The sequence below is a fragment of the Lathamus discolor genome, chromosome 5 (assembly GCF_037157495.1).
Source record: "Lathamus discolor isolate bLatDis1 chromosome 5, bLatDis1.hap1, whole genome shotgun sequence".
Taxonomy (NCBI): domain Eukaryota; kingdom Metazoa; phylum Chordata; class Aves; order Psittaciformes; family Psittacidae; genus Lathamus; species Lathamus discolor.
The window spans coordinates 95,477,210-95,599,105 of NC_088888.1; the positions used below are offsets into that span (position 1 = coordinate 95,477,210).

The 121,896-nt window shown below is 39.7% G+C and overlaps 2 protein-coding genes and 1 long non-coding RNA gene across 5 annotated transcripts; 1 reads left to right on the forward strand and 2 right to left on the reverse strand.

The window, feature by feature from the left end:
- Positions 1 to 19,415: 19,415 nt before the first annotated feature.
- Positions 19,416 to 21,596, forward strand: ID2 (inhibitor of DNA binding 2). Its single transcript, XM_065679189.1, has 3 exons — positions 19,416 to 19,953; positions 20,207 to 20,271; positions 20,951 to 21,596. The coding sequence occupies exons 1-2, from the start codon at positions 19,606 to 19,608 to the stop codon at positions 20,261 to 20,263; spliced, it is 405 nt and encodes a 134-aa protein (XP_065535261.1). The 5' UTR covers positions 19,416 to 19,605; the 3' UTR covers positions 20,264 to 20,271; positions 20,951 to 21,596.
- A 4,579-nt stretch (positions 21,597 to 26,175) lies between these two features.
- LOC136014426 (uncharacterized) lies at positions 26,176 to 28,762 on the reverse strand. The gene is made up of 3 exons (XR_010612692.1): positions 28,708 to 28,762; positions 27,030 to 27,145; positions 26,176 to 26,298 (listed from the first exon to the last, which is right to left on the reverse strand). It is a non-coding gene; the product is annotated as an uncharacterized LOC136014426 (long non-coding RNA).
- A 12,879-nt stretch (positions 28,763 to 41,641) lies between these two features.
- On the reverse strand, positions 41,642 to 119,369 carry KIDINS220 (kinase D interacting substrate 220). Of its 3 annotated transcripts, XM_065681581.1 has the most exons (29): positions 119,238 to 119,369; positions 111,220 to 111,367; positions 103,799 to 103,897; positions 102,234 to 102,332; positions 100,654 to 100,752; positions 99,602 to 99,703; positions 99,037 to 99,135; positions 97,906 to 98,103; positions 95,749 to 95,847; positions 93,212 to 93,310; positions 92,507 to 92,605; positions 91,436 to 91,613; positions 90,730 to 90,894; positions 89,179 to 89,358; positions 88,653 to 88,818; positions 87,613 to 87,764; positions 86,348 to 86,637; positions 84,955 to 85,095; positions 84,091 to 84,334; positions 83,846 to 83,934; positions 82,707 to 82,851; positions 79,845 to 80,007; positions 63,646 to 63,824; positions 62,095 to 62,321; positions 57,401 to 57,511; positions 49,494 to 49,634; positions 47,711 to 47,809; positions 46,363 to 46,611; positions 41,642 to 44,035 (listed from the first exon to the last, which is right to left on the reverse strand). In XM_065681581.1, the coding sequence occupies exons 2-29, from the start codon at positions 111,325 to 111,327 to the stop codon at positions 42,764 to 42,766; spliced, it is 5,292 nt and encodes a 1,763-aa protein (XP_065537653.1). In that variant the 5' UTR covers positions 111,328 to 111,367; positions 119,238 to 119,369; the 3' UTR covers positions 41,642 to 42,763. The 3 variants fall into 3 exon arrangements, with proteins under 3 accessions (XP_065537653.1, XP_065537655.1, XP_065537654.1); XM_065681583.1 differs by lacking the exon at positions 57,401 to 57,511; XM_065681582.1 differs by lacking the exons at positions 111,220 to 111,367; positions 119,238 to 119,369 and adding an exon at positions 106,685 to 106,745.
- Between the last annotated feature and the right edge of the window lie 2,527 nt (positions 119,370 to 121,896).

The following is a 121,896-nucleotide window of genomic DNA, read 5'->3' on the forward strand; positions in this document are numbered from 1 at the left end:
ACATCCTTAAAATACTTAGGGCAATTTGGGGAAAAGAATTAATCTGTTTGTATAGAAATAGAAAGAAATGCAAGAAGAAATAACATCTGCAAAGAAACACTGCAAAGAAAAAACATGGAACTTCTATGGTAGATTATGCAAAAGAATACCCTTTCCCACAACGACTATGTTATACCTATCCATGAAAAACAGCTGCTGTCAGAGCCTACTCCATTTGTCCATGCTTTAGCTTTCATGTTAAAGTTTCTACCACCGAACATGATGTTAACTGTTCAAGCAGGACAGACAGAGCAAACACAAATACAATAACAAGCTACCTACAGGCTTCTCTGTTCCATCTGAATTGAGACAGGACCCATCCTGTGAAGTGATACTGGGCCTTGACAAAACAACTGCTGCAACAGAAATGTGGAACTGAGAGCGAAGTCCAGTCCAGTTTCACGTCCTGGTTAGTAAATCCTACCGCAACAGGCTGCTGTGGCAGCCTTGTGCACCAACCAAATGGATGGTTTCTACCAAAGTTTTCCACATGCCCTTTCACACCAGGCAGTTATAAAGCGGAAATGTTATCAGCATCCTCAAAAAATCACACGTGCCATCTCCACAGTGCAGTATGTCTCCTCCTCTCCAGGCAGCAGAGTTCCCAAGTTGTCAAAACCACGCTCTCCTGCACAGCAAAAAGCTGAGATGTTGACAGACACCAGCAGCAGCAGAGGGCAGGGGGCAGTGGAGATAAATCCTCAGTGCTAGTGAGGAAGATGCACTTGCTCCAAGTCTCTGAGGACAGATGATAAAGAAGTTGGGCATTCTCTACGTCTGGGACATCTACTGACAACTGGTCTCAGCCTTTCTTGGAAAGAGCTTTGTAACTAGTCACTGCACTTTAGACCTCTTTATTCCCGACTCAGGCAGAATAGCTGTTTAAATGCAGCCTGGGGCGTGGATGTATGGCATTGTGTTGCAACTGCCTCCCCAATATTTGCAAAGGGATTGCTTATCTATTAGCTAGGTATTATGCATCGCCCCTGCTTGCTTCTTCCTACAGGCTACTACTGAAGCACAATGCAATTGTGCTTGAAAGTCTTTTAACCCAATATACAAACATTCGCCTCCACGAACAGCTCACACAATCTATTTACAACATCACTACACCTAATATTCTGAGATTGCAATGTAGTATCTCCCTGTCAGCCACCAGGCTATAAACCCTTGGAGATGTATGCCAAAGGTAACCGATAGAGGGAAAGACAACTGGTTTGAAGTGGGATGCTGGCTCAAGTGGGATGCTCCTCAACATGGTGTTTATTCCATGGCCAGAGCTGCTCAGCCGTGCTCGTATGTAGCACTGCTCTAATCGTAAGAGGCTGAGGAAGAGCTGAAGAGGCAAATCTGCCTTCTCAGTCAACCAGACCTGTATTTGCAAGTGGAAACCTGTATTCCAGCTCCTTCTTGCACTCCTGTAAGTATGGGCTGCTTGATTTAGTGGCGCTACATGAGACAGGAAAAAAATTCCCTTGCCCTTCTCCCAGGAGTTAGAGCCATTTTGCTCCTCTATTACACTTATTAGAGTTGTAATGAATGAGAATAAATGAAAACATCATTTTGATTGGAATCAGACTCACAGGAGTTTGTAAAGGAAGGCAGAAGCCTTGCTCAGAGCATCCCACCCTGTGTCTACCTGTCATCTACTCAGGGATTTGGTATGGCAAGTTGAACAGTTAATTCCAGTTTTACTAATGAGCTGGAAAAAATATCCAACATGAGGACCAGCTTTGCCAGCCCCTCAGAAGAGGACACAAGCTAACAGGAACACAGGCTGGAACATTTTCCCAGCTAGAATTTGAGGTACAAAAGCACAAAGTCTGAAGGAGACTCTGCTGCTGTTACCAGTGAAGGAATAAGGAAAGACATTGCAGGGTCTTCAGACCTGCAATTCTTCCCAAGTACAAACACTCAATTTACAGAATGTAAAACATTATATGAATCACATGTGCAATATCGGGACCATAAAAAGATAAAAACATTGATTTTTTTCCCTCCATGGCTCACAGAGTTTAACTCTGCTCTTATGAAACCAGCAGAAATCTTTGCCTTTGTCTTTCAAAGGACAAACATGTCCTTTTACTCTCCCCTCACGGAGTCCTCCAACTTTTTACCTCCCTTGCTTTTAGTCCAGCTTTCAACAACAGTCACTTAGTGATTCCTGTAAATTAGCAGTAAGCATAGAGCATTTCTGTTTTTTCTCTCACTTCTTTTCATCCTTTCTGCCTACTGCTGGTGAGGTTTGGTTTGTTTGGTTTTTCATTTCTAGCCATGTCTTTCCAGCTTCTCCTCATCTGTTCCACTCTTGAGTTGCTGTCCTTGACACTTTTTCGCATTCCTGCTTTCTACTTGACATTTGGGTTTAGGTACACCTCATGGCATCACTGTTTCCAATCCAACTACTACTAGCAGCTTTTGTTTGCGTTGACTAACAGCTCCCTAATATTTGATGCCTCTACATTTAATCCATCACAAGCCATAGGAGACCTATTTTTCCCATGCTTGTCTAGCTCTTGAAATCAACATTGCAGACAATTTGTAGCATTACAATCAATAGATATATAACTTAATAAAGAAATGTAGCTCAGTTAATGACCACCCACACTTTCCAAACTAAAAAAAAAAAAAAAAAAAAATCAAAGTAGTAGAATACTGCACTGGTTACATTAGCAGTTATCTTCTAGGTACCTTTTTTGGCCCTCCATAAGAACATAAGTAGTTCAGACAAGCATAAGTGCACAGAAGAAGAACATAGCCGTACAATTAAGTACTCATTAACAGTAAATTTCAGCCTCCAGATTCCTTTCCAATATGCCAAGAAAACCAAGATGAAGGACTGGCAGGAATTTCGGGCCTGCTGTATATATTCTTTTGTAATTTCTTTAAAGATGAGGTGAAAGAAAATATGCTTAGTTGTTTGTAAAACTCTTTAGAAAGAAGCACAGTTTGCTTTGAAGTTCACAAACTTGCAAGTATTTTAGCTGTGGCTGTTACATTGAACTGCTCGTTAAGTGTAGCAGGAACAATCTGTTGCACTATTAAGAGATCTATATACCTGCACTACTAACGACGCTGTCTAAGAGAAGAGAGGCTGCTTCCTTCATAAGATCTGATCCTGCAGCGATCGTTACATCGGCAGGTTATCCATCAGTCTGGAACTCACAGATGGATCAGGCACCAAGCCCCTACTTTCTCTTCTTTACAGTTTGTTTACTTCTTTTGCAACTTGCTTAGTTTCATGTCACCTTAGAAACCTCAGTTGGACCCCAACTGATCACACAGCTTACAGTCAGAGGCATGTCAACAAGAAAATACTCGAGTTCACTCACATTTAGCTGATTTAGCCATGTTAACTACAGCCACAGCAGAGCCTGGGTACCTGTGCCAGGTAGCAGCAACACCAGAAGCAGACACTCCCTGCAGACTCCTCTGAATGCACTGAGTAGATGTTGATGTCTGCTGACTATTGTTTGTGTCACCTGAGGTGCAATTGGGTACCCAAGAAATCCGTGCAAGGATGGCACTCCAGGCGTATGACTCCTTTACCGATATGGAGCAGCAGATGGGAGAACTGAGCACTTCCAATAGTGCTGGACTCCTACAACTAGATCGAGCCTCTGAACACTGGTGGTTTTATCTGAGGTGAATCCCATGCTTACTTATTAAAAATGCTCCACAAAAATACATAAGATTTTAAGACACATCTCTCTTAAGATTCATGGAACACAGCAGACCTCTGAGAGACAGCAGAACAGTCACCACAGTTATAGTGGTTTGAGGGGGATGAATGCCCAATGCACACTCAACCTTATAATTGTTCTATATTTTCAAGGGTTACTTCAGTAGAAAAATGACTGGAAATCGTTTTAAAAGAGTCTGGAAAGCCTAAACATTTTCAGAAGCACACAAACACAGGGAGCCAACGCATCTGTATGAAGTGTCTCAACTAACTCCAAAACATTGCTTTTGAACAAGTAACTCTGGAAGACTCCACTACAGTCATCTGGACTTTGTGAGAGACTGAAATGTAACGTTAATTCCTGCCACTGACAAACAGTGACACTGTGTGACTGCACTGCAGTGGATGCTGCTGCAGAAGGCCTTCTGGATGCTTACAGAGAATAGAAAGGTGCACTCTGGAAAAACAGAAAAAACTTGTAAACCAGATTTTCTGGGCAGTAAAGCCTACAACCCTGCTGGAAATATTGAGGAGTCAAAGCAGCCTTTGAACTGTATGTTATATGCAGCAGGTTGTTGCTGATAAGCCTCAAATGGGAAAGCAGTGACAGATCAGGCAGCTTCTTGTCTAGCTAGAAAAGTACCTCAACTGCTTTTTGGCAAAAGAGATTCTCAGTTCTGTTTCTCATTGGAATTGATTCCTCACAATTAAGACTAATCCTTCATTTGATGTTTACTCAGTTTATTGCCTTTCTGCACTCTACACTGTCCACATCTGGCATTACGCTTTGCATTTATTCTAGCCAATATACATTTATTCATCAGCTGTGTTTGTTCTAGCTATGGTTGAGGTGGCAATTTCATTTTAAGTCTCTATATGCATTGATGGATACATTACCTTTCAGGCGAACCTTCTCATGCCTGTTCTCAGGACAGAACTTCCATTTTTTTTCTGCAAGTTGGTCCCTTTCAAACCTGTCACATTTAGATGTGAGAACGCATCATTTTAACAGAAATGCTTTTTGATATGAAGTGCTTTTTTATTTCTGTTTTTGAGGCTTTCCATTTTAAAGCAACTCTGAAATTCTAGGCAGAAGTACTTCTTCAAATGTTACCATAAACGTGAAAAAGGAAGGCACAAGACTGTATTTAGGAAAGGTAAGGTTTGTAAGGAGAAGGACCACCACCACTCCTGTATATGCATGAACTCCAATGGGAGGGTAAAAGTGTGTTACTGTGAGAATGCGTCACGTTTGCATACAAACAGTTACACAGCATTGAAATGAGTCATGAAAATTCACATCGTTTCTAAAATGAGTGGGTATGTTAATGCAATAGTGAGCTTTCAATTCAAGATATGCAAAAATATTTACTGTTTTGATTTCAAAAGACTTTAACTTCTGTCCATTATTCCTACCTACTACAACAGCCTATGTAACTTCACCAAATTCAGATTTTGCCACTATTTATCTATGCAAAGCTGGACTTACTTATACTTTTTTTAAGGAAGGGTGGATTTTTTTGGTGCAATCTAACATTATATTTCTGGTGAAATGCATCATATGTCTATGTTGTGGCCACAACATCATCTGCTTTGTTATTCCCCCTCCTAGAAACAATGCTTAAAAACAGCACTATGCAACATCTTGAAGGTTATCTGAAGTAGAGCACAGAGCAGTGCTAACACACTGACTACAGAAGGCACTGCAGAAGATAGGGCCCTTCTCATGAAGCTGTACTTACTGCCTGCAGGAACCACTAAGGTGATAAACCTGTTCATTGCAAGCACACAGGCAGCCTAAAACTAGCATTCAGAGTGGGCAACAGCATCAGCTGAAGGAGTAACCGGACAGGATTTCTGGAAGTAAAAAAAAAATCAGATGAGCAAAAAGAAAGCTGGGGCAGGCTGAGGCCTGGAATGGACAGAACATATACTTATGACAGGTATCTGGCAAAGGGATAATAGTGGTATCTTATCAGGAAGTCAAAAATAAACTTATATTCTGGTAAAAAAAGGCACTTGGGCTAAGATGCTCAAATGTGCTGTCCAGGAAAGCAAGGAAGGTGTCAGAGAGCTGGGCTTTGTGCAAAGAGAAAGATGAGAAAGGGCAACTGTTTTTTGGAAGAATGCTTCAGTCCTTACCTGCAGAGTTGTGTCAGGCAGTATGAGGATGACGGAAAACGAGTTAAGGTGAGTACAGTCTTCTGCTGCTATAATGACAAATATAAAAAAACTCAAACATATAAATTAAACACCTGAGTGCTGTTCATGCCCAAGACCCAGGAGACAAAGCAGCAGGCTCACCACGGCTTGAAGAGCTCACTCTCCACTAAAAAGGTTTATAAAAGCAAAGGTAATGTAACAAACAGCAGAAATAACAATGGATTTTTCTTTCTCCAGTACTAAGTGCAATAGCTAAACAACTCGGAAAGACAACTCGTGTTGTTAACTCTGTTCTTATACCAGCTAACCTAAGCACTTATCCATGCCATGGGTAACACTTCTATTGCTCTAGGAGAAGACATCACGTGAGGACTACAGGAACTAAGAACTGCCTGACTTCTGCATCTGTCATCCTCACAAGCTGCCTGATTTTAAAACATTAGCAAAAATGGCAAGGTAACAGCTTGTGTTTGTTCTGTCATCCCCCCACTTCAGGACCCCTGACGCACTGAGAGACAGACTGTGGGTCAGGTTCTGCTCTGCCCCGTTCTTTCTGTAGTTATTTACACCTGTACAAACTGAGTGGAAAACATGCAAAATGGTACCATTTTGTTTTGATAGTGTTTTACCCTCACTTCACAGGGGTGAGAATGAATAGACAGGGTGCAAGGCAGTGGAGAATCAGGGATTCTGTGTATTAAAAAACAGTGCAGACAGCCGCAGAAAGTGTCAAACCCCATACAAAAGGACTGTTCATGCGTTCATGCTCAGCATCTGTGATCTGGACAGTATAAACAGAAGTCAGTACCTTTGTGCTATGGGGGGCTTATAGGGTTTTGTTTATATAATTTAAAAATCAGCAGACCTGCAAGGCTGAATGTTGCAGGGTGCTTTGCAAACAGCAATCTCACCCGTTCACAGCATTTCAGAAGCCTCCGGAGCATACGCTGAGGAATTCCCTTATTGTTGGTAGATGGTGAAGCCTATTGTCAGATGCCTGATACTGGCTCTCTGCCACATGATGCTGGAGCCTACAGTTTTAATTAAAACCCCTAAAACAATGTGAAGTATTGCTTGTCTGAAGCTCTGATTAGCTAGGACACCTGCCCTTTCCGTAAGCAGTTAGGCAAGTAATAGCAACTACGAAGGAAGCCCTCCTGCGACCCTGAAGGGTTAAGATCTGCAGCTCCACATGCAAGAAAGCCACCCCCCAAAAATCAGACCTTTGATGCTTGAAGCCAAGATGCGTTAACATATTCTGAAAGGGTGGACACTGCATCAGTCCCCTAGTGAGGCAAGGGAGCTAAATTCACAGATGTGCAAGAGTCATGAAGAATGAAAGAAGCATGGTGGCTAAAAGCAATCTGGCAGAGCTGTGACTGAAGGAGAAGGAAGGTAACAACCAGCAGAGCTGAGAGCTTCTCTTATCTATGTCAGCTGCCAATGACAGCTGGCGATTACTAAACCGGCATTATGGCCTTGTCCTCCCCAGCAGGAAAGGGCTTGACAGCAAAACCACAGCAGAAATAACGTGAGCATGTTTTCATATAGGCAGCCTAGAAAACAATTTAACTTCCACTCTGCCTAGCTATAATCAGCAATGCCCCACAGGCATCAGGGTCAAAGTGCATCTTAAGGAATAATTTGACGGAGAACGGCTGGAGAGAATTTTCCAGACCTTTGTTCCAAGCATGGAGGATAGGATGCAGGAAAGCATGAAGATATCTGGGTGGGAAAAGGGCTAACGCATGTAAAGGCTGCCATTGCTAGCAGAGCAAAGGTCATGTTCAGCAATGTGCTAAGTTAATAGAACTGGAAATAATGGGTGAAGAGAGTCCAAAAAAAGAGCAAGGTTCTTTTTCGCTTGAAGCACAGAGGATGTAATGGGGGTTAGGTGCAGAGTTTTCCTCTTTAGCTATCTGGTTTGTAAATTTGTGGCATTTTTTGCAGTCTGGAAGAAAAACCCATGTATCCTGGGATTTTATTTTGGTCTCCCTCATACTGTAAGCATGCTTGAGAACTATTAAGTTGAACAACCACTAGTTAAGCAGTTCAAGCTGGTCTCTGACAGGTTTCCCAAGCTGCTTCTAAATGTATTTGGCAAATAAATTCCTCCTCATCTGCTAATTTCAGACTTTTAAAATAATTTAGCTCTCAAGTACATAGCATAAAGTGATTATCTTGTTCTTTACAGTCTGAGGGCAGAATCTATTTAGAACCTGAGCAGGCTGGCTACATGCAAGTGGAAGGCTTTAGATAAAATTCACTTGCCAACCCAGAGCAGTGAAACCAAACTCCCTCTCTGCTCTCACAGGCAACTGCTATATTACCCAGCTAACAGCTACATCCCCATATACATTCACAAGCACACCTGAAGCTGGATCCAAAAGCTGTGAACCGACAGAGAGAGTCTTCCTGGGTTTCACTGAATTTGCATCAGGCCCCATGTGCATAAAGCATTAAGACTACTGAGGCTCCATCAAAGGAGTTTCCACAGCCTGTTTTATGTCTAACCCACAGCCACCCCCATAACAGCTGATCCACGCAGACAGCCTGCTCTATTCTATACAGGAATGTACATTTGCAGCTTATACACATGCGCTCAACTCCACAAAACACTACCAAAATAGCAGAAAAGAGAGCAATTGGCACACTGCAGACTGCTCCCTAAAACAATTCTGCAAGGTGTGTTGCTGCTCTCAGTACAGAGCAGAGAGCATCATCTCCCCAGACAGCAATGCTTTTACCAGGTTTAAAAAAGGAACGTCTGCATTACAGCAAAAAAAAACAACCAGACAACAGAAAAATCACCTAGAACTTTCCAATGACACTTGTTTTTCCTTGATGGAAGCTACATAAACACTACTGAAATCAAAGTAGAAGTTCACATTAAAAAAAAGACAAAACCATTGAAGCAGAGCATGGCCACTCTGCGCTAAATAATTTGTGTCTGCAAACAGACCCAAATACCCCAAAATATTAATCAACACTTTAACATGAGACAGGTCTTTAAAGTGATGCTGGATACTACTGAAACATCCCGTACCCCAAATGATACTGAACAGATACAGGAAGAATGACTTTTCCCATCTTGTAAAACTTTTCACGATTTCAGCAGTCACGAGTATTCTCCTGAGTATTTTCTCAGGAAACCCTGAGAGAAGTGGTCTGATGTTTAAAAGGCCTCAAGACCTTATATTCCATTCTTCCCAGTTCAGACCATAACTCAGAATTTCCACTGTACCAGGTGAATGTCTCAAATGACCACTTCTGGAGTGCCTCTTATGTGAGGGTTATAAGGATCTCATTGGATCAGTCTTGAACCCGTATCTCCCATAAGCTACAAAATGTATCTAGCTGGGGCTAAAATCAGCACAGTTTACTTCACACGTTGTCCTAACAGGAGACAGAAATATGGGAAACTTCTTCAGAAGCATTCACTTTCTGGATGGTGTGGCTTATTTTAACTTGTCATTTCAAATGAAAGAAACATAAAGCAATGAACAGAGATCTGAAACTTTAATTCTCCCTTTCCCCTGTTCCCCTTTAATCCTTAGACTTCCTTGTTCCAGCTCCAAGTCCTCATACCGCTATGACTGGTGGTTTCCATGGTCCTCCAGCCCTAACATGCTCAAACCAACCCATCATCATCTGCCTTCTGTCCCTCTCCATCAGTGCCATCTGGTTCCTGACAGCCACCTTACTGGCTCTGCACTACCCTGTGAGTTCCCAGCTGGAGAGCAGGACCTGAAAGCAATCTATGGCCCCTGAAAAGCTTTCTGGAAAGGAGACCAGAAGTTCATTATTAGAATGAACTTCTGCCACCACAGAATCATTTCCCACATTTACTGATATGTCCCCCTGTCTGTCCTGCTCTCGAAAGAGATATTCCCTTTTCAAGGAAAAAAAATATTAAATCATAAGCTGTTAATTTTAAACCAGTGGTCATTTGTGAAACTGCTGACCAGAACATATACTGGTTAATAACTCTAGTTCTGGCTGCCAAGCTTGTGACAAATGGGACCCGTTCCTTCAGAGTGCTTGGCATTTCCATTACATGTTAGACATTTAACAACTCCCATTGACTTCCCATGTGGTAAACAGTCTTCTGACAAAAGTCTGCTTTAAATGACTTGTCCATCATCTCACAAAAAAAACTTTGTGGCAGAGGCATGGACTGAATTAAGTCCTTCAGCTGGTTTATGGGAGTGTCTTGCCTCTTTCACAACCCTTTGCGTACCTTCCACAGTAACTAAGCCAAGGCTTCCACGGAAAACAGCCTCCCTATGTAAATCTCACCTATGCCACAAACAAATAAGCAGCCCTGCAATCAAAGATTACCATAGCTAACAGGCTGAACTAAGTGGCAGAAAGGCACAGAGCTTACAGCTAAAACCATCTAGCCTAGAGATTACACTCTGTGGCCTGTAAATCCCCAGCACTTCACAAGACCACAGCCAGAACAACTTCTTGGTGAAACTGTATCAGTCACCACTCATTTCCCTGCTGCTGTCAAGTTTTTTAATTAAAATGTGTGAAGTCACACACACAAAAAAACAGAACTGGAGAATTGTTGGGAAAGTTTGAGACCACATCAAAACCAGGGTGTCTAGTTAAACCATATGCCAGCTGGGCTAAGGACAGCTGGACTCCAAAGTCAAGAGAGTGCTGGGGTAGATCTAGAGTCTTTTAGACTTCTGTATTAGGAAGAAGTAAGTCACTACAGAAGCAACGATTTTCCCGATTGCCTGTAAACTATGTCTTGAAAGACAGGCTTAGATTGCAGACATCAACCAGACACATGCCTGAAGTCAAGTGAGGTGAATCCCATCTCCAGCGCCAAGAGACCTGTAGAGCTGTGAAAGAGAGTAAGGAGCACAAAACTATTGCTATTGAAGTGAAAACAAAGCAGAGTGAGAAGGCAGGAATTCAAGAAACTGCAAGAAGTCCAAATTCTGACTGTTCAACAGAGAACAACTGAGATCCTCAGCTAGGTATAAACCAGATGTTTTGTTCTGGCCCAAAACATTCTAAGAAGTTTGCACATCCTTTTAATGTTTTCAGACCTCTTGTCTCTGCTGGAAACAATAGCTTGAGGCCTTAAGTAATTTAATTTTGAGTCCATTCCCAATTACTTTAATGTTGCCAAATTTAAACATCTTGGGTGCACATATAGTTTCAGTATTTTGACAAAAGAAGTAGAAGGGTTTCTCAAGCATGTGTTTTGTAATAGTTGAAGGCATTCAGCCTTATGGAGCAACTGACATGAACAATGTGGCAGAATTATCTCCAACTGTATTTGTAGCTAAAAACCCACCAGGAGAATATACAACTTTAATTCCACCGAACTGGACTCTAGCTGTCCACCACTGCCTCTACGAGCTATAATTTGCAAAATGACTGTACATAACCCTTTGATGACCTTTGACAAATATTAAATCATAAAAACACATAGTTTGTCTTTTCCTGCAATCATCTGTTTGCAAAGAATATATATGCACTGAACTTCAACTAGCACAAAACCCACTTGCGCTCCTGCAATCTCGTAAGAAGACTGGGCGACCTTTTGCTGATCTCTGTTGAAACAATGAGGTATGGATTTGGGATTTATCCTGTAGTGTACCTCAGCATTACTCCACATCATCAAAACTGAAAAACTATAGCTTTTTGAAACTGAAAATTACATGCTTATCTCTTCAGGGCTAGGAATAAAGGTAACACTTTTAAAGGCACCCAACCTCCAGGTTCAGAAGTTACAGACAGATTTTTCTGGGTATGCAAGTGCATAAAATGCAATATAAACGTAATAATATTTTCCATAGTACTTAACTTTCTTTGATTTAAATGAGCACCCTTTCAGCTTTCTGAAGTTTCCGGTTGTAGCCTCTTTGTATCTTCTGACATTTTTAATGCAGATTTTTATGCAACTGGCTCCTCTCTTAAAAATACTATGTAGTACCTCTAGTCACTTGGACCATCGGCAAAAGAAGTTTGCATGATGACATGTAATAGTTCCACACTGAACTTTCAGGCATCCAACACCAGGATTCATGAGTGTGAACTAGGGGCACACATGACCTTTAGGCTCTACAGGCCTCAGAGACACATCATCCCAAGGCATTTCACCCCACCTATCTTATCTCCAGCCTCACAATGGGAGGAATAACCATTGTACAGAGACAGAACTCAACTAACCAACTTTGATTACACACCAAATTTTTAAAGGCTAAAACTGCGGTATGATGAATAAGAAAAATTAGTCATCTACAGTGGAATTCACCTCACTTGGCATCTATAAGTCAGGCTTCTGGTCGAAGTCAGTTGTCTAGGTTCTGCTGAGAACACTGGCGGCCAGTGAGGAGATTCATTCCATCCGAAAAGAGGTGTTGAACAGGCACAGAATGAATCACTCTTTGCAGGTGTCTCTTTTTCTCTCTTCCCACTGACTGCAGAGAGACACCAAACCTCCAAATAGCTGAGATAAGGTGAGATGAACCTCACCCTCGAGAATGGGTGAGTCTGCCAGGCCAGGCCCAGCATTCAAGCTTCTTGCCATTCAGGAGATGCCTGTACCCCTGAGCTACAATGTCAGGCTCCCTCTTGTTTATAACCCCTCTGGCCCTTTGAAATTTGCATCTGTTTCTTTACCATGGCAAGCTTGAACAGGATGGGTGGGTGTCCTCCACCTTAGCCTTATCTCTACTCTGGTCATGAGGGGTGCTTTGCAAGCAGAAGGGAGTTTATATCACCTCTGATGAGAACATTGAATCTGAGCACTTCCAGGGCAAGTGCTCTCAGGAGAAAAATTGCTTATAAAAGAGCAGCAGTTCTTTTCTTTCTCTCCCCCCCGAACTTCCTGACAGCTACAGCTGCTGCGCTTTGTGCTAAGCTCCATGCTGTCAATGTGCATTTAAGCATGATCTGAGCACACCTCCTGGACCAAGCCTCTCAAGAGATTCACATACATACCTGTTTTGTGATTCCCAGGTTGGTTTGTGCAGGCGACAGTCACTAAGAAAGTCAGCTTAACCTAGATAACGCTCATTCTTGGCCTGTAACGAAGCGAAGTTTTAACAGCCTAGGAAACTTCACTGGAACTCACGTGATTCAGCAGGACTCGAGAGGGTGCAAACCTGTTTAAGATGTGGTGCATAGTTTGCTAAGCTGCACTTCCAGTATCCAAACCCCGAGTGCAATTATGCTCTCCCGACAACAGAAAATTTTGCCTCTATATATTAGTGGAAAAGGATTGAAAATGCTGTGGGTCCTGTCCTAACATAACCAATAACAACAGCTTTGGTAAAGCACTACATCAGCACTGCCTGCTACAAGGCTTTCCAACACGTAACAGAGAGAAATCTACCTGAAGTGAACAGGAAGCCAAGATTACAGATGCACCAACAATTAGAAGACGGTCTCACTACAGACTCCATTTCTTCTCTATGTTCCCGAAACATTACTACTGAGCTACAACACAGAGCACACTATACAAACACATCTATACTCAAAATTATGATAATTTTACAATTTGAAGGGCGGGAGGGTGTGTTTAAAACCATACCTGGAACAGATTTTCAAAACCTTCTCCCACCAATCCATTCCCCATTCCTCCTTTTTCCAGGGAAATTAAGCCAAGCATTTTGTGATCTCATTCCTACAGTCCTGCACCTAAAAATCAAAGACAGGCCAAAGTCGGAGGCTGAGGGGAGCTGGCCCAACCATCCGGATAACTAACAAAAACAAGAAGCAGCCTATTTTTTATTCCTTGGTTTATTCCTTACCGCATGAGAGGTACCACCAGTAACTTCCTGCCTGGTCTCTCTTCCTGTTCTATTCTAAATAGATTTTCCAGAAAAATTGCTGGGGAGTGCACAATTTCCAACATTTTAGACCTATACGAATTAAAAGGTATCCCTAGAAAAGCTACGGTAGATGAAAACCATCTGCTATGTAAGCTGTGCACTAAGAAGTGAACTTGTTTGATCCCATAACATAAAGTTAGAGAGCCACCTAACTGGTTCTCTTCTAGAAGACATGCTACATAATTAAAACACAGACCTTGCATTAATAAAATAGTTCAAGATCTTTAAAAATAAATGTTTCTGCTTTAGAGTAAAAATGTACGAGTTAATACATGGATTTAATACACCGCACACCAGGAACACTTACTATGCCAGAGAGATAGATGCTGCTTCCAGAAAGATTTAATGGCAGTTTTCTTCAAGTAGCATCAGGTACGAAACAGCCCTTTGCAGATGGCAGTTTATGTAGAAATGCCTTCAGGGCACTGGTCCTAATTACAGGAACAAGAAATCCTACAAAAGACAAGAAAATATTAGAACTGAAGTGTCTGAACTTGGACTTGACACAAATGTTCCAGCAAAGCCCCACAATTCAGGTAAAAACACCCCTCTTTGCAGGGTGGTGCTAGAAAACGCAGTCTGAGTAAAAGTCATTCCTGCAGAACAGTAGTTTGGGAGTGTAATCACAAAATGATACACATGTCAAAACTGAATCAGAACAAAGGCCTGCCTATCCTAAAGTCCAGCACTTCTGGCAAAAACCAGACGTGGAAAAAAAGAGTGAGAAAATACATGTTTCGCCACAATACTTCCCAAGCCTCCAACAACATGCAGCTTGGGAACGTAACAGCAGCAGATGAGGGATGTTTAAAAGTGGGGGTGAAGGGAATGATACCATTAAAAAAACAACATTATTCCAAAGCATAGTGGGGGGAGAGAAGTTCTTACAGTTGGCAGATCCGTGGCATTTGCAAACATGGCCCAGAAAAGGATGGAGTTTGGAAATGCGGGGTAGAAAACACATCCATGTGTTTGGTGAAGTACAGAGGGGTTCAGAGTGGGGTAGGTGCACTCGGCTGCATGCTCGCAGCCAAATGAGGTACCTGACGTGAGGAACTGTGACACCAGCCCTACTGTCGAGCGGTGCTGCCAGTGGGATGTGTAGAGCCCAGCCACCACCAGCCAGGGGTGTCAGGAAGCAGGACTCATGCTCCCAGCAGCACTGTCGTTCACAAGCAGCCCCTGCAGCAGGGAGATGTCACCTGTGTCTGCTCTGGGGCTGCTCACGCAGCTTCCCGGCCTGTGGTGCACAGCAGGGGTGTCCCACCCGTGGATCCACTCCACCCGGACCAGCACCAGTGCTCTGTGAGCCATCGGCAGCGCTCACACACGGCAGAATGCAAGGGCGTGTGGCAGAGGGCTTGTGGCCACAGCTGTATCCCAGCCAGCCAGCACTCCTGCACTGGGGGCATGGGGACAAGGTGGGCCTGCTGCATGGCATGGAGAGGAGCGCTGGAGCAGGGGAAAATGGAAATAAAATGTAAAACAAGATAAAAAATGCAGCTGCGGACCGCGATGAAACCCCCTTTTAGGCACAATCAGCCCTGAGCATCTGGGCAAGGATGAGGTGGGTGCAAAGTGCACGGAGAGGAAATGTGTCAGCTGCAGCATCTGAGAGCAGCGGAGCAAACTCAGACGGGAAATGAGCTTGCAAAGTGCACCCAACAAGATGATCGCGGGGATAAGTTGATTCTATGGAAACTGCAGCCCGATGAACCAAAAAGCAGCTCGATCGCAAAGTTTTAGCAGGAGCCGGCTCATGCCTGGTTTCAGCTCCGTTCCCCACCCCCTGAAGAAAAAAAAAGAAAAGAAGAAAAAAAAGAAGAGAAAAAGCTGCACAATGTGTTTCTTGTTATTGACCAAAAAAAAAAAAAAAAAAAGAAAAGAAAAAAAGAAACGGGGACACAGGTTTTTTCCTGTATGGGCTACATCATATTAAGCTGTAAGTTTAGTTCTGGACAAACAATCTCTTGTTGCATCTCTGGGATGGAGGTTAATGAATTCCCACAGATGATGTTGGCCAAACAGTGGTCGGCTTGTGACTTGATTTCCAGCATCATGATGTGAGGGGATCAGTATAGAAAAGCACTTTGAAGGGAAGAGGCTGCCTACAGCAGGATTGTTTCTACAAGCTAATTGTACTGAGTGCAGCTGCACAAAGCTGGATCAACAGTAATAGAAGGCGGCGCAGACTTCCTGACGCCAGCCCCGCAGAGCTCCCACCAACAGCCTGGCAATTCCAGATTGTTTTCCAGACCTTATCTCTCCCCCAAGTTTTTTTTTTTTTTTGTGTGTATTTTTTTTTCTTTCGCCTTTTTTTTTTAATTTTCTGACCGGAACAAAAGTAACAGGAAAATCCTTTGTGAAAGTAGAAAATGCTTTTACAGATCGGTGCCTTTCGCAGAAGTTGTAACTAAATATTTTGCATGCATTACTCTCCCGCTCCGAAGAAAGTGAAGTAAAAAAAAAACCCAAACTTTCTCAAACTTGCCTGAGTTAGAAACGCGCAGCAAACAAAAGGAACCGGCTGGTTCGTTAAAAGCAGCCGGGTTCAGGGAGATGTTTTAATGTTTTACCTGGTGTATTGAAAGCTCCTGTATCAAAACGTATTTGGACACCCCCTTCCCCCTATTCCCCCCCCGCCCCCCATGGAGCGGGGAAGCTGGATGGTGTCAATGGCTTGGGAATGGGCCAAGTTTAACAGATTTTTCAGTCCTGCTTCATGGCTTAAATACGCGGCAATTAAACCCATTTACATTATTGTTAGGGTTTAGATAAGTTTCGTTCGAGCAGGGGCTCGGAGTGCACGGGGGGAAGCAGGAGCCCCCCCGGAGCCCCTCCGCCCCGCCTCAGGGGCTGCTGTGGGACCCGAGGCTGCTCTGAGGCGGCATTAAGAAGCGAGGTCTCAAAACGCGTCATTTTTCCTCACCGAAAACACATTTTCTTTCTTTTTTTGGGGGGAGTGGGTTCCACAGCACCGACCAACCCCCCCGGCCCGCAGCCCGCCGCGCTCATGCCCGCACGGGTCGCGATCGGCGCCGGGATCTCCCCCTCGGCCCCGCCACCCCCTCCCCGCGATACTGCCCGTTTTGCTCGGCTCTCCCCCCGTTCTGCGGGAGCCCCCGCTCACATTCCCCCCCCCCCCCGGCATGGCGGGGCGGCCGGCGGCGGCCCCCGCTGCAGGTGCGCCCGGGAGCGGGAAGCGGGGCAGGGCCGCCGCCTGCCGCCGCCGCGGGCGCAGCCCCGGTCGCCATGGCAGCCGCCTGAGCGGCGCCGCCGGGCCCGGGCGGCGCGGGCGGGGGGGGCGGCGGCAGGGGCTGATGTCACGGGGCTGGCGCCGCGCAGTCCGGGCCGGCCCCGGGCGCGGGGCGGCGGGGCGGGGCGGGGCGCGGCGCCCGGGGCGCGGGGGGAGCGGCGGGGGAGGGTCGCCCCGGGGGTGGCCGCGCACCCCATCGCCGCCGCGGGCTGGCGCCGGGGGCCCCCCACGGCGGGGCTTGTCCGCCCCGGGAGGGGAGCCCCGTGTTTGCGCTTTCAAGAGGGGCTAAGGGGGGAGCGGAGGAAAAAGCGGCGCTTTGTGCACGGCGAGCGGCGGGGCTTCTGGGCAGATGTGCGCGGCAGCGGTGCGGGGTGGGAACCGGCTCTGAAAATCCCGGCCGAGCGCCCGGCGGACGCGGCTCGCCGCGGAACCCGCTGCCGCCCGGGGGGAGCGCGCTGGGGAAGAGCCCCCGGGAGCACCACCGCTGGTTTCGGGGAGCCCCCACCGCAGCGGCGCGGCCGCCGCTGCCAGACCTCTCGTGGGGGAGAGGGGTTGCCCGGGTCGCGGCCGAAGCTGCCCGGGCTGCCCGCACCGCACCGGGGTGGGGGGTGTCGGGAGAAGCCCCCGCATACCGGCGTGCTCGCAGGTTTGCCTCCCTTCGCGTAACTCCGCGGTGGCTTAAGCAGTGTGCGAAGTCTGTAGTACGGAAAACGGGCTTTGCGAAGGGCTCCTGTGCGGAGCCGGCCGCGCTGTCAGAGCGACAGGCAGTAACCGCAGAAGCAGTAACATACCTGTTTATGTTGGCTATTATTACACCAAAAACAGTGTCAACATTCCATCCAGGGGTGCATTCAGCATACGGAGACAAAAGCACGGCAAAGGGCTAAAATATGTGGCCGCAGGGTATCAGATACGATAGACATGGAGATTTCAGTGGTGGAAAGGACCGGAGTCGCTCTAAGTGGTGACTTTAACCGAGTCATTAATCGGCGGGATGAGTTTTATCATTATTATTTACTCTCCGTAAGCGCACCTGGGCACTGTATTTGCCCTCCCGCAGGCTGGATGTCGGGACTTAGCCCCGGCGCTCCGGGACGCGGGAATTCCGACGCTCGTCGCCCGGCCCCGGGGCAAGCACCCTGGTGTGGCAGTGGCCGCGACGTCCCGCGGGCGATCGGGCAGCCCAGGAACGCGGCGGAAATGGGCAAAGCCGCCGACCTGGCTGCCCGCAGCTTTGTCCCCAAGTGTCGGGAGCGTGCGTCCTCCCGCTTCCCCGGCGCAGCGCACATCAGCCCCGCGCCTGTCTCCCGTGAGCGGTTATGATTGACAACGCTCTCCTGACGGACAGCGTGGATGCGTGCTGTCACTACGTGCTTGCTTACAGTGAACACCAGTGTCCCTTAAACATCCGGGTAGCTACTACGGAACTGCTGCGTTTTGTGTAGAATTGTATTAATCGCATATGTATGTCCACAGTGTGGACAGCGTGTGAGAAGAGGGACGGAAGGTGCGTCGGTATGTTACATAGGCATTAGTGTAAGTGAATATAAATAAATATAAGGGGTTTAAACTCAAAAAATAAAAATAATCGAAGTTTTTTCCTCCAGCTAAGCACACACACATCTCCGTCCTCTCCCCTCCCCGACTTTTTCCTCTGGAATGTTTCTGGAAGATGTTTCATTGGCTGCAACCAAGAGCCGCAAAAAGTACAGCGCGTAGTAAGCAAGTATTTGCGTTTGTCACCAGAAACAACCGTCGCATGTCTAGTGACAGCGCAGTGTCACCGCACCTGCGGGGTGCGGCCGAGTCGCCTCGCAAGGGCGATGCCTGTAAATGCACCCCAAGTGCACATGTACTTCATGAGCACCAGTCACCTGCGCCCACCCTCCCGCGGCGGGGGCCAGCAGCGCTGCGGCTCCGCCGGGGCTCCCGGTGTCCGCGCTCCCCGCGGCCAGGGCTGCACTCGGAGCAGCATAGCTCGCTCTACCCGCGGTGCGCGCACCTGCAGCCGCTCACTCACGCTGCCGTATTTGCGACAAGTACGCACAAACCCCGCTCCACGGCGTCACCCGCAGCGGGCCCCACCAGCCCCTCGCTCCGGCGGTACCGGGTGTCCCCCCCCCTCACCCCGGGCCTGCCCGCCGTGCCCTCAAGGAGGCGGAGGGGGTAGGAGTGAACCCAGGGACCCGGGGCTCCGCGCCGGGCCGGGCGCCAGCGGCCCGCTCACTATTTACTCCCTCAGCTGTGCGGGGCGGCCACGCCCCCTGCCGGGATTGGCTCTCCGGGCGGAAGGCCCGCGCTGCCCGCCCCACCAGTGAGGGCGCCCCGGGGTGATGGACGTGCGGCCGGCCGCCAATGGCAGCGAGCGCGGGCTGGGCTCGGCGGCGGCGGCCGTATAAGAGGAGGCCGCGCAGCCCCGCGCCTCAGAGCGAGCTCCGGCAGCGCGGGCGGGCGGTCAGCGGTGACAGTACACCTCGGGGTGCTCACGGGGCTGCCTGTCCTAGCCTGTCCGAGCGGCTGTCTGCGGCACCTGCCCACCCGGAGCCGTTTTCTCCGCCCGCCGGAACCGAACCGCTCTGCTCTCTCCCCGCCCGCCCTCCAGCATGAAAGCCTTCAGCCCGGTGCGGTCTGTCAGGAAAAACGGCCTCTCGGAGCACAACCTGGGCATCTCACGGAGCAAGACTCCCGTGGATGACCCCATGAGCCTGCTGTACAACATGAATGACTGCTACTCCAAGCTGAAGGAGCTAGTGCCCAGCATCCCGCAGAACAAGAAAGTGAGCAAGATGGAAATCCTGCAGCACGTTATCGACTACATCCTGGACCTGCAGATCGCCCTGGACTCGCACCCCAGCATCGTCAGCCTGCACCACCAGAGACCTGGGCAAAACCCTTCCTCCAGAACTCCTCTGACCACCCTAAACACAGATATCAGCATCCTCTCGCTCCAGGTAAGTGCTCTCCACCGAGCCCCCGGCTCCCGCTGGCCGAGGTTGGAGCTGGCGGCGCTTGCGGCACCAGGTGCGGGTCGCTGCGGGCCAGCGCGGTGACATGGCGGTCCCCTCTGCCCTCCCCTGGCTCCCCAGCCCGGCTTGCCGCGATTGAAACCCTTCATGCTCCGGGACCCTGCTCTCCCGCTTCCCCGAGTACGCGGACACCTCGCCACCCCCCGTGACTTACCCCTCTGCCGTTTCCTTCTCGTAGGCGTCTGAGTTCCCCTCAGAGCTCATGTCGAGCGACAGCAAAGCACTTTGTGGCTGAATCAAACGGTGAGTGCAGCGCATCTCGTTTCTAACTAAACTTCAGGCAAAAAGTGCCTCCCTGGGGAGTGGGGGGCGTGATGGCTTCCTCCAAAAATCAGTCCTAAAAGTTGATTAGGAGATGCTGTTTTAATCGGTGAAAAAGAAGCCGAATAACAGCCTCGTATTCCGAAGTGTATTTCGTTGCCAAGGCTGAGGCAGCACAGGCTGCTCGGGTACTGCTCAACTGCTTAATGCAAATACTCTCGTTATCTTTTCTTGGGAGTCTTGGTTTCCTGGGCCAAAGTGACTGATTAAGTTGGGAATCTTGGCACATTTCCTCCAAATCCTGTGATGTGGGATTGTCTGCGCTATCAGTTAAATGAGTGACTGCTTTTAATCAAATAATTGCTGTAAGAGGCAGACTGGCGCCTCCGAGCATTGCAGTTACAGAGATCTAAATAAAGATTGGGCTGAGAATCCTCTTTCTACTCTTTTCCCCTCGAGTGTATGTTATTTTAATGTTCAACTTGCGCTCTTGAGAGCGAGTGTGTGAGCGTGTATGTGTTGCATCTGGACGCCAGCGTTTGCCCAATCTCTGAGTGTTTGGTTAAATGTTCAAACTGTGGCTTCCTCTCTGGCGCCAGTCTGTCCGGATCTCTGCCCTGTTAGCATGCTCCTAAATATGCCTCTTTTCAATCTCTTGCAGGTGTTCCACTGATGAGATTTTTTTTTTTTGCACAAGAAAATGTCTACAGGATTTTTTTTTTTTTGGAGGTGCTGAATTTTTCAGCTGTATCTGGAGGGGAAAATCCACGTTCAACAGAAAGGACCTTTTAAAGTTAATGAAGAAGAAGAAGAAAAAAAATCAAGATTGATCTTTATCCCCACCCCATTCTTCAACTTGGACTGAACCCTAGTTATTTATGAAGAGACTCTTAAATACCCTTTCCCTAGTTGGAAGGCTTCCTTTATATACTATTCCCAACGTGGGGAGCGAAACAAAAATCTCACAAGGAGTTGCCCATTTTAAAGCAGACTTTGCCTTTTTTTCCAAAGGTGGAGCGTGAGTACCAGAAGGATCCAGTGTTCAGTTTTTTAGGGAAGTCCGTGGTCAGAAATTACCTTTTTGACACAAACCTAGGACTGAATGCTGTGTATATATTTATATATAAATATATATATATGAGTGAAACCTTGTGAACTCTTTAATTAGAGTTTTCTTGTATAGTGGCAGAAATACACATTTCTGCAAAAAGTGTAATGATGTACTTAATCATGCTAAACTTTTTATAAAAGTTTAGTTGTAAACTTAACCCTTTTTATACAAAATAAATCCAAGTGTGTTTATTGAACTGATTGCTTGCTTTATTCTTTGGGGACCAACTGCTTGCTTGCTTTGATTTGTGTTGTGGTTTTGATTATTTTTTTTTTCAAATACTTATACATTCTGTTATGACTTTACTGAGTAAAAATTCAAATATGTAGAGAATATAAAGAATAAAATTACCTGAAGTGAATAATAATTCTTGTAGCTTGGAAAGTCATTTGAGTGTACATTCCAAACTTCTAAGTGAGCTGCCTGTAAACACTGTGAAAGGAACTAGAAAAGGAATTTATTACACAGGGGATGCTATTGACAAAGTGTTCGGAAACATACAAAAGCAGTTAATCCTGAGACATTTCCCTGGGAGTACTGCCTCTCTCCCACCCCTGTGGATGATTCAGCTCTCAGTAGTAATGGCCCAGATCTGTTAATTTGTGTTTAGAATAACCACTGGGAATTAAGGGTTGTGGGTGGTTGTTAGTCCCCCAACTATTACATTTCTCTAAAAAGGCTTTGACTGTGAGAGTTGGTGATGCGTTAACATGCGATCTAGAGTGATGAAGTGACTTGCATTTCCACACTGGAATGTTCATGCTTCCATGCAATATTTCAATGAAATAGGGTTTCTAATCAGTTGCAGCAGCTTCTCTGTATGACTAAGATACTGAGAATTGAGCTAAATCGCTGTTGTGTTACTGATTAAACTTTGGCTGCTCCTAAAGGGGCAGCCTCGCCATAAGAATTAAATTAAGTTTGAAATGGGAGTTTGAATTCCTGAAAGCCAGTATTTCTTCTTTCGCTTTTGCCCTCTGAAGCTACACATTATGCCTTACTCATTAAAGAGATGCTTTACTGTACGTGCTTTCTCAACTCCACTGTAACTATCACTGCTCAGTTGTCATGAGACAGTGGATGCGGGAACTGTGCTTTATCAGATGACATTCTAATTTAAGCTTACTCATAAACTTGCCTGAAATGGGAAGTTTTGAGTCCTACATACGTTCTGAAGAGAATCACTAGCCATAGGAATGAAGGAAACTGCACTGACGTTTCGGGGTCAAGGACAGCTCTCTGGCAGGCACTATGCTTTGGGCCTGAGGGAGTGGGTTGTGGGTTTCTGGGGGGACAGAGCAAAAGGCAGGAGCCTCACCTGGGGCCAGTAACACTTTCACCAGCAGGCAGCAGTGGCTGCCTTTCCTTGCCCTTGACACCAAATCCATTCACGTAGGCTGGGAGAAAGCCAGCTCTGATCTCTTAATGCAGGAGCTGCCCTGCCCGAGCAGACGCGCGCACTCAGAGGATCAATGCAATCAGGGGACAAGAAGGGTTAGCACAAGCTGGGACACGGAGAGCGGGGGGTGACGGGCCCCAGGGCAGAGCTGATCTCCTGCTTTTCCCCATGCCCTCCGAACCCAGCCGGGATGGAGATCTCCCCTTGCGGCACACGCTGGCTGTGCCTCCGGTGGCCAAACCTCGCTACTGTCTCAACACCCGGAGTGCGGGTTTGTCCTAACTTTGTGCAATGCACGTTTAACCCTGGCAGAGCAGTAGTTCAATATTTCATTGCCGCACATCAGCATGCCTCAGTCACCAGCATGCTCCTTTCTGTGTATCCTTTCCCTAACTAACTATGAGCAGCAGCAGAGTTTGGGCTTTAATCACAGTATCAAGATGTTCATCCTTCTGAACCAGTAACGACCTAATGTAATCGCCGCCCAGTTTCTCCCTCAAAACTAGTTTTTCACCTTGTTCTTTTTACGGTGAGATCACAGCAAACATCACTTGAAACCCACAGTTTAGTTTACAAACTTAAAGAGCAGATCATTGCAATTGTTTTAAGATCAACCCCTTCAGAAACTAAGGCATTCAAGCTTTGATATTTTTAAGCTACAGGATGATTAACACACTCGTAGAATGAAACCAATTTCCTTATCATGCATAACCAAAAGAGAAATTCACAATTTACAAGGCGTGGGGAGCCGAGCAGTAAAACAAACAAACATGCTTTAAAAAATGTAAATTAAGAAAGGAAAAAAGATTTTTTTCCTCTTTCAGAACTAATTCATTGACTCGACAACGCGTTCCCGCAGTCAGAACCAGGGGCTTGAGCTGGGTGCTTTCCACAGAGGTTCACGCTTTGGCTTTCTTGAGATTTTGTCGTTCAAGGATAAACAGCAAGGTCAAAGCCTTGACATTCATTCTGGAAGTTTCCTTGAAGACATAGGATCTCTATTCTGTAGCACTGTCTCTTCAGAATGCATTAGAAAGCTCTGAGATTTTCACCACTTTCCCTGTCTTCTTTACCCTGTCTCTGGCCACAGTTCTCCCAACAGTCCTGTTAACTGACAGGCTGAACACAAGAGATCAGAGGACCCGTCCTCAACTACGTGACAGCAAAATAGTTTTGGCAATGATCATATTTAAACACGGAATAATCTTTTTGAGCAGGACATGTGTGGAAGTTGCAAATACACCTACGGACACTTCCCCACCAGGAAAAGGATCCAAGAAGAGGTTCTCCTCAGGGAAGGGGTGGATGCCCCAGCACCGAACACTTTGAAGTTTCAGCCGGGACATCTAGTCTACAGCATGCTTTGCCACAAGATGTTGGAGCCAGATGATCCTTGGTCCCTTCCAACCTGGTATTCCATGATTCTAGAATACTGTGTAGACCACCTGGGGGCTTCCAAACTGGGCATTGCTTGTGTATTGCTGCTAACACCACAGGGACCAGCTCCTAGTCTCAACCCAGCCATGAAGGTGCACTGCAGTGTCTCACGTGGATTTTCAGGGCACACCTCTGTGTTATAAAGTATGTAACACACCGGTGATGGGTGTCCAGCAGCCCGGGGAACCTCTCGGTATGTGCGAGCCCGTCTCACATACCTGGGTGGCCGGAGTCCCTCCGCTCCATCGCCGCGGAGGGGAACGCAGCAAGCGGGCGGCTGCGGTTTGTTGCTGTCCGCGGGCACCCCCGCGTCGTGCCCTCGCACCGAAGCCGCCCATAAGCCCCTTGCGGGGTCGGCGCCGGTGGCCGCGCAGGACGCGGCAGCGCTGCGGGGCCGCGTGGAGGGGCACTGCCCCCTGCCGGCCCCGCGCAGAACAGGCGCCGCGCTCGGCGGAGCCCGGCTCCGCTCCCCGTGTTGGCCGAGGCACCGCGGCCGCGCAGGGCTGCCCGCGGGGCCTGGGAGTCCCGTTTGGCAGCTGCGCCCGGGAAGCGCTGTTTTCGCTTTTCAGCTCGGCTAGCCGGGAGCGCCGCTCCTAAGAAGTATCCCGGGATCGCAGCGCAGCTTGTGTTAGAGGGGACATTAAAGAGCACCCAGCTCCAAACCCCTGCCGCGGGCAGGGACACCTTCCACTAGAGCAGCTTGCTCAAAGCCCCGTCCAGCCTGGCCTTGAGCACGTCGAGGGGCAAGTGGTTTGTAAAAATCTGAAGAAAAAGTTGCATTACAGTAATAAATGCTTGCGCAGTTCGGGGAAAAGCACTAGTTTGCATTTGACTCTGAGAAGTAAAACGTGCTCTCTAAACAATCTGCTATGTGTTAAGGATTCTGCTATACAACAGTCTGGATCAATTCGTGCCATCAGGAAAAGATATAAAATAATTTACTAATGAGAATTACAATCCTTGTAACCACCTCCTCCTGTTTACTGCTTTCCTTGCTTACTTGCGGAACAAGACACAATTTACACAGCGTTTACTGGAAACGGTAAAGAAGGGGGATAACAGAATGCAACTGTTGTGTGACAAAAGGTTCAATAAATTGCATAAACAGTGGTACTGAATTTTGTTCAGAAAAAGGTGTTCATAAGCGTCCTCTTTAAAACTACTGTTGTGCAAAAGGATCGGTATTTCCTGATTCTACAGATAAATGAAAATGTTGGATCTTGAAATCCGGTTTGGTTCATCCCCCATTACAATTCTCCTCTCTAGAACAGCCACCTAAGTTGTCGTAATTCTCAAGTGTAAGAGCCAACTGTAAACACTATTTCAATAAAGTAAAGGCTATATTGCACAGCCGTAGTCACTGAATGCGTGAGCCACTTGCTAAAGGAAATCGAAGAAGAAATCAAGAGAGGAAACAAACAAAAGCGATTGCGTTTGGAGTCAATCACCGTAACTGAAAGAAACATATTTCGACTGGTTGCTTGCCTTGTAAAAAAACATTAAAAATGAGGGGACATGGGGCAAATAAATAGGGTCAAACCGAGAAAAACGATTAGCACAGATAGTGCTGCAACGGGCTTACTGCTGCTAGCTGCCTAGGAAATGGCCCTTTACTTGCTGCCTATCATCACAAAGAATGTGATGAATTAATAGATAGTACAGCCTTATACAAAGTTACAGGACCTATCCAGATCTGAAACAATTAAACTACCTAAAATACTTGCCAAAAAGAGTACGTTGTTATAGTTTCCAGTAAATATCCCCACAAATTACACCACGTCTGTGGCAAACAGTTTTATGAATAGATCAGGTATTTCTACTTCAAGAGCCTGAGCCAGCTCTTGTTTTACTGCTGATGGCAGAACTTCAAAGCTCACACAGAGCTCCTCTTATTTTATTTCTCTTTTAACAGAACCGCACTATAATTTCTCTTTCATTTGGAAGAGAACGAACAATTCTGATCCTCACCACCTTGTGTTTGAGCAGACACAGGACCAGTGGTACTGCCACACTGAAGCCCACCTTGCGCCGTCCTCTTGCTGACAGCTGCAGTAGCTGGTGCCTGGGGAAGAGTATAAGACCAGCGTTAGGTGATAGCTCCTCCATGTACTCTCAGTATCCTGTGTTCTCCGAGGTATTTTTGGCGTGTAGATTCACTTTGTTGTACTGTTTGTCAATACTGAATTAGAATAACCCTACCTGAGTTATACCTGTCATCTTTTTATCTTCCTGAGAAGAATGGTAGTGCTTTGGAGAAGGAGAGAGAGGGCAGGAAGAAAAGGGGAAGACAGAAATGATGCAAGAAAGACTAAGTATCTCCTGCACATTAGACTGGGCAAAATCAATGCGGTGCATGTTAGCTTAAAAAAAACAATGAGGTTGAACTTTGTGTTGTGTTTTCAGCCTTGGGCAAGTTCCTTTCACCTGGAGCAGAGAGCCCAAACTGACCATCCCCACTTCAGGCAGACAGTTTCTTACGCCCCACAGAACTGAGCTGGTTTAGCTGTGTCTGATCCCGGCACCCCAGGGAAACGCAGTGTACTGGACAACCTCTGGAACTGTCCTTCAGCCTTATTTTCTGTGGGACTCATGCTCATCCAACAAGCTCTACAGTCTACTGGAAACCAATGTAGAGAGCAGAGAATACAGGAGAGCTTATATGTGCTCTCACAGGTGCTGGTGCTGAGATTTCTGCCACATTCAGACCAGTAGCTTCATGCCCAGCTGTAAAGTATTAATGAGCTCTAGAAAAGACACAAACTCCTACAGCACCAGAAAGGTACACAGACTTACCTGGGAATGGCAGAAGATGTTATTCATGGACATCATTATATGCAGGAGGTTAACTATAATAGGTGTGGAAGACAACAGAAGATACCGACCATCCATTTGTTAAGGATAGGAGGGATCTGTTCCCAGAACAAGAGTATGCAAAAAAAAAAAGACCACAAATATGAGTGTGTACATACTTATTTGCAAGTCCAGATTCAGTGCCAGCGTTGGTTAATATACAGGAATAAAGTGACAAAAAGGCTATTTCAGAAAAATATTAAGGTACATTTCGCACCTTCTTGGAAAAGTATCTCACTTGTGCGTCTGTATTTCTGCTCTCAAGTACGTGCAAAAATGCCACTATGAAATTGCTTTCATAGTTAAAAAGTTGGTGTAAAACACATTAAGTAAACCTTCCATTAGTACTTTTCAAAGGATGTAACCCTTTGAAGGCTGACTGAATTACACGCCAAATCCATAAATTCAGTCTAGCTCTTGTTAAAAAACTCTTTTACTGCCCATAGATGTTTCCACCCAACAGATACAAAGTCAGTTACTACACGTGCAGACACATGCAGTTTACTAATCCTTACTGATTCCCTTTTTGCTCAGATTATCCCACTCTTGCAGAAAAAGCCGGAAGTGTTGGTTGGACCTCCCCCTGTCCGTACGAAAACTTCACAGTACTATAAAATTACATTTCTAAATTCCACTGTAAATCTGCTTCTCCAGTCAAAACCAAACGTAAGAGTGCCTTGGAGGTTTAACTTTGTGAGAGAATTGACTTGGATTCATGCACTGACTTCAGCGACTTTTTATCCTTCCAATCTGAGTCTAATTAAGATAAAAAGCAACGCTTAGAGGAAAAAAAGTTTAATTGTTCACAAGTTTGGACCTCCGTAATAAATGTATACGCAAACAGTGTGTATGTTATGTACACAGCACATCCAACGTGCAATTAGCAGTTTATTGACAGCATGATGAAAATTCGCCTAACCTGAAAATCTGAAACAGATTGTGACTGATACGCAATGGTGCGTCGGGGTTTTTTGGCAGCTTTGAGTATTTACTGTTATTACTATTTTAGGGGGCTCTGAGGTCAGCGATATTGTCTGAAAAGATAAAGGTGATGATCAGGACTTGCCAGGGGAAAGGAAGCACGTATGGAGAGATACCCAAAGGCAGAAACATATACCTGGGCTATGAGAGACCCGGAGGAAAGCAGATTTGTGAGCTCTGAAACCTAAAAATGACTAAAATTTTTCAAATGAAAAAAGAAACTTGGAAGCCAGGCGTCACGGTGAGAAAATGAAGCCGGTACTTGGGGATTTATCGGGGGTTCCGCTGGAAAATGTGAAGTGGCAGCGACCTGTCATACAATAATGGAAATGTGACAGAAAGTGGAAGAACAAGACAAGGAGGATACATGGGACAGAAAAAAAAGCATCCAAACTTCCCATCCTGCAAGAAAAACACCATAATTCTGCCAGGGGAAGGGAAGAAAAACAGGTTCTATGCAAAGAATCACAGGTAATGCAAGAGTGGAAAATACAGTGAATGATGCAAAGAAGAACTGCCCGGGTAAGAAAGAAGCAGAAGAAAGTGTTTTTACAATGTAGAAAGCAAATACAGTCACAAATTCTACATGAAAAAAAACCCAAACAACAGAGATATTGGAACAAAGGTATGGAAAACTTACTTGTCCTGTGAACTAAGGAAGAGGACGGACAGATTTATCCCCAGCCTCACTAAAGAGCTGAACGAAGACCTAAAAATCCCTATTGCAATTCCACAGTATTTACAGATCTAAACGGTTCGTTCCAGCTGACCTTGAACCTCAATCAGAACGTATTTTCTTTTTCCATTCTGTAAATTATTCACACTGCATAACCTGTGACAAACTGCGATTTTAGCCCTTGATCCTTATGCCTGCAGTAATTGACCCAATCTACCCTTTTTTGGAAGGAAAAATAAGATAAGTACTTGTAAAAGTATTTCTTAAAATCTTCCTTTTGCAGGTTTATTTGCTAGGAAAATTATGAATGAATCAGCTCCGGTAACTCAATTCCTGCCAAGCGTACTGTAACAACAAAATATTATCATAGGAAGCATGTAATTCACTTAAAATCAGGGAGAGGAAAAAATAGGTCAAATGGCCAAATTTGACAACTTGTATTTTAGATTGTATATTCGGGTTCACTGAACGGTGTTATTTCTGATTAAATCCTATGTATTTCTAACGTAGGTGACCTCACATACTATTTCAGGGCTTTACCAATAAATGTGTAAATAAACAAGTACTCAGGAGATGTTTTAAAATAGGAAATAAAGGAATAAAAAGTGTTGGGTTTTTTTCCTTCCGATCCATATGCAGCAAAAGAGAAAAAGAACTATTAGTATAGAAAAATGATAGACATGATGAGCAGAGTCTAGTAAATGACAGAGAGGAAAGGAGGACTGACACGTAAGAGTTTCGTAATCTTAATTTCTCTGTCAGATTTGCCAACAAGAGTTGTTCAGTAAGAAACAATAATAGCAGGTTCTTTTGATATACAATGTTCAGGTTCAGAAAGGAAAACCAATTATTTTGGGGGGCATTAATCCATGCACCAACCCAAAGGTTAGAGAGGGAGTGGATGTGAAGATGCAGCGTTTTTCCAAACTGAAAAAGGGTATATCTGTGGTACAACTGGGAGGCTTGACTGCAGCATGTGAAGATGAACCCAAGCAAGTTTTTCATCTTCCTAGTGTGCGTACCAACACCAGTGAAGATTGGCCAGTGCAGACATCAAGTGGCAGCCATGGAAAACACACAAGTCTGTACTTACCCTAAATCTTCACAGCCTGACCGCTCTTGATGCCTCCGACAGCTGGTTCAGTCATACTCACCTGCATGAGCGGACCTAACACCAGCAGACTACAGTGCAGGCCTACCCAAAAGCAAATGCCAGAGGGCTTCAGCAGATACACTTGGAACTATTACTTCACCTGATCAGTTACTGGGTATCTGTCCTTATCTTTGATAGACCGTCACATTGAAATGTAGCACCTAAAGGTGAATGTAAGGTAACTGTGTGGCAATTTGGTGCGAGTCAGAACAGAATAAAGGTGTCAAAAAAGAGCACTTGCAGAGAGGCTTTCTGATTGAGACACCTCTTTAAATAGCCTGCTCAGTGAAATGCTCAGTTTTATAGACCTTCTTCAGTTTCCTGAACAAAAAAAAGCACAACACGTTAGAAATCCAACCAATTTCAAGTTTAAAAGGTACTAGTTCACTCTCTCTTAGTCTCCAAACTATTGCTGAAATGCATTTTTAAGCTGCTACACATTTCTTAAGCACTTAATTACAAGTCAGGAAAGAAATCCATTTTATTTGATGCCTATAAAGTTGGTGAATGATTTAAGGTGTCCATGAAAACACTTAAATGCTATAAATGCTTCCTACCTTTCCATTTGAAGCTACAGTGTTCAAACAGGTCACACAAGTGATTTATCAGCTGTTGAAGGGGATGAAACAGGGCTTCACTGATGTGGAGGAAAACAACAATCTCGTGGTTAAACTGGGAGTTAGGAGACGTAGCTCTCAGCCCCAACTTCCCACAGACATCATATGTGACCTGTGCAAGTCATTTCCCTCTTTCATGTTTCTGTGCGTCTGTAAAAATGGGGAGTTTAGTTCTCTCTCTCAGGAATTCTTAGGAACCAGCATGTCCAAAATGCGTGGCTACTTTTGTAATGCTAAACAATGGCAGCTATGTACTTGGGCATTAAACCTGGTAACTTTTCATGTGAAATTGTACCCGCCACAGGCTCAAACCCTTGCCAGTCATGACTTTGGAGTTAAACAGCCTAGAAGCCCTCTCAGAATAGCCACTGCTTCTAATATTATTTAGTATTTTGTTTTAAAGACAAAGTATCAGTATCACTAGGAGAGATTCCATCACAATAGGCCAAAGAAAGGTCCTTATCCCATTAGAAGTGTTGATGTAGACTCCAGCACTTGTTTTGCTTATGTGACTGAATAAAAAAGAGCCAGGAAGAAAGCATAAGCACTGGGCACCCACATATCTCTATGTAAGGAAAAATCCATTTCTTTGGGCTGGGTCAATCAGGTAACAAGATTTTCTGAAGATTGCATTTTGCTTAAACAAGCATGTTAGATACACGTTCTCGGTCCTTTCTTACCATCCTATCATAGAATAGTTAAGGTTGGAAATGACCTTAAGATCATTTAGTTCCAAACCCCTGCCATGGGCAGGGACACCTGCCCATGTATACTATATAATAGTATAGAGATGATTTAAATTTAGCAGACCCATGACGAAATGACCAACACTGAAGTAAACAGTGAGGAGACAATCAAAATAAGAGCCTGAATGATACCGCGACAAAGGAGAGACGGGGCACCGAAGTACAAAATTCCTTAGGAAGTTAAAAAGTAGACAGCAAGCCACTTTGCTTGGGTTTTTCCGAGATGCATTCATTTAATATGTGAATAGAATTGTAACATGGAAGCAAAAACCCAACATGAAGGCAGGCTGGGTGGAAGGTCACTGTGTAAAACACAGGAATCACCCTTGTGACTGGAAGGAAGCTTGGCCACCAAAGGCATGAACAGCAAACTATTAATTTGATATGCAAAATATTCTGGCTTGCTCCTCTGAGCTGGCAGCCACTGTATCCCATACAGCTGGCAAAGGCTGGGGTTTCCCCTGGTCTTCTTGCCACTGCCTCTTTGCCTCCAACGAGCACTGTGTCCCCTGGCACTTCCTGTTTCACACTATGAAGTACGACCTTTTGCATTTGAACTTCTATTTCTGCTCCTCTGAGGGAAGATTTTGCAACTTTTGCTCTTTCATGGGTATTTACACCCAGGCCTACTCCATCAGTGAATTGTCCAGGAAAACACACGGTTTGGCACATGCTGGCTTTCCTTTGGGCATCCCAATAGTGGTAAACGCAGTGACAGCTGCTGCTTGAAACACATTTCTGTGGCTTTTACCATGTAAAATTAAATAGTGCAAACCAGAGCGGCAGGAGGGCATCTTAGGATTCTCCTCTTTCACCTATTGACTCTCAAGTGCTCCCAGTGAATGCAGTTCCACAACTTCCCTACAGAACACGGATACTACTGTATTAGAAACCTTTTATTTTCAGAATATTGGTTGGAGTTTTTTCCCCCACAAATCAGGAACTGATCAGTTTGTGCTCCACGGACAGAGCTTCCTCTAATCTTCCTGTAACAATATGTTACATAAAGAAATTACTCTCGCTATTACATACCTCTAAGTTATGTTTCTAAATGTTTTTGCTGTTCTCCAGTCGCTTATTAAAGATGCTCAGGTTTGGATACGGCACACCTTCAGCAGCAGGGAATGCCTCTCCTGGATTGTATGATACTCCTATTAATATACCACTCGGAGATTTTCTTTTCTTCCCTTTACCTTCAGCTGTATCACTTACCTTGTTAGCTTAGCACTGCTTCACTTGCCATGCTAAAACGTCACGGTCTTCTGCAGTGTTTCAGTGGGCTGCACTCCATGTTATATTTGTGTATTTGATTTCACTTTTGTAAGTGCAATACTTTATACTTGTCTTTACCGAATGACATCATGTTAATTTACAGTTCTCTATACATCAAGCAATTCTGTCCTTTGAGATAAGGCAGGTTCAGACAAAAGAATACTTTTGAATTCCACCAATAAGGTTGCTAATAAAAATACCAGATAAAAATGACCAAAGGCTCCCATGTGATCCTACTTTGACATGAGATAATTAATAATCACTTCAAGTCTACTTTTTCAAGTGGCCTGCTTTTACTTCATTGCATGATTTGGTTAAGCTTCAGTGACAAAAGTCTTACTGAAGGCAAACATAGCCCATCTGCTGTACACGTCTTCTGCAGGCCAGTTTCTCAGCCAAAGGAAATTAGAGCCTCCTGATAAGGGTCATTCCTGAAAACTCCATATTGACTTTCATACTTGAAGTTTAAACACCTGATGCATAATAAAAGCTTCATGAATAAAGTTCTTGCAGATATCAAGGTAAAGATGATTTGTAATTCCCCAGACCCTCCCCTTTTCCTTCAAATAGGGTTCCTGGTAGTCCTCTACATCTACATCATACGGGTGTCTCTCCTTTTCTCCAAGAAAAATGATCATAGTTTAGAGATTGTTTTGACTGGATCCTTAGCTTCAGTGGGAAGCAGAACTAGACCATACTGACTTACACCAGTCATTGAAAGAAAAACAAATACACTTAAACTACTATCTGGACAAAAACCTGTTGGAATGCTGGACAGGTCTTAAGTGTTCAGGACCTCCTGTTTCTCATTTCTAAAGTTGGTTGGGTTTGGGGTTTTTTTAATAATTATTAATTTCTTAGGATTACACCATTCCCTTGCATAATTTAGTTCTGTAAGATAACTGGAGAGAAGAAAAATACATTCAGAGGTGACTCCTTGGCACTGTTCTAAAACAAGCCAAACAGTTATGTGGTGTTAAAGATCTTGAATTCTTTTTGTTTCTGGAATTATTCTTGTGTTTCTGTCTGGTTTTCTTCAGAGAGCATTAAACAGAAAACCTTACAATGGCTAAATGTGAATGCATCTTCATAATGTTTTTTTAAGAGTATTTTCAGATCCAAGTAATTCTAAGATATCTGAATATATAAATTTCAGCGCTACATAGGATCAATTTGGAAGAATTTAATGACTACCTTTGGTATTTTTTTCCCTGAAATCTCTTTCCTGTAGCAATGATTTACTTTCTTAGAAGAGTTGTTCATTTACATATTTATATTGTAATTGCATGTATCCCCAGGCAGTTAAGAATTCTCAGCCTTTGCTCTATCGATGGCATGTGTTCGGCACCACATCCTCAGTTCATACCTGAGATACAGGTGCTGTGCCATCTCAGTCCTGGTTCCACTACAGAATTCCAGAGTTCTCAGAAAGTATTAACCTTCAGGGTAACCTATAGATAGTTTTTTTCTCCATTTTTAAATATGTATTTAAACATTACTCTTAGTGACCTGGAAATGGTGTCCAAGTCCTTATACTAAGACTGATGCCACTATGACTAAACAGGTTCCACCATAGATGCGCCATATATCATCATCCTGTCGAGCAGCCGTTTCAGCTAGCTTTGCTCAGCTATTAACATGATACTGACTTAATCCTGTGAAGACGAAACAACACCTCTTAACATCCTTGTCATGGAAGAATGAGCTAGGTATGGGAAGCTACATGAAATTTACATTCCCTAGTTAAAATAGAATCACCTTGGAAGAAGGGAAGCTATAGAACTTCACAGATGCCTTACCCCAAAAAGGCGGAGCATGCCTCCGAGAAGTGGTATGTTATGGTCTTGGACTGAAAATGTGTAAAAGGAGACATCTTTTTGCATCAAGTGGCTGAGTTTCACTGACAGTCAGGGATTCCTAGGCCATGGGATTACACAGTTCACAGCTGGACCTCAAAACAGGTGTTGATAGTGGGTACAAACAACACCCAAACCCAAAACAAAAAAAGCCCTAAGATGTTTTTCCAGGTATTACAGAAAGACTAGAAAGGAGCTCAACATATAGGAGGATGAGTGTCCAACTACTTTATTCAACCTTTCAGCCTGAATGAGTCCTGAGGAGAAAAAAATTCTCTGATGTTTCTTCCATCCCCACTCTCCCTTGAACTCCAGGGGCTATTTAAATACAAGTTATGGGTTGGTTTTCTGGTCTACTGGCCCTTAGAAGATGATGATGATAATAATAAGAATCATAAAGTAGTTTATAAAACCCGAGCAAACTGGTCTGACAATGTTTATAGAAGCCAGTCATTTAGGCAAAGGAGTCCTGGTCCATCCCAGATGAGCTATCATCACTGTCAGGTCTTTGCTAGAAGACAGCTAGTCCAAACAAAAGTAATATACATTTTTTTCTGAGAGTCCAAATATTTCCAAGGATGAGACTGAAGTAACAGCCCGCTTCCTCTGCTGGAAAATAACAGAAGTGGGACTACCTTCCTCAGTTCAAATTTTAAGCATAAATGCCTTTTCTTGCACATCTAGGCTGCATCACCATTGCACTTTCTGCTTGGAAATGTGCGTACTGTAAATGCAGAAAAGCAAATTCTGTGAGTACCAGTATTGCAAAGAAGCTACCAGGTGCTTACAGAAATTACTGTACAGAGAAGCCTGAAAGTTGATGTGAAAACTATGGGACAAAAGGATATAATTGAACACTGTAGCCATGGACTACAAAATTAGGGACTCCGGTTCATATTAGCATATAAAAAGACCTGATAAAGCTGAGCTAGTCTCTGCCATCAGGCACAAGAGAGGCAGAAGGTAGCACAGATGGTGAAAACAGAGGAAATTATTCATGGTTCCTCATCACACCTTGAAAGGAGCTACTGAAAAGATGATGTTGAAAATTAAGACCAGAAGGCCTCCTGGAACAACAAAACCTCCAAATCCTCCTTTATATTCCAAAGGTGTAAATATGTCCTGAGGTTAAATAGGCTTATGGTTTGAGCATTTGTCTTTTATAGAAAATAAAAAAATAAATCAAGATCTCTTTTTATCTTTCAGAGTAAAAATATCTGAACACTAAAGGTTGGCCCTTAAGTCTCTAAACCAATGTAGAACCTCGTAAATGCTGGCATACTAAATCAATGCTCCTGAATATAAGTCTTTAAAATTTGTCTTCAGACTACTTCAAAGCAAGAGCTAAAATGTCCTGTACATTATCTGCAGTGTCATTCAGACCTGCAGCATCAAGCACAGCTTAAGAGGTTCATAAGGAAAATTAACCCTCCCTGTATGCAGCCCTTAAGTTCTTCTAGAGTCTTAAACTAACTACTTACATAGCAGATGAGCTGACAACTGTGCTTATAACATTGCCTGACTACTTATCAGGAACAGTTGTAAGAAAACAAAGAAGCAGGGGTTTTCCCCACTAAATAAAGTTTGAAGATTCCTTCCATTGGCAGATATAAAGACAGGTTTTTAGATGTGTCTGTTACTGTCCACCACTAAAACATCTGGTAAAATGTATTTTAAAACCAGATTTGTGGACTGTGGATATGTATATCCTGTGAATTTTCCAGGACATGAGGAAGAAGATGGAGGGGAGTGAGGAAAAAATTTATTGTAGAACCTCAACCCTGCCTAGGTTGTAAAACCCTTCTAGGGTACAAAAAACCCACCGAACAAAAATCACCATCCAAGCAGAACAGCATTTTCTGCCATTGCTGAAGTGGGAAAAACTGCAGGGTACAGCAGTTCTGAGGTTATGACGAAAAAGCTGAAATAAGTCGCACTGTTACCCTGAAACAGTTCCAAGTATTCTACACGATGAACATGGTGAGTCAGGGTAAGACAGAATAGAAGCATGTCTGATGAGAACAAGGGAAAGCAAATATACTTAGTCCCACATGACTGGCATGCCAAAGACAATCAAAGTTAGAATCTCAAATTTGCCAAAAGGAGAGGACCACAAACAAGCTGCAAGGTTTACAATCAAACAGAAAGCAGGGAGAGTGGAAAACAAAAATGCCGAGTGATGACAGCCAATAGTAATCCTCTGTGTAGTTTTCAAGACTTTTCATGGTTTAAATGAACATAAAGGGGGCCTCAAATACTCCCCCCCCAACAGCATTTTATTGATATATCAATAAAAGTCCAACTTGTCTGACAGAGCTCAGGACTCAACTACTTACGGTCCTACAAAATACGTACAGTTCTGTATTCTACCACTGCTGAGGCAGTAAAGGGCTTTTCTTGTGTCCAAAAGGAGGCTAGTAAAATTTTTCTGCTTCTCAAAAGTACTACAACAAATTCAGAAAGATCTAAAGGTGCCACGATACGTAAATAAAATCAAGAATATGTATTGCCTTTAGCTAAGTACAAACCACCACATTATTTCAGAAGAGAGAAATATTACAAAACAAAAAAGTTAAATCTCTGCTGATTGCTTTCCTGCAGTTTAATTACTGAGGAAAGGCAGTAAGGCATCACAGAATTTCCATTTCAGTTTTACTGTTCCCCACAGTCAATATTTTATGCCTTTGTTTGTATTTCGAGGTCCCAGGGACACAAATGAACCATTGAAACTTTGTTCTTTTGTTTTCTATCATGAGAAATCCTGGACACAAATAAAATCTTATAATGTACCACAATTATTCCTTTCCTCCCCTTCTCTTCCATAAACAATAAACATGTACTCAAATATGATAAACAGGAACTCCGGCTTACTGACAAACATACTTCTGCGATCTAGGTTACTTCTGTAAGAAGCAACAAGGATTGCGTTGTATCAGTTATTAGAAAGGAGACCTGAAACATGAAAGAACCCTGTACACAGTGCTATGTAGTGTCAACACTAAGAACTCGGTAACAAAAAGTATGCTGTTGCTAGAATCCCGTCTTTAAAAGAAATACACACTCACTCTCAAATACAATTTTTTGTTCTGTAAAACTTCACACCCTCTCACCTTGTTTCCCCTCCAAAAGACAACATTCTTCCAAAATATTCCAAAAGGGGTTTTTTCCCCTTCTACTTCAGAAGAAGGTGACATAAGTTATGACAAACTAAAGAGAAAGCCAATAGCATTTCTCCGAAGTTTATCCAGTGTCGGTGTCATAACAAAACATGCTTTGAGGGAAAAAAAGAACACTTCTTAATGCTTTTTAAGGCCCAAAACATTTGTTGTTGTGAGTATCAGTCTTATTCAGGAACTACAATCACTTACGACTGAGGAAATACTGCGAAAAAACCTGTAGCTCCAAGTCTTTCTGGAAGATGGGTCATAAATTTCTAAAACAAAACTCAACTAAAACACTATGTGCGTCATAGGAGTCAGACCTGCAAATGAAAATATAGATGACAGACTCAAAGCTCAATAAAAACAGAAAGCCTCTATCATTAGTCTTATATTTTACCACAAAAAGGACTGAATCATTACAGTGCCAGAAGGTGTGCTAAGCAGCAATAAACACATCTCTATTAGAGAATTTCATGTGAAGACTTTAACAAAGCAATCACAAGCAACCTAAGCAAAAGAGCAATGAAATTCAACAATATGCTTCAGATAAAAAAAAGTAAATTAAAAACCCATGAGCTTTTCATCAGCTTTACGTTGCATTTTGACTCCTGTAACCTGTTTCCATTTGTTAACTAAAGGGTAGAGCATATTGCATACTTGGCTTGCATGATAAACACAATGAATGAAAAAGTTACCTGGACCTTAAATAGCTAGAACTATTTTGCTAGTGGTGACAGGTATCTATGTGCCAATTAGTCTTTAGAAAATCCTAGTCCTGTTGGACACATGGTTAAATATTATTTATACAAGTAAAAGTTTTGAGCACCCACTTCCCTATTTTTTTCTGCTTTTTGTTGAAATTCAGAAACCTCTGAGAACACGTCAAGCTTATGAAACTCTCCTGTATTCCCATGGAGAAAGATTCTAAGTAAAATTATCCCCACCCTGCCCATATACTGATGAAATAGCCCTTAACAGAGATTTTGATCTAGAAAATATAATGCACAAGGCTAACAGAAAACAGTACTGAAGGTTAGCACAGTCTTTCCAGTCTTCTCTGCTTAACTGGAATTTGAATTTTCCTCCAAGTTTTCCCCACTGCAGCTATTACCTGGCACAGAAAAGACCAAAATCCTCACAGCAGGCTTTATCTTACACTTATTAGCACATTGTATTTCTCTCACATCTGAAAATTCACTACTAGGTATTAACACTTCTATTTACAACTGTTGTGGCTTTCAGTTAAAAGACCTCAAATATCCAGATATTACTTTGGCAATTTCTTAGTAATGTATTTAGAAACTTAAATAAACGTGTCACAGATGATAAAGCTGATGATCAAGGCCACAGGGTGCAATATGCTGGACTATGGATAACAGATGCTATTGGGATCCTCTACCCGTGTGTCTCCTGCCTGTACAAAGAACTGCCCATATGCTTACCTGCAAGGTCCAGAAAGCTTCCCATCAGAGGTGCAAAGGTAAAAAACAAGCTTTGAGGATTCTGTGGACAGAAGTAAACTGCTGAACCCCAGACCACAAGAGAAACCACGTATTTTCAGCATGGTGTATAAACCCATGCTAAGTGTGTCCCAGGGAAGTTTTCCAGAGATTATACAATGGAAAAAATAAAAGAAACAAGCAAACAGAAATAAAATCTGCATTTGAAAACTTAAGCTAAGGACTGAAAACTTACTAACAGCACACATATATTCTACTGCATGGGCGAAGCGTGATCAGAAACCCCAGACTGACCAGGCCAGGGACAAATTAGAACCCTTTTTCCAGAGTCTCCAGGAATTTTACTAGATCATTATTTTGTTGCAAGTTTTACAAGTGGGATGTATGAATTTCCCTCCCCTCCTTCCTCATAAACTGCAACCCTGGAAAAGGCTGGCAAACAGCCTCAAGAGTCTCACATAAATTCTGGAATGTTACTTGCATCCAATTTTTCCTTTCAAAACAGATTTATTTTCACCCTTCCATGCAAACATATCCAAGCATCAGAACAAGAGGACGAGCCAAACTGTGCTCTTCAGACTCAGGCAACAAAGTCATGGTTTCAAGTTCCTGAAGTGTTTAGTCATCCAAAATTAGAGTGGATACATAAACTATCATTACAAAAATTCTGGAAAGTGGTGAGTACCAGAAATAAGTCTGCAGTTGTCTCACTGTTTTATATTCTTCATCCATTTCCATTCTCCACGGAACCCTTGGGTTCCATGATTCCCACAAGTCACAGAGCTGACGTTTAATATTTCGACACTGGAAATTGTTCATGGTTTCTTAACTCTAAGAACTGTGCAACAAACTAAGCAAGTGAGTAACCATAGTAACTGTGGTAGAGGAAAAGACAAGTTTCGGCTATGAAACTGCAGCATATTTTTAATTCTTGCAAATGTTATTTTCATATTCTACACGTGAAAAATTCATTGAACTTCTACAGTAACTAAAGTATTATCTCTATTACATACTAAAACCCACTTCTTACTACTGTGCTGTATTAAATACTCCATTTCTCTCTCCTCTTTCTTTTCCTCTCTCTTTCTATCAGAGTACCACGCTTCCGTTTTCTTATGAAAACCGGTATAAAAAAATTAAAAAGATTTGTCAGTGGAGAAGAAAAATGCACTGTCTTGTTATTTTTATGCAAGTACATTCTAAGAGTCAGTTACATTTACTGTGCTATTAACAAATCAGCTTTTGTAGCATACTGTCCTTGAATTAGCTATGAAGCACTCATATTTTGCTGATCCTAGGGACTTTGCTAGGAAGGCATTAAATAACAAGCCGGTGAACGCATCCGATTATATAAACTACAGCAAGCATTACTATATAATGTAGTTAAAAAGGGTAAAGGAAGCAGGACTGAACCACTGCTCGAAATCAAAATTATTTTAGGTACCTACATCCCATACAGGGGAGAGGATCTACAGACCCAAACAGAACATTACATTAAGCCTTGTACAAACTCAGGCACTTCGCTGTAACTACTGTTTCTTAGTGACGGTAAGCACTTACACTGTATTAATGAATACAAGATAGAACACGGAAAAGCTTTCCACACAACTACCTATTTCATTCCAATGTAGGTATTTTATGAAGACTTGCGGGATAAAACTTCAAGGAAGAAAAAGATCTCAAAATGACAATTTAAAATTCACCTATTTGGATTATTTGAGGACTTGACCAGACAAAAGGACTTGAAATAATTGGTATCTTTCATCAATACTGTGCATTTGTCTGTATGAAGGTTACACTTCTTGTCCTCTCTTCTAAAACAATGTTTGTATCTGTCTGTAAAAAGCTTTTACATCTCAAAAGTTCCAGAATGCAGCATGATGTATTTTTTTCTTAATAGGAAGAACCTAAACAAAGAAACAAAAAACCCAAACCCTGTTCCCAAAGATTCAGGAAAATACCATGAAGCTACACACCCGCCTATTTTGTTTTGGGTGGTTTCTTGGTTAAATTAACAATCTTTCTAATTTATAAAGATATATGCACATAAGTTTCTAGCATTTCTGTAACACTCTGATGAGCACATTTTAATTCAATGAAATAACGCACCAATTTAACAGAACCCCAAAACGTATAGATCACGTCTCCAGGCCTGTTAAGTATGAGACATCCACGGAATGAAAAAATAAAGAGCATAGATACAGCCAGATTTTCTCTGTTGATTCTGGCATAGGAAAGTATCCTCTTGATTTGGATAACAAAGGCCACAACCACATGGTCCCGGCTGGAGACATCTGGTTGGAGATGCCCTAGGACAGAGACAAAGCTGTGCAGAACCACCAGCACATGTCAACTGCCACAAACAGCAGGATCACTGCTTTGGACCAGCGGGAGATGGCCACATCTCTGCAGCTCACAGCACTTCCTTTAGAAATGTCTGCTTTGACAATTCCATATATCAAATGTATTTTTACACTTGATGCTTATTTGGTATTGTATTAATAACAATATTGGTTTAATGCATTCTTTTAAATTAAATCCGTGAAGTACTTTAACCAAAACAACATGGATGTAACATTTTTATCAAGTGAAGAAACAAAATATTGCAATAAATAGAAATCCGGACACAAACCCAGCATGCCAATTTATTTTTTTATTCTCTTTGTACTACCAGAGCCTACTTTGAACAATTCTTCCTCAAAAACATGCACACTTCACTGGACCGTACAAGTAGTTGCTACAATAACATTCAGGTACATTTCTTAGATGACATAAAAATCTTCAAACATTGTACTTGAGAAATAAAGAAGCTGGCATAGAGCTCTGACGAGATTCCAAAGGTATACATTATTTTTAAAATGGCAAACTACTTACTTTTATTTCCCTAACCAAATGATAAAACACTGTACCAAGGAAAGATCATGCACAGCAACAGATAGTCTGTAAGTTCAGACATCATTCATACTTTATCCTTACAATATTCTAATGTAGCTCAGTTGCTCGCACCTATTTAGACCAGTGACTGTAAAATTATGTACCTATAATAAATAATGGATCCACTAAATCAGTGATAAGGCATTACCCTATAAATAACTGCCAATTCCAATGACACATCAAGACAATGCTCCTTACAAACCTTATCACCACTCTACCCAAAGTTCACAAAGTCAACAGTGATTACAGAACATACAGAGTGTAAAAGCATACATATAGCCAAACAGGTATCTTAGCCGTCAAATTTCAACATATATGATATATGTTGCACATATTAATCCACTTAATTAATGCAAAGTTTGATAAGGGTGTCACAGGTTGTGGTATTTCATCTTCTGGCATCTCTCATATCAAAAAGTAAAGAAGTTTTAACTTTACTTGCAAATATGCAGACTTAACTGGAATGTTTAGAAGGGATAAGTAACACATATCCCAACAGAAAAGTAAAATCACGTAATAATTTTATATTAAAGTAAACCATACTTCTGTAACATCTCCCCCTGAGCAAACGTTTGCACAGTATCTTAAAGAACTGGTTTTCCATGCTGACAAGTACTGCTTTTATATGTGGGGAAGGCCTGAAGTAATTTGCTGCTTGTAAAAATTCCTTCTTCTCTCAAAGAAAATAACTGAAAATAATCTAGACCTTGTATTACAATATTGAAAGCTTAAACTACAAAGCTTAATGTAACCACACACTGATAAAGAATTCATAGCAAGCTACAGCTCATGGGCATACCCTGGTTTAACCGGGCTGCTGTTTACAGGATACTCTCTCGTTCCTCTCCAAAACCAGCCCCTTCTGAGGCTGTAACAGTGTGGAGCTCTGACGAATCTTTTGAAAGCCTAGCGTAACTTGAACGCTGGCTCCGCTTGTGAGCAACACTCTTCAGGTTCTCATTGTGAACTGCAGTTGAACTGGAACCTGAGCCAGGGTGCAGGATAATTTGAGGTGAATCTCTGATACCTTGCATTTCTTCAAAATTTTGATTAGCTCGATTGTTTGGAGCACTGTTGTTGTTTAAGGTTACTGTACTAGGGGTTCTATTTAAATTAAAGGCTTTCTGGCAAGCTGGCCAGTTCTCTTCTGGGCTACTTGCAATCAAGCTGCTTTCAGAAGGGCTTTTTTTATCTTCTGAGCAAATAGACATGCGAACCACAGCTGGATCTTGAAGGCCACTAAGGCTGTGTGGAATTCCTCTCTTTCCACTGTGACTGTCGTCTTCAAGCTCAATGAGATTTGCCTTTTCAAGCTGTGAATCATCTGCTCCTTCATTATGGAGGGAATGATTCGGAGAACTTTCATTGGACCTTACACCAGAATCAGACGAATCTTTTTTATCCAAAAGGGCATCTGTTAAATACTCCTTTGCCTTGATGAAGGTTCTAATAGGTTCAGATCCATGTTCTGGAGATTTGGGCTGCTTTTCAATTTTGCCATCTGTCTTCTTATCCTTACCTTCCTTGAGAAGTGGAGTATTATCTGATTCCTCAGTTCCCGACTCATCTTCATCACTTGGAAGTTTCTGATACCGAAGAGTACCTCCTTTGAGCTTTAAATCTGCAGCCTGGAAAATACTTGTTCTTTCCGAAGACTTCTTTCCTGGGAGAAGCTTGGAACCAGACTGGTCAGATTTTTCATCTTCTTCAGTAATAGGATCCAAAGGAGACGCATCATTAGTAGAAACACCTGAAGTACTGTAATCAACAACATCATTCCTCTTCAGCAAGAAGGACTTTCTTCCATCATCTTGTTTCTGTTCACTGTCTTTTCCTTTATCCTGTTCTGTACTGGAATGCAAGGAACCTCCTGATGTACTCTGCCCCATATAGAAAGCACTTGAACTATGAGGGGAGGATCTACCACTTACTGTAGTAGAATTAGCACCTCCTTCTAACTGGGACATTTGAGCAATATACTCTCTATATGCATCTCTATATTCTGCCTGTACCTTGTCAGTAAGCTTTGATATTTCGATACTAGAATCCTGAGAGTTAAGACTTGAAAGACTTGGAGTTCTGCGAGTTTGTGACTGGAAAAAAAAGAAAGAAAGAAGAGAGATAACAGTTTAATGAATTATTTATTTTTACTGATATTTTTAAATTAAAGAATTCAATGCATTAAGTATGTGCTTATATGTTTTTTTTTGTTGCTGTGAATAGATTATGCAAGTGAAATTGTAAATGCTATAATTAAAATATGCTTACTATAATCATATATATGCAATCACACACACATTCACTAAACTTACAGAGTATTCTTATTGTTGGTCCTTATAAAGGAAGATTCCCACAAAGCAAGCATTTTATCCAGTGCATTTTAGGCTCTCTTGAGTATATAATTATAACAATTGAATTTGTATGTCAAGATGGGTTTTTCTAACGCATTTTTGTACATTACAAAATTAGCATTTTTTTATTAAAGACAGAAAGACTTCATCTAAATGCTAAGCATCTCTCAAACACATTTTTAAAAGATCTCTATCCTACGTACTTCAATACATCCTGGCAATATTCCATTGCATACAGCTGATTTCAGAAAAAATCAGTTCTCAGACAAACATATTTCTCTTTGCCCCCAAGTCTGCTCTCTTTTAGTGTGCACATAGAGAACTCCATAGGCATAGGATCTAAGCCATCTATTAAGTACTAGAATCAAGGTCTAGGTGAACAAAGTAAAGGAGTAGATAGTGGCTGAACATACGGCTTCATGTCACACATATAATGGGGATGCTCATTACCGAAGATCTGCAGTGCCCCATGCACTGGAGCAGATGCATTGACTTAAGCAGAAAGTGCTTTAGGAAACCTGCTCAACTTTGCAGTGCACAAGAGGGAAGAGTGTGAGGAGTTCTCCACTGAGGGAGGAGCGACAGAGACAACGTGCAATAAACTGACCACAACCTTTATTCCCTGTCTCCCTGTGCCACTCAGGGGAGGAGGTAGAGAACTCAGGAGTAAGTAAGTAAGCCCAAGAAGAAGGGAAGGGTTTTTTAAAATTTAGCTTTATTTCTCATTATACTACTGTGATTTGATTGGTATTAAACTAATCTTCCTAACTGCAGTCTGCTTTGCCCGTGACAGTAACTGGTGAGTGATCTCACCTTGCCCTTATCCTGACTCACAAGCTTTTCATTACATCTTCTCTCCCCTCTCCAGCTGAGGAGGGGGAGTGATAGCTTTGGTGGGCACCTGACATGCAACCAGGGTCAACTCCCCACAGAGAAGCAGCAATATTCTTTTTTATCAGTATCAACTTCAAAAATTCCAGCAGTTGAATTCTCATGTTTTCTTATGGAGAAACTACCTTTCTACCTCTTCTGATTCAACTTCAGATAATTATATGGACATCAGAAGCACTCTTTATTTAAACTTTCATTTTAAAGAGTGCTTTAAAATATATTTTCTTCAATGTCCTTCTGTGCTTTTGACACAAAATGACATAACAAATGTGAATCATGCCACTTTGGTTTGGAAAAACATACATGGGTATGTTGCTGGAAATGGGCAGTAAGGGTAATCACACACACACACAAGCGTGCATGACATCCACAGGGGTATCTGGGATAGAATTCTACCTCTGAATTCTGAATATTAAAAATATCACCTATAGTTAGCAATTTGGGGTATCTTCCCATTTTGATGCACCTTCAAGATTTTCTAATTTAGAGTTCCAGAGATTAAAAAGCTGCCAAATGTTTAGATTTGGCTTTTTGTTTTGTTTCTTTATTCTAATCTCTATTTAGATACCAGCTCATTTGCCTGGATTTCTTAAAAAGGACAAAAGAAAATTACATACTTTGGGTGATTTCATGAGATACAGAAGAAAACTGACCATAACCAATGTCAGAAACTAGAATTAGGGAAGGATGCCAGCTCTAGAGTCTATGAACAGATACTGCACTGACAGGACAAGACTCTGATGTCATGGTTGTAGTTGTCTGTTTAAAAAAAAAAAAAAAAACCCTAATAAATGTATCTGTAATCCTTTGCATAGCATAGCATCCAGCTAGCACATAGCCAAAATATTTCATACACAAAGTCCGAATACTATGCTAAGCAGAAACCTTGCAGAACATCAGCCTAAGATAGACGAGAAAAGCATGAGAGTTTTGATTTTTTTCTCTTGAAGAATGATTACTGGAACAGATGAACAGTTTTCAGATGGCAAAGGCTAAAGATACTGACTCAGAGTGTGGTTAGAGCTTACATCTCTGCAAACAGGTCTTTGCCAAGACTGAGAACTGGAAGTACCTGAACTGTCACAGCAGACTTACTTCTTGACCTGTCTGCATCCAAGACTGGAAAAAACCCTTTACCACACAGGTTAACGAGCAAAATACATTTCTCTACTAAATACCTGCCAACTTAAGTTACTGTGTCGTGTAGGAGCTTCATCAAGACCAATTGTATTGAGTTCTTCAAAGCTGAAGTTAAGTGTGTAGGGAGCTTGACCAGAAAGACCCGTAAGGTCAGTGTGAGGCAACTCAGTGTTATGCCCAGGACGACGAGTAAGTTCACTATGAGGAATCGCAGTGCTAATATGCTCAGTTGTTCCACGAGGATCTTCCTGAACAGCCTGGTTTTCTGAATTTCTCATTTCAAGTATCTTAACAGAAAAAGAGACAGTAATTTATATAAATAGAAGTTCTCAAAACTCTTAAAGAAGAATTCTATTAAAAATAAGAAAAAGGAATTCACAGCTGTAAAAGTGTACTTGCATATGTGGTTGTGACCATGGAAAACTGAAGCAAAAAGTCCATTCACAGCTGTAGTGCAAATCACATCTTAATATTTAATAATGTTTTTAATTTACATATTATTTTTATTACTGCCCAGACCCTTAAAAGAAAACACTTAAATTCTTGTAAAACCAAGTAATTAATTACTAATTTAAAAGCAAACCTAAATACTTCTGGTTTATAGCTTAATCAGCCTGAATCTAACAATAAATCTCATCTTGACATTTTCAGTGTTTTCAAGACTGATTTAGCACTCGAGAGACATACTGTTATTTTCAGACAGAAAACTGACAATATACTAAAAATACTTAAGAGAAAACACAGTTCACTGTGATGATAACCCTCACTGTATTTACTCTCAGACTGAGGGGAGAGAAATGGGGGAAATTGGGTATCTATATATATGCTTCAATAATAGCATGCAATGCAGCATTCTCACATTATAAAATATGTGTCAATTGAATACTGTACATTTATCTCACTGGCTTGACATTTAGCTTCAGTTTCCCTAAAAATCATGCTTAAGCAATTGTGTACCATGCACCTCACCTGCCTGGCTGTCCTCTTCCTCACACTGATGCATTTTGAACTCCCTGACTAACTTTTAACAGAAGGACAGAGGCTTCAAAGAGAATCAAGTTCTGACAATTTCATTAAAATAGGCTAATTGAAGGGAAAAAGGAACTCATGCAGGAAAAACAGATCTTACAGAAAGAGGAGGCAAAACTGCAGAGTTTACAATCAATTAAGATGCAAATCCGTAGGCAACCAGTCCTTCATTAAAGTGCTCAAGACAAAAAGACAAAGTAACAAAATAATAAATGCATGCATGTTTTAAGGTAAGTATTATCACCTTCAAGATGATGATAACAAGAAAGAAACAGGTGGGGGTGGGGGAGAGAAGCTAAGGTTCATAATGAAAAAGACTAATTGACGATGACCTGATTACTGAAGAGAAAGTCTTACCATGCTCCTGAACAGGTGCCAGTCACCAAAATTCATACTCATTTCTTTTTTCAGCTCATCAATGTTGCACTGAGCCAAGACACGGCCATTTATATTTGCCTAAAACAATAAAACTATATAATGTAAATTACTGAAACAAGAATTATGGTGTTGCAGTAACAGACTAAAAAGGTAATTAAAATTGGATATATTGATGGGCACTACTAGTGAAATTCCCCAACATCACTCTTTAGTCCAATCCTATATAATAAATGCATGCTTTTATAAAAGAATGTTTATTGATGATTGCCGATGGACAAGAAGGACTTACACGTCATGAAAACATCACACCCATCACAAATGTGTACATGAAAAGCAATGCAATTGTGTTCTATAAACTGGCATACGAAATAACACATCAGTGGTAGAAATTTTCACAGACAATAAACCACATTCATCTGCTTACATTTACCCAGACTCAGAAGACAAATGGACTGCAGACACCCAACTATCTGAAGGTAATAACACAGTTATGTCCCAGGTACCATCTGACCCCTTGCTTGAGGCATCAAAGATCAAGTAATACCTCCCATCAAGTTCACTCCCTGCATAAATGCAGGCTTACAATCCTCCCATCACCAGAGATACCTGGGGATAGAAGACTAGACTTTTATCATCATTCAGAGATCAACATGGAAGTGCCTAAACACCATTTCTGTCAGGCGTGTTTATATAGTGCTTAACTTCCAACAGCACCAGATTCAATACAGAACCCTTTTCATTACATAAAAATGGTAAGCGTTTCTCTTTATACTATGCATCAGTGGACGGACAGAACATAAAAGAGGGACCGTGTCTTAGGACAGTAACCACAAAATGGAAGACCCAAGCTGAGAGCTCTGCTAAGTCTGATAGATCTCAGTGGTTTCGCTCCCATATCCCAGCAGACGGTCTTAATCAAACCAGGAACAAGACCAGGCTGGGCCATTTTCATTCTTCCTTTTCACATGATCTCGTAGTAAGGAACAAAAAATATAAGAGACACCTCATTAGAGATAACCGATGAGCACACTCTTTTAGTGCTCTAGAGCCACCAAAGCAACTGGATTTTTTTGCAGCTATGCTTAATGAGCTGCAATCTGACATCCTACTTCTTACTTTAAGCAATATCACTGATGCTTTTTCCTATGATAAACCTGTCTCATAATCTTTGAATCAACAGCCTCCCTGTATTTTTTAAGATATGACAGGTACCAGGATAAAGCCAGCTCAGCAAAACATTCACTAATGAAAACCTTCGTATTTTTCCCGTCTTTCTTTGTGAAAGGAACACAAAGAACAGTGAAAAAAGTAATAAAGACACAAATGATTCAGTGTTAATGTCTCTGAAAAATGCAGCAGCAGAAAAATGTGGTAAGAGATAAACAGAACAACTTCAATACTCATTTACAAGAGATGTGCAGATTTCTCACGGGGAAAAAGATGTTGCTACCTGGATATAGAACATATTTGCAACCCTATTTTAACATGGCAATTTTGAAACCGTTTTCTTGCTTCTTTTCTTACAATAAAGTCTCATCAGCACTTACATTTCTGGTTTTCCTCCTTGAGAGAGAGCATCTGCTCTGAAAAAATATATGCTTGTATTAAACTGTCCTCCAAACTTAGCATGTGTAGAAGTTAGGATGCTGTTTTGACATCTGATGTGTTTAAATAAGTATTTTCAAGAAAACAGGCAACTAAGTATTTCCATGTTTAACTCCATGTTTAGGTACAAAACACATCAACGAAATTCAGTTAATACCTTTTTAATAGTTGCAGAGTACTGAGGTAACATGCTTTGGTCCAGACCATCTATCTGCTTTAGCTTCTCACACACAGCTTCCACACTCATTGTGCTCAGAGCCACGTGCGATACTCCTGCGGTCGACCCTGTGCCTGCTCCCTGTAAGAAGTGGAAAATGTGCACGTGAGGTTTGTTCAAATACTCAGCACACCCAGAATTTCACAATATACACTAACACAAATCAAGCTGTGTTCAACTACATTTTAAAATAAAGGGATGAGAATAAGAATGCACAGGCATTTTTAATAACTATCAGACTATCTATATACTGGCAAACATTTAAGTATTTATATGAGTAAAAAACCACAGCATCCTGGGTCTTGCCTATCTCAGAAAATAACTCTCTCAGTATTATTTAAGAAAAGCAGCTTAAAAATCAGAATCAGAAATACTAAGTAAGGGTTAATCAATTTCAAGTGCACTTTTAATCGGTTTCCCCCGATTTTAGTATTCAGTTTGGGTTTTGGTGGTTTGCTTTTCGGTTTGTTTGTTTTAATAATGCAGACACAATTTCAATTTTCCTGTCTGAAAAACTCCTGGTTTAGAATCAAAGATGACCTAAATCATAATTCCTCAGTTACTTGGATTCATTGGGTAATTTTAGCAACCTCCATTTTCCAGAGGTTCCTTCAGCTCCATTTATGCAAGATTAGCCAAGGAGCTGTGTACCACAGTACAGAAACACATAGCAGCACTGCCACTGCCATCCAAGATGCTATAAGGATGCGTCATATATCTCAAACTTTGGCAAGACTGAGGTAGAAATTATTCACAACTCAGATCTGTAACACAGAAGTTGTCCTCTTAATGTTGCCAGCTTCTGGGAATTTTGGAGAAAGCAAAACAAATGCATCTGTAGGCAGTCAGTATACTAAGATAGTATGTTCTCAAAACACCCCATTCTTCCTGGATGGGGACCTGTGCATTAAGTAGTAGCAAAGTGCAAAGCTCTAAACAGTTACGCTAGTGATTCCAAATTCCTGAAAGCAAAATCAGAACCATTTCTATCAGCTATGAAATATTTGTGTGCTTTCCTCCTGGAAGGACGGTGGCACCCCGCTTTTTTCTGAAAGTGAAGTTTGGGTTTCAGCACTGTAGGCCATGCACCAAACAAAGCTCATTTTGGGAGGATGCAAAAGAGCTTCTAAAGCTTTAGAACTCATCAGTCACATGCATAAACCCTAGGATGCAAAAGTGCATTTTGACTATCCAGAGTTAAGTTATATATACCCCTGAAATCACCAATGAAGACTGGTTTAGTCACAATACTTTTTTCTTTTTTTTTTTTTTTAATTTATTTAAGTACTTCATAGATATTTAATCTTTCAGAATATAAATTAATAGATCCAAATATATTGCTTATGAAAACCAGGGATTATCACACAGAATGGCATTAACTTTATCTGAGTTTTCTAAACCACGATATTTAAGAAGAATTTATTCAAGTATTACTTCCAAGGCAGCAAATCCAAAACCCCACTATCTACTACCAGTTAATCTCAAAGTTATTTCTAAATTACAGTTATCGGAGATACCTGATCTGGGGAGGCAGGCATGCTCCCCACCTTAGCTATTCTGAATTTCAAAGTTTAGATGTTATTATATGTAATTCCTCATATTTTTTCTGCCAGATGTGCTTGTAATAGACTCAAAACTGGTAAACTATCAACTTCATTCTAGAACATAACAAGAAGTTGTGGGGACTCCAAGCCTTTGCACACTTGCCTGAAAACAGAACTGGGGAACTCATCTTTGATCCTTTGACCATTTACATTTTTATTTGATGCCAACTGGATACTAGACAAACATTTTCTGGGTAGGCAGTCTCCCCAAATTACTGCAGAAAAATTAAGCATTATAATGCCACTGAAGTCTAGGCATCTAACATAGGGGCTTGGTACTCCTACTGAGGACAAGACAGCTTCAGATTCTGCAATGTTTCCCTAATTAGGTGCCTGCAATATATAACTAATTATCATATTAAGCATCTAAATGAGGAGATGTAGGTCTTAGTCTGGTCTGATTTTTAGTACAGCTAAAATCTTTATCATGTTAAAGATATAAGCCAACCATCAAATGAAGATGACGGAACGAAGCTTCATCCAGAAGCTATTTACCATATACTTTTTTAATATACATTTGTATTTTTCCTCAAAAAAATCCAACAACCCCTGAGTTTTTCTTCAGAATAACAGTTTTGTCTATTAATTCCCCATAGACACACTATTTACTATTGGTATGAGTTAGATAATACATCAATAAAGAAAAGTTATTAAGTTAATTCAAATCTTAATTATTTTGTGAAAGGAAGCTTATCAATTGAAATAAAAGAAATCATTATAGCTAAAATTACACTGTGGCACTACTAAAATAAATGATCCCTAAGCAATGTGTGCAAGCAATTGCCTTAGTTCTCTGAATCTATTAAAGACATTATCTATCATGTATCTACAAATAAATGAAAAAAGTTTTAAACATTTGTAATTTAACAGCTTTCCTTCAGATCAAAATATTTTTACCAGTGAAGAACAAATCATTCTTTCTGCATGCATTTAGAGTTAGTTTAGAAACTTTGGTTTCCGTGTATTAAAAAAAAAATACAAAAAAGCACTAAAATATTTAGACTGTTTTTGTTAGTGTGAACTGTTTGAAATAGATGCACATTAATCCAAATCATTCTTTCTAAAAAGCATTCTCTGAAGAATAAGTAATGTAATAGCTTTAGGGATACTGTCGTCATGTAAGTGAATTAAAACTGTACTTAAACTGACACATTTTTCAGTCTTAGTGGTTTTGTTAGAGATGCTTAGAGAACATTAGTCTGAAAAGTATTTGCCATGCAAAAGCTAAAAGCAGCTTGTCAAAACAAACCTCAAGGCTAGTAATGAGCATTAGTTTACAGACAGCCCAGCATGAAGCGCCAGTATGATAGCTTCCAAAATGACTCTGAAATAAGGGAATGATAATTCACAGAAAGTGGCTGTACCTGTCTGTTTAACCCAGACTTACACAGCTTCGAGAAAAGGACAAAACAGAATGAAAGGAAAACAACAGCTTAAAGTGACAGCAGAAAGGTTGAAAATACAGATGATGCACTTTGAAGTAAACAGAGGAAATCAGTGTTAGGGCACAAACGGTATATTTTCATAACATAATGAAACATTTAAGATAGACCTTGAGATGATACATTGAGTATATGCTATACAAATACTATTTTCCTATGAGCAGACCACTCCATTTTGTACTTGTAAGAAAACAACACAATGTATTTTGTTCGCATAAAAGTTTCACAGTACGTTTCTGATGGAAAATCCTGCTTTTAACCAAACATTCTATTTCAAGGTCACATTATACCACCAACGGACCTCAAATAACTTTGAAAATTTTAGCCATATCAAACCCTGCAAAAAAAAAAAAAAAAAAAAAAGCAAGAAAATCCCACCCCCCTGCCCCGGCCCCCCCACCCCTCCATTTTCTACACAGAACTGAAAAAATACCTCTTTCAAGAGCAAATATTCAAAGCACAAAAGCACTACATAAAAGCACCTGGAAAATCCACACAAGAAAACTCCCATGCCACACATTTTCATTCATGCTCAAACTTCTGAGAAGCACTTCCACTTTCTTAAAAGAGTATTGTATATGTGTCTATGCTACATGCTCTGGGTCATGTTAGTTCTCATTCAAAGCACATATACTACATCTTAAGGTATTTTATATTCAGTGCAATATGAAAAAAAATATTTAAACAAAGTAATTATATTGCAACAAGCTGCATCCTAGCAAGTCATAATTAACAATGCAAACTAAAGCACACAATTAGGTTTATGACAGATCCTCACTGCTAATATTAGTTTAATTTCTAACATAATAGGGAGTACTATGAACATATATTGATAACGCTACAATCCAATGATAAACTCTTCAGAAGAGCACTCTAGAAGTTTCTGCAACTCCTGTCAGAAATAACCACTTTTATAGTAAAGCCAGCAGAAATGCATGTTTGTCTCCATCACAGATGTGCAAAGGCCAACATATTAAATCGATTCCATTTTTGTTGGCAATTTAAGACAATACCCTAAAATGCCTAATCAAGCCTACTCTCAGTTTAAAGCCATTCCCCCTTGTCCTATCACTACAGGCCCTTGTAAAAAGCCCTTCTCCAGATTTGTTGTAGGCTCCCTTAAAGTATTGGAAAACTGCTCTAACGTCTCGAGCCTTCTCTTCCCCAGGCTGAAGAACCCCAGCTCTCTCAACCCGTCTTCACAGGACAGGTGCTCCAGCCCTCTGATCATCTTTGCTGCCCTCCTCTGGACTTGCTCAAGAAAGTCCATGTCCCTCTCGTGTTAGGGGCTCCAGAGCTGAATATAGCACTACAGGTGAGATCTCATGAGAGAAGAACAGAGAGGGAAAAATCACCTCTCTCAACCTGCTGGCCACACTGCTTTTGATGCAGCATACAGCTGGCTTTCTGGGCTGCAAGCACACACTGCTGGCTTACATTGAGCTACTCGTCAATCAACACCCCCACGTCCTTCTCCTCAGGGCTGCTCTCAATCCATTCTCCTCCCACTCTGCAGTTGTGCTTGGGATTGTCCTGACCCAGGTGCAGAACCTTGACATTTATGTTTTGTTCCATTCAGTAAAGAACAGTAAACTACAGTCTAAGATAGACAAGTCTTAACATCAGCAACAGAATCCAAATATAGAAGTTGGTGTAAGTCAAATTCTTGATACAGAATAACTGCTCACAAAATATTTCTGATTTCCACTAAGCTAACCTTCATTTATGCTCATTTTACAAGACTAATGATTAAGATCTGAAATTTCAGGACTCAGTCAATTCCAACATCAGACTAACAAGAACATAGGGCCTTAACTAGATCATGTAACATCCCTGACACAGCTCTGTCAGCTCATGCAGTGATTAGCAATGACGAGCTGTACGAAAAAAAATTGATACTCCTGACAAAACTGGTATTCTCCCCTGTAAGACTTGAACATTCAAAATAATAATCATTCTCTATTTTACACACAACTAAAATTGTAACACTTCTGGCTCCTTGCCAGCTTTGAATGACAGACAGTTTTGATTCTGCACGCTCCTCTTGTTTTCAATCACCAAACCAATTACACATCTTGGTGTTCATTAACTACTTTGTACAGCTTTTTAGTTTATTTCATTACTTTGCATGCCCCAATCCATTCAATAAATAAGAGCTGTATCATTTATAAAGTAGCAATGACCCATCAATTAAGAGCTACCTAAACAGCTGGATAAAATTATTGTGCCTATCACCTGTGGATAATCGAAGGTCCTAACCAAATACGATACTGCTTTCTGTCACAGAAATTTCAATAAAGTCTACAAAAGAAGTGGTTTTAGATAGATGAAACCCTGATGAGGCACATCCTGTCAGGCACACAGAATACCATACCCTTACTAATAATGTTCTTGACAGCTACCCAAGAGATTTTAAAAAATGCAAAAGCTTGGATTTACACTGTAGGTTAAATATTGCTAAGTCTTAGAAAAGTGTATGATCTGATGTGCTATGCTACACAGACTGACTGTAGTATAAATTAAAAACAGACCTAACAAAATTTTTCCATTATCATTATTTCAAACAAAGTTTCTTTTTAATATTCTAAATCCTGTATTTTCTTACCTACAGCCAACAGACTACATAACTTACATGAGCCTTTTTAATTGCTCTTTGAAACCGCAGCCTATGTGTGCTTAACGTATACACTCAGAGCAGCAAGCAGAAGAACAACCAGGTGCTGCCAGAGCTCATTCACTAGTTTGCCCTGAGACTAAATCCCACTCTTCCAAGCTTGTGCCCCTTCTCACATTCACTGTTACACACATACTTTAGCCATCATTCTATGACTTTCTCAGGAAGTAGTTACTTTTTCCTCACTGACAAGCTGCAAAGGACTGGAAAGACAATGGGATACTGAGATAATGAATCAAACACAGGGGAGGCATCAGCATCTCCAAAAATGTACTACAAGAAAAAATGACTCCAAAGTCATTCCTTCATATGAGGCAGCTAATTACTAGGGAGAAAGAACTTCAGGGTACATTTTCCATCACAGCACCCATATGTGGCTGCTCAATGACAGCTATGTGCAGTTAAACACAGCTTTGGAATTTGTGGGGGGGGGTTGTTGGGTTTTTTCTTCCACAGCACAACAATGGAAAGACTTTTGTGCAATGGTTTACTTGAAAAAAAAAATAAATAGCCAAGCTCAAACTATACCTCTTGCCAACATCTACTGGCAGCAACTATTAGAGAAATAAGGGCAATGATATTAACCTCTTTGTTCTGGTAATAGAGTATGATTTTTCCACTGATTCCCACAATTAGAGTTCAAACAGATACCCATAAAGATGACATCTTTCTGTAAATACTTAGGATAAACCAAAAACAAGTTATGGAAAAGGTAGATAGTAGCATTCTGACTCAAGAATGAGCTTGTGACTGGAAGTTTTATTTTTCTTTCTATTGAGAGTTGCTTTATAGTGTGTTAACTGCAATAGCTTTATGTCACCAGAAGTAGGGATCAGTTGACTAAAGCAGAAAAACACAGTTACTTCTAAAATCTAAGCACTAAATGACGAGCTGTCATTCTTCACTCTAGCTACCACAACACTCTCTTTACTGAAAGTTCAACCACAGCTACTGAGAAAGGTAAGGGGAAATTTACAGGGAAAAATATACATAAGTGAAATATTAGCTCTTAAATTCATTCACAAACTACATTAGTTTTCAACTACTCTATTTGCCCACCAAAGACACTGATGCAGTGTTAGTGAACTGCAGTTACGATTAATGCAGACTCATTACTGCTGAAAAAGCAATGAGATGCTAAAATTTCCACACCACATGACTACTCATTTACCATTGAGGGGTCTGTGGGTGAAGGAAGCCCCTCATCAGCATCCTCCTTGATAACATCCTAACAACAACAAAATATCATGGTTTGGGTAAAATGATCAAGGGCTCAACAAAAAATATGAAGCAAACAGTAAATGAGAATGATCTTGAAATACATAATTCAACAGAAACACATTTGTTTTCTTTAAGTGATTAAACATTTTACCACCTTTTAAATAGCTTTGCTCGTTGTATCAATATCCTAGAATTAAAGTGATCGACAAGTGAGGCTTTTACTTTTTTAGCTTTCCTCATCTCTTAATTCCATCTGAACAGCCATCTGTTAGTAGAATAAATACTGTTAAATAGGAATTTTATTATTTTATAGGAAGCTAGAAAAGTCTGCTCAGTTTTCCTTTTCAAGTGGTAAAGTTGAATTATATGTACTTGCAAAACCAAGCCACAACTGATACATACTTAAGATAAAATGTATTTTGTTTTGCTAAAATGTATTTTGTTTTACTTAAACATTTAAAACATTCATTTTAGCTTTTTACTTTGGCCTTCCAATTTCTAGTATTCTTTCCAACATTAAAGGATGTCATTCTATCTTCTCTGGATGTTACAGAATTTCTATTATTAAAAAATAAATTGAAGATAAAATTACAATATTGCACCATATCAATTTATTTACTATAGTACATTTGGCATTTTCAGCAAAATATTTTCCTGCCAGTCTTACAGGTCATACTCCTCTGATACTGACACTTAGATGTTAAAACTGGTTTTCCTCTGTGAGGAATTTCTAAAGTTAAAACAAAATACATTTTAGGTTACATGTTAATAACGCCTTTGTTTAAAATATTTGTAATACAGAGCATGTACTTTTTAATAGTGAATCACCATTAATAACCTTCATTTTCATTACTCACTATATTTATTGTCTAGGTTAGTATTTGAATTATCCTTCAAAATACTTACTAGGCCATTGCTCTGATCTCTGGACAAACTCGTTTTTAGTGGTGGACGTGAGATGAGATGAGAACTGCCAGGGTAATACCTTGGCATGTAAAGATATGGGGCAAAGAATGGCTATGGAAAAAAAAAAATGTAACAAAAGAGGGACAAACAATTACACAAATCAAAATGTAGTAATAAAATAAAAATTATTTCAACAAAACACATCCTTTAGTTGAGTTTAATTAAAGTGAAAATAGCAATTACTAATAGCTTGCTTTATGTTTTGCATTGAACAGCATTCAATCACAAGCTCTGGAGCGAGTTCTTCAAAATCCCTCAGCAACCAATCCCCTTCTACTCTCTACATGGGTGCTCTGGCATTTTTCTCTGGAGAAATAGAGTTGAAGTGAATTTGATAGCTACACTATAACATCTATTTTGAATATGGGCAAAGAATAATTTAAAGACAATTCTGATAATTCTGCTCTTTCTGACATGCTAAGCTCAAAATCAGACGCTCAGTGAAACTCAGAATGATTCATAATACCCAAAAGAATTGTTAAAAAAAAGTGTGATACGTAACAGCACCACCAGAACTTCAGATATTTGTGGTCACCAATCTGAAGGCTTCCACCAATACCAGATTTTATAAATCTATAAATAGATTTTCATAGCAGACAATATATGAGCTTTGTTTGAAATACGTTAATGCATATTGTTCAATACAAATACCATTTTTAAAGGGCAACGTTAATTGTTATAAAACAAAAATATAAAAAAGTAAAACATACATTTTCCCCCACAAATATCAGTAAATTCTTATAATGATTTTTATAACCAGGTACTTTTTTATGCCCTTTTACTAACAAATTTTGAGAAAACAAACACTATCCAAGTTTCCAAAAGTCCCATCAGCACAGCAGTGTAAAGGGTCCAAATAAGAACTTAAAACTTTTAATAAAGTCACTTCTAGAAGATATAGAGATCTCAGAATTTCAAATACACTTCCATTTGACGAAATGACTCCATATGCTCCAATCTTTCAAGTGCTAAACCCAAGCATATAAATAAGTTTTCTAAAATTCACATGCTACCCACTGGCATGCAACGAAACGTGTGTGTGTATGTGTGTGCATAGACGCATGAGCACACATTTGAGAGTTATGAACCTTAAAAGTAATGCAATTAAGAAGTACAAACTGCTTGTCCAATACTGTGAAATTTTGTTTTAACCTGTGAATTTGAGTTTTATTTCAAAAATCTAAGATTTTAATGTCCTTATCAATTCTCTTTTAAGGCAATGTACTGAAAAGCAATAGTCTTTAGAAAAAGCAGAATTATAGCGCTCATTGCTTCCAATTCATTGTGCAGTTATGAAGAAAAAAACAACCCCCAAAAAACCCAACCCAAATGTACAAATCTCAAAACAATGTCTGTATTACAGATTTCTGATGCTTCTATATACAGCATTTTCAAAACTGCATTTTCCAGCTACTTAACAAAACAGAATGTATTATTTGGCTTGTGTTTCTGCACATGACAAGATTCTGATTAGCCCACTGCACCACATTCATTATAAAGAACTTTACGACTCAAGGGCAAATCTACGAGGGAGGAGTACAATTTGTGGAAATAGTCCACTTCAGATTGGTCAATAAGGACTAAAAAACCCCTGCATTCAGAAGCAGCTAGAAACAAACTGAGAAATTCAAGTTTAACTTCTGCATACAGCAGTTACTTAGATGGCGTATGATACAACTATGAATGATTTATGGAGAATACAAATGGTTCTATATCCTTAGGCTGCTAAATGGAGTCTCTCTGCACACTTTCACACAATTACCCACAAAAATTTCATATGCTTTCACAACATATGAAATTATACAATATGCATCGTAACCATTAGCCTAAATGGGGAAGTTTGTTTTTTTTTAAATAGTTAGAAGAACCAATACCTAGCCTTTGCCTTACAGTTATTGGTTAGCATAGGATGGTTCAGAAAATTCACAGATGTAACATAATTTAATTGCCAAAAGGCACAGATTCTATAGTATATTCTGAAAATTAAAATCTATTCAGAAAAAGTTCTAGAGTATTATTTCTAGAGTAATTTAATACCTCAGTTTTCCACTAACAGCTTAAACTGCATGGAAAACCCCCAAGCATGAAATACTTAATGATCATACTGCATTCGAGTGCCCAGCTCTCACTGCAAAGCCTATCCTCTAAAACACATAGCGAGAACCTGTTTGGTGGTTGCAAGTCATCAAACTACAAAGCAATGAAAAAATATTTGGCCAATAGGCAATTATCCCACAGTTCTTTCATAATTTCTAATTATGCCTTGAGCCCACTTCAGCTACTCCACTGTTTCCCAACTGTGGGATTAATTCTCTGTTATAGGCTTAAACTCTACAGACTCAATCTTCATTTGAAGCACAGATATCATGAAAACACAAGATCAGTATAAACACATGATGAGCATAAACCAGTGTAGAACTGCTCTCCAAATCTGCAAATAGGCTGTAAAATGTAAGTGTGGTGTTTATTATTTTTCCAAGACATCAAAGAATTTGCTCAATTTGGTCCTCTTCTGGAAAAAACAGAAGTCTTCACACAGCAGAATTTCTAGTTCCCACCCAGGAAATCCCACTTAGACTTGCCTACTGCTCTGATCTTCCCCATGAGAAGTATGATCTCCACAAAGATACATGATAGTAGTGATTTTGAGAAGCTGAACTTGAATCCAGCTTGTTGCCAGGCCATTAGACAGTGGTAAAATGTGCACGTCCAGTACAGTCCTATACTGAGAGCCAAAGTGCCAAGCTGAAGAGCTGGTAAATAAGACTATTATCTTTCTTTCACAGCTATACAGAGGGAGAATGGGGTTTTAACCAAAAATCAATAGATTATGTCACTGGAAGCTAGCGTAAGAACATCTAAAGAACAAACATACACACATAAAAAAAAAAAAAAAAGTATTTCCTAAAAATATACAGTTATTTTCCCCAGCAGCTCAAAAGGCTTTTTTCTTAAGCACAAACTAATGCTTAAAGACAGCAGGACAGGAACCACTTACTGGTCAGAATAAGGCATCTATCTGCAGAACTTAGAGCATTTTTGCATAAGACCTCAGGCATTTCCGCAGAAGCATGTGAACCTATTAGGTTGTGTCACGCATGTATATGACCAACAATACCTCTCCCAGAAACTTCTACTGAGGAGAACCTACTCTTCAGTTGCTGTTCTTTTTATAAACACCACTGAAGGAAACAACCTTTCAGTCTATATTTCCTACTATTATGTAGTTTTCATCACTTAGTATGTGGTATTCATGAAGGTACCTTTATGACTCCAAGGTAATGAATACAGGTCTCTGTCCATATTTGAAAGTGTGAAACACTACAACCAATTATACCTTAGAAGGGCAGTGTAAAATTTCAAAGACAAAGGTCAAACCAGAAGTATTTTAGCCTTCATCAGGCAAAAAAGAAAGCATGCCTGTAAGCTTGTGTATGCACTTGGTACAAACAACCTGATTGGAAGAACAGCTTATGACTCACCAATAACTGCTTCTGTAATGCTTTTTAGAGCAAAAAACCCATACAAGTTTCAACAACATATCACCCCATACTTGTCATGTACAGTAACACAGGCACAAAAACAGAGCTGCCACACAGTACCTGCATTCTGTATAACACCTACTTTAACAAAACTGAGCTAGTATCAGCATAAAGATTTGTGTGGCAAGCATTTATCAGTGTTGGACTACAAAGTGTATGTCTCAAAGTTATTTTCAACAAAACAGTATATTATCACTATATTGAAGGTACAGAAGAATAATTTTAGAACAGATGACTTGGAAAGCTTTGTGCTACGTGTACTCTTTTCTGTCTTGGTTAACAAACACTGATCTAGGAATAACTGTTTTCTTTCCAGCTTATTAACTTAAACATATACCTATGGTTATATCTACTTGAAGTTGAGACCACTTCCCGTACACAGAAGTAAGCTGTGACTTTTATCAGCTTCCTACTTTTCCCCCCCACCCCCGACAGGACTGCAGAAAAAAAAAAAAAAAAAAGAAGTAAAAAATAAAGTGTAAAAATACTGCACACATCCCACAAAAATAGAAAGTTTAGACTCAATCTGATTACACAGAATTTTCAAGGGACCATGTCCAGGACTTTGTTTTCAGAGGCTCACAAATAGCTCAGAAATGTACTTTTAATGCAATTTTTGTTAATTCCTTTAAACTAGTGCAGTATTGGTTCAGGGAAAAGATCCCAGAATAACTTTAAAAAGAGTCAAAAGGGAAGACAGACATACATTCTTGTGATGTAGGCCCCCACTTGAGTTTCTGTATGTTTTAACCAAAGTCACCAAGAAAAAGCCGGGATCCCTTCCAATGTCTGTGAGCAACTATGCGAACAATTGAGCACAGTTCACCTCACAAAAATCAAAGGAAAAAAACCCAATAATTTTGACCCAAGTGTCTCAAAATTATTTGACCTTTCTTCCCCATGGTAATTTGTTTTTCTGGTGCAGTTCACCACATTTCTCCCCCAGACTACAGTACTGTGAAATTTACCAACATTTGGACTTTTCTCCATGCCTAAATAAAACCTGCATGCGTCTTTTACTATTTTATAGATGGCATCTGCAGTATTACCAAATTAAACCAAAAGAAAGTTAACTGGTTCTCAATTATTTACCCGATTGTAAAATGGATGCTGAGGTCCTGTCATACCGCTATAGTAACTGCTGTGAGGTTGAGGTGATAAAACTCCACTATTGAAAGGTCCATTGAAAGAGGTTGTAGAAGAGCAAGCTGAGGAAGGCTGACTGAACAGAGAGGTCGCTCTAGCAGGTGCTTCATGTAAAGGCAATGTGGGATAAGGAAGTCCTCCAATATTCATTTGATCTCTTGCAGCACGAACATCTGAAAAATAAAAAAGGTAAAAGAGAAAGAGATTTTGCTTGAAGTATTTGAAAAAGTTTTGATTTGTTGCCAATTCATACCAGTACATTTTTGTGTATTTAACTCCAATCAGAACTCATCAAGTAGAACATCAAATGCCATTTGTTGATTTCTCTTGAGGATCACATCTACACAGAGGGCTTTAGGAGACTTAGGACAATTTATAGCATAAATTTATGTAGCGTATTAAACGCCTCTAAACATTCTCTCTCAGAGAGAACATGTTCCAAATCCCAACCCAAATGGGAGAAAATGCAGGAATACATTACGCTAAGTATGTGTCTGATGTGATAGTCAGACCTGTACTGTTTCTGTAGAGATTAACAAGACAGAGCTTGTGAGTGAAGTCAGGCTACCCAATGGTAGTTATCAAGTGCATAGAAGGAAGTTGAATAAAATAACAAAATAGATTCCAGCTGAGGACTGAAGAAAAGTGTCATGACAGAAAAGACAGGCAAAAAGAATCATTAATTCCATAATTCAGTTCCCACCTAGAATACTGACTTGACTCATAAGAATCCTATTTTAAATTCTGTCTTTCTTCATAGCTTTAGCATAACAGGCAGAAATGTTAGGATGGTTTACCCTTACTCTAGAGGCAACTGCAATCCCTAAGATCAGACAAGAAGTGCCACAGCATGTGTCACATCAATCCACAATAGCAGTGAGTGCTCAGAATATTTAATGCCAAGCAAAGTGTTTTTCTGCAGAACAGCACATAGCTGAACCTGACTGCATTTTTTGAGAATGCAAGCAAGTAGAGAGAACTGTGTAACAATCACTGCACAATAAAAAACACTCACACTAGGATGAATCTAAATATAATACTGTAGCAGACTAAAAAGTAACTCACAGGTACCAACTGCATGGGTATCTAGTAGGACATACATCCAAATGGAGATGGTCCACTTTGTTTCACTGGCTTCGGTTCTACAGGATCTTATTGGTGCTATTCAAAATTGTAAACAAAGATCTGGAAGCCAACTTGCATCCGTACTTCTAAAATATCACTGTGTGTATTGGTTTCCTCCATTTGCTAAAGCAGTCTTCAAATCTAAAAGAATGAATTCCTGCTCCAAAAGAGAAGCTTTGGTCTAAGTATGATCTGGCATTTACAGCAAAGCTACTAAGTGGAACTGAATGGCCTGTTACTGAAGTCAAATCAGACAATCCACCGGTCTGATTTGATGAACAAATCAGGATTCTGTGTAACATACAAAGTAGCTCTACCTAAAATGAAAAGAAATAATAATGTCATTTCCCATTTATTTGAGAGGGTACTCACCTGCAATAATTTCTCGTAGCTTGGGATCTAAGTTTACAGTACATGGCAAAAATGTTCTTACATCACGTGCCACAAGAACAGGTGTTCGTGAAGATAAAAACACTTCAAAGTTTCGTATATCTCCATCAATTTCAAGTAGAGGTTCAACATCTTTAGTTGTAGGGATATTCTTTGAAATTCTGGGGAAAAAATTCCATACAACAAATGAGATTTATTAGAGTATGACTTCCATTTGCATAGTGATACTGAAGGGTGAAATACTAGCCCACTTGCATCCATTCTGTTCTCTAGAAAATGAACAGAACCCATAAGAAGCTGCACTCTCTGCAGAAAGAATAATGTAACACTTTTTAACATGCAAAAAATCGCAAATACTGCTAAGTAATGTGACCTGATTGCTTCAGAGAAATCTCAAAGAAGCCATACTGAAGACTGAATTCAGATTGAGAATTTATATATCAGCAACATCAAATCTATATAAGGGGAAGTTAACATCTGTCAACATTAACTTCAAACTTCCATTCAAATTCTGATACCCAATCAGAAATTCCGTGTTAAAAAATCTGTCTTAAGCTAACACTTCTTGTAACAGGAACACTCAGGCATCTTAAAGATTCATTAGAACACAACTGTGCATGATTTCATGGTAAAAAGGGGAAAACCAACTGTCTGCTTCCAAGTTGTTCACCTTCTGAGACAAGAAGCCACTAACAGAGAACAACAATAACAAGGGACATGATCAATATAAGGGACTGCTGATACATTATGACTATTGTCAAGCAATAATGGGTTTTTTTTGTAAGCAGTATTATAAAGGAGAGTTTTAGGAAGGAACAAGGAAAAGGATTAAATGTTAGCCTTGTGGAAGTTTATGAAAAGCTCCTACCAAATGCAACTGATGAAGCCTGACACAGTGGGTCAGATGGACTTACATTATTTGACATGTCACCTCATATCATGATGACTGGTATCTCACCTGATACTAAATGAGAAATTATAGTCTAAATCAAAGATTACTAAAATGAAAAAATGTTTCTCACACCCAGTACAATAAAAATGCAAACAGTGAAAGAATGCACTAAGAATGGTTGACATGGTTATAGTAATGACTATAAAGTGACTATGACAGCACTCCAAATGGATACCAGTGAAGTAACCATGCTGTATTTAAAGTCAAAATAAAAAAAGTATTATGAGAAAAGCAAAACAAAACAAAAACTTCACGTAAATATAAAATTAATGACGCACCTCACTAATTAATGGTTTTCCCCAAAGACACATTATGATCGCAGTTCCATGAGAAGTGGAAAGGGGTGACTCAGCATAGACACACTGACTGCTCTTTGAGCTGCTGTAACTTGCTAAGAAGTTAGCATAGCACAAAGAGTCTTCTCCGAATATTGGATTAAAGCAGCTGCTAGTGCTGTCATGGGGGAAAGGACTGCACTGATGCATGGATGGAGGGAGAAAGGAGCCCCTCATGGACACTCAGTAATGTATCGAAGTGCAACCAAGAATCTCTTACATTAAATAAATACACTCTGATGTGTTCATGGTGAGAAAGAAAAAAATTTCTGATTGTAACTGAACTGTATTTTTAATACAGCTAATGAACTCAGTCCATCATTAGCTAAACAATCTTACTTTGTGTCACAATTTGTTAGCCTTTTGAAAGCAACCATCTTTCATCTTTATTTTTAGATCCTCCGTAAAAAGTAGAATTTTATGTACCATGGGATTACTTCAGAGACAACACTTGCAGATTTACGCAGAGTATTCAGCATTTAATGTTAAAAGAAAGAAAAGAATTGAGGATCAACAGGATCAAGGCTAGATACTTGAAGTAAGCGCAACTCTTCCACATTAAAAATGTATTTTAGCTGTGTGTTAATACTTTGATCCGATCTTTTAGGACAGTCTTGCCCTATACTAATAGTAGAATTAATAAATTCCTATAAATCATACCAGAAAATATCTAAATGGACCATGTACCTAACAGACGCAGGATACTGCCATACAATGTTGTCATTAGCATTACCTATGAGTAACTTTATTCACAATGAGATGTTACTTCCACAGCATTGGAAAATGTAACAAATATAAAGCATAAAAGTAAGTGTAGCTTATTCTAACAAAGGTTCTGATCTTATAAATCATTATGAGATGTCATCCGGATGGCAGTGGGATTATCCACTCTAGGGAAGTTATTAAGGCTTCACAGGCATCAGCCTTAACAGAATAAAAGGTAGTGCTTCTGTAAGAAGACAAACTTGACACCCAGAAGTAGGTTAGTTTCAAAGAACAGAAACCAAACCAGTTCGTTTGCCACCATTGCTTAAAGAAATCTAATGGGAGCTAAAAGTGGTCCTCACCTCAAGGAGTGAATGGCAAAAAAACCAAAAGAACATTGGCAGGATCAGCGTAAAACTTGTGTACTCAACAGAATCTGAGAATTCCACATTTCACATTAATATTTAGCTACCTCCAAGGTTTATTTTGTCTTACAGAAAACTGTGACTAAACTGACTGCAAATGTGTATGATTTTATTCAAACATCAGAAATGTAAAAAAACCCCAAACCCATGAATGCACACTTTAGTCATATATATTTACTGTGAGTATTCTAGACAAGTGTTCAATACTGGCATAATTAAAATTAAGTCACTTTTTAAGTCAGGGACTGAAGAGTTAAAGAGTGGCCTACTTCAACACTTAAATCTAGAAAATAAAAAGCCAAAAGAGAATGTGACATAGATTTAAATAAAACACACAGCTGATGAATCACATGAAACAAATTAGCTGAATTTTAATGCCAGCTCTACTTAAGTCTGAATGCGAACAGTGTTCTGAATACGATGAACAAAGCTACTGTTCAGAAGCCAATAGCCCACTGCTGGTGTGCAGATTGAAGTCTCTATTCTAACCTCCTGAGCTCAATATCTTAAACTACGCCTTTGAAAGAAATATTTATGTAAATGATAATCTTTTGGCAAAGAGCCACAAAAATCATATGTGCCTGTACTTCTCAGATAAAAAATTAAAAGGTTAGCATGTAAAGTACTTTAAGAGCTACTTTTCTAAAATATAAGCACATCGATCTAAAAATAAGCACTGTGAACACCCTATTCTCATTTTGGGGCTAGATTTTCCTGAGGCAGAAGAATTATTCCTTAAATCAGAAACATCAAAAACTGCCAGTGTTACAGAGTGCCTGTTTCCATGAAAAACTACTCGCATTTAAAAGGAATGAGCCCAAAACAGAACATTACATTGACAGAAGAGAACCTTAAAAATTCATTCCACTATTCTGCACATATCCTTTCCATGAGCAGCTAAATTTAAAACCTGCTTTCTGTGTGGATTAAGTTATATTCCAACAATGATGGATTATTTCTGTGTTCTTTTTCCTCAGATAAAAATAATTTAGTATAAGTACATACACATCATCTTATCTTCCGTTCAAGAGACTGTAAATTTGCTCTAAATTTTTTCCAGTTTATGTTCATCTTGCACTCTATGACTGATTTGGAAAATAACCACCATGGTCCGAGAGTGGCTCCAGCACTTAATGTTGCCAGTACAGCTTAGAAGATGCTTGTACGTGACACAGCTTACCTATTCACCACCTACTGCAGGAGATGGTTGCCACTACATGATGCAGTCCTTTATCACTCAACCAGGTGATGGTAAAATGGCCGTAGCATCAACTACCTTCATCCCCTCACTGTGGGTACAGCCTCTTGACTCACTGACTTGACCTCCTGGCTTGAGCTAAAATGTGCCTTGTGGCTGCAAACTACTGGGCTGTTTGCTATCCCTGGTCACTGTCCCTAAACCTGCTCTGATTTTCCTGTTTGACTGCTGTAGGACTGCACCTCCTGCTAGCAAGGACAACACCCTGTCTGTCTTGCTGTTGTCCTCCGCTCCCAGCTTGCTTTCTCTCAAGGCACAGCCTGCCCTGCAGTCTTCTCTCCAAGTCCTCATACTCTGAAGGGCCATTTTCCCTGCTCTTCCCAAACCTCTCTCCCTGAATGAAAAAGCAAAGAAATTCTACAAACTACTCTCTGCAAACCTAAATACTTTTTTTCCCCTCGCGTTTTACAGGAGCAAGTAACTATGTGGACAAGAGTCATTTAACTTTTGCACTCCATAAAAAGCAACAGACCTAATTAATGGTTATTAAATAACAAAGCAACAGAAGGCATAAGCATGAAGGAATGCTTTATATATCATACACCTTTCAATTTTTTCTTTCAATACAGTTGAAGACAAAAATGTTGCTTAAAATAATGAAATAATGTCTCAGTAAAAATTATACAAAACCATATTTTCTAAAAGTTTGATACTGAGAAACAGAAAACTAAAAAAAAAAACTGGGCCAAATATTAATAATACAGTGCTTTGCTCTGAAGTTATTTATCTCGCTCTTCTCATGTCTGTCAGTATAGTGACAGTGCATCTTCATGCATAAGGGTGCATTTTTTTCTGGACTAAAAGCTCTCACACAAAACGCTCCAGAAAATCTGCAGCACTATCAATATATCAAGAATAGTGCTGCAAACACTGTTTAAAATTGAAATTTGCAACAGATTATTTGAAAAAGAGTATTTTCTTATGTACACACTTGTATAAACGCAGGAATAAAAAGTCATCACACACTCAATATTAAAACATAAGGGAATCAATGTTTTATCTTAATAAAGACCAAAGAAAAGAAACCTATAGTTTGATGTATCTATCTAGACAAAATTAGAAACCCCTCAGTGCACACTGAGCCGTAGAGACTTCACTGAACAGATGCAACAACTATCTAAAAACTCCTATTAGCATAGGTATTCAGGAAAGCTTGCTTTGCAAAACTGATTCTGTGCATTCAAGTTATAGCACCACATAAAGCATTTCTTCTGAGTGTTCCTGCTTTTGATCATTTCAGAAAGAAAAATCATTCTGATCCTTAAAAGATTGGTATTTCTTAAACTAATCTCCCACACCCAGTATCATGCACTGTCACTGAGCCATATTAAAAAGGCCTATTTTTAATGCAGTTTTCCAGAATACACCCTATACTGGCATTCTTTATAATTAAAAGAAGTGTTAATACAGTTACAAATTCTTGGATTTCTTCACAGCTCTGCAGTGCTATTTGCATTACAGAAGGCAAAATAATAAAAAAACACCCACTATTTATTACACAGACGGAAAAGCAGCAAAACAGAGTAGCATAGGAGAATCTAAGACTGCTCAAGGGCGCTTTGTAAACAAAAAAGTAATTATGTCCCACTAACTGACAAGCCCAACAAGATCACTCACATAAGTGAAGTACAAGAATACTGTATTATTTTGGTTTGGTATTTCATCACTGAATGTCAGTTACAAAGCTACTTTATGGCTCTATACAGGAATTCTTTTATTCAGTACTTCCATCTGTAGGACTTCAGAAATACAGCAAGTATTCGCAGGTCCTCTAGCATCAGAAATGGCCATGGTTCACCCAAGTCTCCAGCACAAGATTCTTTTCTGTGGTATTTTATGGCAAACAGGTAAACCTTGGGCCCTTCTCCAAAAGTCCATGCAAACACTTCACTAACAGAAGCATGAATTCTACTTGTCAGAGTAAGTCAAAGACTAATCTGTGTTGCAAATGCAAAACAGAAATGGAAGGCAAAAAGTACCAACTGCTATACTATATTAGCTTTAACAGGTTAATAACCAAAATTCAAGTCAACCAGTACCAAAGACATATTACTTCCTTTATACAGCATTTGAAATACCTGATCTATTCCTTATCTTGCTTTCTGAAGCAGCTTCCTACGACAAAGTTGACCTAATGAGGCAATTTCATGTATGCGCACAGGAGCAAGTTGTTGCAAGAATACTAGAGCATCAGCTTCCAAAAGAAGCTGATACTGCATGCTACTGCTCTGTGGTAGGCTTTTATGACAATATGAGACACTGGTCTTTTCTGAATATAAAGCAAGAATTTTATCTCCTTTTTTTTTCCTGAGAATTAGATTATGTCGCATTTATCATGGGGTAAAGGCCGGGATATGGGCCACCAGCAGTACGTAGCCAAGAGACACATTTCCAGCTTATTATCTTACCTGACAATGTTTTCCCTCATTCTCAGGTTTTGAATAAACATTCTACTTCTGACAAAAACATTCAGCAGACACAAAAAGCCACCATCTCTAATTTTATTTCCCAATTTCATCAATTCCCCACAAGCACACAACTCTCATGAACTGACTTAACAGAGATTAAAGTCTACTTCCTTGAAACTGTTCATAGTGTTGCTAAAATTAAAGTTTCTATGTTCTACCTTCAAACAGTATCAACCAGTGGCGCTTGAAGGGATTTGAAATAGGCCCAGGAGCATTTTTTGGAGATGTCATTAATGCACATCTACTATACTGTAAGCATTTAAACCTATGTGGAACATACTGTAGAAATACTACTATAACTCCGTATTACAAAGGTAACTTAAAAAGCTACAAATATTCCTCTGTCTTGTTATGATTAGCTTTTGTTTCAATCCTTTTTTTCCCCCCTAATACCTTTCCATCTGAACTTCCTTCTTACTTGTCACGCCCCCTGGTATTCTTTTTACTTCTCTTCTATGCCTTGCCTCATGTAGGTCTACTCAGTAGACAGTTGGGCAACAACTCCCTACTCCCAAACTGGCATGCTGCCTTTTGACGTTGAGACCACACTATTAGCACAGTAAGAAACACAATAATTTTATGTGCCTTCCGTTTAAAGTAGGAGGCAATAAAAGGAAACTGGAAAACAAAAAGCAGGTTAAATATTTAGAAGCAATGCCTCACTGTGAGGTCTACAAGAATACTGTCTACTTAGAGGAAGTGACTTATTTAAACCTGACCTGGGCAAAAGATGATTGCAGAGAACATTATAACCAGAGTGATGAATGTGGCACCTTCCATAGCTTTTTCATTTCTATAATCACTAAAGAGCTACACTTCTTAAATTAATACATCAATAGACTTTATACAACTTGCAAATCCCTCAAAAGTTAATTTCAACCTTTTTATTAAAAGGTATTTAAACAGTGTCAAAACTGGAATTAACATAATAACCTTCCGAAAAGTTACATTTCAAATGATCTTGCTGAATTTTAACATTGCTGGAGATTTGCTGAAAACATGTAACATACTTTTTAAAAAGAATAATTTAATAGATACTCGTCTAAAGCACTGTAATGAAAAAGTAGACAGATAATGCTTATCTTCAGTTTTTATTTTACTTCTTTTCTTCTTTCTTATGTATATTAACAAAAAAACCTCAAATGATTTAAACAAAAGCTTTTAGCTCAACACATAATTGCAACAAAATTACAATAATTGTACCAATTAAAATAATCCTGAATGAACAGTTTGTCATCTTAATGTTCCAATGGTTTATAGAAGGATCTACTTAATTAGCTGAAATTGCTTTCCAATGTTAGTATCAAATGTCATTTGTTAAAAGTTGAACGATTTCGAAAATAATTTAACAAAGCAATTTTACTAAACACCAAGAACCAACATTTTCTTTTCAGCTGAATAAAGCAAGCAGATGTGTCATCAAATTGCTATAAAAATAAATGAGCCTTTATATGGGGAAAAAATAAATTTTACTACTAGTGCTACAGAATCCTATTTTCTGATTTTTATGAAATAATTTTTTTAATAAAATTATTTCCTATCTTTTATACCTTGGTGGTATTTTTAGTACGCTGTAACTACACCTTCTTAAATTGAAGTAGTAAACAATGAAGTACAAATATTCAACTGTATGTGAAACAGAAAAATGTTTTAACCTAAGTGATTTCCTAATCTGATTCACCATGGGCGTATAACACAAAATACCCGAACTGATCAGTAAAACAGCCACCAATGAAACCACACTACAGAATTCCAAATCTACAGTTATTAACTGCTGTTCCACTTGGAGCTAAAGTAGTTTTTACCAGTTTAATCTGAAAAAGTGAAAATAAGAAATAGAGGATGAGTTATCTGGTAACCTGAAATTAAGTATTTCTCTGGTTACCACTCCTAGAAGTAACTCACTCTGTGGTTGTTTCCAAGAAAGATTAACTTCATTAAAAGGATCAGGGAAAAAGGCAAGCAAAATTACGTACCAGTGCTGAAAATGGAAAGATGACATCTAGAACTGAAGAAACTAAGAAACACCAGCACTTTCCATCACTGATCAATCAGAGCAGATGTATTTCACAAATTATTCCTTACACTGGTGTAAGTTGCAAAATCATTAAAAAAAATAATAAAAAAAATATAATAACTGAGCTATGGCTATCTGAGATCCCTTAGTTCCATACACAAAAAAGAATCCTGAAGAGAAGAAAGCTATTATGTTAATCTTCTATTTGGTGTGTTCTGTCTTGGCACATCATTTTGCCATTCAATTTGCCATCCATCATAGGTAGCCATGCATACATATGTGCACAAATGCTTTACTGCAGAGGTTAAATTAAACCCAAGTGATGGATAAATTATATGTTGCTAAGTTTTAAATAATGGTTACTTACAACTCTGAGGAAAGCACAACCATTTTCTCATCCTGGGAGATATGATCTCCTTTTCAAAAAAAAAAAAAAAAAAAAAAAAAAAAATCGAAGAGTTAAGATTCCTTATTTCCATAGTCTCCTTTAGCTTCCCAAAAAGCATGTTTTCAAGGAGATTAAGTGTAAGGGGGGATTCTAATCTGAACAGACAGCTCATGAGAATTTCTTCTACCCTGAGCCAAGCTCTCATGTTCTAATATTTTGAATGAATATGTAAGCATAGCCATGTCACAGAAATTCAGGGACTAGCTACTATTGGCTGATACCCTCACAAAGAATTGATAAACTCTGTCTTAATGCATCAGTTTGAGCAAAGCCTGGGCAAAGAATGACAGGTAGGACTGTTCCTCATGATATCTAGCACAACAAGCAGAGTAACATCAGAACTAGCCTTTCTCACAGCTTTGCCAGGCAATGGCTAGAATTATATTCAGAAATATATGGAATCTAGATCCTAATCCCATAAGAGGACAATACTTACTACGGATCTACCTAAGTCCTGGGTGAACATTCTATCCCAGCAGTATCCAGATATGATCATAAGGAAATTCTCATGGATTACTATGAACTTCCTACTAGTAAAATTTTACCCCAAGGTGCCTTGCATAACAGGTAGGTCATCAAATTGTTCTGGTAGCCTGTGGTGTGTTCCCTGTCATTTTCTTTTCAAAGGCCAACTGGAACTTTATTATAGTGGCCTGTCTAGACAACTCGTCATGCTTACTAGAAGGTTCTTGCAACCTGCCATATAGCCTGCCCCAGCACTTGGTATAACTAATTGAAACACATCTGTCTTCAAATTAAAGTAGCCTTTGCTTCTGTGTTTTGTGCTGAACCTAGTACTTTCCTCCTGCTGCAAACATGTTCAAACTACACTTATTTGTTCAGGCTTTTTAAGGGCTTCAGCTACTTCAGGATCCTGAACAGGCTCTACATGCAAGGTAAGCACTATGAGACTCAACTGGAGCCTTGCATTAGCAACTCGGAGCATTCGCACTAGCAGAACTCTAGATGATGCAGGAACTTCAGGGGTAAAAATTCGCACCATCCATAGCTTTTCAAGTGTTTAAAATTTAGTCACTAATTTTCTGAATTGCATTCTTGAACTCAAGGGGCATATGCATGCCTGAAGTTCCACTTTCAGCTGTATAAACTGTAACACATGGAACAAACTTTAATCAGTGAAGACAGTCCAGCTGCTAACAGCTTAAAGAAGTGACAAACTGGTAAATCGGCCGTATCTAGAAGAGAGCTCATAGATGAAGGAACTCATCAAGGCCTACAGGCAAGAGGGTTACAAAATTACTTTAGTTACTTCTAGGAACATCTTCCAAAAGACAAAGTACTGCAGATTTTGGTTTCTGCCATGATAAGGACATAAAGAGGTAAAATGTCTTCAGCAGATTATCTTATTTAGGGAGTAAACATAATGAGGAAAGGGAGACAGAAGACATTCCCTCCCACACAATTAGCTTTAACAGCATGATTTTTATCAACAAGGTGGCAATATCAAATCACTGCAATCTACAGACTTGGGCAGTGAAAAATACCAAGAAACAAAGTAAGATGACTAGAACTCAATCAGAACCTCAAACTGAAATGAAAAACTAAGGCCTTGAGGGAAAAGAAATAAATTAATCAAATGTCTTAGATGCAGAAGACCTGAGAATCAAAAAAAGAGAGGAGAAAGTATTCAAGTGAAACTGGGAGTCCTCACTGCATGGGGAATTGGACAGTGATGATATTCACAGCACACTGATGTGAGACGAGGGCTTTCCTCATCCTCTTTACTATCTGTTCTGCACTGGTACAACCTTTTTGAAATGTGATGACTAGAATCTCAGAGGATATAATACAGTAGATATAATACCTTCCTGCTTTATATTGATTTGCTAGTACCTCCTGATGATACTTACATTTTCTGACCGTTGTTGAGCACTGAATGTATTTTTCTAGAGAAATCAAAGATTTGTGAATGTCTTTCCTCAGTGCAGATTTTTAGCCCATTACTATGCTAGCAGGCTTATAGATGAGATTGGTTTTGACAGTACATTACAAAACCTATATCCACAATAACTTTAATCAGCAATTTACTCAAAGCTACTTCCACAGCCCTCTGTGAAACAGCTGCCCTGGTTATAACCCCACCACATTGCATCTTCTGCCCCTGCCACACAGTTTACATGTATGTCAGAGAGTACAAGTATTATCTTTGGAAACCTTACACACAAGTTTCTCACGAGACACTCCTATCTTTAGCTTCCTTCTTTCATGTTCCTGAGGCAATCTTCCCTGTTACTACCTTAAATTTTAATATGTTGAAATGTTCTTAATCAAGACCTTGCTTAAGATTCCCAGAATTTCAAAATACTACATTGCTTTCTTCACACGCTTACTGACTCTGCTGAGAATTCAGTTTCTTGAAAACATTTCTCTACAAAAGTCCCAGTGACTTTCCCCAGTATATCATTTATTTAGATCTGGCACTGACATTTACTCTGGTGTCATTTAGTCTTCGCAAGAAACCACATTCCCATAGCTGGCTAATTTACAAGTCTGAGAAGTGTCAGTTGCAAACATTCAACAGAAACTTGCTTTAATCTGACAACTTAATTCTCTTACAAAGTCATTTACAGAAAGCCTACATATTTTATCCCACTTCAGGGCTTTTAAAATTTGCTTGTTGCAACTTCTGCAAACCACTTTGGCATTACACAAAACTGACAATAGGAAGACTCTTTATAGCAACATGAAAGAGAATGCAGCACAACATAAATGTAGATAAATATTAACTGTATGTCACAGTTATAAATAAAATGGTAAAAATAACTGAAGTAGACCAGGATGGAGAAGTGGGTAATGACAACTGTGGGCTTGACCACAGAGCAACCTAAATACAAAAGGGGAAGGAGAACACAATAGGCAAGGTATAAGAACTAAGAACCTGGCGAGGAGAGAGACTACATGAAAATCCTTATAATGAGATGACTTGAAAAGGCAACACATAAACCCAAAGGAGTAAATGCTGGTGTCAATACCAGCTGGAAAGCTAAACCAAGCAAAGATCCAGATCACCAAAGAGAGAGACTGGAAATGAGAGGATCAAAGTGAGATGATACAGCAAGCGGGTTTAACAAATAGGAAGAGTAAAAACATTTTTCTCCAGAATCCAGACTGAAAGCCAACAATGCAGACCCAGAAACTTTTTTATTTTCAAAATCTGCCACAATTACATAGCACAGCTTGTTCTCCTCTATGAAAGAATTACAACACAGCATCTCCACCTGTTACGAAGACAGAAGTCTAAGCAACTCCAATTCATAAAGACTGCTCAGAGAGATGTGCCTCTGCCACAAACTGAACCTTAATTTTGGTTCGGGGTTTTTTTGCTTGATTTGTTTTTCATTTTAAGACCCTGGGAAAATGTTGCCCGTATAACATATAGTAGGTCCTCCCATCTCTGTACTGCATGAACCAGTAAAGATACACTACTCCTGAAGGTTTCATACTTCCCTCAATAATCTTTCACAATAAGAATACATTAGTCAGCTTTTATTTTTTTTTAAGGAAAAAATTGAGGCATAAGGATATGGGTAATTTATTTAGTAACCAAACTGAGATATCAATTTTTTTTCAGAGTACTCCACCAACTGAAAGCAGAGCTCTCACTAGCTTCAGATACAGCTGAAGAAAGAACATTTACTAGTATCAGCCTACAGAACCATAAGCTGTATACCACCTTCCAGCAAAGCACAAATACCATCAAAGTGAAAGGTATAGCAAAGGTGACTAGCACAGCATCCTACAAACTCTGATGAACAGTTCTAGACCAGCTTTCAATTACCTTAGTTTTCCTATTGGATTCTTTCCTATTGCACTGAGATATGTCAGAAAAGAGCCCTCCCCATTACCACACAGCCTGCCTATGCAGTTTGCAAAATTAAATTCGGGACATCACAAGACAGGAATCTCATGGAGGCAAAATGCATATATAGAGGGAACTAACTGCAGGGAATTAAAGAGGCTACTTTTACTCTTTAATTTCTTGATCTTGACTATTTGATTCTTTTGATTTTACTGTACTTTTTGTACATTGTGGAGGAATTTCTTATTCTTTAAAATAATAAAAACCAAAGCATCTAGTGAAAGAGATCACTAATGTGAAATACGAACAGAGAACAAGCTAAGACAAACAAGCAAACACAAGCTGGGAGTTACGCTGGACAGTCATTCTGCTGGTGCCACCTGCCGGCACACCACTACGACGCACCCAGGTACCACGCTTCCCTCACGCTGAATCACACTGCCTGCAGTATCAGCAGTATTGGTAGTGAAAAGCTGGATATAATCTGCCTCCGAAGACACAGCAGTGAAACAGCATGGGGTTTAATATCACTTCTCATTTCCTCAGTGCACACACAAATTACCTACTGTAACTCTTCAGCTGAAAGTACCAGTAACAGATCAATCCATTGTGTTAAACCTCTGCCCCGCAGTCAGCGGTTAAGAGCACAACAGTGTTCCCACTGCAAGATTCCTACATTTTTTAGCACATGGGATTTTACAAATTGGAAAAGTAACTCTAATATCAAAGCATTCTCCTTATACAGAGAATGGGATCAGGAGTGAAACTCCTACACTTAACAGAGAACCTACAAGATTCCTTTCATCCAAGGGAGATGTCCAAGCAGACCCCTCTCCCCTGACACACTTGAAACATCAGAAATGCAGAAAAAACAAAGAAGAATTTGCAGCAGTACAATAAAAAGTAGTTTGGCACAAACTATTCAATACTAGGAAATTATATTCTTGTTCCTGTGCTAAAGTACCAATATATATATATGCATATATATAAAAAAATCCTTGCAGAGTAACAGGCAGCGAAGAAGTAACACAAACTCAGTATAGGAACTGAAGCTATAAAGGTATCAAAATCTGTTAGCTATTTATGAGACTCCAAAAGGAAAAGCTGCTCTATAAAAGTAGAAAACAGAAACTGAAGTTTTAAAAGAAGAATTAAATAACTCTAGTTTAAACTGATACAGAAACAGATATTCAAGCCAAGTGACTTCAAACTGCTGCAGATAAAAAGAATAATAATGACACAGAAAGGATTATTTTTGATAAAACAGAATTTTTAGAGCATTAGATAATACTAGAGAGTTCAGAGACCTTTTCATATTCAGCATACGGTAAAGATCATAACCTGAACCACCACAGATGAGATTTCAGCTGTCACTACATCAGCAGTTATATATTTAGCTCCTTACACAGGTCAACAGAACTGGCTGGAAGACATCAACTCTTCCTGAGCATGAGGCAATGTTATTATTATGAACCTTTTTATTTTTGTAGTTAAGCAGTCAAAGAAACTCAAGTCTTACAGCTTTATCTTTTCCATATAAAATGATTCTGGTGGTATTTTTTGCTAAAGAGACTCCTGAATACTGGTCCTCTTTTCCTTGTTTTCCTGGTATTTCAGGAAGAATACTAACAGCTTTACTTAAAAGATCATTACCTTCCCTTCTTCAAGATAAGGTACAAGTTCTTCACTGTTTCTTCACATTACAGATCCTAGTTTGATAACACAAGTACATATATAAAAGTATTAATACGTTTATAACTGTCAATTATGATTTGGCACTCAAGTGGCTACATTGCTTCCAAACACAACCTGCATAGCAAGAGGCCCAAGAACATAGCATGAGTCATGGATCTTCTCCACACCTGAACTAATAAACCCTGACACATTCCAGTTGGCAGCGAGTATCAACAGTTCAAGTGTCAGTAGTAACAACAAATAATCCAGAACCTAAATAAATCATTCACATTCAATTGTCCTTTCCTTCTCCCCATGTTAGTTTACTAAAATTTTAACATTAGTTTATACTGGAATACATAGTACCAACTTAAGAGAACAATTCAGGTCTCTAATACCTCCTTTGGCTTATTAGAAAATATAATTGTCGTTATATCTTGAAGATAGAAGCTTTGGACTTTGATCACTACAAAGAAATGTATTACTGTTGTTGCTAATAATCAAAATACTGTAATGAGTTTGTGCAATAAATACTGAAAATACAAAATTGTGAAATATGCCATATGGCAAATCTAAATAAAGAGAACTGAGAAATATCTACAGCAAGGGTACTGGAAAGCATGACAGGAGAGGGAATCCCTGATGATTTTGAATTATTTTATTTACCTGATCACATAAGCATTTATGACACCAGCTGTCTAAACCCACAATGGAGAGGCAGGTTCCCATTGCTTTATATGTAATGTCACAGGTATCTTACAGAAAAAATGCAAAGCCCAGAAACTGGATCCATTCTCTAGAGGAAAGTGTTTTCTAATCCTGCACTTACTTATCTTGGAAGATAAAATTTTTCAGAAATAAACCTCCCAGCCTGAAGCCACTTCAGTTTTTGTATGTTGTGGAGGAACTGCTTATTCTTTGGAATACTGAAAACCAAAGCATCTAGTAAAAGAGATCACTAACATGAAATATGAATAGAGAACATGCTAAGACAAACAAGCAAACAGAAGTTATCTTTGCCCTCTTGGTCCATCTTCAACCCTCAGCCTCATCATGACCAATCCACCCGAGTCCCTCTACCTTCTGGGCTGTCTTTGTTCAGCTCCTAATCTCCCTTAAACTTTGGTAACACAAGTTACTTCAGTTGTCTTGCCCAATCAATCCTAATTTTATTTTCAACACTTCAACCATTTCCATCCCATCCCAGACCCTCACCAAGTTCATCTTCTCCTATTCCATGACTATTGGTACAGGGCACCTTCCCAGAATTTTCTGCACAAGTTCGTTCTCCTCTCCATTCTCTGCCTAGACCCTGCAAAGTCTCAAGATTTTCTGGTAACTTATTCAATTAATTCCAGTCCTCCTTCTTTACCTCAGCTGCTCTTTTCATCTGATCTCAGCTATTTCAAACCTTTCTTTCCTCTGACTTCCATTCTCAGATTTTGCTTTCTTCCCATAGGCCCAACTCCCAGCCACATTCTTTCTCTTGCATCTCTCCCACTGTCATCAAATCACTTGACATAATCCACAAGTCCTTACAAGCAGGCTGATTCTGGTGAGGCATGTTCATTGGCAACACAAGGACCATTTGCTCTCAGCTGCAACACCTGAACAGCTCTGTTGGACAGCAACTTGTATCCACAATGGAGAAAGTCATGCTTCATTTCAACATTCTGTAACTGCAGCAAAAGGCACTACCATAGCCCCAAGAGCACTTGCTATGCACCAAACCTTCAGAGATCTTTACTAGTAAAGGTAGTTTTTGCAGAGCTCAGCTCAGATTTCTTACTAGGAGAAAAAACTCAACAACTTCTAGCTTGGCCAAGGTAGAGATGGAAATCATTTCAAGAGACAGAAACACTATCTGTGGAAGACTTTAACACCCATTCATATGTGGGGCATTAAACAGCGATGAAAGTAATTTATAAGTTTCCAAAAGTTAACAGAAGAGACTAAGACTGCAGAAAATTTTGATTACAACCGGGCAGCAGTTTGAAAGCCATGTTATTCTAATAATCATTAATAATGTCTGCTATTTTAGTCATTGAAAGTGAATACCATTGCCAGAATAACACCTACCTCTCATAGATGGTTTTTAAAGTCAGCTGATCTGGAACACCTTCAGTCTCTTCAAGATGCAGTATGAGCCATGACGTTCTATAAGGCCACTGCTCTGTGAGATTGATCCAACTAGCCAGTCTATCCCAATTGAATGTGATCTGATTAGCTCTCAATAAACGACCTAATATAACAGGGAAGAAACACGATTTTTTTTTTCCATTATAAAAGATCCCCCCATCAAATAACGGCTATGTAAGTGTTTCGACCTGATCTCTGAACTTTCTGGTATTGTATTTTTAGCTCAGTAAGTTCAAAATCATCCCAAGTCACATCTGAAAATATCACTTCACAACCTAACAAAAATTTTTGCAAATACTGGTCAGAACACAAACTCTCCAAAGCTGTCAACTTCAGCTCCATTTTAAACACATACTACTACCATCCTGTTAAAAGCGAATCTTAAGTTACTTTAACAAAACTCAGTAGAGACTTTTGCACACCATTAATTTCTTAATCTAAACACAAAAATCATGCTAATACTGTGAAAGATTTTCTGGCCACTTGCATATTTAACATGGTCAAAGTAAGTTAAGCATGCAACTGCCATCTTCAATAGTCAATAACGTAAAATGCAAAACTATGAACAAAAGACTGTTTTAAGTTAATAAGGCAAGATATGGATTAAAAATAAGGCTGATTTTAAAAAACAGAAAAAGTTAAAGCTACAATTTATGCATTCCAAGTTTTTTTGCAAATTTTCTAAAATTGCATTATTAATATTGGTGACGATATGCAACTTATAGCCTGAAGGCTCTGCTCACAAAGCACCATATATAGCCACAGATTATAGTACACTAAAAGTGCTCTTACAGGGTATTGGTTTGTTTTTTCACAACTAACAATTTGTGATTTTGTTAGTTTCGCATATGCATTACAATTGAGCAAAACGAGACATTTCATGCTACAAACTGTAATGACAATACTACGAGACTGCATATTTATTTAAAAGATTAGCTCAGAATTTTCGAGCTGCTATTGCATATGAATGATTACTAAAAAAGGAAAAGGCGGGGGAAAATGGGGAAAATGACATATTAACATTCTTCTATTAATTATGCTAGCATTAAGTTAATGGAATAGAAAATAACCCATGGGTTATTTTTACTTAACTTAAACAGCCTTTACATTTAATTCTTTATAACCTGAGTGAAGCTAAATTAGGACAATCCAAACTATGCAAGCAATGGGAACAGAACTGCAGAGACAGCCAACCCCTCTGTGCTACCCACGCTGGTTCAGCAGGGCTTAACCTCAGCTCAGACACACAACTATATTCTGATATCATACTTCCTACTAAGATGCTCACCTCGGCACTGTACTACACCTGAACCAATCACACCTACTTGTGACATGCTGGAAATAAGTACTTCCAAATGCAAATGCTAGGCAGTGGAGGCAGCACTGATATTGCTGTTGCACATTTCTGCCACCAAATGGATCAGCAAGTTCAGTTTTGGCATTTACTATTACTCTGTGCATCTACTGGTAAAGCAAACACCCTACATGCAACCCTGAGCGGTTGCAGCAAGTTCTTAGCTCCAGCTATGTGCTGTGCAATAGAGACAGGTTGGTTTCTGAGCTGCACCCAATGCAGGCAACATGGCTACAATCTCCCAGTGGAGAACTTAATGCCAGATCCGCTGATCCCACCCTGATACGCCTGCAGGCAACTGTGATACTTCTGCATCTGTGAAAGTTTTCTTCCCTCACAGTGAGAAAGTTTTTCACTACCATGTGGTGAATAATGGCAGTTTTCTATAAGGGTACCCATCCTAATCATAAACATTCAGAATACAAAGCCTGGCACAGAGAAAAAATAAAATTTAATCCTTTTGAGTTAAGGATACTGAAATTAAGCTCAAGCTTTTGGCAGGATATTTTTTTTTCTGGTTTAAAGATCAAGCCAGTTCTGAGTAAATGCCCAAGTTGCCCAGAAACCTCATTCTGCATGATAGCAAATGCTTACGTAAGAGCTTCAGAACATAAGAAAAAATAATATTCTCTTTTGTTATTCCAGCCCCTGGCAATTCATTGCTTGCCTTCTATTAATACTTGATCAATTTTACTTTTAAGGTATTTAATTGTTTCTGAATCCATGTAAGCTTCCTACATCCGATACTGTTGCAGAGTTACGCACTTAGCTATATACACAGTGTGAAAAGTAACTGAATTCTTTTGTTCTGAAAGGCTATTCGGTGCCTTTTGTTGTCTGTAATAGAAAAGACAGTAACAATTATTCCCCATTCACTTTCTACATGAAACATGTTTTTATTAGACTTCCATAACTCCTTTACCAATCGTTTCCAGTTTTCAAACCTCAAAGACACCGATGTCTTGATTGTGTTTTGTTGAAGGAGAAGAGGTCATAAAACGCTATCATGAGCCCCAGACAAACATTTAGGAAAAAGAGCTCCAAATATCCACAGCAAACATGTAAAGGATGCATACCTGGGTTTGCCTTGCAGTTTACCTCTTAAGATACCAGCACCACAGGCTTTGTTCACATCAGAGTATTACAAACTTGAAAAATGTATTTTATTATCCCACTTAAAAATTAAAAATATAAAGCCTCCCTAAAAATGCAGACTAGAATCATTTGCCTGCCAACTGAAGTCAATGAAACAACAAATATCTTTTAAATTCTACACAGAATAGTCAACAACTTTGCTAACACTCTGGAAGATTTTGCTTCAGAAGGAGTTTGAAAAAACACATGGACTGACTTTAGTTAAATTCAGTTTACATACTAAAAAGTTTGAGTATAATTACAAGCAACCAAAACACAATACTGCTTCCTGTACACAAACATGCCACACTTACCTGTCACTGAAACAATATTTAGCAACCTTCTCATGGTCTGAGGACTGATATCACTAAACCAATCCTCTGTAACCAGCAGCTTGGTCAAATCAAAAGACATCTGGCGGGTAATGGTACGTTGTATCTGGCGTCTTCGGTAAGTATCCTGACAATGACACAAAAAGGCAAGGAATTCTGACTGGCATCGAAAACTTTAATGTATTTGAAATACTTCACTTCTACTTGATTATAAATTTTGAACCTTTGTGAGAAGACGTATCTGCGAGGCTGACATTTATACCATGAAAATATTTATCAGAACTCAATTTTGATTTAGTGGTATAACAGTTGAATATGATTTCCATATAAGCGAAGAACTAGGAAGAGTTACATGTCATACTTCCATGCCAACTCTGAGAGGGCAAAACAGAGCAACACAGTGAGATATTGTGTATAAAGGTTACTAATTTCGGCATTGCAATCACTGTTTCCTACTGTCTCTTACTGCCATCCATTTACTAATTACATCCTAAAATTAAAGCGAACATCAGGTTCCTCTGCTACAGAACTCCCTAAGTCTCTACTTGTGGTAGCTCAAAAACCTCAGGATCCTCAGACTCTGCACTGATTTCTACTACATTCTAGAGACCTTTTACTTAACCACTTTCTGATTTTACATAGAGATGGGAAAACAGAACAGAAAGCAGAAAAGAAAGTGCGGTGGACATGTTCAGTAAAAGTCTAGTACTGTAATATTCTAAGTTCCTTGATTTGCTCAATTACTGCCCCTTGCTGATACACTCTGTGACAACATGATACCAGGTTTATATACAAAAATACAAAAAAACATCAATAGATAGATAGATAAATCATAGCTACTGCCAGTATGCTGTACCATCTCAGCATTTACAGAGAGCTGAATCTAAGTATATGTGGAAAAGAGCACTGGTGAGGAGCGCTTTCTCCTCTTTGACAGAGCACCAGTCTACTCATTTAAGAATGTACATTTCATACATGGATCATTCACAATAATTTTGTAAGAATTATTTGATAAGTCTTCCAAGCTGACATAATTAAAAACATGAACGAAAAAAGAAAATAATAGAAAAGAAAAAAAAAGCATTACCAGTATCTCCATCTAGTCTAAAAAACTTTCTCACCCGCCTATTAAGAGCAGTTTTGCTACCAAGCTTGCTCATTTCTCCAAGACTGTTCTGAGAAACTCTCCTGTCAACCTCTTCATGTAATCCTACAGAAAGGAAAACAAAAGGCAGGCATTTTTCTCCATTTATACACATTTGACTGACTTATAAAAATAACATTAACGATCTACCAACTATTTAAATAGTTTGTTCCAAACCCAGATATCTGGAATATTGGTTTTGCGACTCCTGCACAACCTTACCTGCATTGTCTGTATAAGGAATATCTCCATTGGTTGTTGAAGCTACCATCAGTTTTTTTGCATTACTAAGCCCTCTGCTATTCAGAAAAACAGGCAAATGGACTATGTTTCGCATGTAATCATGCCCATTTATGTTTGAATCACGTAGAACACTGTTGAGATTCTGGTTAATAGCCTTTATAATAATGTGTGGGTCACTTGCAAAAATAGCAATAAATGGGCCTTTTGAAAACAAGACTCGCACCTGTAAAGAAGTAAACAGTACACCTTGTTAATAATAATTAATAGTAAGTGTGGATCATTTGAACATCTGACTCAGCATTTTGTATTTATTCAGCTCAAGTTATAAACTTGAGATGACAACTCATGTATAGACATGTTGGTTTCTTCAATATGAGATATGTAGAAACTTAGCCACAACTAGAAGTGAGAATACTTGACAAATTAGCAGTAGTAGCTACAGCGGAAGTCATCACCAAGAAGGTATCGTGCAGTAATGTCCTAGCTCCCCTCAATATTTAGCATTTAAGTATTTTTCAACTGAAGTAATTCAAAAGTAAGTAAAACCACTACAAACATCCAAAGTTTGTTACCACAGAGTATTACTCTGCAATAATTTACATTACTTCAAGACTTGTCACAAGTATCAACAGGTACAGCCCTACTGGGATTTAATTTTCAACTTTAAAAATCCGCTATTAGTACTACAGTTATGCCAATATACACAAACATTACAAGACTACAACACAGCACCTGTATACAACTTCTTTCTACAGAAAATGTACAATAACTGTATATGAACTCATCTATGGAGGAGATCATACTGATGATCCAGAGATCATGTTTATACAATGATCAACTCACAGTATCAAGCATCTGTAAGACTTTATCCTGTTCACAAGCATCCAATCCATCAATAATTACAACAAGCCTTGTTTGGTTCTGAGTGAAGCTGTCAATGGTTTTTGCCATTCTGGCCATCAGTTCAACTTCACATTTCAAAACCTGCAAAAATGAAAAGCAAAGGACAAGACATCTCTGTAATACTTAAAACTCACAAAAATCATGCAGTTCCTTTTGCAGATTGCTACTTATCCCCAAAATACTTCAGTAAGATCACAAAAATAAACACATTTCACCCAAAGTGAAAGTCCTAAAATGTCACTTCCAAAATTTTTATTTCCTGCTTGCACAAAAACATATGACATATTCCACTTAAACATAACTCACTATCCTTATTAAGATTCCATTACAATGTTATTTAAAAATAAAGTAACATGCACTGTAAAGCAGTATTTTAAGAGTACACAAAGGGGTATTTGTAGCTTCAGCTAATCCACTTATATGTAACAACTACCCTTAACATAGAAACAAAGGAGAAATTCACCTGTCCTAATTTCAACAACATGTAGAAATTAAAATCTCATCTTTTTGCCATTAGATTGATCTTGAATGTGCACATTAATATAATATAAATCACACGAATAACACTACAGAAATACCCACATCTCTCCTTTCATTGCAAAGGATAAGCCTAATTCCTAAATGGCTGAAGTAAGGTAAGTATCACTCAGAAGACAACTGTCAAGAAAAGAAACGCAGCAGCAACACACAGATACTATCTTCTGTGCCACAAAAATACACGCACAACATAATGTTACACAACGTATTAACTGTAATCTACAAAGATAATCATCATGACAGGCCAAGAGTGTTGGGCTTGCCCAGCCTGGAGAAGACTCAGAGACCTTAGAGCAGCCTTCCAGTACCTAAAGGGGCCTACAAGAAATCTGGAGAGGGACTTTTTACAAGGGTACATAGACATAGGACAAAGGGGGAATGGCTTGAAGCTGACAGAGGAGAGATTTAGATTAGACATTAGGAAAAAAATTCTTCACTGTAAGGGTGGTGAGGCACCGGAACAGGCTGGCCAAAGAAGCTGTGGATGCCCCATCTCTGGAAGTGTTCAAGACCAGGCTGGACGGGGCCTTGAGCAGCCCAGTCTAGTGGAAGATGTCCCTGCCTGTAATAGGCATGGGATGAATGACCTTTAAGGGCCCCTCCAACCCAAACCGTTCTATGATGCTAAAAAGTTTATTTCCAAATAGAAGTACTCCCTTAAGTAAAATGTCACCAAGGTTCATTCTAATCTTGTAAGACATGGCCTGATCAAATAAATGGTGCCCCATCTTGAGAAGGGTATGGGTCTGGAGTTTTGTTTCAATTCTTTTAATGGCCAATGCATATAAATACTTACCTTCATGAACCCCTCACTTTTCAACTTGTGAAGCTTGGAGGCAGCATTGTGAAGACGTTTTCTTTGAGAATTCAAAACTGAATCCATCACTTGCCACCATGTGCGACAATTCAAAACAAAGGCCAAACCAACAACACAGGTAACTGTTATAAGAATAACGTTCACTGTCATGTTGGCTGGTTCTACATTAAAAATTGCCAGCAGGGCAATTGCAGAAACAACACAGGACAAGATGAAGAGGAAAATCACAAAGGATGGGAGACAGCAAGTTTTCTTCCATTTCTTTTTACCTAGGAAACAAGAATTTGCTATTAATATTAATGTAAAATGTAATTACAAGTGATTACAAAAGCTATTAGCTTATACTCTTCTCATAAAACACCAACTTGCACAAAAAGTCACTGCAGTGTAACTATCCAGTCACAAACGTGAAAAAATTGTTTAAAGTTTTCCAAAATTCTTGGAAATCCTGAAGCAGAGATACTCCTTAAATCTTCAGTTTATTTCCATCATTTCAAGAAATCCATACTGCATAGACATGATCTTTATTAAACAGATTTCAATCAGCAGTAGCATCATCTTTTGTAGCATGTCTCAGTAAGTGTATTTATTCAAGGTCAGAGAAACTGAACTCAAAACAGAAGTCCTCTATGAATTGAAAACTTAACCCCATGAACTCCCTTTCTTCATGATATCATACTGTGTTCTGCATATTTTTTCCAGAAATCTACAGACAGGACAGAAGAAAAAAGTTCATTTCACTTGGATCAAGTAGGAATGAATATTTCCTCCCATCTGATCAGCACTAATCACAGCAGTTTATGGCTTCGGACCAACATTTGCTATGTATTTATTATTTCCAAGAATATGCAGTAGTCACTCATAAAAGCATTGAATTATAATAAACTAAACACAACTTCTCTTAGCAATACACAAAAGCATTTCCCTTTATCTGACTCAGACGCAATTTCTATAGAAAAATACCATGCTGCTTCTAAAAGGATGCAATATAAATATGCATGTCCATTGACACTCCTGAAAACTGTTTCACAGAAGATATTCTTTTATTATATTAAAAAAATCAAGATGAACAAAGAAAACAGGGCATTTTTCTCTCCAAAACAATACAAAGAGCTTCCTCTTCTGTATGAATTTCTGCATGGCTACAACAGTTTCTAACAAGAGCTTATAATGTGACAGACAGAACCCCAGATAACAGTGCATTGACATGGAATAATTGGAAGTGTCATTCAGGTAATAAAAACCTTGTGTATCTTCTGTCTTGAAAACTCGAAATAGCCTTGTTGCTAAGAAACCAAATTCCCTTTCGCAGGCATCAGAGAGGGTAGCAATCATCTCAGCCAATGAAGTTTCTCCACCTACACTGGACAGTCTATTGTAGTCTGTGAACAAAAACCTGAAAGAGAAAAAAAACATGTTTTTGTATACTTCAGAAAGATTCAAATATTTTCTGGCAACCAAAACAAAAATATTGCCACATCTCTGCAGCTGGAAGTTTTTTCAGGTGGCACAAACGTGTAAAACACTTAAATACTTTTTTCTTTTTTTACCTCTCCATGCAATTTAAGAATTTATTTATTTCTTCTTGTTATCAAACTCCTCTTTGCTCCACTTCCTATTGTAAGACTTTATTTCTTAACAAGGTAACAATGATCACATCAGCAACAGCATCTCAAACAGCAGTAAAAGTATAAAAAAGTCTTTACGATGCCAAAACATAATAGTGGCAAGTATTTTAGAACTCCATCACAAACTATTTTCAAATATTTGAGGATTAAAAAAACCAACAGAACAAGATCACATAATAGCACCATGAGGTGAAAATACAAGTCTCTAAACAAGAGAAGTAAACAAAACTGTAAAACACATGCCATAACTTGCTTTTAGGTAAGCTAGAAGCTTTGAGCAGTCTGATGCTCTACTTAAGAAAAAGGCAAAAAGACGTCAGCAGAAATAATCAGTAAAACAAGCTTTAAACTTAATACATGGTAAGCTGTACCAGAAAACTGAATTATTTTGTCTGTTACATATATTAGTATGATAGTCAAAACCCCTAACACTGAAAAGCAGCAGCTTCCAACAACTTTGCCAGAGTAGTGAAAACACCCCTATTTACTTCACTCTTAAAAATTTAACTACGTGCTCTTCCAGAGCTACTGTTTTTCAAACAGAAATCTCAACAGCTTTTCATAGGAAGATAAACACACAATAATACACACAGTTTAAAAAGTATCAGAGTGAACCTGAATCATTCATTCAAGAGTAAATAAATGAAATAACTAACCTGACAGGTAAAGCTTTAGTGGTTTGCTCTGGTAATTCTGGTGGGTTCACAAACATGAGTTTGAGAAGCAACTCTAAATATCCAATATGTCTTGCCAACCTCGCACTTAACACCCATGCCCAGTTCCATCTCTCGCCTTCTCTCCGTCCACCAAAGTAAATTACAGCTAAAAATAAGAAAGACGTTAAGCTACATTTTAGTCAATGTTCACAACTGAATGAACTATGAAGTTTGAAAGGAGAAGGTATGGAGTTGTGTAAGAAGAGCTGAATGAATTTTTAACAGTTAACACTAAAAGTGAGAATGGTAAGAGTAGCATAATGAAGATAATATACAAAAATTGGCTGTTTTCAAGAATGCTGTCTCACAAATTACATACAAAACACAAGTAAAAGGTCTGAAGGGGTCCTCTTTTCTACAAAAACTTTTAGCATTTTTTCTGAATCACAGAGCATGTCTACAAAGAAATACTGAATTCCAAAACTAAATGAAAACTTTCACAAACTTCATATAAAGTAAGACTTACTAAAGAAAATGTAGAGAACTGCTAATAAGCTGAGTGACACTGCTATTCCAAGCTTTGCATCCACTGTGAAAGCAAGTAATAAACCCAAACCTCCACACAGCAAAAGCGTGAGGAATACAACAAGCCAGGAGAACTGAAACAAAGGTTCAATCTGCTGTCCTGCAAAAGTCTTCATTTCATCTAAAACGAAAAGACAAAAACCACTTAACATGTAAAATCATTCTAGAATAGAAAGCAAAAAGGGTATTATAATGATCATCTTTGAAATGAAACACTTTTTCATTGAAGTGTGCAGCTTTTCCCTATTACTGATTAAAAAAAAGAAGACAGTAATACTTGAATTCTTCTCCAAACATTAGTTCAAAACCCCAAGTTTTCATCCATGCACAATACACTGCTTGCTGCAGATTTTCTACTTTTAAAGCGTATTAAAAATCATGCCATTTCCTATCCTCCTTCAGAAGTTCAAAACATATTTTATGACCCCCTAAAAAATAAATGCATCTGTCAAAAAAACCCCTAAACAACAACCCCCAAAACACCACTGAAATCTGGTACGTGTTCCTCAAATAGTCAGATGTAACAGAAGAATGTAAAGGCCTCAGCATTTATTTCTGTTTGTTGACTCATATTTACTAAAACAGGAATTCCCAAAGAAACTTATTTAGGATCTATCGAATAAGAAATACACGGTCCAGAACAAAAAGATATATGAGGAACAGGAAAAAAAAAAATAGTGAAATAGGCATTTTAAAAATGTAAGAGCTCTTCAACAATAAACATTAAATATGGACACCACTTCTTGTTTATGACATCAGGCATGAAGTAAACAAAATAATGCAGAGACCCCATTTTGACTATCACAGAAGCTTTCTAAAAACACAGCTATTGCAGAAAGTAAGCAACATCAAGACTGCTGTAAGTATTTTGAATTATACTGTAACATCTCAGAAAAATATCCTTTGTTAGAAAAAGCTAAAGCTGTAAATAAGATGCCTATTTCCACCGTGAAAAATATTGACTCTCCACTTTCTGCATTTGCCTTCCTGTCATTACAGGAGTTCAAAAAGCTCAAACTAAATAAAGGGAAAGGGGAAGAAAACTGAATGCAGTCAAAATACACTACAGAGAAAAAAAATGTTAATAGCCTGGAATTTGCTCTTAAACACTTAAAAAGACAATACATATGACACAGGAGGCACAATAAATAAATACTGCAGCAAAACAGATCCGAGCCTGATCTGACACACAAAGACCCCCAGCAAGGCACATTTTAGCAGCTATGCTTTCAGCAGTACCTAAAGGGTAGATTCATTGCTGCAAGAAGCCCAGAGGTCAATAGACAGCAACACTGAAAGACTGTGTTAAAGACACTTAAAATGAACAAAGCATCCTATGGATGAACTGACCACACTGCAATTTAAATCCTTTCATTACAGAAACAGAGGCTAGATACAACATGACATGGACCTAGGTCTGGTGCAAAAAGTAGTAATTCCCATGTGACGCTTTTCATAGATAAATTCTAACCTACAGAAAATCAACTTTTACCTTCTAGTTTCTTGAGCAGAAAAGATTTTCCACTACCCCACTGTGCATACAAGCCTACACAGATAGGCGGCTGCATGGTTGGTTCACTCAGAATATCAGCCAAAGCACTGCTGTACAGATCGTAACCCAGCATGTCACCATCAGATTCCGTGGGAGACAAATGTCCTGTAATACATAAAGCAAACTACATTACAGATCCCTGCTCTAAGAAATCTCAATGTGACAATTTTCATACCTAAAATCATTAAAGGTTCACCTATATTTCTATATTTACTCCTCCATAAAATAGCTATTATTGGCACATTCTTTTTCAGAAGAATTTTAAATCATCCACATAAATATCATATAATTAATATGATAACCATTAATATAATAACCATTAAAGCTTACCACAAAAGACTCAAACAAAATCCCAAATCACAGCAAGTTAAAGAAAATAAGTCCTACACAAGCAAGAGGCAGGTAAAAATGAAACAATCAGCAGAAGTTGCACCATATCGAGTGCCAAAAGTAAAAAATAAGAAGTACATTTGGCCTTTGTTAGGCTTTCAGAATGCCTTTTTTTTTTTTTCCTAATTTTTTTAATGCTCTATTAGTTACAACATTTAAAAACCTAAACAGTTACCACTTTTCCATGCAGAATTGAAACTGGATTCTCAATATACAAGTTATAAAAAAGAATATAAAATTAAATACTTATGCTTACTGGCTCCAAATATCTGTGTTAAAATACTCTTCTGGTGGCTACAGTCAATATTGTAAGGTGTTTCTCCTGCTTTGTTGGGTCTATAAAGCAGTCTACCATCTTTTGGATTTCTTAAGAGTAATTCAGCAAGTTTACGGCTTCTTCCACGAATGGCAATATGAAGTGGAGTATCTCCTTTCTGTAATTAAGTAAAAAACTAATAATATATAACATGAATTCCTAAGATTACGAACAGACCGTATGTTCCACGTTGTTTCAGATGTGTTATTTACTTGAAATACATCTTGAGGTATTCTCAGCAGCATTAATGCCTTACAGCAAGCATTTTCTCCCCTTGACAAAGAATTACAAAAGTTTCAGAAAAGGTAGCTCTTACAATGCTAAATCTAAGGCACTATCTTCTTAAACATTTATAAGGATATCTTAAGGCTCATGAAAACTGTAGTCTCTATTTAGAAACAAGTGTCTACTAGTAAATTCAGAGACTTATTGAGAACAAATACTGCTTGTTAGAATTATTTCAATGTCTGCTCAGATTTATAACATCAAAACGTTATTACTTATTTGCCCTAAATTTAATACACAGAAGCCAGAAAGGTATCAAATAAATGTTTTTGTATCTAAAATGTTTACAGTCAAAGTAAATAACGCATAAGAGGACAGCAACAAACCATTGTATTTGTCCTTGGCATTGCTTAGTTTAATGTCTACTAATCAAAAAGAAATAAGTGACAAGTAACAACCATTCTCTATGCTCTTTTCCAAGTGTATTAAGAATTAGAATTCTTATCTGTGAAAATCTTACTCCTGACCTGGAATTTTTTCTTCTCATATTGCTAGAAGCACCCTATTGCAAACCAAAAAAATCAATGGTGGGAATTAATTTATAGTCAAGTATTCTGATCTATATTATTAAGTATGTGGGACATTTTAGTATTACGCATTTAAGCATTAAGGTCTGTCTAATTATTAAGCCTATGGGAAACTCTTTTTGTATTAGCCTTGACAGATCATTATAAAGTTCTGCTGCAAACGCAAAATGATTAAATGCACTAAATAAACATTCTTTACCTTGTCTACAGCAGAGACCTTAGCTCCTTTATCCAGAAGAAGCTCTACTATTTCAATATTTCTCATCTTGGTTGCCTTTATAAGTGGTGTTTCTCCATCCTAAAAAGGAAAAGTAAGACTCTGGATACTCAAAACCAAGCAAAAACTAGTAACAGCATAAGAAACTAAATATCAAACTTTTAAGATCATTTTTTAATATGCTGCTGTGCAAGAACAACACTTCAGAGCAAATTACAGACCTTGTATTCTAGATTGATTAGAATCACAGAATAAAATATATTTCTGTTCATAACAGTGCCAAACAGATTAAAAACAGATTCAGATATAAAGCAAAACATTTGAAAAGAGACTCATGGAAGAGGTAATTCACTGCTGTACATACTACTCCCTATCTTTGTTTTATTCCTGCACAAGCAGTAAATGGTGGGTTGAACTTTCATGCGTATTAATATCAGAAACCTCATTCTTCAGTTTCCAGTAGTGCTCTCTTCTCTTTATTGCTGGCCAGGTCAATGATGCTGAGGTGTAATACCCACTCTTTCCCTGCTATTTAGTAGTAGGTAAAGTTTATCAACAAAGGGGACATTACCACTGCTGAAAATAAATTCTGCACCTCAGAAGAGTATTATGATCTTAACCTCACATGGAACTTGAAAAAAGAACAGATATTAAACAAAGCAACTCAATTAAAATTCTAATCATTACCTTGGTACACGTTTCAGTATCAGGGTTGCACTGCAAGATATCCCTCACCATTGTAGCATTTCCTTTCTCAACTGCCCAATATAAGGCAGTTTTATTATCCTGAAAAAAAGAGAGTATTAAATGTCAACAGCACTGTCATTAGCTGGATTAACTTAAAAAACTGTATATAAAGTATAACCACTATATTGAAAGCAGCATGTAACACAGCAAATTTGAGCACAGCTGAAGGAAAAGGGAAACATCACCAAATCTAATTGGCACGCTAGTAGAACTGGGAGGGGAAAACGGAAACCTGGCGAGAAAATACAAATTTTATTTTATAAAGCCATGCAAAACATACGAAGAGCTTTAACAATCCAAGCAGATTCAACCTCCTTGAAACAGTTTCCAAAACTGTATATAAAGTATTTAGTTGTAACTCAAATATTCAAGTTTTCTAATCAAGTAAACCCACTTTTTCCAGTGTTGTCCTTTTTTATTTTAGTCATGTTTCTTTGGGGTTTCTTTCTTTTAATTTAAAAAAGAAAATTCCTATTAGAACATGGACGTGGAAACCACTCTGAAGCCTTAAAAAAAAAAATAAATTCCTCTTTGTTCTCAAGTTTACAGTATAGCTTAATAAAGCTACTGAACTGGTTGACTGGCCTAAAAAAAGGCCATGCAAGCTGAAAAGCTGTCAAAGCAGATGGACATGAAAGTCAAAACAAAGCACCAGAATGCAGATCAGCCATACACTGTACAGCTGAACCAGGTGGGATGGCTGATAGCTGCAAATCTTGTGTCATCTTTTTTTTTCAGTGATGTGTTCTATCACAGAAAGTCTCCATGGCTCCACTCTTTATGTAGCCTAGTGATTGCACCATGACTTTTTCTGTTTGATGCTCACTGTATAGCGATACTTTAAGAAAAGGCTCTGAACACATACCCGCTTCTAAGCAGGAATGTCAAAGTCCCCCTTGCAGCCTTCTCCCTTCCTTGCTTCTTTCATTTGCAGCAATGTCTCTCCCACTCGTGGGCTTCACTGACTTTAAAGCCTTTCTTGACAGTTTAACAGTCCTGGTCACTAGGATTTCTTTCTTCCAGTCACCTGAGTTTCACGTCCTCCATACTTCCATCAGGTGGCTTCCAACAAGACACCAGCCTGAGGAAGCTGACTAAGCACCAGCAACACCAGGTGCACAGCCAGGCATTGGTCTGTCAGATGCTTCCAGCTGGGCACTTGCCCCTTATCAGAAGGGCTAGAAAGAACACCAAGTGCAAGTCCTCCACAGCCCCAGCACTCACTCCCAGAGCCCTGTAGTCACATTCTATCTGCTCTAGGTCTCCCCAGCTAGTGTCCATATGAATGAACATATGCAGCAAGGAGCACAGTTGCTGTACAAGACTCCACAATCTTTCTGGAACATCACAGATTTGAGCAGATAGCAAACCTCCCCAGATTAGCTGGTCCTAACCTAAATTCTGAAGGACACAGCCAGAATCTTCCTCTGATGGTACTCATTCCTGCTGTGTCAACAAGTTTTCTCCGTATGGTTTCTCACAAATATTTTCTCTGGATTAACCACTGTGCATGGCTATACAGATACCCTTACACTGCCAGAAGTCACAAGCTTCCCACCCCTGAGGAGGCTGGGTCCTCTTGCTACTGCTGTACTGCCTTGGTTACATCAAAAGCTCCTCATTTTCAGACACACGTCTAAGACACACAATTCCAAGTTTTCAATGGCAGATTAAAGGAAAAGATCCAAGCGCTACTTTTCCGCTAAACTAAAAGCTTCTTGGCTTCTTGAGAAGGCTCTGCACCATGAGCAGGAACTGAATCTTTGCAGCTTAGTGACCAGTTAGTTTTGTGTTAAAACTTGGCAGAACATATGTGCCTGCAAGTGGAGTGATTTGAATAGCTTCAAGCAAAAGAAAGCAAGTTGACTGCACAATAAAAACAAAAAAGAATAAGAGAGTTTTTGGTAGAAAAATAAAAACCTTAATCAAAGGACAAAAAAAGAAGGAAGGTGGAGATAGAAAGCACGGAAATCATTGACAACACTGCTTAGCGCCAGAAAGGAAGTTAGTGAAGGAGACAAGAACCCACCAAGCACAGTGACAGAACTGCACTGACAACAGGTATAATCTAAATTGTATCATATTTTGATATATTGATACCAAAATTAAAATATTAAGTATTAAAATAATACTGCTGGGGGGGGGGTAAAGTATTTAATTTTTTTAATGGCTCAGTACTGCAGCTGAAATAAGCTCCAGTTACATCTTTTACTTTTCAACCATTATACAGATCAATTGAAAAAAATGTTGCTTACACAAGTCCCTGCAATTACATATGTCTTAGATCTTAAAAACTGTGGAGCAACATGGTGCATTTTTAACGTTTGATGGTGTCCTGGGTTGAGCATCTGAGTTTCCTAGAGAGTAGACTGAGCAAGTTTTTAAAGCCCTGGTTTTAGAAACACCATGTAATTGCTTGGTACTCAAATTCACATCCTACTTAAGAACTACTCTAACATTTAAGCCGTTGTACTTACCTGACCTCTGATATCTATATCAGCATATTTATGGAGCAGGGCCCTCACAATTTCAACATGACCTCCTCTAACAGCCCCAATCAGCACTGTATCGCCACTCTAGAAAAATAGTGAAAGAATATTGAAGATGAATTAATACTATTTCGCAAACAAAAATGCAACACAGAATAAACTATAGCCTATAAACTATAGAATACACATTATGCCTGTTTACATTAAGAAATCTGCACCCATTTTAAAGATACAAAAAACCAGTTCTACCTCTGCAAAAGAATCAATATATAGAAGACAAAATTCTGGACTCTATTTTTTTATATTTTTTTGCAAAAAGATTAAATATTATATATATGGTAAAACAAACACCCCGAAAATGGGCTCAGCTTAGACCACTACCCTAAAAAATAACAGCATAAACTAATAATCAATATGACAAAAATCTAGCTGTTCTCTGTGTTCTTAGGAAGACCAATCACTCACACTAATAACTGCTTTACAATTAGACAAGAATGCTGGCTGTCTCCTGTAGGTGTTTCACAACTGGCAAAAGCGTTTTACAGGACTTGTCCCTTTTTTTGTGCAGGTTTGACTGCTATCCTGTTCCTATGCACTATGCTGGTAAAGATAAAGAACCAACAGCCTGATTTTATCTCAGACTGATTAAGAGAAAAAATATTTCACTGTGGTAAATGGAGTTGTAGATATGTAAAACAAAGCTACAATTCTGCTTAGGGCTTCCGATTTTAACACACCTAGGGGTATGTCAGAATTTCAGAGAATGAAATCCTGAAATTACCTAATGCTTCCTTTATGATAAAACAGGAAAAATAAATAAAAGTAGAGCTAAATCACAGGTATGGAAGGAACTCAGTTAGAAAGCTCTGTAGTAGTAGATCCCCTATCAGTCACTGTCATTACATACCTGGCCACAAAACAAGAGATTTTCCTTATCAGAACCTACTCCAGCATCTGAAGCTAAGACTGCTAATTGTTTGATGTATTTTTGGAATACAGTCACCTAAACTGAAAGCTGTAATTTATGCTTCCTAAACGCACACGAATGCAGACAGTTGTAGAATTTTGTGACAGAAAAAGTGGGAAGGGAGACTGCAATGTATTTTCTTAAATATCTAAGTTTTGCTTTGATATGTGCCTGACATAAAATCTGTTGTCACAAACAACACTTTAAATGATTATGTACCGAGCTGCAGAAATGCACTAATATGACACTTGAAATATAGGAAAATGCATCCAAAATGTTTTTAAAATTATGAGGCAAGTATTAGGAAGTCTTCCTCTCTTCTCTGCAACACCAAGCAATTAAATTTAGGGATTGGGCATTCAGTCTCAGAACCGTATTACTGCTCTGAACTGAATCACTTACCTTGACAGAGGCATCTAAGCTTAGGTGTCTAACCACATATAGCCCCAAGGGTGTGGTGGTTGGCCTGCCTCTGACACTTCAGAAAAGCATATCAAGAGGACACTGCAGACAGTCCAAGCACCTCGAAAGCAAACAAATTCCTGAGTGGCTAGCAAGCAGATTCACACTCTGGGCACTGCCCATACTGCACACCTCTACTGAGAAATGCAGCTACAGCTCAGGCACACAGTGCACCTTTCAACAGTTACCCTCACATGTCTTAACCTAGAGCTGAAGTCTTCCTGTAATATATGCAAGTTTCCTAATAAAACGTTTGATTGTAAAATATAAAGGCAGATGCTGAATGAAATGAATTCTTTGTTTTTTTTTAATAATACTCATTGGTTTACTATTTTAACAGCACTGCCACGTATGTTAATACACAATCCCCACACACCAAATATGCAACTTAGTTCAGTCTTATGTTCGAGATACAACAAATATACAACCATAAATCATTTCCATGCCCTACACAAACTCACAATTCAAGACCCTAAAAAAAAAAAAAAAAAAAAAGAATTTCTGTCATTTGTCCTTTATCTTCACACAGCAACAAAACATACTTGTTAAATAGCAATACATAAAAATACCCCTAGGTGGCAGCAAATTAGAAAGCTAGTAAAACCAAAACCATGCACCCACAAATTCACTTACCCTGGTATCTCAATATGTATTACTACTACCTAGATGTATATAAAACCACAACCATGAATAATTTGAAATTAAAATTTACTCACTCTATCTGGAATGTTCACGTAAGTTCCAGCATCAAGAAGATCCTGCACAATTTCAGTATGTCCCTCCTTCGATGCAATCATCAAAGCTGTATTTCCATCTTTATCTGTTAAGTTGACGTTTGGGTTCCTCTTCAGTATTTCTTTTACTGAGTCAGTGTAGCCACCCTTCACTGCCACAATAAGTGCAGTCATAGAATTCTTTAAACAAAACCAACAGATTTCATTGTAGAGTGGATATACAAATGACCATTGTATCAGCAGTTTAAATAATAACAGAACTCACTGACATTCCTTTCTTAACCATCCGTTACTTCAAGTTTTATGTTTTAAAGTACATTTGCTACGCTTTTTTAAAAGAAGTAAATAAACTATGTACTGTATTTGAGAACACTTCAAACGCAAACAATAAAGTTCAGTTTATTCTATCTTCTGAACTTCATACAATCAGTAAAATCATCCTGTCATATGGGAACATGGTATCATCAGAGCACCCAGGTCTACCAATACTGTCCACAGAGGTTCTTTTGAAGAACTTCAGAAATAATCATATGAATACCGAAAGTTGTCCTAATTTTCCACTTAACTTTGACTGAGGGTTTGGGTTTTTTTTAAACAAGCATTTTAAGTGTCCTATACTACAAAAATTAAAAGTCTTTTTTATTTAAAAACAATATGCAGCTGAAAACTTCTAAAAAAATTTTCCAATTTCTGAAAAGGCACCACAGTCATTATTATTTTCAAAAGATGCTTTGTGCTCGATTTAATTTTCAAATATTGCTGATGAATAAGTTGTTTGATATATCAGGCCTGAGTACAGAATGAATTTTGATAGTGTTAACCTTCAGAGAACAAAAATCTAAATTCATTTATATTCATTAAAATTTACACTTCATATAACAGTGTGTCACCTGTCAATACAACTCTCTAGTTACAGAATATTTTCATTAAAAGGTACAAAGAAGCCTTTTAATAAAATCCTCACACGTAGTTTGTGATTCGCTAGAAAGTAACATATTCCAACATCAACATTTCATTGTTTCACATATTCCTCGGTATCTCTATTATAAAATAAAACAGGACACACAGATGTATGTACCCACACCTTAATCGCTGGAAAACAAAGTTACTTACAGCTCCTTCTTGATCAACATCAGCTCCCATCTGCAGTAAGTATTTCACACACTCCAAATGACCCTTCCTCGCTGCCCAAACAAGTGGGGTGGTGCCATACTGAAATAAACATTTATAACATTTTATCATATAGCTCTCTATATTTATTATCCCCTACAATCTAGTATTTACCCTATACTTTATTGCTTTAGTTTTTACAAATACATAATTTGGTCTCATGAATTAACACAGGCATTTGAAAAGCCATTTTGACTTTTTCTTTGTACGTGATAGCTGTAAGAATTATTTTTCTATGCAACCTTGTTTAGCAAGATTTCCAATAGCTTAGAAAACAGAAATATGTTCCACTGCAAGAAATGTTCGCAACACCTTTAGCATACTATGGAAAAACTTCTTGCAAGTATAGCGACTTACTCTAGCATACTAATTCTAATCTCACAGGCATATAACAGCAGATGTTTTTCCAGTAAAAAACTCATAGATTTTTAGGTTTTTAATAAAATGTACTTTTACAAAGAGTATATCAAGCATTAATGAAATAAAATATGATACAAATATAACTTACTTTGTCAGAGCAGTTCACTTTAGCTCCGTGTTGCAGTAAGAGATGTACTATTTCTGAGTGGCCCCGTCCTGCTGCCCAAATAATTGGATAAACGCTGTATTGCTTAGAATTAAAAACAAAACCAAAGGACCCCACATGAAATAAAATTAGCCTTAATTATTTTTCATTAATAATATCAGAATGCTTCAAGAGACAATAAACTCACAGAAGAAGAAATATACAGAAATAAATCTAACTACATTTCAGTAATTGTTGCTGAGTACATAGTCGAGATGATATTTAGGAAAACGTCTACTCTTTGGAATCAATTTTGGTTTATAACTCCTTAAACAAGGTTTAAGAATTCACATCCGCCTGTTAATATAAACAATTGTAACATAATAATCAGCAACAGAATGCTATGCAACATTCCGAGTAATCAGGACTCCAGATCAATCATGTGACACATGTAAAAACTGCACATGCAAACCAGATGAAATCAACAATCATAAAGGTAAGTCACTAGCGCTCTTTGTTAACTGTTCACTGTAGCCTCAAATACTACAGAGATGACAGTATAAACAAATAGTTCATTGAAGTTTAAACATGCTCATACTTTACAGAAAATTCTTATAAATCTCAAAAATCATAGGTTTCTAATTCTTTTTCATGTGTATGGTAAATACTTCTAAGACCACTTGATAACTCTTATGAACAGTTAAAACAAAATATTGTTTCCAAGTTGCGCATATTAGTCACTCTATTAACCTCTATAGATGCAGAAAAGTGAAAATTGTGATTCAAGCAGCATTAGATACACTATTTTTCTATTATTTCCTCTCCTGCTAATTTGAATCTTATTATGAGCTCTACAGTCATCTGCTTTAATTAAAAAAAAAAATAAAATTAAGAAAAAAAAGCAGCTGTCACGCAGGATACTAAAGCAAGCCCTTTATAAATAGTGATTAATGTTCTATTGCAAAAAAATGCAAAATGTTTAAGCAAGGTAATAAGATGCGCAATTCAGGACTTTAAATGCTTGGGATGAGGCAGTGTTTAAGACTAAAACTTACCATTCCTGTGATGTTTGGATTTGCTCCTTTCTCAAGCAGCAATTTAGCTACTTCGGTACGGCCTTTATATGATGCCCACATCAGGGCAGTCCATCCTCCCTGGGAAACACAATTCAAAGAAATGTAAAAACTGAAAAATACTCTTTAGAAACCTAATTAGTGACTTTTACTTCTTTTTTGTATTTGTCCTAAGACATTTTGCAAGTCTAAAACATCGTGAGGACTAACTACACACCCTTGTAATCCTACTTATGTAGGATAAATAGTAAGCACACATATGAAAGTACTGATTTCCTGCTTTGCAAAACTTGGGAGAATATCGTGTCCCAAATGTTCCTGAATTTGCTGTAAACACTCAATTCAGACTTGAAGTGCACACAAGTGGATAAACAAAGAAAATAAGCACTGCCTTAAAAAAATAAACAAAACAAAAAGAAATCTAGAATCCAAAACAATTAACATGGAGGGTTTCCTTTTGATTTGTATAACAGACAGCTGGCCCTCAGAAAGCAGTTATGTAATGATTTGGTTCTTTTTCATGAAGAAGCAAATTGTGTCCTCTTACAGGAGTAATAAGAGCAACTAATTTCAAACTGCATTGGTGTACACATTTAAGTTTGTAAAGTAGCAGACAACAAGGATACACTACTTAAGGCATGGGACAGGTCAGGTAACCAAAATAAATTTTAAAATAACATTTTTAAAATATGCTTCTGATAAATGTAAGCACAACTTTTATTTCTTTCTTCGTAATACACTTTTGGAGAGCTAAAAATAATCCCTCTTTGATTGACAGAGGCCTAGAAATCAACCAATGGCCATGTAGATGTGCTTAACGTTGCTCTCATGAAATTGTAGATTAGTAGGATATGTCAAGATGCCTCAGCCTTCAGAGTGAAACTTCCATTAAAAGAAGCACTTGTACTCTCCACTTGCAGTTTTCTATACTCCATATTAGTCTTTGTAGTACATAATTTCCTCTTTGGTCAATGAAGACAAGTCTATAGCTTTTCAGAGGCATCTAACCTTCCAATCACACAAGCAACTTCTGTAATTCTTTAGGTAGACCTCACTACCACCTACTTTCCCATACAAAAAAATCAGCAAGATGAATTAAAACAAATTCCAGAATGTTGAGAGCACAGACTGCTCTATGGATAATCAAGGTTTGTTCAGAGAAAAAGCAAATATGGACAGGTATCTTCTGGGAAAATGTAACATTTTGCCAAAATATTAAGAAAAGTCACACTACCAAATAAAAACATCATCAAACCAACCCCCCTACCCTCCCCCAAAACACAGACAAAAATCAAACTGTTCTTCAGGTTAGTTTTTTCCAAAGCAAATTAAGAAGAACAAAGTATTCCTAGAAAACAAGTTGCCTTCATTAACACTAAAGCAACTATTTTAAAGCTGTAAAAACAATACTTAAATATATACTCTTTTCCATTTTAACAGCACTGAGTACACAACTTCAGAATAAAAAAATTTTTATTTGTTTTACAGAACTGAAAATTCGCAATTCTCAAAATCACTGTTCTTACTAAAAACTTTAATTTTTACACTAGGACAACACATACCAAATCCCGATGCTCCAAGTTGACATTATGATCAAGTAGTTCTGCTACAATAGCTGTATGTCCTTCTTTAGCTGCTGAAATGAGAGCTGTCCAGTTATCCTAGAAAAAGGAAAACACATTTTTAAGTGATATTCAATACTTCAATACAATTACTGTGTTTAACCCACAACAGCAAATCCACAACCCTTTTAAAAAGATGTCCTTTAGGAGGAAAAAAAAAGTAATAAACTCATAGGTTACCCGACAGTTAAATACATGAAAATACGAACTAACAGCTACTCCAAATCTCCCTTCCAATTACCTCCTTTCCTACCTACCACTTTCCACTCTTCAGTTCACTGCATGTTAACCTAAAAATTTTATGGAGGAAGCAACACCTACAGAGAATGAGGTCAAAACATTAAGAACTGCTGGGTCAGGAAGAGATGGCAACCAAGACCACAAAAAATGGTGGCGATCTGTCTCCACATACAGTAGGTAACAGCACCCAAGGGGCTAATATGCAGGGAATTTGGAGCACAGCTTCGTAGCTTTCTGACTTCAAGAGATATGCTTCCTCTTGCATTACATTTACCATCCATTCACTGATCAAACCATGTTCACCATGTACACCAGCAGTGGACTACTGCTTTATGTGCTATGCACATATAAATAAATCAAAAGTTTATGTGGGAACTGTTCTTCCTGTAAGTATAAGAACCATAGCATCTACAGCAAACGTAATAAAATGTTTGAAAAAAGATAGACTTCTGTCTGATTGCATTTTTGGTTCCTTTTGTGGGTTTGTGTTGAGGGTATTTTCATTTGTTTTGTTTAATTACAGGTTTGCCTGGATGTCCACACTGCTACAATTAAACTAAGTGTAGAAGAAAAAATAAACCAAGCAACATCCTTTTCCTATCTCTGACTCTTCACTGGAACATCCACACGTTTGAAAACTTTTTAACAACACCTCTGTTCTATTCACCCTTTCTGGGCATCTTTCATCTAGAGTCAACATCCTCCTCAACAGCAGGAAAACAATTCATAAATTTGGAATCCTTCTCTGCAACTGTTCTGGCTTTCACCTGAAATAATCATTTAACCTAAATTCTTCCTTAGTATTTATTGAAAAACACCAAAACCAAGAGGGGAAAAAAAAAAAGAATCCCAACATACCACATCACTGAGACGCGCAAAGTCACTTGAACCTCATCTATGATGCTGTATTTCTCTATACTGCCTATATTTTTATATCAACTACTGCCAATCTTAACCTTAACACTATATCCAGCTATAGCCCTCTAGTACTAATTTCCCACAGGAAACACCAACATAATTCACATTTAGAAGAGACCCTCAGCCATTTAAAGTGTCTTACATATTCTGATTCTTTATGAGGATTCAAACCAGAGGAATACACAGCCAAGCAATTTTGGATAAAATTTCTCTTATACATCACCATTTTCCATCTTCTTTTTTCCTCCTCCCCTTAACACTAAACTAAGCTCCTTTTCTTTATGTGCTTCTTGAAATTTCTTCTTCCTCTGCTGTTAGGTATCATCAGATAAAGCACTAATACTTACTGCATCTTCCAAGTTGCAATTAGCTCCCTTCTTGAGAAGCTCCTGGACAATTTCTAAATTGCCTTGCTCAGCAGCCAACATGAGTGGAGTCTGGCCATTCTGAAACCAAAATGATAGAAAAAGTGATGCATTGGGAAGAAACGCTAATGACGCATCCTGCCTGAACAATTTGGTGGCCTTCTCTGACTGGACTATGGAACTGATGGACAGTGGTAGAGCAGTTGATGTCATCTACCTGGACTTGTGCAAAGCATTTGATATTGTCCCACACGACATCCTTGTCTCTGAATTGGAGAGACATCAATTTGATAGGTGGGCCACTCAGTGGATAAAGAACTGGCTGGATGGCCACATGCAAAGAGTTGTGGTCAACGGCTCTACGTCCAGCTGGACACCAGTAGCGAGTGGTGTCCCTCAGGGATCGGTGTTGGGACTGGTCTTGTTCAACATCTTTGTCGGTGACATGGACAGTGGGATTGAATGCGCCCTCGGCAAGTTTGCCAATGACACCAAGCTGTGTGGTTCAGTTGATACGCTGGAGGGAAGAAATGCCATCCAGAGGGACCTCGACACGCTTGTGAGGTGAGCTGATGCCAGTCTTACAAAGTTTAACCATGACAAGTGCAAGGTCCTACACCTGGGTTGGGGCAATCCCAGGCAAAGCTATAAGTTGGGGAGAGAAGAGATTCAGGGCAGCCCTGCAGAGAAGGACTTCGGGGTGTCAGTCAATGAAAAAATTAACATAAGCCAGCAGTGTGCACTCGCAGCCCCAAAAGCCAACCATATCCTGGGCTGCATCAAAAGGAACGTGACCAGCAGGTCGAAGGAGGTGATCCTGCCCCTCTACTCTGCTCTTGTGAGACCTCACTTGGAGTATTGTGTGCAGTTCTGGTGTCCTCAACATAAAAAGGACATGGAACTGCTGGAACAAGTCCAGAGGAGGGCCACAAGGATGATCAGGGGACTGGAGCACCTCCCATATGAAGACAGGCTGAGAAAGTTGGGCCTGTTGAGCCTGGAGAAGAGAAGGCTGCCTGGAGACCTCATAGCAGCCTTCCAGTATCTGAACAGGGGCTATAGGGATGCTTGGGAGCGACTCATCATTAGGGACTGTAGTGACAGGACAAGGGGCAAAACGTAAACAGGGGAAGTTTAGATTGGATCTAAGGAAGAAATTCTTCACTGTAAGGGTTGTGAGGCATTGGAATGGGCTGCCCAGGGAGGTTGTGAATGCTCCATCCCTGGCAGTGTTCAAGGCCAGGTTGGACAAAACCTTGGGCAGCATGGTTTAGTGTGGGGTGTCCCCGCCCACGGCAGGGGGGTTGGAACTAGATGATCTTAAGGTCCTTTCCAACCCTAACTATTCTATGATTCTATGAATACACACCACCAACAAAAGGCAGAAAACTAGAGAGCTATGTTATTTCTGGTTTTTAACTGCCAGCAAGAACCAGTGAGGAGGGCTGTGTTTCAACCCATGCAGTAAATACGCAATAAGAACAGAGACTGTGATATTAAACCCTGTCACAGAAAAGACAAAGAAAAAGCCAAACACCCACGAAGTTTCAGACATTTGAAATGACTAGCTGAAAAAAAGTTGCACTGTTAAATAACTTTCTTTCCAAATTATTTTCCCACTGAAGACATTTTTACTACAGCCTGTTACACCTTTACATCTTGAAATAGCCCCATCACATGGTTTAGAAATGAATAAATCAATCAATCTAGCCTAGGAACCGCACTGACCATTAAAACATACACACTGGTTCAGAGTAACAGTAAGGTTTCTTGCTGAAGTCTTAGAAAAAATAGTCAAGTTATACACAACACTTTTGTCTGACAGCGTACCAAATACAGACATAATTCCTGTCCTATGCAACACAGATTCTTAACAGCCAGCTTCATCTCAGGAAAGATTAAAGACAGAAAAGCTGTTTTATTTGCTTTCAATGATGTTTTAAAAGTCCATTAGACTCTCTCACCCTTCCATCAGCCTATTTCTGTGCCAGCAAACTTCTGAGATACAACTGCTCTGTATTTGAAATGATACCTTTGCTTTTAGCTCCTAAAGTATAGCAGCACTTAGGTCTGGTCATTTAAAAAAACCAAAACAAACAAAAACAGAGAACAGCTCTCTTTTGAAAAGAGATGAGTGGTAACTTTTGCTCTTTAAAACAAGTTCTTTATATATAAATTAGTATTTGGGGAAGATACCTGCCAAATGATTTGGAAAATAATGCCTGACCGATCTGGCTGCCTTCTGTGATGACATCATTGGCTTGGTGGATCAAGAGCTGAGACACTGTTTAACCCATCTCTAGCAAAGATTTACAAACTCTCTCCCCCAGCATCCACACAGACAACTAATGAAGTACACAGTAGATAAATGGACGGTGAGGTGGACTGAACCTGGCTGAACTGCAAGGCTGAGAGGGCTGTGACCAGTGGCACAATGCCCTGCTGGAGGCCAGTCAGCAGCCCAGTACTACAGGAGTCAATACTGGAGTCCTGCTCAAGCCCTTTAAGGGCCTGGTCAGTGGGACAGAGTGCACCCTCAGCACCTTTGCAGCCAAAACACAGCTGGGAGGAATGGCTGACGCACCATATGCTTGTGCTGCCATCAAGAGGGACCCTGACAGGCTGGAGTACTAGGTTTCCCTCTGCCCCAATGTACTATGTAGGTGTCCAGGTTTCAGTATTGGGGCAGCTGCACCAAGTGTCTGTGAAGAGAGGCTAGGACTGCCCTGTGCTGGACACAGCCAATTCCAGCTGGCTCCAAGCAACTTGCTTCAGAACACAGGACTGATCATCTCCAGAGGTCCCTTCCGAGCAGCACTTTTGAAATACACACAAAAATCCCTATTTTAGCATGAGCATTCTTCTTACCTCCTTCTGAACAGCTATTACTGTTATCACTGTGATCATCTTCCACAGGCGGACAACACAAACCAAAGTATCTCTGGGAAAGAGGAGGTTGTGAATGGGAAAATTACCACTTTCTGCAAGAAGTATCACACAGTTGTAGACCGTCTCTGGTATTCTTAAGACAAAGGTAAAACTTTTCTATAGGGGTACTAAAAACATCTTCTCCTTTTTTCTAGAAGATGTTCAAATACAGATTCAATGTTTTAGCCAATCATGAAGATTTCACAACACAGAAACAAAAGATAATTACTATGCTTGTGACATCCACATTAATTCTCAAAAGCTGCTCAAGAGTCTAGACACACCACTATAACTGAATGCTCATATTTCTCATAAGCACATCAAGTACTGTGTATCTGTACATCACAGGTAAGCCTGAGTATTGGAATACCAAATTACAAAGGGTCAGACCTGTATCTTTTTAAGGAAGTCGTTCAGTGGTGTTATCTTACAGATTAGCTCTCTCTTGCAATCTGTGAAAGAACAGAATATTCAGAAGGGAAGATGCAGAAGGTACTTCAGTATCAAGAGCAGAAGAGCACAAAGAAAGGCACATCAAAGGAAACTGGAAGCTGTTAGGATCAAAGAGTATCACACAAGGCAAACATCTATAACCAGTTGTTAGGTAATCAATGTATCTGGTATAAGAGAAGAATATGCACAGGGGAAAGAACACCCAGGACAAAGGCAGAAAGACTGAGACATGCTCCACTTAACTGAAATTGTTGGTCTTAATCCAACCAAACCATCCATATACACAAACTGACCAGAACATCCCAGTTTTTCTGGCAACTGATCATAGTCAAGATATAAAGAGTTGGATACAATGTGGGTGATCCTACCATTGGACAAGTCACTGCAGCCTGGGAGATCCTGGCACTAGCAAACCTTGGCTTGAGTGCCAGCAATCTTTTTAGACCTACTCCACTGGTATTCCTGGTTTCGTATTTTGTTTTTAGACAAGAAGACATTTTGGCAGGTCTAAAATGGAAACAGAACTGCACTCAATGCCACTGAATTCAAATGAAGAGCTAGTACTTAAACAATACTCCTATCATTAAAATGTACGAACAGCCTGTCCCTAACCCAGGTTTAAAACTGATGCAAACCATACATGTCTCCAATGCAATATACCAGAAGACTGGGGGGGGGGAAAAAAAAAAAAAAAAAAAAAAAAAGGTATCCAGGAAATGATCTCTGCAAAAAAGGCAGTTACTGAAACCCAGGAGTGCACCTAGTCCCATCAATAAGAGAAGAAAAATTTAGAAAAGAAGGTGAAGGCAATGAGACTGTTGATAAAGTCAACACAGTCTATCTGGCTGATTTTGGCCATGTTGTCAATCAAGAGGAATTACCAGCAGAGGGAACAGACTATCCCTCTTTTCAGATAGACTGCTTGCCAGCTGGTGAGGTTAATATATCTCTCCGAAACTGAAAATCCTCCCATTATAAACACCTCAGCATATGCATAGGACTTGGGGGTGCTGGTTGATGAGAAAATGAACATGGGCTGGCAGTGGGTGCTCGCAGCCCAGAAAGCCAACCGTATCCTGGGCCGCATCAAAAGGAGCGTGACCAGCAGGTCAAAGGAGGTGATCCTGCCCCTCTACTCTGCTCTTGTGAGACCTCACCTGGAGTATTGTGTGCAGTTCTGGTGTCCTCAACATAAAAAGGACATGGAACTGCTGGAACAAGTCCAGAGGAGGGCCACGAGGATGATCAGGGGACTGGAGCACCTCCCGTATGAAGATAGGTTGAGAAAGTTGGGGCTGTTCAGCCTGAAGAAGAGAAGGCTGCGTGGGGACCTCATAGCAGCCTTCCAGTACCTGAAGGGGGCCTATAGGGATGCTGGGGAGGGTCTCTTCGTCAGGGACTGTAGTGACAGGACAAGGGGTAACGGGTTAAAACTTAAACAGGGGAAGTTTAGATTGGAGATAAGGAAGAAATTCTTTCCTGTTAGGATGGTGAGGCACTGGAATCGGTTGCCCGGGGGGTTGTGAGTGCTCCATCCCTGGCAGTGTTCAAGGCCAAGCTGGATGAAGCCTTGGGTGGGATGGTTTAGTGTGAGGTGTCCCTGCCTATGGCAGGGGGGTTGGAACTAGATGATCTTGAGGTCTTTTCCAACCCTAACTATTCTATGATGCTATGCATGTACACAGCATGAAATGAATGTACCGACAATGAAAGAAAAGTGACACTAGATCTAATAACTACAGTAAGGCTAAATTATCTACACTGATTTTACATCTTCATGATGCATTCTGGTTTGGAGTAGTACACATCATTCTTTTCTTTGCATCATTCTTTCCAAAACTTTTCTTTCAAAAAAATAGACTATCATATGCATATGTTTAACATATGCATATGTTTAAAAAAGTAATGCAACAAACAGAATGTGCATTTTCCAAGACTTACTTTAAAAAAAAAAAAAAAAAGAATTGGAAAGCCAGTCTTCCACACACTACAAGGTGAGTAAAAACTCTGCCTGCACTGTCAGACTCAACAGTTAACCTTCAACAGTTGACAGTAACTGGTGCCCAGTTGGGACAGTTTGATCTGGGGCTAACATTGTAGCAACTTCATCAACACCCAGAACCATGAGACAGAAAGTGCTCTAAGCAAGTTTACAGCTACCCCAAGCTATGGTGAGCAGCTGACAGGCCAGAGAGCAGGGATGCATTCAGAGGAAGTTCAACATGCTGGGGAACCAGGCTGACAACCCTCCTGCAGTTCAACAAAGGCAAATGCAGAGACTGGACCAGACTGATACCATGCAGCAGTACTGGCCAGGAACTGCCTGCCTGAGAAGTCACACTGCAGAAACAGGGATGAGGTCCCAAAGGACAAGAGGGCAATGAGTTACCAGTGAGCCCCTGCAGCAACAAAGGCAAATAAAATCCCAGGCTGCCTCTAGCAACAGCACAGTTAGCCCTCTACTCAACACTGGTGAGGCTGAATCCACTGTTTAGGTGTCCCAACAGAGAGACTCCAACAACAGAGGTGTCTGGAGAGTCCAGCAACAGGGTCACTCAAATGACATGGTTGAGAGACTGGAGCACAAGACATGCAAGCAGAAAGTGAGAGCTGGATTTGTTCAGTCTGGAAAGCAAAAGAGTAAGGGGCATCAATATTAGTCTCAGACTACCTGGAAAGAAGGAGAATCTTAGAAGAAAAGGCAGATTATTCTCAGAGATATACAAGAAAACAAGAAGCAGCAGCCACAAGATGCAGCAAAGGGTATTCCAATAAAATATAAGGAGCATGTTTTTAAACAAAGAGCGGTTAAGCACTAGAGTATTGCCCAGAGAGGATGCAGGTTCTCCATCCTTTTGAGGACTTTCAAATTTTGCTTGTTAAGACCCTGAGCAACCTGATGTACCAATGAAGCTAGTCCTGCAATTACGAGACTGAATCCAATGACCTCCAGAGGTCCTTTCTATCCCGAGTTCTATAAATCTGATTTTCTGAATATGCCACATAAATTGACAAGGGTCCAGTTCTCCAACATCATTTAAGAAAACAGAATTAAAGTAAAAATTAATAATATAAGCTCTACATCCAGATGAAAGAAAAGTCCAGACACTTACAAAGCAGAAAATCTACTACAGAAGATAAAACACATCACCTAAACTTACTTGTAAATACACAGAAGACTTAATAGTGCATCAAGATAACCTGAACTTTAAATGTCGTGCAAAACAATGTGAACAGTCACTAGCAACAGACATTTGCATGAATCAAACCTCCCAAGATTCCTCTCAGGAATCATTAGTACAGTACAAATGAATTCACAGCTCATCTGCTTAAATTGCTGGTGGTGATATGCTAAATCAGTGATATACTAAATTACTAAATACTAATTGCTGGTGGTGACATACTAAATCAGATGACAAAGCACAAGCTAATAATTACTGCACTACCTGAGGATTCCGAATAATTCCCATCTAAACTCCCTACTGTGTATCAAGACTTCCTGTGTAATCCTGGTAAAGTCATTTAATCCTCCTGGTTACACCCAGACTTACTTTTTGGATACATATCTTTTCATTCAGATGAGCATCTGCCTAGAATGAATTGCAATATATGCTCCTGTTTGGACTGTATACCAGCATATCTTGCCTGGAAACCAGTATGTGGGGAAAGAGTTGTAGTCATTGCAGGTTTTGTCCCAAAATAGGCAGAGCAATAAAGTACATGCAGCTAGATCTGTAAACTAAGAAACAATTCCTAGCCACAGAAATACAGGTATAATCTCCACTTACAAAGTAAGGATGGAACCACATTTTCCAGCTCAGAAGACAGCTCAGAAAAACAACACAATGAGAGATGCTGAGGTGCTGACAGAGACTGAACAACTGGTTCAGTCTACGCAAAGGTTAGCAATCACTTGAAAATAACACTGGAATTTATGTATTAAGTGACCAGTGAGATGTCACAAATTCATTTTGTAAACACAAGCTGCAATATGAAACCAGCCTTTCAAAAAATGGTCTTACCTCATTTCTCTCATCTACATCCCTGCACTTCTCAAGAAGCGCTTTCAGAGCAGGGACATTTCCTTCTTCTACATAGGTCAACAGGCTCTGACTCATCAGACTTGCCATCTTCGTGCAGTATTTAAAACACTTCTGTAACAAAGCTTATCTGTATTTAGGAAAGGAGATAAAAAAAAAGCGTAAGTAAAGGCTGTGAGTTAACTCTCACATTAGGAAGCACTAATTGTACACGCCCATAAATTATTGGCTGGGTAGGAACACCTGTCATTCTCCTTAACAGAACACTCTGGAGACGTGCACTGAAATGTACTACATTTCAATGAAAATTGTTGAATCTTTCTAGTCCTTAGAAAATTACAGAAATTATTCTAACTTTTAGATCTTATCCTAATAAGCATTTTGAAGGAATGCACAGTAGTCTTTCATTTGCATATTTTTTCCTGCATATATAATACTATAGGAATATCTGCATATGTTACATACTTTATATATATACTGGCTATTTACAATATAACCCTTACCCTTTCTGAGTATACAGCATTATGAAATACAGTGAAATACCTAAATTGCAGCCATATGGAACTCTGAGAAACACCACTTATTAAATCAGTTATCACCAACTTTGCCCAGACATGCCTACATGTGATGGCACAGTGTTAACTTGTCAGTCAAAATTAACATAGCTTCTGTTGACTTGTTTTATAATTTTAACCTCTAATATGTAAGACAGAAAAGTTTTTTCTTGGTTAAGGCAGACCACTAAGAACCATTTAAGACTTCCTAAAAAGCTCTGGGCTAGTAAATTCAGAGAACCAGCAGTATTGTTGCACCAAATTTATACACATATGGCTCCAGCAGCTGAATTATGCACTGCACCTAAATTAAGTTTTATTGGATGAAGAACAAGTCGTGCGGCTAAACACAGGACTACACCTACCCCCTACCACCTTTCCCCTCATCAGTAGATGACATTATTGCTCTGTCTCTGGCTTTTTCTTGTGTGACAGCAGCGTAACAGCAGATGAAAATATCCAGTTTAGTGTTAGCTAAAGCCCACTGGATAGGCTGCTCTTTACCAGGAAGAAGCCAAAGACCAGCAGCTTTCCCAGGTAAACACTAACCTTTATTCTCACATAAAAGCAGCCAGTGAATTTTTGTGCACTCCCAACTGAAGTGGTACATTAACCCAAAACAGTCAAGAAGTGAGCAGGAAGTTCACTATGCTTAGCACAGAGTAGTTAGTTACAGATTTAGATATATCAAACAAACAACCTAGCTCCACCACCCTTTCTCCTTTAGCAAGTAAGTATATTGAGACAAAGACACTATTGTCAGGGTATGTTAGACACAACCTGCCCTCACTTGTCATGGAATCATAAAATGGCTTGGGCTGGAAGAGACCTTAAAGATCATTTATTTCCACCCACCGCTCCCCCATGAGCAGTGACACCTTCCACTAGACCAGTTGCTCTAAGCCCCATCTAGCCTGGCCTTGAACACTTCTGTAGCACCACAGCCATCAGACTAACCCACATATAAAAATGTCTTGTTCATAAATGTGCCAGCAAAGAAGCCAACACACCCAGGTCAGTTAAGATGCCAGCAGCTCTGGGTACACATATAACTTCAGGCACACATGAATGTCCAGTGACAAAAGAAACTATAAAATATGTACCTTTTACATCTGCAAGCAGAAAAAGATGAGAGGGAGAAGAAAAGGAGTAAACATGACTCCTACTGTTAAATTTGGGCTTAAAATCCAGGTTGTAGTTTAAGGGACAAATTCCAAAGAGGACTTAGGCATCTGAACTTTCCATATTCCAAATGTCCACATACCATGTAAAAATACTCAAATCAAATCATATCATTCAGACATTATATAAAACTCAAACCTGAAACCAAAAAAGTCAATTAGCCATACAAAGCCCAGCAACAGTTATACTGGGCACTACACAAATAGCCAGTCTCTCCAAAAAAAAAAAAAAAAAAGCTATAAATACACTAAACACAAAAAGTCTGTCACATTCACAATGCAGTTAAAGGACCATCACACAAAGCGGGGTGAGCAATACTACAATGGTGTCACATAATTGTCTTTATTTTTTCAGTAGGAGGAAGAGCTAATTGAGAGGTTGCAAACTCAAAAAACGACCAACTAAACCACACCAAAAAAGAAAGGTTCAAAACAAGCAATGATTGTAGTGACTCAAGTGCCCACATGCAGGCTCCTACTGCCATTTCAGATACAAAAATACCAGAAGAGTCAGCATCTTCCCTGGCACCCAGCTGCCAGTCCAAAATAGTCTGCCTCTATCATGGCCTGCACCAGTATCTTACAGCCCTAAGCAGATGTCTCACATATTCTTGGGCACCTAAAATGGTATTATTCACATGTTGGCACCTGCATTCCATCATTTTGTACATATTTTGACAGAAAATCATAAAACTGACTTTGCCACTAGCTCCACTGATACCACAGACATTTTCTGATTTCTCTGTGAAGTGTTCCAGCTTCTCTCCTGTAGCTGTACCTTAAATCCTCTTGATATTTTCCATACCAAATACTAAATTTGAAACCATATTAGAAAACATCAGCACATGACTCTCTGAGTTAATACTCTATGGTTGTTTTAAATTAATTCTTAGCTAGTGTGAAACGGAAAAAAGTACTCAGTGTTGCTTCCTCAAAGTAAGATTTTTCCCTTGATGTTCCCTACTGTCCTATATTAAAGAGGAAAAGGCAGCCCTGCTGCACTGTAGATAAGTAACCTGCCTCAGAACTTACTGCTTGAACTCCCAGTTATTAAGACAGCACAAACTTCTGCCTTAATGCAGATCTGAATCCTTAGAGGCAACTGTCCTGGGTTCAGCAACTTAAACCTTTGACTAAAAGCAAAATACCTGATGCTAAAGAACACATCTAGAGATGCATTTACAAGCTCAATAATATTACTTTTTAAAAATCATAAAAGCTTTGTAGGGGTGAACCACTTACAAGTACATTAATATTTTTTACCCCTTATGCTTCAATGTCACGTAATAGCCCCTTCTTCAAATTAAAGTCTTATTTTACAAAAACAAGCAAAACAAAATCAAAGATAATTTTTAAATTTTATATCCTCATGCTTTCATTTGCCACTTTTCAGGCTAGCTTCTTAAAAGCATCAAAAAATTAACATCACTAGAAGGCTTTAATAAAGCACTGTTTAGGGAGTCAGCAACATAAATTTCCATTTAAAATGCAACCTGAATTCACCAAACTAATCGAAGCATAAGTATTCTTCTCATCCTTACATAAACCAGTGGAAAAAAAAAAAGGGGGGGAGGGGAGAAAAAAAACCACAACAACGTACCCCCCCTTCCCCATAAACTAAAAAACAAGCCAAAACAGAATGAAAAGCCACCACCCTGTGAACAAATAGATATATAAAAGATTCATGTTGTTTGGAAGCTTTACTTATTATTCCTCCCCAAGAATCACAGAACGGTTTGGGTCAGAAAGGACCTTAAGATCATTTAGTTCCAACCCCCCTGCCATGGGCAGGGATGACTTACGCTAGACCAAATAGCCCATGGCTCTGTCCAACCTGGCCTTGAAAACTGCCAGGGATGGACCATTTACCACTTCTTTGGGCAACCCATTCCAGTACCTCACCACCCTCACAGTAAAGAACTTCTTTCTTATATCTAACCTGAACTTCCCCTACTCAAGTTTAAACTCATTACTCCTTGTCCTATCACTACAATCCCTGATGAAGAGTCCTTCTCTGGCATACTTGTAGGCCCCCTTCACATGCCTAAAATTAGGCTGCAGTTTGTTCATGGTATTCTCACAACAGTAAGTCAATATAAATTGAGCATAGCCACAGTCCTCTTTTTTATTAAATAAGATTCATGTTGCTATGTTATGAAAATTAAGCACTGTACTCCAAGTCCATAGGGGTGATGGACACTAAGGTGTGATTTCTTCCAATGCTTAAGATTTCTTTTAAATTATCATAAATACTTTGAAACAAGACTCTGAGCTACATTCTCTGGCTAGATTAATAACTATTCTGGCCCCTCCAAAGGAAAAAGCTCCTGAAAGATATATACTCAAAATAGACACCCTAGAACAACTATCACCCAAAAAAACCCACAAAAAAACAACTCAATTGCTTACCCTTTACCAAAATAAAGGATGACAACTTAATCTCTGCCCAATTTTATGAATCTAGTGCAAAACCAATCCCATTCAAGAGTATCCAATACATAGAGTCTTTAACTACTCAATTAACTTTGTGCTTTGACACAGCAGAGGTATTTTCGCAACCTATAACAAAACTTCCAGTTAAAACCAAGAGCCCATTTGGAAATTGATCCCTTTTCCACTAAGGAATAATGCTGCTGGTTTTTATTCCAGCCAAATCAAGCTGATTCCCAGCCCATGAACCAGCTTCATTCACACTCCAAACTTTAAAGCTTGGAAATCTCACAATGCCCTCAGGCAGCAAATTTTGGTATTTTATAAGACCACACTAAGAACTACAAAAAGACATTTTTAAAGCAGAAATGCTCAGGTGAAGGTAATACTTGCACAAGGATTAACTTGTTTGTGCAAGGCTCTCACATCCTGAGCTGAAGCACACGTTATCACTGTTTTGGAAAGACTGCAAAAATCTGCTGATTTACCAAAACTTAGCTTCTCTCAAATGCAGCAATACTGACTTGCAGAGGTCCTGCTAACTCAAATCTGCAGATTTGTACTCTCAGAATCTTGTACCAGTTTTTAATTACCGCTCACTGTTTTCCCAATTCACCATCTTTTTCATAGCCCTGTCCAGTATTTTTTTAAATGAGCTGTGACCATTTATAAATAAATAACAAAACTGGTCAAACACTAGCACTATTGAGAAGACTTTCTTCTCTTGTTTCATTTTCTATACGTAACAGCAACTGACACGACATTCGCGCTTCAGGTAAGAAAAATCTGCCACCTTCTATTCAACATGTTTCTATTTCCAGATATAAAAGCTACTACCTTCCCAACATGCAATACTGTGACAGATCTTTCAGTTAACTGTAAAAGGAAATAATTACAGCGCTGCTGAAATCTGAGCATGTACAAATCAGATATGGAAACACGCAGTATTTTGCCCTTAGGAACTGGAAATGTCATCTTTCCAAATCAGACTTGAAAAAAAAAAAAAAAAACCCCACACCTGTAGAATCCAGAAGAATTGAACATATAAACTGTTATTATAAAACACTAACATAAATCAGTTTCATATCCGTACACTTTTATACTTTATGATGGCATTTAAAAATGGAAAACACATTGGAACATCACCTTTACTCACACTGCAAAGAATCTTGCCAATACAAGCATTACCCATCCATAAAACACTTTATAAAACGCTTTACTATAATCATCTGCTAAGTGGACATACTTTCATAAACATTGAGATCACAAGTTAGGCACCACATAAAGCTGTAAATATTTGTAATTGTTCTTTCTATAGGGACTGAGTCAAACAGGATTCTGTTCAAAGAAGAAATTTTCAAAACAGTTGAAATGAGTCTCTAAAATACTGATTTCTGGCATTGGAACAGGTTGCCCAGAGAAGCTCCATCCCTGGCAGTATTCAAGGCCAGGCTGGATAGACCCTGGGTGAGATGGTCTAGGGTGAGGTGTCCCTGCCCACAGCAGAGGGGTTGGAACTAGATGGTCTTAAAGTCCTTTTCAACCCAAACCATTCTATGATTCAGAGGCAGAAAAAAATAACAACTTCAAGTTTCCACAAGCAGCCTACACCCACACCACTTCTCCAGGGCCTGAATTCCATTATGACTAATGACCTTACGCTGATTTTCAGTTTCTCCTTATTTATTTGGGAACATTGATTCCACTTCTTTTAGCCACATTGGTTATCCAGATGAGAAACACTGTAATAAATTATACTTTTGTTACTTTGTATTGGAAATTATTGGAAATTAGAAAATATAAAAAGACACAAAGAAATAACTAAAGATAGGGATGTCCATAGCCTCCAGAACTAAAAAACATTTGCAAAAAAAAGGAGGACCTATGGTTGGAACCATTAGTAGAGTACACAATAGAAAATACAGGAAAATGAAGATCAGAAGTAATTCTTTTCCACCTTATGCACTCAAGACAACGGCCACTCCCAAGTACTGTAGTTCTGGATTTCTAATTGCTTATTTGGGGAGGTTTTTTTTTTAATGTAAATAAAATAATGAAGACTAGGGATTATATCCAAAAGACTGGAAAGACAAAAATACATATTTAAATAACAAGTCATCACTGTCATCTGACAGCAACTATCAGATACGGCTATGTTCTATCCCGGTTTAAAAGATCAGTTATAAAAGAAAGGGTTTGTGAAGTATCTGACAATGGGATTTAAACCTGATCAGAGAAACTAGTCTACCTTTAAGAGAGAATTTAATTTAGCAATACAAACGGTACTACTAAGAACAGCTGAATTCTGAGAGAAAATTCAATTCCTGTACAAAATGCTTACTCCTACAAAACACTATTTCAGGTTTTAAATAGTTCAAAAAAATAAACAGACACAGGTATCAATATTAAGTTCTTTAAAAATTATACCAACCAATATAAATCAATTCTGGCAAAACCCATATAAAACAGACACAAACACAAGGAATTCCACATCATCTCATAAAGCCAACAGGTTTTCCATTGTAAAATAATGGGTTTAAGTCACAGACAAGTTCTATGGCAAAAATCCAACTGTGAGAGTATTTTCAGCTAAGGAAAAAGTCAGTTATGTGATGGAGATATTCCTGTTAAAAAGATTTTTAAATGCATATGGCCACATTTCATAAACTGCAGTTGCACAAAGTTTCACGAAGATTTGAATTTCAAAACAACCAAGTTATTTTAAATAACCACCACTGCAGAACAAAGAATAAATGCTTATCCAATATACAAATACGTGGGCTTTTTACAGATTCTGATATGATGAATAAAATTCCATTTAAACTGTCCGTTTCCTTACTTTTTGACGGGGGGGGGGGGGGGGGGAAGGGGAGGTAATTAATTCCATGATTCAAACACTTTTCCAGCAAGACATATTACTCTATTATTCGCCCCACCATTCCTTTGTAAAAAGTCACATATGGGTAATCACTTTTCTCATCCAATTTTTAGGCATATATGAGAAGTGGCAAAGCCCTACCTTTAAAGAGATTTTGCCACTCAACTCTCTCAGTGGTACCCAGTCACATAACCAAAGACAATGGTAACAAAACAAAACATAGAAGGTGTTGTTTGAACATCAGGAAACACTTTTTCACTGTGAGGGTGATCCAGCACTAGCACAAGCTGCCCAGGGAAGTTGTGCAGTCTCCATCCTTGGAGATACACAAAAGCCATCTTGGCACAGTCTCGGTCAACTTGGCAGAGCTGCTTAAGCAAGCGGGCTGGACCAGATGACCTCCGGAGGTCACTCCCTATCTCAACCATCCCGTGATTCTTTACCTTGGGAATTAGATGCCAAACCTTCCTGACGAGTCGAGCTCGTATCTACCTTTCTGAGTTAACAAAAGGAAAGGAACAAGTTAACAAAAGGAGATCCAAGAGGCTCCCGCATCTCCGGGCATGGTACTGACAGCGGTAGCCGGCCGTGCCAGCGGCACCTCATGGGCCGTTTTATCTCAGGTAAACCGTATCCGCCACTTACAAAAGAAGGCCCCGTCCGCCGTCTCACACCTCGCCGCCGGAGTACCAGCGGCTGGCCCAACCGGAGCGGCCCGGGCACAGCCGCTGCTGCTGGGGCGGGAGGGGGCCAGGCCCGCCAGCGCCCCGCTACCGTTAATCCCCCTCCCGCAGGGAGCCCCCCGAGCTGCGAGGGGGCGCCGGGTACGGCCGTGAGGAGGGGCCCGCGGCCGCCTTTGTTTGACAGCGGGGAGCGCCCCCTCCCCTGTGCCCTTCCCCTGCCCTTCTGCTCCCGGCCGACGCTGTCCGCGCTCCCCATCTTAATCTCGCCACTCACCTCACAGCCGAAGGGACTCGGCCCCTGCGGGCGGCTCCCCACGATCAGCCGGAGACTGAGCAGGGCGCAGCGGCGCCGACGGCCCCTCACTTCCCCCAGGCAGCGGCAGCCATCTTACCTCCCTCTGCCCTCCCTCCCCACTCCGCCGGGTCACGTGTGCTGGGGGCCGGCACCGCCCTGAGGGCGGGCGGTGGCTCTGCTGCCGGAGTCATGTCCGCGCCGTGCCCGGGGGTCAGCCCGCGGAGCGCGCAGGCTGCGGGAGCCTCGCCTTGAGCGGCCGCAGGGCTGCAACGCTAACGACCGTGTGTAACCGGCTAATAACGGCACCCGAGAAAACCCTGCCCGGGAGCCCTGCGGCTGTGAGTCACCGCGCTCCGCCGCGTCCCACCGCCCTGGCCGCGGTGAAGGCGGGAGGAGGCGCTGGCTGGAGAGAGCCGGCACCGCCGGGAGCGTACCTGGAGCACGGTGCCTGAGCGGTTACACCCGGGCTGCTCTCCGAAAGAAAAGCTGGGAAAACGCCGACGAAAACGTTGGCTGCAAACTGAAGGTGAGGACTGCCCTTGGTAAACATGGAGGGGGTGGCAAATACCGCACCTCGGCACCTCACAAACCTTGAGAGGCACCAGCCGCTCCCACAGCCCAAATGCCGGGGCAGCTTCGCGGGCATTTTGCAATTCACCTCACAGCCCAGGGGCAGCCTTCTGATGCCATCTCCAGCATGTTCTGCGATTCTTCCGTGTATACCGTGTATTCCGTATCGCCGTGTGGCGATAAAATTCACCCAGTGACTGCAAAAGGTCACGTCCAAATCCATGATAACGGATCCATCTTTAACGCATTTGGACAACTGGAAGAGAGGTGACCTCTAACGACTACAACAGTAGTATCTCCCGCAGAGATCGCAGGACCTAGCTTAAACCTGGAATGGCAACAAACCAGCAAGGGAAGGGAGCACAGCCCCCATACTCCTGCTTATTTCTAAAGTTACCAGTTTCAAGGGTCAAAGCATTGATTTAAAATGTTTACAATGCCGCAATCTTCCATCTCTCTACAAAGCCGTAACTGTTAGCTTCTTAAAGAAACATCCCAAATACTCACAAACAGAAAGTGTGCTGTAAGTCCCTTTGCTGACTTTTTAAAGCATGATTTCTCCTATTGCCTTAAGAAATTCTTGCACTCAGATAAACGACTTCCTTACATGCACAAAACTTGTTAACACAAGGCAAAAGAGCAAGCTATGAAAATCAAAATCTAGATCCACTTAGATCTGGCACCAAAACACCAATTAAGCCGAAAAACTGGGAGAAATTAAGGACAAAAAGCACATTCCTATTTACACAACAGAAGTGCAACCTGAACACATGGGAGATGAATGAATCCTTGCAGTTGCTGCACTGAAGTGCTCACTGTGCTACCTGAGAGGTCCTGACATTTCAAGCATCTGTGTAACCTCATGTACATCAAAAACTACAGTCTGATAAGACTGCTTGTGCTAGCCTCTTATTTTCAAAATATTACTCTTTTTTTTTTTTCAGAGCTCATACTAAAATGCATGTTAACCTCTCACTTTAGGAGCTCCTCAATGCCCAAATCCATATGCCAGTACTATAGCATTGCCACCCACCAGGTGTTAGCTGTGTTCTAATCCTACAACTACAAATTTATCAAGGTGGAGAGACCGTTGCTCCTTCCCTCCAGTGGACCAAGGAACTGTGCACACACCAGTAATACAATGCAGAGGAGGCACCATTTTCTGTACAGGTCTTTACTTTGTTCCCCTTTTGTTATGGAACATTCCAACTCCTGACACCCTTTTGCTCTTCTGCTCATACCCTACACCCACATTAGGAACGACACTTCCTCGCTAGTGATTATTTCACATAGAGAATGAAACACAGTCCCACTGAAGGGTCAAAATTAATCTAAGAGTTAGGATTTCACACAAAGCAGCCCACTTCTCATCAAATACTTTTTCTATGATAAGGCATATAAATAATCTCTTATCAGTTGTCTGCAAAAACTTGTCATATACAGTTTGTCACACTTAGCTGTGAGTCTGTATAGAACTACATTATTTTTATAATGCTTTTTTAAAAGGTAATAACTGTTAATGTTTGTAAAATGCTGCAGTATATAAGCTGGCAAAATAAAACATTTTCTTCCAAGCATGTTTTTCTTTTTTTCTCTTCTCAGCTTTTCCATCTCCTGCAGGATTTCACTGAATCCCAGAATGGTTGAGGTTGGAAGGGACCTCTGGAGGTCCAAAACTCCTGGATAAAATTTAGCAAGACACAAAAAAAACCCCAAAACCAAACCAAACCCAACCCAAATGCCCCAAAGAAAAAACAACCAAAACACACCCCCAAAACCCCCAAGAAGAACATTTTCCCAAGTAATTCTTAACCTTTCCGTTTAGCCTCCTTCACAACAGATGTATGATTTTTAATGTTTTAGTTTTTAAACAGCTAAAAAGCTTAGCTGCCACAGTAACCAAGCTTGTCTCAGGCACATAATTGCCCTGCTATTTCAGACTGCAACATTATCCAATAGAAATTAAAAAATATTGCTGTGCTTGAATTATTAATAATCTTATTATTCTGATTATAATTACTGTAATAATTAAAGCATTTTCTTTCCTTCCTCCAATTTTCTCAGCTTA

What these genes read in the sequence shown, in the direction of transcription:
- ID2 (XM_065679189.1), top strand. Translation starts at nt 19,606, where the DNA reads ATGAAAGCCTTCAGCCCGGTGCGGTCTGTCAGGAAAAACGGCCTCTCG. An exon ending in TCAGCATCCTCTCGCTCCAG is followed by an intron (nt 19,954 to 20,206) that starts GTAAGTGCTCTC and finishes TCCTTCTCGTAG; the next exon opens with GCGTCTGAGTTCCCCTCAGA.
- KIDINS220 (XM_065681581.1), bottom strand. Translation starts at nt 111,327, where the DNA reads ATGGCAAGTCTGATGAGTCAGAGCCTGTTGACCTATGTAGAAGAAGGA. An exon ending in ACTCTGCAACTATTAAAAAG is followed by an intron (nt 47,810 to 49,493) that starts GTATTAACTGAA and finishes TTATTGTTTTAG; the next exon opens with GCAAATATAAATGGCCGTGT. An exon ending in GGCACCTGTTCAGGAGCATG is followed by an intron (nt 46,612 to 47,710) that starts GTAAGACTTTCT and finishes TTTTCTGTTAAG; the next exon opens with ATACTTGAAATGAGAAATTC.